This window comes from Pinus tabuliformis, chromosome 6 (genome assembly GCF_031772625.1).
Source record: "Pinus tabuliformis cultivar Carrire ecotype Pingquan chromosome 6, CPIR1, whole genome shotgun sequence".
NCBI classification, from domain to species: domain Eukaryota; kingdom Viridiplantae; phylum Streptophyta; class Pinopsida; order Pinales; family Pinaceae; genus Pinus; species Pinus tabuliformis.
The window spans coordinates 1,935,090,735-1,935,234,913 of record NC_142292.1 but is presented as its reverse complement, the minus strand read 5'-3'; the positions used below and the strand labels follow the sequence as shown (position 1 = coordinate 1,935,234,913).

At 36.4% G+C, this 144,179-nt stretch overlaps 2 protein-coding genes and 1 pseudogene across 2 annotated transcripts; all 3 read right to left on the bottom strand.

Annotated features, from left to right (window-relative positions):
- Positions 1-39,884: 39,884 nt before the first annotated feature.
- Positions 39,885-40,859, bottom strand: LOC149266932 (uncharacterized). Its single transcript, XM_089409644.1, has one exon. It carries the CDS (start codon positions 40,857-40,859, stop codon positions 39,885-39,887), a length of 975 nt encoding a protein of 324 aa, XP_089265770.1.
- Positions 40,860-48,405: 7,546 nt separating this feature from the next.
- LOC149266931 (uncharacterized protein C2F7.02c-like) lies at positions 48,406-49,077 on the bottom strand. Its single transcript, XM_089409639.1, has one exon. The coding sequence runs from the start codon at positions 49,075-49,077 to the stop codon at positions 48,406-48,408; it is 672 nt and encodes a 223-aa protein (XP_089265765.1).
- A 2,382-nt stretch (positions 49,078-51,459) lies between these two features.
- On the bottom strand, positions 51,460-92,855 carry LOC149266930 (cullin-1 pseudogene; annotated as a pseudogene).
- Between the last annotated feature and the right edge of the window lie 51,324 nt (positions 92,856-144,179).

Here is a 144,179-nt window from a genome sequence, read left to right as displayed (position 1 = left end):
ATTATTTGGCCAAATGATGAGAATGCCAATAATTCAAGGCTAAACATCAACGTCTGACTGAGTTTCTTCACCCACTACACATTTCAGAATGGAAATGGAAAGTAATTAATATGGATTTTGTAATAGGTTTTCATAAAACAACGAGACCTAATTACGCAATCATGGTGGTAGTAGATAAGCTGAGTAAAGTAGCCCATTTCATTATTGTCTAATCCACATATAAAATTGTCCAAATTACAGACATATTTGTGAGAGAAATTTGTAAACTACACAAAATGCTGAAAGTTATGATCTCTGATGGAGATGTGAAATTCACATTAGAAATTTTCAAAACTCTATTTATGGGTTTAGGAACTCAAATTCAATTTAGTACCATTTACCATCCACAAATAGGTGGAAAAATAGAAAGAGTGGACTATTTGTTGGAATATATGCTAAGAATGTGTGTAGTGAAACAATTGAGTTAATGGGAGTAGTACCTCCACCTAGTGGAATTCACTTACATTAACAATTTTCATGAATTGGTGAAAATGAGCCCTTTTGAAGACTTATACATGAGAAGATGTACAACACCCATTAATTGGAACAAACCAGAAGAAAAACTAATGATGGGACCTGATATGTTAGCGGGAATGGAGGTCACCATTAAAAGTGTTCTATAAAATTTGAAAGCTACTCAAGATAGGAAGAACACATATGCAGATAAAAAAAGAACTTTCAAGGAATTCCAAGTGGGGGAACACATGTATGTTTGAGAAAAATCCAAGAAAAGTACTTTGTAATTGAAGGGATGTGGAAAATTATACCCTCAATATTGTGGGCCCTTTCAAGTACTAGAAATAATTAGACCGGTTGCACAACATCTAGCATTACCCAGCTCCATGTGAATCCATAATGTGTTTCATGTATCTTTATTAAAAGAATATGTATTGGAGTCTAGACATATAATTAACTTGTAAGAAGTCCAGGTATTAGTTTTAAGAGATAATTTTATCCTTGATAGCTAATTAGGTTTATTAAATTCTTGTTAGTAATAACATCTTGTAATGTACAACAGGTGGAACCAAATGGAGAGTTCCTAGTAGAGCCTCTACATATTCTTGGTCATAGAGAAACAATGCTACAAAGTCGATCTATCACCCAGGTTAAAGTGCAGTGGAGGAACTTTATCTCAAAACAGGCCACATGGGAAGATGAATGATTAATGCAAGAATAATACCGTGACCTATTCCAAGGGAATGAGTAAGCACCAGGGATGGTGTTTCACTCAAGGGGGGGGAAGATGTAACACCCCTGGCTATGAAAATAATTAGTATTTACTTTTCTTATTGTGCAAGAATTTTTAGTTCAAGATAGATTAATAAAGAACTTAAATGCAAAAGTATATTTATTATTATTATTATTTTAATTTCTTTAAAAGAAATTTTTTCCTAGTCAGAGAAATGACAATAAAAACATTTTGAAAGAAAATATTTAGTTCTAGGTAGTTAGACAATTACATCCTTCTCTGAAGAGATTGAAAAGAAAATATCTCAATTGGGAAAATAAAAAAGTTCCTAGAGAAGAAGAAAGAACAAAAAATAAATAAATGTGACAAGACACTATTAAGACAACAGTGGCACTGCTAAGGGTCTACCTGAGCTGGTCCTAGCTAGTGGAATTCTCAGAATGGTCACTGTCTTAAACTACTCTAGAAACTAAGAGGCTTGAGGTGAGAGCTGGAAATAATAGCCAGTCTCACAAGTTGGGTGGAAAATGATTTTTCCCTTAGTTTTCATTTCTCTGTAGAGCTAACTTAGAGAGATAACTATTAATTTGTTGAAAAGAGTTTGGTATTATTCTTAAAGGTTCTATTCATAGAAGAAATTGGGAATTATGAAAAGAATTCGGTAACATTTATGAATGTATGAAAGAAGTTGGAATTTGAAAAGAAAGAATATGATACTGATTCTAAATTAATTGTTTATTGGAAATTCTGAAAAAAGGAGTAATACTTCTAAAGAATATCCCAGAAAAGATTGTTTTTGAAGAGGTTGGAACTCTGAAATGTGGTAAAGAATTATTTTGGGTAGTCAACCTCTTGATATTAACAGATAATATGAGATGGAGTTCCCTTGTGGAATGAGAGATTACTATAACAAAATTGTAGTTTAATTTCCATGAATTTTTCTAAACAAAGTTCCTATCATGTTCTATGATGATAAGGATATTATAGGACAATTTTCTTGTGCCTTGAATAAATAAAATGGTTGAATGGGTAACTAAATATTATAGGTGACTACAAAATAGAATTAAGAAAAGAACCTAGGTGCATAACGAATACAAGCTTACTCACAGGCATCTCTCAAAGAATTAAGGGATGGACAAAGGGACTGTCTGGCTGTAAAGAACCCAGAAGGGAGAACTTGAACCAATTTATTAAAACTAGAATGTAAATAACTACAAATATTGGGAACAAGTTAGTTTCTATAGAAAGCCGACATCTCATAGAGAAAACAGTCTCATCCCCAGAAAATAACCCTATCCCTAGAGTAGGAGAGACAAACTCTGTGAATGGGATTTCATCCTCTTGTGGCATTGTTCACCACAGTTAAAGAAATAAGTCATATTTTTCCACCAGACAATAAAAAACTATGAATGTTCAGTGTAATGGCCGATAAATAAATTATTGACATACCACGAACCAAAATGTAACCTGATTGAGGGAAAATTTACAAATAATCCTACTCACAAACAAAAGAACACAGTTCAACCCTCACATGTTTATGCGCCTTTTTCAAGAATAATTAAATAATTACATATTGTTGTCAAATGAGAAGTAAAGAATCATATAGATAGAAACGGGAATTTACCCACATAATTTCAGAACCTTAACCATCTAAAACTCTTTCACGGACAAGGTTAGAAACCCAAGAACTTGCAGAAAATAAAATTTCCCATGATTGTTAGTTGTCGTGGCTGAAGAAAGCCTGACCTGGAAAAAAAAAGCTGAAATTATGGAAAAATTTATCACCTTCATATCAAATAATAAACCCTAAAGAACCCAAAACCCTAACAAGAACAAAAAAATTGATACCTTAGAGATGCCTTAGAAAAGTGGTGGGCCATAAATGAATTCCTGGTAAATATTTAGGGTTAATAGTACAACAGATTATAATAAGAATACAAAGTAAATGAAGAGGAAAACCATATAAATTGCATTACATAGAGATGAAATACCTCACCGCATGCTAGTGAAGGAACACATTAAGAAAATATGGCTCCATGTTGCTCGACCAACATCAGAAAAATAACTAAATCCCTTATGAAGTCTTTGTAATGGTGTATGAGTAGTTTAGAGAGACAAACATAGCAAATGCACTCACCCTAGTGAAAATTTGTCAGAATAACAGCCAAACCCCTATGTTCCGAGAGTTGCAGAGTTGCATTGACGGATAGGCATAATGAGGATAAAAATGAGAGTCTTGGGTGTGAATGGTTTCCATTAACTGGTCAAACACATCTCCATCTTTGGATGGAAACCCTGAGCACAGATGGTCACGATAGCGACAACTGTATTCCATTGAATTTATGACATGATGATTGATCTCTAAAGGGTTCCTTGAGTTGAGGAACATATTAATGTATTTTAGTTTACCATGGGAGAAATTTTTAATAAAAATTTAAATCATAGAGCATATCCAAGGTGCGTGTCAATAGTGTTGAGAAAGGAAATATAATACATTTTTCTAACCGAGTATTAGTTCCAAGCCTTAGAGAGTAATGAAATAATGATTAAATGGTATCGTATGTGTCAATAATTATATAAATTCTTTAGATATCAACAGTAAGTAATAATTTATATATCCATGTGTAAAGTTTTCTTATAACTAGTTTCGTGAAGTAGGTATCTAAGTTTCTCAATACTATTATCATTTTGTTTGTTTTCATAGAAATAATATGTATCTTAGATGTAAAATAATATATATATGTATAAAACAATGATAATAGCTATATATATATATATATATATATATATATATATATATATATATATATATATAATATATATATATATATATATATATATATACTTTGAATATTTCAAAAAATATAGTGAACGATATATTTGTTATTAGTTTATAGTTTTTTTTTAAGGTAAACACTAATAAGAAATTTAGACAAATAATTTTCATCAAGAAGTGTCTTAACTGAACACTCTTTTAGTATATGTGATCAACCAATATAAATAAATGAAATGATAATTGAAAAACTATAGAACAGTAAACATACATCCTTTTATAAATAAAATATTAAAAATTATTTTTGATAAAAGGAGAAATTAAGTATATCTTGGTCTAGTGTAGAGTTTGCTAAAGTCTATTTCTTTACTATGTACTTTTGTAACTTACAATCTGATGGTCATGATATGTTCTAGACATGAAGTGATCCAACAATTCATTCTCTCCTCGGTATTATTGACACTTGATTCGTAGCTTAACACCCGATTGTTCCATGATTTCTATTTAAAGAGCATGGAGGCTCATTTGTAAGGTTGTCCATGAGAGAAGCTCATGTCAACTTTCTTTCTTTTATTAATAAATTGCCTGAAGTGGTTGTGTTGGCTCAGACCATAAATTTCTTCTCTCTCTGATAGTTTTACCCATGTTAAGAATATTGGTGTATTGATCTGTGATCTATTTGTGAGTATTGTACTCTGCTTCTATTGGAGAAGGAGAAATGGTACTTTGTTTCTTGCAAGCCAATGTAATAGGTACAAAACGAAGAGTGAAGACATAGCTTGCAATAGACTTCCGATCATCAGGGTCACCGACCCAATCAGAATCAGTGAAAATAACCAATAGAGGATATGCTTTCGCACTGTAATGAATCCCAAACTGAGATGTACCTTAAACATAATGAAGTATTCTTTCAGTTTATTTCCAATGAATTTCATGTTCATTTTGCATAAACCGAAAAATAAGGTCAACAACAAAGGAAAGGTCAGGGTGGGTGTGGGTCAGATACAAAAGGTTTCCTACAAGCTAATGGTATAAGGTAGCATCAAATTCGCAGGAAGTACAAGCGACTGAATGTTTGGCTCCAGACTGAAAGGGAGAAGGGGTTGGCTTACATTCTTCCTTATGAAAGTGGCATAGAGGATCATAGGCATACTTAGATTGGGAAATGGAAATACCTTCCTTGGATCGCAAGACTTAAAGACTAAGAAAGTAATGAAAGTGTTCTAAGTTTGTCATTTCAAACTACTTTTTAAGGCTGGACTTCACATGGTTTATAAGTTTGGGATCACTACTAGTAAGGGTAAGATCATTAACGTAAATAACAAGAATGATAAGAGACTTACCCACTTTCTTGGTGTAGACAGTATTGTTAGAATGACACCTAGAAAAGTCAGTATCTAAAAGAAATTTATCCATTCTGGAATACCAAGCCTAAGGGGCTTTCTTGAGAACATAAAGGGATTTCTTAAACTAACATACAACGCTAGAGTCTGTTTGTATAAAGCCAGGACGTTGTTCCATATAGATTTCATCATGCAAGAAGGTAGATTTAACATCCATCTGATGGACTTCCCATTTGAAAGAGGCAACAAGGGAAAGAACAAGGCAAGTAGAGTTCATCTTGGCAATATGGGAGAAGGTTTCAGTATAGTAAATTCATTCAACTTGTGAAAATCCCTTAGCAACAAGATGAGCATTATGTTTATCAACTTTTCAATCTGATCCAAACTTGGTTCTGTAAACCCATTTACATCTAACAAGTTTTCCTCCCTTTGGAAGAGGAATAAGATCTGATGTATCATTTGCCAATAGTCAGCTATATTCTTCATTCGTAGTTACATCCCAATTTGGATACCCTAAAGCTTTTGCAAAGATGTCAAGGTCATAATTTTCTGAAGCTTGAGCCAGTAAAGAAGAGGCTCTATCGAACTCAGAATGTGTATGCCATTGATTTGTAGGATCACCTGTTGCATCCTGAGTAGCACAGACCCATTTTAGAAGTTGAGGAGCTGAAGGAGGATTCTGAGAAGGTGGGGCAGGATTTTCATCCTTGTCGTCATCCCCGGAAGAAGAAATACTTTTAGAAGTAGAAGGAATAGAGAGAGGTGGCACATCCATCGAACTAGGCTCTTAGGCTGGCATATGTTCAACAAACTTTACATCTCTTACAAGGATAACATTTTTGGATTTAAGTGAAATAAGTCTATATGCTTTGACATCTTCAGAATATCCAAAAAAAAAAAAATCACTCTTAGTTTCTAAATCTTTATGTTTCTCATCGGGAATATAGGCCCATGCTTCACTTCAAAAAACACGAAAGTGACTTACATCTGGTTTAACTGAGCTCCATGCTTCTTCTAGAGTGATATTCTTTAAACCTTAGTAGGAGTGTGATTTACTTTGTAATTTGCACAGTTAATTGCTTCTGCCCAAAAATTAAGACTAAGTCCTTTTGATTGAAGCATAAAATTAGACATTTCCTTTAACGTGCGGTTATTCCTTTCAATTACACCATTTTGTTGTGGAGTATATGCAACAATATGATGTATTTGAATTCCATGCTCAGTTCAAAAGTTGATGAATTTGTTGTTAACATATTCTCTGCCATTATCAGATCTTAGCTTAAGAATTTGATGTCCAGATTGTTTCTCAATAAAGGCCTTAAAGGCTAAGAACATGTTAAATACTTTACTCATGAGTTTTAAGAAGTATATCCAAGTGCATATGGAGAAATCATCAATGAAAGTTAAGAAATACATGTAGCCAAGAATGAAACAACTAGAAGTGGACCACATAAATCATTATGCACAAGCTATAAAGGGGATGAGGCATGCCAAGAGGCATGTTTTTCAAAACTATCCCGGTGATGTTTTCTGAGTATACATTCAGAAAAAACACCATCTCTACAAGATACCATAGGAATACCTATCACCAGATTTTCTTTACATAGATTTTGAAGGGAGAAATAGTTTAAGTGACAAACCACTCATGCCAAAGTTTGCTCACTTCATCATTATGAGCAACAAATACTGAGGGAAGAGTTGATGACCCAAATTTTTTAAAATTATACAACCGTCTAGAATCATCAGCAATGCCAGTAGCTAAAATTTGTCTAGGATCTCTTAGGCCCTTAATTACAACATCATGAGGTGAAAATTCAATGATTTTGCCTTCACCTAAATGAGCTATCTGATATACAGATAAAAGGTTGTAGGATAAGGTTGGAACACATAATACATCATTAAATTGACCATTGTCTAGATGAATAGTTCAAGTCCCTACAACACTAAGTGATTTGTCATCACCAACATATATATTTTTGGTGTTACAATCATTTAAAGAAGAAAACATGGCTTTGTTTTTGGCCGTCTGATAATAAGCTCCAGAAAAAATGAGTCATTCATGAGAATGAGAAGGAGAAGATACATTTATTGCATAACCAAAGCGAGATTCTTGACAACCACATGCAGAAATTGATATTCCTAAAGATGAAGTTGAAGTTGAAGAGTGTTCCAATTAGATATTCTGCTTCTTCATTGCTTCTTCCAAGGCTTCCATCTTCTTAAAGCATTTGGATTCTAAGTGGCCATCTAGATTACAAAACTTTCAATGTCTATTAGTATTCTTCCCTTTGATTTTATTTTCCTTATCATTTTGTTGAATTGATTTTTCATTTGAGACTAAAAGTGCTTAGGAAACTTGGTTGGTTTACGACCATACTTTTTAGGATCTTGCTTCTTAGGATTCTTTGAGCTTGATTACTATTGGGTGACTAAGGCTTTCTAAGAAGAGTTGCCAATATTAAGATGACCAAGATGTAAGAGTTTTTCTTGTTCTCTTATTAAAGAATCACAAAAGGCATCAAAAGAGGGGGACTTGTAGGCATTTCCTAGAGAAATAAAGGATTCTCTAGTAGAACAGAAGATGGAAACAAACACAGAATAGGTTGGTCCTAACCTAGTAAGAATGGAATAGATAAGGCTACCATATTTTTTCTTAACCTTAACACTTTCCAAGAGAAGTCTAAGGGTCTTCAACTTGGACAAAAAATCTTCAATGGAACAAAAAATATTGGCGTCCAACACAAGCAACTCATTTTCGATTTGATGGGCTCTAATTTCATTTTTAATTCCAAAAACTTTATTGAGCTATTTCATTGCTTTCTTAGGTATATCAAGTTCTACAATATGGAATCTAAGGTATGGAGAAATATACATCCTATCAACCGATGTGCTTGATATTTATTATTTTCCCATTTGACTGTCTTATCTTCATCTTTAGGTTTAGACTCTTGGTGTGAGGCTATTCTATAAAGACCTTTACTTCTACGTAAATTCTCCATGTAGGACACCCATTGGAAGTAGTTGGTGGTCAAGAATAACTTGGCGTGGACTTTCTATTTTAATAGAAACTTAAGCTGTAGATGTTCATATGAAGTGTTCTAATGGAAAGATCTCAAAAAATTAGGCCAGTTAAAAAAAATGGCTCTGAAAATGGCTTCCTGATGAAGAAGTTATGGCTTTTTGAAGAAAAGTTGTTGGAGATGTCGATGAAGTATGTGAATGTGCAGAAGTGAATGATAATGTTATATTTAAAAAAAATCCCCCCTCTTTCAAAACATGATCTAATTAGCTCACTTAAAAAAAAAACATGTGACCCACATTTATAAATACGTTAAATTCACTTTTACAATGGTACTTTATCAGCTACCCACTAAATTGTAACTTAAATAAACAATAAATAGACTTTAGAATTATAAGTGACTCACTTTTTACAATGGTTGATAACACTTTTACATAAAGTAACTTTAAAACATAAGTTACATGTGCTTTTTGAGAAATTAACTCAACAGAAAGAAAGACTTGAACCCAAGACCTCTATTTTCATAAAGTAACTTTAGAGCAAGTGAGCTAGTTTAAAAGATTAGTAATTTGGAAAAGACGAAGGTGTTTTTTTTTCTTCTAGTCACTGAAGCTTTAGAGTGTGTGCTTACTTGGAAAAGCCATTTAAACACACAACCCACCATGGGCATGCAAAATAAACCAAACCTTATGGATTGAAGTTAGCTTTCGCTGGAAACCAAATATTTTACTGAATGTTTCTGATTTTTTGAGTTCACATTAAGGCGTGGCAGAAAAGAAAATACGCGTGAGATAAATCCTTCCTTTCTATTTCTAATTTTCTTAGATCACATAAAGTTGTGAGGCAAATAGCATACGGAGAAATGAAAGGTATATATCTAGTAATAAAAAATATAGAGCTTGATAAATCAAAATAAACAAATACATGACTAACTAAAACTGCAAATAAAGATTGTATACCTCCAGATCTTAAAAGTGATGTAGCTAGGGCTACCAAAAACCTTTTCACATGAAGAAAAGGGGTTCCTCACTAGAAAAAATGATCCTAACACACAAAGCAGCCATCTTAGTCTGAAAACAGTTAGAAACAGTAGATCTAGGAAATGACAGGCGGATGCAATTGTACCAACTTCGGATTTGGATCACCAATGGATGCTACCCTCAAATAGTTCTGATACCATGTAGGAATTCATAGGGTAATTTCCTCAAATAGTACACCAAAGGACACTGCTTACAAACAGATTATAAATCAATACACTAGTATTCTTGACGTGGTTAAAACACTCAAAGAGGGAAATAGTTCACAGCTTGAGCCAAAGTGGCCACTTCAGACAATTTATTAACAAAAGAAAGAAAATTTACATAAGCTTCTCTCATGAACTGTCACCTTACAAATGACCCTCCATGCTCTTTAAATAGAGATCATGGACCAATCGGGTGTTAAACCATGGATCAATTGTGAGTAATACTGAGGAGAGAATGAACCATCATATCACTTCATGTCTAAAACATATCGTGACTATTGGATTGTAAGTTACAAAAGTACATAATAAACTCTACACAAGACCAAGTTATACTTAAGTATTTCCTATATATTGAGATATCGTAAGTAATTATTTAAAGATTATTTTAAAAAGAAAATAAAACCCTATCACAAAAAAAAGCAATTAAAACTCATATTAAAAAAAAAAAACTATCAAACAAAAAAGAAATTAAAGCCTTAAAACTTAAATAACTATGTACTAAATTTTATATTACTCATACATAAAAATAAATATAAATATAGTATTTACATTATTGTTTTCACTAACCATTTTTAAATACACAGTAAAGACCATAACAACAGTTATCAGAAATACTAAACAAATTTTCATAAATTTAAACTCTATATATATCAACCATTTTAGAATTTTATATTTAAGATAAAATGTAAAAAAAAATTAATATTTATTAAGATTTATATAATTTTTAAACGTTGCGATGAATGGTGACTAAGAACCGGATGCGGGTGTTATTAATCGGCATTGATGAGACGCATGCAGAGACGAAAGTTGTCCTAGCACCTGGACGGTGGATGCAGCTTACACATTCTCGCAGCATCTAATATGAATGTTGAAAGGTACAACATTATGGCTCTGTTAATGGCATTCAATGCGCATTCGGCTCGAGAAATTCTGCAAGGTGATTTAATCATGGCCTGCTCTCTTGTTTCTGCAAGTGACATTCTAGGCTCCTTCTTCCTTTGCTCATTATTTTTTCTGCACCCCTGCTCTGTTCGGGTTGTCTGGAAGCTCCTCTGGTTCTTCAGTTTGGCTTGTTCAGCCTGCGCCTAGTCCTCTCCCCTCCAGCTCTGGTCATCTTCCCTTCCTAAGCTCCCTGTTCATCCAACCATGGTTCGACCTGTCGGAGTCTCACGTCGTGGTGGTAATGCTGGCAATCGAGGCCCTGTATCTCATTTTGCTCCTCAGAACATCACTCCTTTAGCCTCTGCCACCCTGTCCTCCCCGCCTTCTGATCATTCTCGGCCTTCTCTGAACAGTTCCTTTCAGACCACCCGTTTTAAGTTCAGGAGCAGGCTCAATAAGCCTTTGATTTCTGCCAATATTACTGTAATTCTTACGGAGGAGGATGATGCACCCAGCAATTCGGACAACATTTCCATGTCTCAATCTCAGTCTCAGAATGCAAGCGGATTTCAGGGTGAGATTGCTGGGGTAGTTCTCAACGCTGATAATATGCAGAACGAAGGTGAAATCCCGGAAGCCCCTCAACCCCAGCCAGCGTCTTCACGGGATCAAGTACTTGCTTGTGAACCAGTGCATTTTACAGGAAGCATTTTCAATCTAGTAATTCCTCCAGATGGCGGTGTTCTGGAAGCTGAAGATAATAAAATGGTCACTTGGATTGGCTCTCCTAGCCAGGTAAATAAGGACGCGACCGACTCTCATACTCATGATTAAAGAATTCTGGTTCAAAGGCTCTGTCAGCATTCTCGTCTATGATCTGTTGTTCTCAGGTTATTCATCTATGATTTTTGTTGCATCTGCTCATTCCTTGTTGAGATTGCAACAAGATGATGGAGCTTAGTGAAAAGAGTCGCCTTCACTAAGTGGGCCCGCAGGCTATTTTTGGCGCAAGTCTATTTTTAGACTATGTCTATTTTTAGACATATGGATCATGTCTATGTTTATGGATGATTGATCAAGTTGGGAAAATAGATGGACTTCTATTTTTGATGAAAGTGTGAGTGATCACAGTGTGAGTGATCAAGTCTATTTTTAGACTGGCTGTCAAAAATAGAAAAGTCAAATATTATTATCTCACAATAATATTTGGACTATAAACTTAATCTTATTCTCTTGGAGCACTTCAGTTTGAGCTACGGAAGTGGCACATGCAGCTGTCAGAAGGAAATTCATTTTTCTTATGAGTCAGTTGAGTTGTTGCATGCATGACTTCAGTTAGAACTCAAGTGAGTTGAGTTTAGTGGACTGGAGGTAAAGTTGATGGAGTTGTGTTCAGTTTAACTTAGTTACACTGGTTGTAGTTAGTCTAATTGCAGATAGACTAATGATGAGTTGTTAAACTAATTATTAACTCATAATACAACTAAAGAATACATCAGTTAACTCAGTTGCATGTCAGTGCATGTTCAGTTCAACAGGGACAGGTGGTAGAGAATCAGATTGCTATCAGTTGTGACTATAGTTGTGCACCAGATCTTGCACAATCAAAGGATTGAGTATGCCAATGATTTTTCTCACGTATTTGGCCCGCATTTTAGCCTTTTCTCACGTCCACAAAGAGTGAGTGACTATTTTGCAGGTGAAAATCGAGTTTGGGAAGCAATTCTCATCAGTTCTTGAGCAGGTATTGAGCAGTGGAGGCAGGCAAGCAGTGGAAGAGATTTGGAGATCAGATCTGAGCTGTATTGTGTGTAACAGAGGTGGAGATACTTGTGAGAAGTATTATGCTGTGTAATGTTACATGACTCAATCATTAATATACAGATAGTGTGGGGTTTTTAGCGAGATGCTTTCCCCGTGATACATACTGTGATAATGTGTGAATGCTCTTGATGTTTTATTGTTATTGATGCTGCTATATTCTTGATCAACGTAGAGGAGCTTATGTATTGTGTATGTTTTCCGCATTAGTACATGATCAGGATAATCTCCATTGAATATGTGTTAAATTATTCAAAATTTCTACATGGTATCGGAGCGAGCTAGATAATTGTAGAAAAAATTTCTACATGGTATCGGAGCAGCTTGATTTGTAGAAGAGATTTTTACAGGATATCAAGCGAGGATTGATCATCAGATCTACTATTCAGGAAGTGTTTACATTCTATTTCTTCAGGCAGAGTCTGTTATCAGGCCAGGTAGCCTCTGGATTCATCCTTCCTTTGGAAGGTGAAATATCTGGTAAAAGCCCATACAGTCAATCTCTGTACGAGAAATATTGTGTTCTCACGAATTCTAGATCGGAGGCAGTTGAGTTGGTTGCTGGTGGAAATTCGAATTTGCAGCAATGTTGTTGAAAATGTCTTTCAACGAATTGCAAATGTTATTCCAAAGCAAGAGCGACCTGGCGCTCAAGGATAAACTCAGTAACAATAAAGGTGAGAATGGATCTTCATCAAAGGTATCTGATGAAGAGAATTGTGCTTTGGCTGCCAAAGCAAAGAAGGGGAAGAACGAGAAAGCTTCTCATTCCGGTGCGAAAGGCAAGAAGCAGGATATGTCCAAAGTGAAGTGTTTTCACTGTCACCAACATGGACACTATGCCACAAATTGTCCGCAGAAGAAGAAGAACAAGCAAGCTGCTGGATCTGCAGGGGGAGAGGCTTTAGCTTCTCAGTTTGAGCTTGATTTTTCATTGATCGCATGCTTGGTTTCAAGTGTGATGGGATCAGTGTGGTTTTTGGACAGTGGTGCGTCTTTTCACATGACGGGAGATAGAGATTTGCTCTCTGATCTGGAGGACAAAGATCTTGGAGTGCACATCGAGATGGGCGATGATGGTAGATACAGTGCGACCGGTATCGGTACCATTTCCTTTGAGAGGGAGTCTGGTAAACCCTTTGTATTGAAGGAAGTCATGCATGTTCCAGGATTGAAGAAGAATCTCATCTCAGTGGCGATGTTAGAAGACAAGGGGTATGATGTTGTTTTCAGCGAGGGAAAGGCCTTCCTGCGCAGCAAGACAACTGATGAGACCCGGAAGATAGGGGTTCGAGTGAGGAACCTTTATCAGTTGCATGTAGATGGATGCGCAGCAATGGCAGGCAAGGCAGAAGGATTGGTGAGCCGGGATGATGGCGAGTTGTGGCACAGGAGATTGGGTCACCTTCACCATGGAGCCTTGAAGATACTGCAGCAGATCACTACAGGGCTTCCTAAAGGCACACTTGCGCAGTCAGATCAATGCAAGGGGTGTACTTTGGGGAAGTTTGTGAAAGCCACCTTTCACGAGAAGGATAGTCGCACCACGACGATCCTTGAGAGAATTCACACAGACGTGTGTGGACCTTTCTCAGTTGCTTCGACAACAAAACACAGGTATTATGTGATTTTTGTTGATGATTTCTCTCGTAAGTGTTGGATCTTCTTCATGCAGAAGAAGAGCGAGACATATTCAAAGTTCTGTGAATTCAAAGCACTGGTCGAGAAGGAGTCAGGGAAGAAGGTGAAGGCTCTTAGGAGCGATAATGGTGGTGAATACATCTCGGACGAGTTCAAGGATTTCTGCAAGGCAGAAGGGATTCGTAGAGAGCTCATAGCTCCCCATAACCCACAGCAGAACGGGGTAGCTGAGCGGAAGAACAGAACGATTGTGGGTGTTGCACGGGCAATGTTGCATGATCAGGGCCTACCCCTTCACTTGTGGGCGGAAGCATGCAATACAGCAGTTTATGTGCAGAACCGTTGTCCTCATAGGATACTTGGCATGAGTACACCCGAGGAGGCTTATTCTGGTAAGAAGCCTGATCTTTCTCATTTGAGGATTTTTGGTGCTAACGTTTACATGCATGTGACGAAGGATGCCAGAAAGAAGTTGGAGCCGACTGCAGAGGTTGGGATATTTGTGGGGTACACTGATACGCCCCACAACTATCGTGTGTATTTGCCAGACAGTGGTAAAACTGTTGTGCGACGGGATATAAAATTTCAGGAGGAGAAAGCCATGAAGTGTTCGCTTGAGAGGGAGCTACACTTGCATGCAGATGAGGAGCTATTAGTTCCTAAGGATGAGCTTCAGGACGTGGATCAGCCACAGGACGAGGTTCATGGAGTGGAAGAGACCACTCATGCAGCGCCAACCATCAGAGGGCGAAAGCGCTTGACAGAAGCTGAGCGACTGGCTCAAGATGCAGAGAAAGTTGTAGGACCACCTACAGCCCAACGCAGGCAGAGACAGTCACCTGATCGGTACACTGGATACATGGCTCTTATGAGCAAGTGTGTTGTGACTGAGCCATCCTCTTTCGAGGAAGCTGTGGAGGATCCCGCATGGGTAGACGCCATGGTGGAAGAGTATGATTCTATTGTCAGAAACAGTGCATGGGAGATTGTTCCTAGACCGGAAGGGAAATCAGTGGTGGGTTCGAGATGGATCTACAAAGTTAAGCAGGCAGCTGACGGGAGTGTGGAGAAGTACAAGGCAAGATTTGTTGCCCGAGGCTTTTCTCAGATTGAGGGGATCGATTATGAGGAGACCTTTGCACCTGTCGCAAGGTATTCTTCCATACTGACGATTCTTGCTCTCTCAGCGCAGATGGGATGGCACATTCATCAGATGGATGTGAAGACTGCGTTCCTCAATGGAGTCATTGAGGAGGAGGTGTACATTGAGCAACCCGAAGGCTTTGAAGTCTTCAGCAGCGAGTCGCATGTGTGCAGGCTCAAGAGAGCGCTGTATGGGTTGAAGCAAGCACCACGTGCTTGGTACACACGGATAGACAGCTATTTCACAGGACTTGGATTCTCCAAGAGCGAGGCGGATCCGAACCTATACCAGATTGTGGTGGAGGGTAAGTTGCTTATCATTGTACTGTATGTTGATGATTTGATTCTAACGGGTGATGAGCTGTTGATACTGTCATGCAAGCAGGATCTTGCTACAGAGTTTGAGATGAAGGACTTGGGCCTCCTTCACTATTTCCTAGGATTGGAAATATGGCAGCGTAGTGGTGGACTGTTTGTTTCTCAGGGCAAGTATGCTCGGGAGATACTGGAGAAGTTCAACATGCATGGCTGCAAGCCTGTTGATACTCCTCTTCCTGGAGGTTGGAGGAAGGAGGATGCCACTTCGGGAGAAGAAGTGGATGCCACTGTTTATCGACAGTTGGTGGGGTCGCTGATGTATTTGGTCAATACACGACCTGATATATGCTATGCAGTTAACCAGCTTTCACAAGCTATGGTTAAGCCTACCAAGCTCTTCTGGAAGGCGGGCAAGCATGTATTGCGCTACTTGAGAGGCACATCGGGATATGGTTTGTGGTACAGACAGGAGGATGAGGTGAAGCTATGTGGCTTCACGGATGCAGATTGGGCAGGGAGCCCAACAGACAGAAAGAGCACATCAGGAGGGGTCTTCAGTATCGGATCGACAGCAGTTTCTTGGTACAGCAGGAAGCAGAGATCCGTGGCACTCAGTTCAGCGGAGGCCGAGTATATGGCAGCAAGTTTGGCTGCATGTGAGGCTATATGGATGAGGAAGATCCTGGTTGGTTTGTTCGGTTCTCATTTGGATCCTACTGTGATTTACTGTGATAACCAGAGTTGCATTAAACTCTCGGCTAATCCTGTATTTCATGATAGATCTAAACATATTGACCTCAGGTACCATCATATCAGAGATTGTGTGCAGCGGAGGATCATGTTACTTTCGTACATTCCAACGGAGGATCAGGATGCTGATATTCTGACGAAGGCTCTCACCAGGAGCAAATTCGAGTACCACCGAGGCAGGATAGGGGTTGCTGATAATCCATATCTTGTCGAGAGGGAGTGTTGAGATTGCAACAAGATGATGGAGCTTAGTGAAAAGAATCGCCTTCACTAAGTGGGCCCGCAGGCTATTTTTGGCGCAAGTCTATTTTTAGACTATGTCTATTTTTAGACATATGGATCATGTCTATGTTTATGGATGATTGATCAAGTTGGGAAAATAGATGGACTTCTATTTTTGATGAAAGTGTGAGTGATCACAGTGTGAGTGATCAAGTCTATTTTTAGACTGGCTGTCAAAAATAGAAAAGTCAAATATTATTATCTCACAATAATATTTGGACTATAAACTTAATCTTATTCTCTTGGAGCACTTCAGTTTGAGCTACGAAAGTGGCACATGCAGCTGTCAGAAGGAAATTCGTTTTTCTTATGAGTCAGTTGAGTTGTTGCATGCATGACTTCAGTTAGAACTCAAGTGAGTTGAGTTTAGTGGACTGGAGGTACAGTTGATGGAGTTGTGTTCAGTTTAACTTAGTTAAACTGGTTGTAGTTAGTCTAATTGCAGATAGACTAATGATGAGTTGTTAAACTAATTATTAACTCATAATACAACTAAATAATACATCAGTTAACTCAGTTGCATGTCAGTGCATGTTCAGTTCAACAGGGACAGGTGGTATAGAATCAGATTGCTATCAGTTGTGACTATAGTTGTGCACCAGATCTTGCACAATCAAAGGATTGAGTATGCCAATGAGTTTTCTCACGTATTTGGCCCGCATTTTAGCCTTTGCTCACGTCCACAAAGAGTGAGTGACTATTTTGCAGGTGCAAATCGAGTTTGGGAAGCAATTCTCATTAGTTCTTGAGCAGGTATTGAGTAGTGGAGGCAGGCAAGCAGTGGAAGAGATTTGGAGATCAGATCTGAGCTGTATTGTGTGTAACAGAGGTGGAGATACTTGTGAGAAGTATTATGCTGTGTAATGTTACATGACTCAATCATTAATATATAGATAATGTGGGGTTTTTAGCGAGATGCTTTCCCCGTGATACATACTGTGTTAATGTGTGAATGCTCTTGATGTTTTATTGTTATTGATGCTGCTATATTCTTGATCAACGTAGAGGAGCTTATGTATTGTGTATGTTTTCCGCATTAGTACATGATCAGGATAATCTCCATTGAATATGTGTTAAATTATTCAAAATTTCTACATTCCTCTGGCACTGCTTTTGGTATAAGCACGAATCGCTATAGTCTTCAGTTCAGAAACAATTATGGCCTAGCTAGCCTGGTTTTTTATTATTTTTGGAATGGTGGCTTCAAAAGATTGTCTCTCAGCAAACACAGAGCTGCCACTGGAGCTGTTATGTCAACTATAGGTCTGGTTAGATTTTTGTCTTTTAGCATTCTTCAATTCTTGCTTCAAAGTATTTCAATTATGTAAGGTGATTGAAGAAAGTTATATGTTTAAGTTTATTTGGTGGAGGGCTGGCTTCGGCCCCCTTAGAGGTCTAGACCTCTCTATAAATATTTTTATCTTTTTTTAATAGAAATAGTCTTTACTCAGAAAAAAAAATAAAAATAAAATAAAAGTAAATAAATAAAAATAAAAATAAAAAATAATGGTGACTAATGCGTGAAATTAAACTACCATCTTCATAATTCATTTTCTTTTGAACATATATATATTAAACTACCATCTTGATAATTTAATTTCTTTTGAACCTATAATATTAGGATTTTTTTTCTTAATCAAACTATTTTTACATAATAATAAATATAATGCTTAGTTTTTTTTTTTTTTCATAATCAGCGTGTTGAGTGGCAAAGATAAAGATAACCATATAAATTAAATATAATATAATAAGTATGACTAATATATAAGAAGATTTATTTAAAACAAAAATATGAAAATTAATAAATAATATATTTAATATTATTGTATAGTTTTTTTGGGTTAAAAATTTATATGGATTTTTCTTGTTTTTGTAAGTTAATGTTTTATTTATGTAGGAAAAAATGAGTACATTTGGTGGTTCAGAAAACATGTGGTCTTATCCTAACCAAATTTGTTGGCAAAAATTTATACCATATGACAAAAATAGAAAAGGGAAACTAGGGACATTGTCCATAAACAGTAGGGCCAGAGGCACCAAAATATAGATGAAACATAAAAAAGCACTAGAGGGCATACTAGTCATCCAACATGATGGAGGCAGGATTGTCTCGGGTTGTTCTTGGATGAGGTGGAGGATGTAAGTCACATTAAACGTGCCCTTGAAAGTGTGTCAACCAAGTGTGCAACTTTTCTACTTTCTTGGTTAGTTGATTTTGGCCTCAGCAAACCACCACAAGTTTCTCTCAGAATTGGCACTAAAATTAGTGCGTTCGATCCAACGTTGACATCGTCTCTGGATTCTCTTTATGATAGACTCTCTCATTTGTGTCCACTCGTTCTATCAAGCCATTGATAAGTACTTGATAGATCTCTAGGCAGAAATGTTAGATACCCTACCAGTCATTCGCTTTCAGCTCGACCAGACACAAGATTCCCCTTGCCTCCTTGGGTTCCTCAACCCCAAAGACTTGACCTTTGAACCCGTGTACCACCACCCCTATTACCACCTCGTTTACCTCCTCCATGGACTTTAGGCACCCTGATATTAGCCAGGCCTGCGCGTCCAACGTTCTTGCCACCCCGACCAGGAGCCCTAGTGGCAATTGTTGAGTTCACCACACTCACAGCACTAAGGGTGGTTGGGGAAGGGGAATGCCCACATCATGCACTGGGTTTCATAATTCAAAGAGATGGTGAAACACCATGTTCAAAATACATAGGATATACCCCCCGCCCGAGAAACCATACACCACCTTCAGAGAAAGAAAATTCCACCACCCACCGCACGAGAGAAACACAATACCACCGCCCACTACCTGAAAAAGACCACCACCACCAGAGAAACCAAATACCGGTACCCACCACACCAACACAAACAATTGAAAGAAAGATGAAGAAAAAGTAGTTGGCTTCTCAGTGCAACTTCCCCTAGGGTAGCGACTAGCCTCCAAATTTGCCTTGCGGAGACCACCCACCAATCCACCAAACATAGTCATGCCCATGCTAGAGGTCACGAAATTGGACATCGAAACTAGTTTTCTTCCACCACCCATGGTTTTTCCTATACATTTGGTTCCAACTTCCATTTCTAGCCCGAGGAAACAGGCTTAACATAAGCCAAGAGGAAACGGAATGGAAGAGGACTCATATCATCGTCTTCTCATCCTTATGCACACAGACAATAAAAAAGAGGCTTTGTAACAAGGTCTATTTTGTCACACTTCTCCAACAAATTCTGTAGATGAGTACATGTCAGGCCAGGAGTAACTCCAGTTTGGCAGAAAACTCAGAAAACTGATTCGTTTTATTACATTAGGTAGCTATTGTTATATACATGAATGTCACTGCTCAGTTCATCTGATGACTGTTCACATTCCAGGTTCACCCAACCGCAGAGGATTAGGTGTCAACATTCCCCCCTTAATCTGAAGGGGTGTTGGTGAGTCCAAGCATCATTCTGAATCTTTCAAGCTTTTCTCTTCCAAGCGCTTTGGTGAAGATGTCTGCAATTTGCTCATTTGTGGAACAATGACAGAGATGGATTGTTTTGGCCTCAACATGATGTTGGATCAGAGGATATTTAGTATTGATGTGCTTTGTACGATCATGGAACTTTGGATTCTTGGCCAACTTTATTGTAGAGGTGTTGTCAATCATGAGTGGAGTTGATTGTACTTGTTTTACCTGCAAATATTCAAGAATTTTCCTGAGCCACACAATTTCTTTCGTTGCATCAGCTGCTGCCACGTATTCTGCTTCTGTTGTGGAATCTGCTGGAACTGATTGTTTGCGTGATCTCCAAGAGACAGCTCCTGATCCAAGACTCATAGCATATCCTGAAGTGGATACCCCAGTTTCTTTGTCTCCATCGAAGTCTGAATCAGGGTATCCAATCAAGCTGAAGTCGTCCACCTGTGTATACTTGATTCCAAGGTATTGAGTTCCCTTCAAGTACCTTAGAACTCTTTTTGCAGTAGACCAATGTCCCTCACAATGCTTTTTCATAAACCTGGAGAGGATTCCAACAGCAAATGAAATGTCTGCTCTGGTAGTAGTGAGGTAGATGAGACTTCCTACATGTTGTCTATACTTTGTTGTGTCCTCAAATTCCTTTCCTTCAATAGATGTGAGCTTTAAGTTTTGTTCCATTGGAGTAGAAAGAGGATTGCACTCTGTCATGCCAAATCTGTTTAACAAATCTCCAATGTGTTTCTTTTGAGAAAGAAATATGGATTTTGGATGTTGGGTTACTTCAATGCCAAGATAATAATGAACATAGCCCAAATCAGTCATTTCAAAATTTTTCCCCAATTCCTTCTTTATGGATGCAATGTAGCTTTCATTGTTCCCTGTCATTAAAAGATCATCTACATATACCACAAGATATACAACTGTTTTGCCAACTTTCTTGACAAATAAAGTTGCATCATCAAGATCAAAATGATTGAAGTTGAGTTTCAGAAAACGCTCAATTAGTTTTTCATACCAGGCTCGCGGTGCTTGTTTGAGGCCATACAAGGACTTCACAAGTTTGCATACTTATTTTTCATGTCCTTTCATAGAAAATCCTTCAGGCTGGGACATAAAAACATTCTCTTTTAGGTCTCCATTCAAGAAGGTAGTTTTTACATCCATTTGATGGACTTTCCAACCGTTCTAAGCTGCTAGTGCAAAGAGTGTCCGGATGGTGGCCCATTTTGCTGTGGGGGAAAAAGTTTCCTCATAATCGACCCCTTCCTTCTGTGCAAAACCTTTTTCCACAAGCCTATCTTTGTGCTTGTCAAGTGAGCTGTCAGCTTTGTACTTGTTCTTGTAGACCCACTTGCAGCCAATTGGTTTGATTCCAAATGGAGGATCAACCAGCTTCCAAGTGCCATTCTTTACGAGGGCATCATACTCCTTTTGCATCGCTTCTTTCCATTCATCATGAGAAGTTGCTTCTTTGAAGGAAGTTGGTTCAAAATATGTAGACAAGTTCAATTCACAATCATAAGAAACATCCATATCAACAGGTGAATTAGAGTCATCTAGATCACCTCCATTTTGTCGGTTTGAATTTCTGGTTCCTATTTTTCCAATTTCATCAGGATGAACACTTTCAAGTGTCTTTGTCAGCCACATTGGGTGACCTTTCTGATATGGTCCGGGCTATTCTGTTGATTGAGTTGGGACTGAATCAAGATTGAGTCTCCCAATTCTATCAATTACATCACTTAAAGCATCATCCATTGTTGGAATTTCATGCAGGAGAGATTGTTCTTCAGAAGAAGATTCCACATGTTGATCTAGTATAGGAATCCCCCCTTCAAGATGTGGAATCTGATTATCAAATTCTTGAAATGATTTCGCTTTTGCGAATCTATTCAAGCGATCAAGTTGCCGCTCAACAACATTGTCAGATTTGGATGATTCAAGAAAAATGACATCTCTAGATACAACAAAATTTTTATTTGCTTCATCATAGAGGCGGTATGCTTTGGAGGTGTTTGAATACCCCAAGAAGATACACTTACGACTTCTAGCACCAAGTTTGTTTCTATGTACCTTTGGTATCAAAGCATAACAGGTGGAACCAAAGATCCTGAGATGTTTTACCGAAGGAACATGTCCATACCACAATTCATAAGGAGTCTTGTTTCTTATAGCATTAGATGGACATCTATTCTTTATATATGCAGCACATAGAACAGCATCAGCCCAAAACATTATCTTTACATTTTTGAAGAAAAGCATGGATCGTACCATATTCAAGATTGTTCTATTCATTCTTTTAGCTACACCATTCTATTGGGGATTATAAGGCACAGTTGTTTGATGTTTGATCCCATGTAGGCGAAGATAGTTTTCAAATTCATTTGATGTATATTCTTTTCCATTATCAGTGCGAATAGACCCAATATGAGATTGTGCATCATTTTCAATCCATTTATGAAAATTCTTGAATGTTTGAAAAGCATCAGATTTGTTCTTCAATAAATAAACCCAACACATTCTGGTGTAATCATCAATAAATGTCATGATATATTTATTTCCATTTGTAGAAGGAACAGGCATTGGACCACATAAATCTGAATGAATGAGTTCAATCTTCTTATGTGCTCTTGAATGTGAATCATGAAAAGACTGTTTGCTATGCTTTCCTAGAATGCAAGCATCACATTGCTTATGTTTCCTAGGAATTGTAGGCAAACCAGCAACACCATTTTTCTTCAATAAGCGGAGACTATCATAGTTTAAATGTCCAAATATAGCATGCCATAATAAACTTGATGGAAGTGTACCTTCTTCATGATGAGAAATATATGAGAAATGTTGTGCATGAGCAGAGGTTCCTTGCAGTTTGAGAAGCCTTTCTTCTTCTATTCCCCTCATGACAAGTGAGTGGTCAGATGCTTTTCTTACCTCAAGCTTGCCATCAAACATATGAATGGAGTGACCTTGCTGGCGGATGTGGACCAAGGACAACAAGTTTCTCTTGAGCTGTGGGAGATATAGAACATGATCCAGAAGAAATTCTGGAAGACCAGCAGTTTGAGCCTGATTGTGCCAAGCCCTGATGGCTTGATTTTTGACTGATCTGCAAAGTATACTGATCCATCAACATTTTCAATGAAATCTTCAAAAGAATCTTTTCTATGAGTCATGTGACAGGTTGCTCCTGAATCAAGCAACCAATCATTTTTCGAAGAAGCAAGTGAAGCATTAAACAAATCTTCATTTACTCTAATGTTACATTGTGCCTCAATATAGTGAGCGGATTCAGGTGCTTTACCTTTGTCGGTATCATCAATTTTACCTTTCTTTTGCTTTCTTTTCTGCTCAATTTTGTCCCATGGTAGCTTGCATGTAGAGGCATCATGTGATCCATTTCTTTTGCAGCGAATGCAATGCAGATCTGCCTTTTCTCCTTGAGAATGTCTACCCCCCCTGCCTTTGAAGTATCTCCTCTTCCTCTCCATCCACCTCTTCCTCTTGTAGAATCTTGAGCAGGATGTTTTTCTTTATGAGCAAGGCACACAGTCTCTTTAGAAGATTCATGAGCTTTCTTCTTTCCAAAGGCTTTCTCTCTTTCAGCAAACTTTTTCACAAGAGAGTCAAAGGTTATATCTTTAAGATTTCCATTTGCTTGTAAAGACTCAAGATAATTGGAGTAGGTAGGATAGAGTGCCTTGAGAAAAGCAATAAGAGGGATATCCAGCTCAACCTTAGTGGATTTAATATCATGCATTATAGACTTTACCTCAGATGCAAGAGCAAGAGGATCATTATTTTTCAGTTCAAGAGTGAAGAGTTTAATCATGAATTGAACAACTTCAAGTGCAGAATGTGAGTCATAGAGTTATTTCAGCTTTTGTAAAGCTTCAAAGGCAGTTGAATATGATGAAATATGGCGACTTACTTCTTCATTTATAGATGCTGCGATTAATGCATTGGCTTTGCTATTCTTGTTTTCCCAAATGACGAGCTCTTTGTCTGATGTAGGCTGCTCTGGGTCATTGTCTCCTTCTTCGACACACACTCCTTTCCACAACTCATTGAAGATGAGGGTGTGTTTTATCATTTGGGACCATTCAGGATATTTCTCCTTTTCAGTGAGAACTATTCCTACCATAGAGATGATTGAATGCATTCTGTAAAAAATACTTCTGCTGATAAAAAACTTCTGCTGATAAAAGAAACTTCTGCTGATAAAAAAACTTTCTGCTAATATACAGTGAAATTGTACTCAAAAGAGGATTCTCAAAAGATTTCAAATGTCTTCCTTACGTTACAACCTTATGCACTATATTTCCTTCAAATCCCTCTAATGTTTGATAGAAGCATCAACATTTCATTGAAATATTATGTACATATCACTTCAATGTTTTAAAATGTAATAAATTTATATATTACATATCACTTTAATGATATAACTTTAGAATGCAGCACGGTAACATTACCATTCAAATGATTTAAATGATTTTTAAAAAAACTGCACAATACTACTATTCACCTCCACAAAACTGTGACTATGCGGTTGTTGTGAATGAGGTCAGTTCATAGTCGTTCAAAAAATAAAACCGCAGAGACCGACAGTTACCCTTCAGCATTCAAATGTTACCATTCAGCATTCAACAAACCAGTCAACATAATTCCGGTCTTCATTCAACAAACCAATCAACATGATGTAGCATTCTAGTCTTCGTTCAACAAACTTCAGCCCATTACATGGTTTTCAATTTAGCACACAGTAACACAACGTTCGACGCTGTAGGTTAAAAGAGGCGTTTATGCAGGAATTGTTCCAACACAATCGACTTCATACATAAGACTGCTACAACGAATTTTCAAATAATTAATGCACTGGAATTTATACATAAGACTGCTTACAATGACTTTTCAAAGAATTAATGCACTGGATGAAGGAGAAGGTTCATCACACAGAGAGGTCGCAGTGCTGCCGATTCATGTCCGTAACCGAAAGGGTTTGCAGGCCGCTTCTGGTTCCCCAAGCAAAACGCCCTCTGCTCTTGTTATTCTTGAACAGGTATTCGGACTATGTGAACAAATCTTAAAAACATCTATGCTGACAAATGCAGAAGCTTCATCGATGGTGGCACCCTGGCATGAAATGCTTGTTTCGTATCTTGGAGGATGTAAACAAAATGAACGAAATTACAGAAGGGAATGGCCAACGTATTCAATATACACCACTCAGCATTCAACGCTAAGGAATCAAAGTAATGCAGAGATCATTGAACGCAGAATACCATGTTCTAGCGCCATGTCAAGCATCAGGCATCAGTGCTTCTGTTTGGACAGTATGGACAGATGTGCAGCGCTGGAAGAGGCAGGATATTTCAGGACAGAGGCAGTGCCAGACTATTTTAGGACAGAGGCAGTGGCAGCGCTCAGGACAGAGGCAGTGGCAAGGATGAAGGGAGTTACAACTATTTTTAGAACTGGCTCTGTTACCATGTGAGGCCAGGAGTAACTCTAGTTTGGCAGAAAACTCAGAAAACTAGTTCGATTTATTACATTAGGTAGCTATTGTCATATACATGAATGTGACTGCTCAGTTCATCTTCTGATGACTGTTCACATTCCAGGTTCACCCAACCACAGAGGATTAGGTGTCAACAGTACACACAGAACAATCCTACCAAAAACCCTCCTCCTACACTTTCATTTTCTCCCTTGAGGCCACTGCAAGGTCCATCAGTAGACCAGGGTGTGGATACTAATGTAGAGCTTCCTCATCTTCCCTTGCCTTAACCGTTCTCCTCCCCCAAACTCAAATGCGATTTTAATACTCACACGAGTTTCCAACCTATTGGTGTTACTCCTCCCATTACATGCCCTTTGCTGAAGGGACTGGAAGGGATGTCCCTCAGCCTCATTCCACTTACATTCACACATGAGGCTCCTCTTCCATGTGTTGCAAGGACATCACCCTGATCAGGAAGAGCTGATCTCCTCCAAACTTCTTCGCAAGTCAACCAAGAAATTATTTTCGGAGGAGGGGGGCCAGTCTTGGATAATTTCCTTTCCCTGAAGCTCACTACCTAAATTTGCTAGTTTGCCTATTGCTTTATTTCCTTCATGATCGACATGTTTGAATATCATGTAATAAAAGGAGGATAGTCTAGAGAGTATACATTCGCTTGTTAGATCCAAACGCTAACTCTTTATGACCTTTAAGAGAGGAGAACCATTAATAAGATGTTGGAACATGGATATAATGATATGAGAATCTCTAGTTACTTACAGTTCATGATGCCCACATTCGCTACTTCCTTAAAGCCTCTCTAAAAATCTAGGTATTCAGCCACCTTGTTGGTGGTGTGGCCATATGATGCAGAATACAATCTGAGGGCCTACTATTTGTCATTCTGAAGGATTTCCCTAAGGTCTGCTAGTCTAGGGTTCCCCTTTATGGCCCCATCAAAATTGAGTTTAACAAAACCCTGTGGTGGACAAGTGAATTGTTTTGAAGAGACATGTTGAGGTGTAGGTCGATGTGTGAGGCTTGAAGAAGGGGGTTTCGTTGAGATATCTAGCACTAAAAAAATAATATGTTCCCACCCTTTAACCTTATAGTCGTCCTTTGGCCATAGTGAAATTGATACAGTTTCCTTAAGATTGCGGAGAACAATGTGTTAGGCATTGATGGGGTGGAACTCTTCTGAGTGGAAGACTTCCCTGTTTCTACCTTTTTAGATGTTCTATAGGATGAATCCTTGTGAAACACGCCATGCTTCATTGAGAATGGATTCTTGAATAGGGTCCATCTCCACAGGTCTAGAGACCCTCGAAGATTGTTAACAGGGTCGTCACTGACTTTAAAGACCTTTGAGTGACATCTACAAACTTCCAATGTCTTTTGACAGAAATTTAGAAGGTGTTCAGTCGTTTCCTCCTCCTTTCAGAATAAAGGAACGTAGGATGGACCGCGAAGGCCCTTATTTCATATTTTATCCCACATGAGAATCTTATCTTGTCTAATCATCCATAAGAAGAAGGATACTTTTGGCCAAATGTGATAGTACAAAAACCTTTTCCATAGAGGGTCTAGCTCTAGATCTCCCGCAAAAAAAATCAATGAGTATGCCTCTTTAAGGTTGAACAGGCCTTGTTATCGATATCCCTTGCATAATTTATTAGGTTCTCCATTATTCATAAATGGCCGTTGTAGGAGAATCGTAAGGAGGGCCTCCATATTCAGAGGAGGGTCATGAGGAGGTCAATTTTCAGGGGATTTCCACTTTCTTGACATTGAGCCTGATAGAGGGTCATTTGACAAGTCTTGGACATAAGATGCACCATTTTTGGAGGTGAATGCTTGGAGACTTGAAAACTCTAGATATTTATCTAATCTCGGATATTGCATCCATCAGTCGGTCAAAAAATTAGTTTTTATTCCACTGTGAACTCCCTAGAAACCATGTATCCGAATAAAGTCTTCATGTGGCTTGGCTCTGTTCCAAATCGAGGATCCCAATGGGAGGTCCTGGTCATGGTGAAGAGGAATTTGCCAACCCTCAACATCGTATTTGGCTTCCCAGATGTTCTTCCATAGCTCCTGCCTGCCTTTGATCTAGTGCCACCACACCTTTGCGCCAAGGGTCATATATAATAGCTCAACATATTTTAGCCCAAGGCCACCATGAGTCTTTAGTTTACATAGCTTCTCCCAGGCCACTAGGTATCATTTATGACCGATCTAGGCCCCTGATCATAGAAATCAACGAAACGTTGATGTCACTTTTTTATAGATGCTACCAAGGGCCAAGAGTGCCATCAATTGGTATAAGGGGATTGCGTGAAGGACTAACTTAATAACAACAACCTTCCAACTGATTTAAGAGCTCAAAAGGTCCAACTCAAAATTTCCTTGTCTATTGAGAGAGAACTTCCTTCTAGATGGAGGTCTTGAGATAGTTAGCCACTAGGTGGACTCCAGGATAGGTGCTAGCAAGTTTCCCGATTTTGAAGCCCAACATTCTGGCAAGGTGAACTTGCACTATGGGGTGACTTTTCAAGAAGAAGATGTCTGATTTATCACCATTTATCTATGTTTCTAAGGCCACTTCGGAGGTGTCCAAAATTTTCCCCAGCTACTTAGCCTCTTTCAATGTTGGCTTCCCAAATAGCATGTTGTCATCCACAAACTATTGACAGGTTACGAGAGGGATTGTTTAAGAGATGCAGATGCCTAAAAGGAACCAAGAATCCATCGCTATCTTAATGAACTGACGCAACCCTTTTGTCACGATAATGAATAAGAAAGGGGATATGAGCAAAGTTAGCCCTCTTAATCCTTGAAAGGGGAGGGATCGGGCTCCATTCACAAGGATGGAGTAAAAAAAAGTTGATATCAGGGATTTGACCCACCCAATCCATGTTGGGGAGAAACCAAAGGTAGCCAAAATTAACAATAAAATATCCTATTTCGAACGATCATAGGCTTGAGAGAGATCTAGTTTGATAATCATACCCGGTATTCCAAAATAATCTAATGTGTACACCATCTCATCCGCAGGAAAAATTCCATCCATGATCTCCCAACCTTCCTCAATATTGGTCTATTCTAGGCCAATGATAACTTGGAGTAAGGTTTTAAGCCTTCACACAAGTTTTCTAGAGATGATCTTGTAAATTATATTGTATAGAGCTATTGGCCTGAACACACTAGATTCCAGAGAAACTCCCTTTTTTTGGGATGAGTGTCAAGAAAGTTTCATTCGACCCTAATGGAAGATCCCAAACCACCTCCTCTACTTTAGCGAGAGTGACTTCTCTCATGAGGACCTCATTTTGATCTTCGGTAATTAGGCACGGGATATGTTGTTGTATTTCTGAGGTAACCTCCCTCCTTTCCACTTCTGGTTCAGAGAATAAGGATTGAAAGTGGTCAATCTGGGCTTCAAATATTTCCTCATGATGCACTACCCACCGATCATCAAGGCTGTTTAGAGAGAATATGCAGCTGTGGCGGCAATGCTATAGCATAGTCTGGTGCAACAATTTCATATTTCTCCCCCCCTTCTTCAGCCATTGAACTCAATATTTTTGTTTCCCCAAAAATTATTCCTTCTTCCTCCTCTGCTCTAACTCCGTTAAGAGTTTCCCCTCCTAGGCTATATGAGCCTCAGTGCAACCATCTAAAATGATTTGTTGCTGAAGAGATCTCATTTCTTCCTTGAGGTGGTGCTTCTCATGATGAATGTTTCCAAAATTAGATTTTCTCCATTCTTTGAGTCTTCCCTTAAGTTTTTAAGCTTGAGTTGGAAGGTTTCCATCGTGTTTCGTCCTTTTACCCTAGAAGTCTTACACTATTCTTCTATTTTAGGCGATAGATCTGGGTTCTCGAGTTATAAGGATTCAAGGAAAAATGACCTATTTCGAGAGGCCATGCATAAATCAATCTATAGGCAGATCGGCTAGTGGTTCGATCGAATTCATAGGAGGATCTCCATTTGGAAAAACATATCCCACAGAAGAATATTGTGTGAGAGAAGAAAGCGATCCAACTTTAACTTTACTTGGAATCTACCACCTCGCTGATTGTTCCAAGTAAAGGTTTCATTTTTGAACCACAGGTCTTCCAACTTCAGCTCTTAGATGGTTTCCTAGAAGGCCAAAGATATGTGATCCAATCTTCTAAGGCATCATTTATTTTCACTAATATTTGTGATGATATTAAAGTCCTTAGCCATACTCTAGTTCATTTCCCCCACCAGCTCCATGAGGTTCCTCAAGTCCTGAAGGAATTTGGCTTTTTGGCTAGGCACAGTGGCTTTGTAGACCCTTGTTAAAAAAAACTTCTTCGTTGATCCAAGGCATTCCAATTGGCCTAAGAAAGGGTGAGGTTTAGCTAACCAATTACCTAATGAAATAGATCTGGCATCTCGAAGGATGCCCAGACCATCCACACTGCCTCTTTTGTCCAAAGTCATGTTCGCCGTCAGAGGCCATCTCTTGTTAGCAATATCATGTAGTCTTTTGTTAGTCATTTTTGTTTCCTGTAGAACAATTATATTAGGCTTCTATTTCCAAACTTTGTCCTTGAGCTACCTCAATTTTCCTTTTGAATTGAGGCCCCAAATGTTCCATGAGATCAACGTCATTAAGAAAGGGTGGGGGTAAATATATTTGGCAGTACTCTCTCAAGATGTTTTCTTACCCTCAGTTTACCAAGATTTCCCCTGGTTCTCGAATCACCTCCCACATTGGTCTTCTTCCCCGCTTCTTGGACCATGAGTTAAGATTGGAATGCTGCGAGGGGTGGTCTTCATCCCACAGTAGTAATTCTAGTTGGTTATGAGGTTCTGTCATAGCTTGGTGTTTCTCACAGTCTTTGAAATTTTGAGGGGAATCTAGCTGAACTTGCGGGATTTATGCCATGCCATCATTCTCTTAGCTATGAACGTAAGCTACCATGAGTCTTTCATCCGAATTTAGTTCTTCCAACTTCACATCTTGCTCCAATGCATGATGAACCTGAGAAATGACTTGAGGGATTTCCTTGTTATTTGATTGGGTTTCCCGAGGACTTTCGTTTGTTTAGTTACTTTCCCTTCACAACTTCTTGGCCCTATTCCACTTCCATTGTTGCTTAGGCTTAGGGTTTGTCACTGGAATCTCTGGTTGTTCCAGCTCCGATGGTGCGGTCATCTTCACAAGGATGGAAAAGCGATTACTATAAGGGTTTTGAGGTGGAGGCCATGGGCTCAGAGCTGTAGATCCATTTTGTGACTATGTTGAAGCCCCGAAAATCGGGTCTAAAACAAGGGGGATACCCACCTGGTCCGGACCTTGGTTGGCAGCTCCTTATCTGTTTGGTATAGCGGGTCCGACTGGAGATAATGGGACCAGTTTCCCAATCTAAGGGTGTGTGTGTGCAAAGTTGGATTATGCTGATATAAGAGTTCTGATCTAAGCTACTTTAATCTAATCCTATGCTATTGTAATCTAATGAAAACAACACATCTAATCTATGCTAACCCGGGGTGTATTTGTTCTATTATGCGATCTAAAGAGATTTCAAACAATAACTAGTAATAAAGATCATTCAGCTATCATAAGAATGGAAATCAATTAAGATGAACCACTTTGCATAAAAAGTTAGGCAAAACAGTTGTGAACAACATATCCATAATAAGTTATTCATATATCAAACATAAATAAATGACTCCACCGTACAAAAGTGCCAAATGGTAATTCACACATTCATGCAATAACATATAAACAACTAAAAATTGTATATCACTTCAAGAATATAAGCAGAAATGGCCAAGAGATAAAAGTACCATTTATGACTGGTCCTACTCATAAGCTTCAAGTAATAATGATTTATCTCTCCTTGTTCTGATATCTACTAAGAGTACAGAAGTGCAACATCAATAGCAGATATCAAATGCAAAAATTAATAAACCTTGATCCATTAATTCATCAAAACCTCCTCTGAGGGTGCAGAAGTGCATGTTCTGAGGACAAGTTTTTGACAAATTTCCGGACCCTTCTCCAAATGCATGAGAACGGTTTAAATACTGCTAACTAAACAACTTAATTACATAAATTTCGGATATGGTTCAAAATGACCGCCCTTTATCTAAGAAAACTTATTTCTAAAAATTGAATCTAATTTCTAACTATTTCTGCATTTGCTCCTTAGTGCTGTGAGTATGCAACATTTGCCTAGGGAGAGTCGGTTGGTCGTCTTCTGCTTTTGTTTGAGCTATGAAAATAGAAATGACAAGTGCTGGCACCTCTTTTTAGTAAATTGGAAGATATTTTTGAGAATTATCTTCTGGTTGAGCGAATTTACTGCGTGTATGCTTGGTAACAACCCAAATTCCTCTTAGTTGCCTCTGTTTTTGCTATTTAGGCTTCTGGACTCGTGGATGACTAAGAAAGTTAGGGACTTCGCTTTCTGAATAATTTTCTTAGTGATGCGCGATTAGCGCTAGGCGCTAATTGCGCATCAAAAAATTCCTCTGTTCTTTGATCCGGGCCTTTCTAGTCCGTTTTCCGCCTTTAGCGCTTTTTCCTTTACCGGGCATGAGCTTTAGAATTTTGTAAACATGTTGCTTTTGTGAGTTTCTTGACCTTGAGTGTCGAATCACCTATTGATAGCATTATCTGTTCAGTAACACTCTGAAATCTGCGTTTCTGTTGTATGTGGCATCTGTGTATCAGAGCATCTCTTCTTTGTTCTTCGAGCATTGGCGCTTTCCCCTTTTTTCTTGAGATGTTTCCTGCAGTTCACGCAAAGGAAAAAGTAATGATAATAAATTTTGACATGAAATCTTCAAGTTCTACGAATGTCTAAAATCATGACACCCACAGTGAACTGACTCTTTAAAAAACACAAAATTGTCCTTCATGAATACCTTGGCGTACATTCATTAATTTTCTTTAAACCGTGCGCTCAATTTTTGGTTTAGGGACAGCTTTTCTTGGGTACTGAGCCGAGGAAAACTTACGATGGGTGACTTCTGCAACTCGCAGATCGTAGATCGCAGCTATCGCAGATCGCAGGTCGCATTGATCGCAGATCGTAGATCGCATTGATCACAGATCGCAGTTATCGCGGCATCGCAGATCGCATTGATCACGACATCGCAGATTGTCAAATTTATTCATGTGCTGCTTATGCGACGTTGCGATATGCGATATCGCATATCGGCGATTTTCTTAAGATTAGTCATTTATGGGCGCTTCTCAATGTATGCGATGTGATGAATTTCGCGCTGCTTCTTCGCAGTTGTTTTAATGTGCTCATAAAGGAATGCTTGACTCTTCCCCGTATGATGTATCTTTGAGGAGTATAATACAAAAAAAAAATTATAAAATCTTTTTGGATTTTTTATTACTAAGGGTCCCCACTTCTTTAGTGTTATTGCTAATACTAAAGGAGGAGGGGGGTTGTTGATGGTCACAACAGACTGGTAGATCCATGCATGTGCTTCGACATCCTTGTCTGAGGGGTGGCTTTGTTTGGAGGGGGACGTTGGCGTTGGACCTCTTGGAAGCCGTCTGGGGTAGGGTTCGAGGTAGTGGCCTGGGATTTTTGTGGGAATTCACAAAATAAATGATCATATTCGTGATATAATCGACATTTCAACAACAAATTTTCATAGTCCAATGGCTAGGACCAGGTCTCATCATGATATTTAATTTCCATAGATTCCAAGAAAGGCTGAGAGATGTTAATGTACACACAGATGCGGGCATACGACAAGAATATTTTTCGGTGCATGATGATAGAGACCTGCACAAAGTTGCCTATAGAATTTCCTATGAATTCTAGAATGTCTAGCTCCCAGAAGTCCTTTGGGAGAGAGTATAGGTGGACCCAGATTAGGGCAATGAGGAATTGTTCCTTGTCTCAGTTATAGTAAGGTTCCCAATGTCTCATGAATAGGCCTGCGTTGTTCATGAAATAAGGGTCATTGTCTGGGATTCTTTTCCTTTCCTCTAGATCTTCAAATATTATAGTGAAGAATCCCTTAGCCCTTAGGTGAAGGTCGAAGGAAGCTTTGGGTTGCCATTTTAATTGGATCCCACAGAGAATGTCAAATTCCTGCAGCCAAATACCCATAAACTTGTATATGATTGCATGGTCCTGCATGAATTAGTAGGACTATTCCAAGCGATTATTGGGAATGACCACCTTGGGATTCTTATTCCCTTTTGGCAAGAAACGACCCTTCATTCATGTCTGCCATTGTGCCCCTAGCGCTGGCATATCTGCTTAAGTACCTTTATTCGCTCCAAAGGAAGGCATATGAGTTGGCAAAAGACTAGCAACTCCAGTAAGAATCGAGTTGAAGGAAGGGGTAAAACCCTCTCCCTCCAGAGGCCCCATCCCTAGAGCACTCAACTTGGCACGCGACAGTTGTGACAATGCCTATGAAAAAGGCGTGGCGAGGAGGATTGTTTAGTAAGGTTTAGGGTTTTTTTGGAAACCCTAGCTCGATGTTACTGCAAATCTCCTAACACTCACATGGCATTTGAATCTATGATTTTATTTTTATTTTACTTTTTTCCGAAAAATGATTTAACAAAAATACATATCATAGTCCATTAAAAAGCTCCTCGTCTGTCATTATTGTTTTATAGCTCTATTTAACACATTCTTATGGTCGCTTAGGCAACCACTCTGCTTAAATCGAGCACATAACAACAAAGAAACCCTGAATCTTTTATTTTTTACTTTCAATTACTTTATCCTTTGAAATGATGTAAAATTAAAGTAGAATTGAAGTATTTATTTATAATGATATTACTTTTTTTATTTTTACAGTTTTATTTTTTTTAAAGATTTTTTATTTTATTTCTCTTGAAGGTAATGTTATGTGACATCTCTCCCATACTCTCAGTTGTAGCCGACATTTAGATGCAACGATAATATAAATAATATGAAAAATATTGATAAAAATCATAAATAATAATAATATATATGAAAAATCATTTTCACGCTTTTGAAAAAAATATCTAATAATATATTTATTGTTAATTTATATCTTTTTAGGGATAAACACCTGTAGGAGATTTTAATTAATAGTCTTTTCATAAGGAGTGCCCTATAGAAAAGTCATTCACAGTTAATCCAAAACATGAAAATTAACCATTCCAGTGGAAGAATCTTTCTTTTATTATTTTATTACTTTTTTGTATTCGAAAGGAAGTGAGTAGCATGTGTGACATGAAGCTACTAGTAAAACTTTGAGGTCTATGACTTATCTTCCCACCCACAAACTTGAATCTCTTAGTTTTCTCAGAACTTACAATTCTTCAATCGCTAATTAACTATTTCCAAATTATTTTGAAAAACAAAACAAACTTTATTTAAATAAAAACAAATAAAACCCATAAAACCCAGATAACTCAATACTAAACTTTATATTATTAAAATATTTGTACTAACAAAAATAATATAATACATAAAAACATTTATAAGAGATACTACCCGAATTTTTATAAATTTTTATTTTTTTTTTAAATTATAATATATACATTTTTTTAATATAATTAAAAATTTAATATATTGGCAAAAATATTAAAATTTTATATTTAAGATTAAATGTATAAATTGTTTTGTTTTACTAGTTTCTAAGATTTTACCTCTAAAATGTTAAGGAGTGATAAATATGATATAATTATGCGTGAGACTAAGCTTTTATTTTTATAATTTAATTTAATTTCTATCGAATTTATAAAATTAGATTTTTATTTTTATAAAATAAAAAATATTGAGTCTTAAAAATAATATAAAAAGCAAAATATATATATATATATATATCTTAGGGAAATTGGGTAACGCCGGCAAGGAATATGAACATGTGGCCTTTTTGCAAAGAGTTCCTTGAACAAAACATATATTCACATCGAATCCAAAAATTCATGGGTTATGATTATTTTATATAGTTTAAAATAACTATTTCGCATGTTATTATGCATTGGGTAACGCTTACAAGGAATATGAACATTTTTTTTTGCACCAATTTTTTTTTACAAAACAGATACTCACATCTAATCCAAAAAACCATGGCGTATTATTATTTTATAGATTAAAAATAACTATTTCGCATGTTATTATGCATAGATAGTTAAGTGCCCCTTCCACTCAACTAAGACATGTAACAATGTTATTATGTATAATTAGTTAAGTGACCCTTCCACTTAGCTGATACAGGTAACAATGGAGAATCCCTAGATTTTGAAAATTGTTAAACTCTTTAAAAGTTTCATCCTGTGCCAAAAACCATCCCTATAAACCTCATAACTTTGACTATGTCACTAAATAATATTTACTCTAAGAGAAACATATTTGATAGTCATATATATCCAAAAAAAACTATGGGGTATTATTATTTTATAGATTAAAAATAACTATTTCACATGTTATTAGGTATAGTTAGTTAAGTGCCTTTTCCACTCAACTAAGACTTGTAACAATTTTATTATGTATAATTAGTTAAGTGACCCTTCCACTTAGCTTAGACAGGTAACAATGGAGAATCCTTAGATTTTGAAAATTGTTAAGCTCTTTAAAAGTTTCATCAGGTGCCAAAAACCATCCCTATAAACCTAATAACTTTGACTATGTCACTAAATAAACAAATTTGATATTCATATATCAATAAAAAATATACAGTATAACAAATTATGAACAATAACTTGTATTTCGTTTGGGGATTTATATTAGAAAGAATTTTATGTTTTTGATAAATATTAACTTAGTAATTTTAATACAGCGTGAGTGGGCCTATTGGTTAAGAGCACGTGTTACCTCCTAAGAGGTCACAGGTTCAAAACCATAGGGGGTAGAGTATGTATGCCTTCATAGACTTAGCAGTCAAATCACTGCCCACAGGTGGGTCCCATATCCCATAAACAAAGAGGTCTCATACACCAATTTGGTGTTTCGCTTTGTTGTGACCTTAAAAATGGAAATTATAATTATTATAATTTTTTTTTTCCCTTAAGGAAAAAGTCGTAATTTCTATTAATATAGGAAATTACATTTTGTAGATGCTGGTCGCATATTCATATGAGGTCAGTGACCTGACTGTATATACAAAAATAAACTGAGAGAGCTGGATCTCCACGCAGGGAGTCATATAGTTGACTGTTTACTGAAACCAAGTTTTTTACAAAAATATTGCTTTGCGCAATGAGTACTGCTATAGGCCGTGCATAAACTTAAAAATATACAATATAAGTCCATGTGTCAAAATTTGTCAAAAATGGCTATGACTATTTTTAGGCGGGTCAACGTCCCGTTCTATTGAGGTCCTCAAAAGGCCTGTGATAATATTGATGGAAGGTTCCATCAATCTGCTCCTGTATCAGCCATTGATCTAGATGGCTGTGCGTCGCTTCTTTGGAAAGTTGGTTCGCTTCTGTATTTTGTTCCCTATATATATGACGACAGACAAAGGATTCAAAAGATGTTGTCAGTCTTTTGGCTTCATCCAGTATATGTCTCAAAGAAAATGCATGACTATGAGATGCAGAATTTAGCCAATTGCAAACAATCTGTGAATCTCCAAATAGTTGTAGGTGTCTGCAGTGTTTTTGGTGAGCAAAATGAATGATGTGCTTTGTGGTGTATAATTCGGCGAAATTATTTGTGCCATTTCCAAGTTTGATATGTATTTTGAAGCAGTGTGATTCATTGATGTGTAATACAGCATCACCACCACAGCCCTCATCCTGTGCGGAACCATCGAAGAAGGCCCAGGGCTTTGTCTTATCAATAGAAATGGGATTAATAGTGCGGGGTGGGGGGTTGGATACAGCATCTGGTATTAGATTGTAGTCTGCAATGGTATGATTTAGGATTGTAGGCCAGTGGGGAGCTTTGTTGTTGAATATGATATGGTTTCGAGCTATCCAAATAGCTCTACACACGATGAGAGGCATGTTAATGGTCTTCCCTGAGTGTGCTCGAATCCAAGAGCTCCAAGCCTCCTGTATGTTCGCGCCATGCCACGCAGTGAGGAAAGTATAATATGATGATATTCTGTGCCAGAACTCTCTAGTGACTGTACAGTGGAGGAATAGGTGATCCGTGCTCTCCTCGTCGTTACAGCAGAGGTGACATCTGTAAGGCCCGTGGTAAGATCTTTTCATGAGATTTTTCCCTGTGGGAATCTTGTCAAATATGATGTTCCACATTAATAGATGGCAGCGGGGGGCAGCTTGTAGCTTCCATAAATTTTTCCAGTGAGGGAGGATATTCGGGGGCATATGTGGCTCCATTAATTTCAGGTACCATAATTTGGGGGTGTACATTCCATGTTTTAAAAAGGCCCAAATGAGCTCGTCTAGTCCCTCAGTCAATCTAATGTGTGCCTGGGTGAGAGCGTCGGTGTAATTACCCCATTCAGCCTGCCATTGCTCAGGAATACCCAGTGTCTCGGATGAAAGCCAAGCCTGTTGTAGGAAACTTGAGTTATCACCGTCTCCAACTTGATTGATATGTGAGATGCCTCTGTTGTGTAGATGTCTGATGAGGCCTTCCGAAAGTCTGTGTGTATTGCCACATCCGACCCATGGGTCCTTCCCAATTCTAACGCTCTGCCCACTCTTGATGCGCCAGGTAATGCCCTCCCTTAAAAGAGGAAGGGAGCGTAACACTGCCTTCCAAATGTTGGATATGTTATGCCCAGGCTCTTGATGCTGTCGGAACTAGTCCATAAGATGAGTAGGTCTGATGTATTTTGCTTGAGCGACACAGGACCAAAGGCTGTCAGAGGTCAGTAGCTGCCATCCGAGTTTAGCTGCAAGAGCATTTGCAAAGAGATCAAGCCTTTTGATTCCCCAGCCACCCCAGCGTTTTGGCCTGGCTATAGTGTCCCATTTCACCCATGCATAGATCTTCCCAGATTGTTGTCCTTTCCATAGAAATCTAGAGCATATACAATGGATTCTATTGAGTACTCCACGTGGTATCCAAGCAAGGGTCATCCAGTAGACTGGTGTAGCTTCTATGCCTGTTTTAATGAGAATCATCCGACCCGCTCGAGAGAGGTATTTGTGATACCATGTCTGAAGTCTTTTTTCCACCTTGGCTATCAGCCAAGTCCAGTCGGCAATTTTGTAGCCAAGGGGTTTTAGTCTATACCCCAAATACTTGATACCGTCAGCAAGGGTAGATGAGGTGAAGGGGAAGCGATGAGTGGCGTATGCTACTTCATGTCTAGAGCAGCCAACCGATGTGATAGTGGATTTACTATCGTTTACCATCATCCCCGTAGCTTGCTGAAATAGGAGAAAGTTATTGTGGAGGGCTGTGACATCTCCAATGCCTCCATTGAGGAATATGAGGATATCATCCACAAACAGTAGGTGCGTGAGGAAAAAAATTTCCGATATATTGATGCCAGTAATCTGGTGCCTATCCCTGGTTGCAATGATAAGCCTACTGAGCCCCTCCATGACAAGTAGGAAGAGGAGAGGGGAGAGAGGGCAACCCTGTCTGAGCCCTCTTTCCGATGTGAAGAATGGTGTGGCTTCCCCATTGAGGAGAACACTATATGGCACATCAGTAATGCAGCTCATGACCCATTTAGTGAAGAGGTATGGAAAGCCGAGGTGAGTCAGTAGCAATCTGATGTAGAGCCAATTGACTCTATCAAAAGCTTTGGATAGGTCCAACTTCAGTATCATGCCTTTCTATTTTTTAGTGTGGAGGGTATGAAGGAGTTCCTGAGCAGTAGCTATGGCTTCATGGATCTGTCGGTGGTTTAAGAAAGCGAATTGTTCTGATGAAATAGGGCGAGATAAGATAGGCTTCAGACAGTTGGCAATGATTTTGGCTACAATTTTGTATAGACAGTTGCAGAGAGATATGGGTCGGAAGTCGTTGAAAGATGCAGGGTGGTCGATTTTAGGGATGAGGGCGATGAAGGTAGATTTTAGGGCCGAAGAAACTCTACCTTCCTGCCTGCAAAGCTCGATGACTTTCAGGAGATCATTTGCCAGGATGTCAAAGAAGGCGATATAGAACTCAATGGACCATCCATCCGGGCCAGGGCTCTTATCTTTCTTAAACCATTTGATGGTCGCTTCAAGTTCCTCCATGGTCACTTCCTGAGTGAGGTCGTCTTGTTCCTCTTGAGAGATGAATCTGGGGAATTTCTCGGCCACCCTCATGATTTCGAGTATGTTGGCCTCCCTGGGTGCCTTATATATGCTTTTGAAATGATCAGTTGCTAGCTTTGCCAGGTGCCTCTGAGATGTGACTATATGGTTCTGATCATCTTTTAATTCCCAGATTGTGTTAATGGCCTTCCTGCCATTGGCAAAGTTGTGGTAGAATCTGGTGTTGTCATCCCCAGCTGTGAGCCATATGGCTCTGCTTCTCAGCCTCCAACTTTCTTCTCTTTCTTTCAGGATCTGTGTCCGTTTGGTAATGAGAGAAGTGTATAGCTCCTTGCTTTCCTAGGTAGGGAAGGTGCCTCCCCCATCTTCCTCATGAGTAGCAATGATCCTTTCAGCCTCGCTCGATTTGTGGTCATCACGGAGACGCTTCTGATGGGCCCAGAGTTTAGAAATTCTTTTGAGCTCGGATAACTTCCTAGTGAAGCCTTCAATAAGGTTTTCACCGTCTCTGATGGGGTTATTCTGCCAATACTCAGTGATCATCTGAGTGTAGGATGGGTCCTGTAACCATGAAGAGTTAAACTTGTAAGGGCTCTTAATTCTCTTGTGGGAGTCAGAGGTCTCTAGGTAGATTGGCCGATGATCCGAGATTCCCCCTGATCCAATCCACTGTCTGATGTGAGCAATGATGTTATGTAGGGGTTCTTTAATCAGGAATCTGTCAAGCCTCCTGGCTAAGCTCTGGTCACCGCATCGATTGTTAGACCAGGTGGGTTGAAGTTTTGCCATAGGAGTATCTATCCAGTGGTGATCATCCAACAGAGTAGATATAGTTTCCGAGAAAGGATCCACCCTGGCTGCATGTCCCCAGGATTCACAGAAGCCCATGGTGAAGTTAAGGTCTCCTCCCATAATGATGTTATCTTCACGTAATAGGGCTGATCCCAGAAGGGAGTTCCAGAAGGTCGCCCTATCAGAGCATGGGCCATATACATTGATGAGGCGAAGGTCAAGTTCCATGGAGCGAGCATATGCATCAATTCCAATATACCCTCGTCCACCCCAAGAATTCTTAAGCCTCAGGGCTTTATTATTGATGCCAATAGCCAATCCACCAGATCTCCCGGCAGCATCTAATGCGAAGAAGGTCCAATTGGGTAACCAGGTCTTGAATATGGGAATAAGAGTATCAGCAGGGCAAAGAGTCTCTTGTAGAAAGATAATATCCAGTTGAGCTAGGGAGAGCAGTCTCCTGAGGGCTAGTTTTTTGGGATTACTAGCAAACCCTCTGCAGTTATAGGATAGAATTTTCATGACAGTAGGGAGGCAGGGCCAGTATATGCTCTAAGGGCCCTAAAGATGGTCTGCTATCGTCCAATGGCGACTTCAGCATCTGCAGTGTGTCTAGCTTTCGATATGCGCGATGGCCTGCCCCTAGTGTGCTTGAGAGAGGCAGGCGCAGAATCCAGGGCAAGTCCAATAACATCCGGGCCTCTGTCTTTAGATCTGGGGCGGAGGGAGTATCTGGGGGGAACAGGGGAAGATGGGGCCGGGAGCTCTTCAGAAGTGGGGGGGAGAGTAGGCGAGCATGAGGAGGAGATCAGAGGGGGGGAGGGGATAGGGCAGATGAGAGAGGGAGGGAGAGGAGCGATGGATGAAATTGAAGATGTATGTGCATTGTGCAATTGATGCATATGTGCAGATGTAGAACCATGATGTTCATTCAGGGGCGATAGAATGTAAGATGAAGATGGGACAGACATACCCGGCATATCAGTCCTCATCGGTACAGAGTCTGCGGGAGCTGTGGCAGATGATGTGTGGGTCCGGAACCCAGACGAGGAACTCAGAGGATCTAGAGGAGATCCATCAACCTGCCCCTGAGTGTCCCCGGGTTCCCCTGTAAGTGGATGAGCAGGTGGTGGCGGGGGACGAGCTTGTGTATCTTCATGGTTTTGTACCATTCCTTTACGAAGTAGAGGGCAATCCCGATAGAGATGCCCAACTTTGTGGCACCTGCGGCATCTGTATGGGATTCCTTCGTAATCTATGATCTGCCTCCAGGATGTGTCCCTCCATTGTATCGTGATATATTCTAGAAGACCGCCCCTAGTGTCCAGGTTGATGAGGAGGTGTGCGTAAGCCATCATACCTATGTGAAGATACGACTTGTCGTAGTCCATGAAGTCGCCGATGGCATTTCCAATTCTCCTGAATATGTCTTCTGACCAGTACTGCAGGGGGAGAGCGGGAAACCTGATCCATACATGTCCTATCCCAATCTGCTCCGTTGTCGGGTTGAATAGAGGGGTCCATCGTTTAAGAAGTAGCGGAGTGTGTTCGAAGTGCCAAAACGAGGATAGGACCCAATTTGTGTGGTCGGCACGAGCGAATCTAAATGCGAACCATCCTCTCACAAAGGTTTGCACAAAGGGGATGTCAACCAGATGATGACCCCATACTTCCATAGCCCAGGTCTTGAGTCGAGCTGCCGAGTAATGCCTGCCTCTGATGCGTCCCACGAGGACTCTGTCTGCGAAATCCATAATTTCGCCCCACTGTATATCTTCTTCAAGCCTGAGAAAAGTATCCTCCGCCCTGGATTTAAAACAACGGTACTTCTGTTTGAGGCCAGATCTCGACGGAGGGTTTGATACCAAGTCGGGGCCGAAACCCTGGGGGGGAGGAACACTGGGAGCGGGGTGCAGGGGGCTGGTACCGGTGGTGAAATGAGGTCCAAAGAGAGGCGGGATCCCGGTGAAGCTACCCAATAGAGGTTCGGCTGATGAGGAGGCGGTTAAGGGGGGAGCAGAAGGCGGAATGACATTAGTTGACCGGGGTTCCGAGGTATGAATAGGGGCGGAACTAGGGTTAGGGTTTATACAGCCCGCCACAAAACCCAGGGTGGCCGGAGAGTGAGGAGGAGTAGACAAAGCCGGCCAGGTGGGGGGGAGTCCGGGAGAATCACGGGATAGTGACTCGTCGACAACCCATCGGAATAAGAAACCATATTTTCCGGAAGATCTGTATGGAACATACCTTGAGATGTAGAGTAGGGTGTACGCCAGATGGAGACGCCCTCCAGCGGGTCCTCAGAGTAGTCGACAGCGTCCTGATCCTCCATCTTGACAGCGACAAACCTCGGAACAGTGGACACCTCGGCACAGTTAACCGCAGAGAACTTAGGGTTAGGGCAGTGTGACCGAAGACGGTTATGGCGTTCCGGTAGCAGGTGCAGAGGAGGCGGAGGTTGAACAGGAGAGCAGGGGAGAGCCCGAGCCCGTGAGCGGCCTAGAGAGGGAACGACGACCGGGGAAGCGGTGAGAGTGACCGGGAGGATATTCGATGCGAACCGCAGAAAAAAACAGAAACCCTTGTGACTAACCGAAACCGCCGCGCTCCATTTCCCCAAAGCCCTCCACTCAAAAAAGAGTCTTATTCACAAATCAATCTAATTATTATTATGTATCATTATAATTATTATAATTATTATAGAAATCATGTAAATTAAATAATTGGTAAATTTTAATGATCATAAATTTATACTAAACATCAAAAACACATATTTCATTATAATACCAATATTATAAAAAAATTAATATAAACGTTAAACATATACAGATTTAAAAATCTAAAGAAAAATATTAAAATTTATCCATATCATTTTATATTGGAGATTTTTCATTTGAAAACAAACTTTGTTATAATATGATTCACTAATATCTTGATTTATCAATTCTATGAATTTATTAATTCTACGGATAAAAAAAAGCCATAACTTTCCTATGACACTTATTTGTATCATACTATTTTTAATTAATTAATTTAATTAAAAAATAAAAACAGAATAATTTGTATAGAAATAAATGTTGATACTTGATTTCTGTAATTTTTACAATATTGTGTAGAAATTAAATCTCCACGATCCATTTAATAAAATTCAAAATCTCGAAGGCCGAAATAAATATGCCTATCTTCCTAATGGAGCTGGAGGATTGAAACGGAGTCTCCTGTTAAAAAGGAGTGTTCTCACGTCTGTTGTTGCGTGTGCATGTCCCACACAAAAGGAAGTGATTTTGAAGAGGGATTCGTCCTCCAAATCCAGCCCGTCCCACGCATTGATTGGAATGGCGTTTAGTGGGTGCAGATAATACGACGCAGGGCGGTCGTCAACAAATATAACGGGATTCAGATCCCTTCCCACTACTCTCAGGTCTTTCACTCTCGTCACATCTCCAACTTTGCGGCAATGCCTTCTGGACAGGCGATGAGTGGGCGGAATTATATTCAGCTTTCTATTTTTATGTTCATCGCTGCCGTCAATGACGGGCAGAGAATCCAAGAGCCCATCCACCACAGCATCTGCATACTCTCGGGATGCTGCAGTGAACACTACGATTTCGTACAATCCTGTGGCGCCCAGGCTCTGCAACAGTTGGTCCACCCCTGGCCTCTTCAACACGTACAATGGTCTCGCACAACTGTTAATCCTCATCGTAAAATCATAGCCGGCCGGCATAGGCTTTGCACTCGTATGCACCAGCGTTTTTCTGTTTGGATTTCCAGCTGCCATGGGAGGTAAAATACCTTCTCCATTATGATTACAGACTGACTGCTGCCTGGGATTGTTAATTCCCATCTCGGTGAAGTAAGGAAGAAAGGCCCAATGATATTTAACAGATAAGTCAGAAATGATATAACAGATAAGTCAGATGACCAACCTTAGGGTTAACTCAGAAATGGATTTTGATTGAATAACAACGTTTACCTCTTTATAAAAGAAACTTCAAACCAGAAAAGTACGCCTACGCCTTTTCAGCCTATATCCGCTATTTTAGTGCAGTTGTATTCGTTTAACACGAGTCTTGAATTTGGCGACGGTAAACATGCAAACAAAGTTAGGGATCGAGATTTTAAGTGCGGTTATCAAGTGTGAGATATTTATAGTTAACTTATTGTTTATTATTATTTCTTTAATATAAGTTTGGTATTTTTTATATGATTAAAATATATTATTTATTTTTTTGAATTATTGAATTTTATTTATATATTGTATTATTGGTGGATATATTTAATGTATTCTTACACCACTGTAAGTAAGACCTTAGTTCTATTTGAGTTTTGTTCAGCATTTTAATTCTTTATGATTCTATACATATAAATTAATAATTTTACGAAGTTCAAGTTTTTATTAAGTTTTTCGAATTTTCTAATTCTATAAATATAGATTAGTAATTTTATAGAGTTTATTTTAGCACTTTAACTTCTTCTATTTTATGATCCTATAAATATAATTTTGTAATTTTGTGAAGTTGAAGTTTTTCGACTTTTATAATTATAATAGATTAGTAATCTTATAAAGTAAGAAACTTTCAATTTTGTAGAGATTTTTGTTACATAACTGCTTTTCAAATTTCCCAAAAATAAATAAAGCATTTCATCTATTGCAATCAATCAATCATAATATAATTAGTTACATTACAATCATATTTAATATAATTAATTACATTGATAATCTATTTATAAGAGCTCATAATAATTATATATATTTACTAATTGTATATGTTTTAAAAAATAACTATCTATTATAATATTAATTTTAATGTTATCAATTAAATATTTTACAATTAAATAAATTATATTATTCTTAGTATAATATATATTTATAATTATTGGTGTATAGAAAGGTGTTCTATAATTTATTATGGGAGATGTTTTGTCATTTAACATCATATTTAAAAATAATAAAATAATATTTACAATAACAAATTAAAAATTGTAATAACCAAAAAATTGATATTCCCTACAAAGAATTTTTTAAATTTCCATCTTAATTTTACATCAACTTTACACTAAGCCTAGTGGCTATATATCACTTGCCTATAAAGTGGTGTTTATAAGGAACATAAATTGAGAACGTGCGCCTCGTCAGTCCATATTAAGTGCGTATCGACCAAGCCAAAATGGTGACATTGTGATAATTGCTAGTGAACCAAACCTAGCTAAAGTTTACCAACCCACTGAGTGCCATGGTGTCTAAGAGGTTAGCGCATGCCACACTGGAGCAACATTCAAGATGTGCTAGAGCCACCAAGAACTTGGCCACTTCTGTCAGCCTGAGCATTATCAAAGATCACTAGAACTTCTTCCAGAATTTAACATCCATAGGGACTGGATGAGTGGAAGAAGGGGAGGGATTGTTAACTGTCGGAGGGGAGCTAAAGTGCGTAGAGGGAGGAGGGGTTTTTGGAGCTTTGTTGAGAGGTGGAGATGAAGAGCCAACCGCAGTGGAGTGAAATAGGGATAGAGTGGGGGAGGAGGGGGAAGGGATGTTCGGATGATAGTCGGACTCTAGCTAGGCACTTGAGGGAGGAGGAGGGATGGCATTGGTAGGAAGAGATTTCAACAATCCTGAAGATGGCCTTCGATTTTTTCTATTCAATCTCCTCAAGCTAGTGATCGGGGAGGTTGTGGAGGGCCCAGTGTGTCGGATTACCTCTGCGAGTCTCTTGCTTCTCCATAGAGATCACCTTTATTCATATGTGATCATGAATACCCCAGACAAGAAGGTGAAACAATGCACCTCATGAAATTAACTCCATGATTTCTGGCCGATTTTGTAAATCAAGAATCTATCTCATGCTTACTTTCAAAGCTTGCGTCTCTTCTTTTCTAGCATTCATTTTAGGGTTACTATGGATGATAATGGCGTCTCTTCTTTTCTAGCATTCATTTTAGGGTTACTATGGATGATAATGGCGAGGCCAGCTCAGTTGAATAAAACACAATGTTACGGAAATGGGAAAAACAAGACAAGAAAAATCCTGTGTGAGAGAAGGAAAAATGTAGTTGCTGGAGAAATCTCGATTAAGGCTGAAATGCCTTAAAAATTGTAATCGACTTTGTAAATAATAGAAATGAGATTGAAGCGAATTTAAGTATGTCTGTATTTTTTATTTTATTTGTCAGGGCCCTCCGGCAATTTTGTGATTTACATTCATTGATTTTCCACCTTAATTGTTTGTTTTCCTTTTAATGCCTCGAAGTCGAAAACAGTGAAAAACCCATGGCATACCGGTGTTATCAGTGTAACCATGAGGTTTCCCTGAAACCCCATGAAGAAGTGTCTGAGATGGCCGACATGGATTTGCGGTGGCCATGGCCACTGCTCAGAGAGCTCAGTATGATCGGATGGCCAACAATGCCAGGCCGAGGCACCAGAGATGAGCGAAGGTTGAAAGGACTGCGGACAGCTCCTATCATCGGTAGGTGTTAAGGACTTTGAGGGATTGAAGAAGAGAAAATGTGTGCAGCATATGGAATATGAAAATGTACCGGAACCGGAGCAAGAGCGAGAACCGGCTCCAGAGCCGAACCTGAACACGTTGATGTGTCGAGGCCTTCAAACTCAAAGGCACTCCTCGCCCTCGAAGCTATAGATGGCCCACTGTTGGTGACTAAGGAATTCGAATCGGAACGGGAAGTTTTTTTGCAACAGCCGAGGGGACGTTACTTGGTTTCAATCTCCGGAAGGCCGCACAAAGTAGAGTATTAGCATTTTCTCTGGCAACGAATACCAGCGAGCTCGATTGGAGGCATGGACAGGATTATGGAAAACCACCAGCGCTGCTGACTGTGCTAAAGCAAACAGTGTGAGTTTGTCATAGGAGGTCGTTTGGGAAATTTTGAAGTTGGTTCGGTTGGTCGATGATGATGAACAGGTTACCGGTCTTGTTGAAATCCGGAAGCAGTTGCCTGGCGAGAGATGACTTTTATTGTGGTTGGATCAGTAGGAAGTGTTGCTCAGTCACGTTGAGAAGACTGTGAGAAGTTTCAGAATGGCTTCGAGGGCCCATAATCCATAGGTCCCAAGATCGGACTTGAAAAAAAGAATAGGTCCCAAGATCGGACTTGAAAAAAAGAATACTGAAAACGGAGATCCCAGAATTCGTTTTCATCACAAAACAACTAAATAATTTATCATGATATTTTAGATCCCCTTTACAATGACAAATACCTTCTCGGCTTCCTAAAATCAACAATTTTCCCACAAATTTCCCACAAAGAGAGGGTCATTCAAGGTACTCACATTGAACTTGATATTGTAGCAATTAATCAAACCTTAAGCCTTAATTTTGTGTTCTTCAATATTATTCACGTGCTAAGTACATAACAAAATATTGGTCAATAGATCACGCTAATTGATTTTGAGAGAAGAAACAGGGCAAAGCGCTTAAAGAACTCAGATACAGTGGAAACCACATGGTAAAGGCACTTGCAACCAAAGTCAAAAAAACCATATATCCAAAATAGACAGTCAATACAAAATGCATTCATATGGAAAGTAAAAAAAATAATTTTGCATATTGGTAAATGAGTAAGCCCAACAGATGCATAATTGCCCAGATTTAAAAGAGCCTCAACACAGGCATATTGGTAAGTGAGTAAACCCACAGATGCAAAATTGCCCAAATTTAAAAGGGCCTCAACACGCGGGCAGTCGTAGCATATCTGAAGGGAGGTATAAGGCTTCACATGGAAGAAAGCACTTGAAGAACTTAAATGTCGAGGAAAACACATAGTAAAGGCACCTGCAGCCAAAGCCAAAAAAAACCCATAAATCAAAAATAAACAATCAATACAAAATATATTCATATGGGAAGAAAAAGAAAAACTCTGTTTTACATATTGGTAAGTGGGTAATGCCGCGGATGAAGCATTGATAAAGCTACATTAAAATGATCATAGATTTGATAAAGCTACATTAAAATTTTCAAAAAAACCATGGGCACCCAAAATTTTAAAAATTTACCGCTATTACCATAATTTTAGAGAATTTCCAAGGCCGAAATAAATATGCCTATCTTCCTAATGGAGCTGGAGGATTGAAACGGAGTCTCCTGTTAAAAAGGAGTGTTCTCACGTCTGTTGTTGCGTGTGCATGTTCCACACAGAAGGAAGTGATTTTGAAGAGGGACTCGTCCTCCAAATCCAGACCGTCCCACGCATTGATTGGAATGGCGTTTAGTGGGTGCAAATAATACGACGCAGGGCGGTCGTCAACAAATATCACGTGATCCAGATCCCTTCCCACTACTGTCAGGTCTTTCACTCTCGTCACATCTCCAACTTTGCGGCAATGCCTTCTGGACAGTCGATGAGTGGGCGGAATTATACTACCACTGCCGTCAATGACGGGCAGAGAATCCAAGAGCCCATCCACCACAGCATCTGCATACACTCGGCATGCTGCAGTGAACACTACGATTTCGTACAATCCTGTGGCGCCCAGGCTCTGCAACAGTTGGTCCACCCCTGGCCTTTTCAACACGTACAATGGTCTCGCACAACTGTTAACCCTTATCGTAAAATCATAGCCGGCCGGCATGGGCTTTGCACTCGTATGCACCAGCGTTTGGTCTAAATCCAAGACCAGCGTTTTTCTGTTTGGATTTCCAGCTGCCATGGGAGGTAAAATACCTTCTCCATTATGATTACAGACTGACTGCTGCCTGGGATTGTTAATTCCCATCTCGGTGAAGTAAGGAAGAAAGGCCCAATGATATTTAACAGATAAGTCAGAAATGATATAACAGATAAGTCAGATGACCAACCTTAGGGTTAACTCAGAAATGGATTTTGATTGAATAACAACGTTTACCTCTTTATAAAAGAAACTTCAAACCAGAAAAGTACGCCGACGCCTTTTCAGCCTATATCCGCTATTTTAGTGCAGTTGTATTCGTTTAACACGAGTCTTGAATTTGGCGACGGTAAACATGCAAACTAAGATAGGGATTGAGATTTTAAGTGCGGTTATCAAGTGTGAGATATTTATAGTTAACTTATTGTTTATTATTATTTCTTTAATATAAGTTTGGTATTTTTTATATTATTAAAATATATTATTTATTTTTTTGAATTATTGAATTTTATTTATATATTGTATTATTGGTGGATATATTTAATGTATTCTTACACCACTGTAAGTAAGACCTTAGTTCTATTTGAGTTTTGTTCAGCATTTTAATTCTTTATGATTCTATACATATAAATTAATAATTTTACGAAGTTCAAGTTTTTATTAAGTTTTTCGAATTTTCTAATTCTATAAATATAGATTAGTAATTTTATAGAGTTTATTTTAGCACTTTAACTTCTATTTTATGATCCTATAAATATAACTTTGTAACTTTATGAAGTTGAAGTTCTTTATAATTTTATAAGTATAGATTAGTAATCTTATAAAGTAAGAAACTTTCAATTTTGTAGAGATTTTTGTTACATAACTGTTTTTTAAATTTCCCAAAAACAAATAAAGCATTTCATCTACTGCAATCAATCATAATATAATTAGTTACATTACAATCATATTTAATATAATTAATTACATTGATAATCTATTTATAAGAGCTCATAATAACTATATATATTTACTAATTGTATATGTTTTAAAAAATAACTATCTATTATAATATTAATTTTAATGTTATCAATTAAATATTTTACAATTAAATAAATTATATTATTCTTAGTATAATATATATTTATAATTATTGGTGTATAGAAAGGTGTTCTATAATTTATTATGGGAGATGTTTTGTCATTTAACATCATATTTAAAAATAAAAAAATAATATTTACAATAACAAATTAGAAATTGTAATAACCAAAAAATTGATATTCTCTACAAAGAATTTTTTAAATTTCCATCTTAATTTTACATCAACTTTACACTAAGCCTAGTGGCTATAGATGACTTGCCTATAAAGTGGTGTTGATAAGGAACATAAATTGAGAGTGTGAGCCTCGTCAGGCCATATTAAGTGCGTATCGACCAAGCCAAAATGGTGACATTGTGATAATTGCTAGTGAACCAAACCTAGCTAAAGTTTACCAACCCACTGAGTGCCATGGTGCCTGAGAGGTTAGCGCATGCCACACTGGAGCAACATTGAAGATGTGCTAGAGCCACCAAGAACTTGGCCACTTCTGTCAGCCTGCGCATTATCAAAGATCACCAGAACTTCTTCCAGAATTTAACATCCATAGGGACTGGATGAGTGGAAGAAGTGAAGCGATTGTTAACTGTCGGAGGGGAGCTGAAGTGCGTAGAGGGAGAAGGGGTTGTTGGAGCTTTGTTGAGAGGTGGACAGGAAGAGCCAACCGGAGTGGAGTGCAATAGGGATAGATTGGGGGAGGAGGGGGAAGGGACGTTCGGGTGATAGTCAATTTTAAGGACTCTAGCTAGGCACTTGAGGGAGGAGGAGGGATGGCGTTGGTAGGAAGAGATTTCAACAATCCTGCAGATGGCCTTCGATTTTTCCTATTCAATCTCCTCAAGCTAGTGATCGCGGAGGTTGTGGAGGGCCCAGTGTGTCGGATTACCTCTGCGAGTCTCTTGCTTCTCCATAGCGATCACCTTTATTCGTATGTGATCATGAATACCACAGACAAGAAGATGAAACAATGCACCTCATGAAATTAAGTCCATGATTTCTGGCCGATTTTGTAAATCAAGAAGCTATCTCATGCTTACTTTCGAAGCTTGCGTCTCTTCTTTTCTAGCATTCATTTTAGGGTTACTATGGATGATAATGGCGAGGCCAGCTCAATTGAATAAAACACAATGTTACAGAAATGGGAAAAACAAGACAAGAATTTCAACGCAAGTAACAGGAAGAAAATAACATTTATAACCCAAAACAACTAAATAATTTATCATGATATTTTAGATCCCCCTTACAATGACAAATGCCTTCTGGGCTTCCTAAAATCAATGATTTTCCCACAAAGAGAGGGTCATTCAAGGTACTCACATTGAACTTGATATTGTAGCAATTAATCAAACCTTAAGCCGTAATTTTGTGTTCTTCAATATTATTCACATGCTAAGTACATAACAAAATATCGGTCAATAGATCACGCTAATTGATTTGGAGAGAACAAACAGGGCAAAGCGCTTAAAGAACTCAGATGTCGAGGAAACCACATGGTAAAGGCACCTGCAGCCAAAGCCAAAATAGACCATGTATCCAAAATAGACAGTCAATACAAAATGCATTCGTATGGAAAGTAAAAAAAATAGTTTTGCATATTGGTAAGTGAGTAAGCCCACATATGCAGAATTGCCTAGATTTAAAAGGGCCTCAACGCGCGGGCAGTCATCATCATAGCTCTAAATCAACAGTGGGAGGCATATCTGAAGGGAGGTATAAGGCTTCACATGGAAGAAAACTATGTTATTCTTTAGGGCAAAGCACTTGAAGAACTTAGATGTGGAGGAAAACACATAGTAAGGGCACCTGCAGCCAAAGCCAAAAAACCCATAAATCAAAAATAAACAATCAATACAAAATCTATTCATATGGGAAGAAAAATAAAAACTCTGTTTTACATATTGGTAAGTGGGTAAGCCCGCAGATGAAGCATTGCCCAGATTTAAAAGGCCCTCAACTAGAGGGAGTTCATCACTGCGGCTCTAAATACCTGTGGGAGGCACATCTGAAGGGAGGTATACGGTTTCACATGGAAGAAAAACCTGCTATTCTTTAGGGAAAAGCACTTGAAGAACTCAGATGTGGAGGAAACCACAGGGTAAAAAAAACCATGAATCCAAAATAGACAGTCAATACAAAATGTATTCATATGGAAAGAAAAAAACCTCAGTTTTGCATATTGGTAAGTGGGTAAGCCCACAGATGCAGCATTGCCCAGATTTAGAAGGGCCTCAACTCAGGGGCAACTTCCTGAAATCAACAATTTTCCCACAAAGAGAGGGCCATTCAAGGTACTCACATTGAACTTGATATTGCGGCAATTAATCAAACCCTAAGCCTTAAATCTTTTGAGTTCTTCAATATTATTCACACGCTAAGTACATAACAAAAGATCAGTCAACAAATCATGCTAATTCATTTTGAGAGAAGAAGCAGGGCAAAGCACTTGAATAACTTAGATGTGGAGGAAACTGAATGGTACCTATAGCCAAAGCCAAAAAAAACCATGAATCCAAAATAGACAGTGAATACAAAATGCATTCATATGGAAAGAAAAAAACAATTTTGCATATTGGTAAGTGGGTAAGCCCGCAGATGCAACATTTCCTAGATTTAAAAGGGCCTCAACTCTTGGGCAGTGGTCATTGCAGCTCTAAGTCACCGTCGAAGGCACATTTGAAGGGAAGTATAAGGTTTCACAAGGAAGCAAACCTTGCTATTCTTTAGGGCAAAGCACTTGAAGAACTTAGATGTGGAAGAAAACGCATGGTAAAGGCACCTGCAGCCAAAAAAAAAAAACCCATGAATCCAAAATAGATAGTCAATACAAGATGTATTTGTATCGAAAGAGAAAAAAATTAGTTTTTCATATTGGTAACTGGGTAAGCTCGCGGATGAAGCATTGCCTAGATTTAAAAGGGCCTAAACTCGGGGGAAGTCGTCATCACAGCTCTAAATCTGCGTGGGAGGCACATTTGAAGGGAGGTACAGGGTTTCACATGGAAGCAAACCCTGCTATTCTTTAGGGAAAAGCGTTTGAAGAACTCAGATGTGGAGGAAACCGCAGGGTAAAGGCACCTACAACGAAAGCCAAAAAAACCATGAATCCAAAATAGACCATCAGTACAAATTGTATTTCTATGGAAAGAAAAAAAATCAGTTTTTCATATTGGTAAGCGGGTAAGCCTGCAGATGCACATTGTCTAGATTTAAAAGGGCCTCAACTTGCAAGGAGTCTTCATCGGGACTCTAAATCCCCATGGGAGGCATATCTGAAGGGCGGCATAGGGTTTCACATAAAAGCAAACCCTGTTACCAGTCAGGCAGAAGTTTCTTGGAATAAATCTAAGAGGAACATTGGTCGGGCAGAATACATTGCCAAGAACATTACAGAATGCAAATAGTTGGGGTTACTGAGTTTCTTACATTCTTACCTAAAACATATGAATTCATTCTTCCTGTCAGTCAATGGCAGAGGTCGAGCCTAAGCACTTGAAAGTAGTAGTGCCCAGTAAGTAGTAGTACCGAGCAAGAGCAAGGGTAGTCGTCTTGTAGCTAAATTAATATAATTTTAACTAATTTAATAACGGTATAATAATCAGACGATTGAAATTACTTTAATTGTCTAACACTGAAATCAATAGTCCATGAATGTACACGTACCTTTAGAGGAGAGTTAATTTCAAAGGAAATGCCTTATGACATAAATATAGATTAATAATTTTATAAGTAAAAATAACAAAATTTTGTTTTCTTACTTATTAACTAGTTTTTAAAACAAAAGTTCCCTTTATTATAATCATATTTAATATAACTAGCATAAGTAACTACAATATAAAACATCGTAATAATTATATTATAGATTAATTAAAAATCTATATTATATATATTGTTGAGGATTTTCCTATTCATTATAAAAATGATCATAGATTTGATAAAGCTACATTAAAATTTTCAAAAAAACCATGGCACCAAAATTTTAAAAATTTACCGCTATTACCATAATTTTAGAGAATTTCCACCAAATGATGTCAAAACCATACTGCAATTTCCAATATCATCCCAGAAAAAAAGTGGCATCCTTAGACTATGTGTTATTTTAATCTAGTTGTCCCAGTTTAACACGCGAATTGATTTTGGAGAGTGTAAACATACACTAAAATAGGGGTTTTTATTTTAAGTGTAATTATATGAATTAATTAAAGAGGGTCTTACTAGATTTTATAGATTTATAATTAATTAATTTTTATTAATTTTATATAAGCTTTATATTTATTATATTGTTTCATATTATTAAAATAGAAAATTTATTTTTTTGGGATAGATTTGAAGTATCCTTGCACAATTTAAGTAAGATTCTAGTTTTAATTAAGTTTTGTTGAGTTTTTGAAGTTTTCTAATTTTAAAGTTGTAAAGTTGTGTAAATCTAAATTAGAAATTTTATAAAGTAAAAGGGGAGTTTTTATTGAACTTTAATTTTTTTTCTAATTCTATAAATATATATTAATAATTATAAAAAAATAAACTTTCAATTTTTCTTTTGAGTTTTTACTAATTAAGTAATGTCTAAAGCTAAAAAGATAAAAATTAAAAATTAAATTAAAAACAATTAATCTATTAGAATCATATTATATATATTTATAAAAAGTCATGCTATAACACACAACCAAAAAGAGGTGATACACCTCTTGTGCACACCTATGTGTACGTTTAGATATATTCAAGTGCCCCCAACTAGTATTAAATAGTGCAATGAGGAAATAATTTGGGACAAATTGATAAATTCTGAACATATTTTGTTTAGATGTTGATCCGGATTTAAACAGGAACGCAACATATTACAGAGATAACCATAAACACAGAGATGCAGCAAAATAATACTTCATTTCATTAATGTAAAATACTAAAAAATGCTTACAAACAGAAATGGAAATAAACTAGCTAGGGCAATGGTAGCTTATCTCTGAGAAGAGATGTGGCAGCTAAATGTCTATGAACTTCCTTACAATGAGGCTCAAGGGCCTTTTTATTATTGAACAATAAGAGAAAACCCTAAACAACCAAAAACCTAACCCGAGGAGGTGTAACACCAAGAGTTTATGGGCCCCGTTGGGTTGAGTTAGACAACCAACTTCCCAAGGATGCGACTTGGTCATATTATCTCCATTTGACATGCATGATAACCCATTGGAAAGATCTCTCTGAGGAATATGATGAAAAACATGATTCTAGCTAGAAAATCCCTGGGGTAGATTTCCAAAAAAACATCACTTAGGGCCTCAAAACGGCTCTAGAAGTTTAGGACCTAAAAAACTGCTAAAAATAGTAAACTGTGCTACAATTAAGGAAATTGAAAGACTAAAAGAAGCAATGGTTGGGGTTGAGGTGGAATTGGTGGGTGGCCACCAATATACACCTAGATCATTCCTCCCCCTTTAAGAAGCAGTGGTCCCCATTGCGTTGAGTTCCTCCATGAGATGAGGAAACTGTTGCTGAACTTGGTCCCTGGTGAGCCACTTGCCCTAGTGAAGGAGTTGGCCTACTTTGACAACTCGATACAGTTGGATATTCTGCTAGCGAGTGTGATTGATTCATGTGTCCATGATCCAATCAATTGTAGCCTGTTCCATGCAATCTAGATTTAACTCTGTGGGTGTGAGTTGTTCTGCAATGTCGGATGTGTTTAGTAATGGTGGAAAGTATGGTCAAAGGCAATCGACATTGAAAACTAGGTGTAGGCCAAGGAATGGGATAATGCTAAGCTCAAATTCATTGTCTCCCACAACCTTGGTAATGGTGTAAAGACCATATCAGAGTGTTCTGAGTTTCCGATAGGATTCGATAAGGCGTTCCTTTTGCAAATGCAACTAGACTTTGTCGCCAACCTGAAACTTGTGTGGCACCCAATGCTGATCATGTCGCTGCTTGTACTTGGCATTTCATTTCTGTAGAATGTCGTGGACCTGCTGGAAAATATGTTGGACGTGCTCAAAGAAGTTTTTTGCCTTATCTATTTTGGACTCGACATGAGTTGAATTTGCGTGAGTAGCTACAAATGGCATGGCCACAATAATGTGACATAGTGGCTGGAATCTTAAGCCCACCTGAAAAGGGTTTTGGCTAGTCGAGCTGTGGAGAGCTCGGTTGTAGTTGTGTTGAAGATAGGGGAGGCTCTCATCCCATGTGTGTGGATTCTTTGAGTTGTACATGTGCATAATGTGTATAACCATCATGTCGACAACCTCTATCTGGCCATCAGTTTGAGGATGGAAGGTTGTGGACTTAGTGAGTTAGGTGTCTTGTATCAACTAGATATTAGACCAAAATGTACTGAGGAACCTGTTGTCCTGATCTGAGATGCTAGACTATGGGATCCAAAAGTGTACCTACACTCGTTCAGAGAAGTGTTTAGCAGTGGCTTCTGCTGTGATATTCTTCTTGCAGGCTATCATAATGGCCATCTTCGAGAACCTGTCGATGACCACAAAAACACAATCGCTTCCTTGCTTAGTGGAAGGAAGGTCTAAAATGTAATCCATGGAGATGGATTCCCAAGGTCGGCTAGGGGTAGGCAGTGGGGTATAGAGGCCTTGCTTCTTGATGGTCAATTTAGCAATGGCACAGGCAGTGCATGACCTGATGTACTTGCCGACATCCTGTCGAATGTTCTACCAATAGAAATTCTTCTGTAGTACTACCACCATTTTCTTGACCCCGAAATGCCCAACAGCTCGACTGTAGTGTGATTCCCAAATCATCTTGGCAGACTCACTTGAAGGAACACAAAGGTGACCCAGGTGGCATAACAGGGCATCCTGGAGGTGAAAATATGGAACATGATGACCCTCCAAGAGTGTCTAGTATGTGTGGCTAAATTCTGGGTCGCTTTTGTAGAGAAGTGGCCAATCAGAAGTCTCGTGCCCATAAGAGTTGAGCATGGTGTTTAACGCCATGATTAGTGGTCAAATGAGGAAATCTGCAATATTATTGGTGCTACCCTTCTTATACTTGATATTCAAATGGAACTGTTGTAGGTATGTGGACCACTTCTGATGGCGATCATTCTATAATTTCCCTTGGGTCTGTATGAACTGTAGGGGTCGGTGGTATGTGTGGATGACTGTTTCCTTCCCAAAAATGTAATGCTTCCATTGTCAGCATGCCTGCACAATGGAATACATCTCTTTGTAATAAGTGGGATACTGGGATACTTTTGGACTGTTTCTGAAAGTGTCTCACTGTGATATGCCACTGGATGGACATGTTGAGTAAGGACTGCCCCAATAGCATAGTCAGAGGCATCTGTCTTGACCTCAAATGGTTGATGCAAGTCTAGTAATGTGAGCACTAGTGCCGAGCAGAGGTGATCTTTCAACTCTATGAATGCCTTTTGTTGAGATTCAGACCAAAATAATTTTTCTTTCACTTCTCCCTTGGTGACTTGACTCAAGGGCCAAGTGATATGAGAAAATCCCAACACGAACCTGCGGTAGAATTTGGCAAGACCTAAAAAGCTACGAAGCTCTGTTAGAGTGGTTGGAGATGGCTAATCCCAAATGACTTGGATCTTAGCTGGATCCACATGCACCTCGTGTTCATCAATAATGTACACTAGATACTGAACCTCGGTCATGCCAAAAGTGCATTTCTCCAAATTGGCACATAACGTATGGTGCCACAGTGTTTGGAGAACCTGTAGGATGTGGTGGAGGTGCTCTTCTCAACTTTGGCTGAAGATCAGGATGTCATCGAAGTATACAACTACAAATGAGTTGGTGAATGGCCGCAATATGTCATCCATTAGCCTCATGAAGGTTGCCGGAGCATTCGTCAATCCAAAAGGCATAATGAACCATTCGAAAAACCCCTCCATGGCTTTGAAGGCAGTCTTCTATACATCGGAGGGTTCGATTGGTACCTGGTGATATCCTGACTCCAAATTGATCTTGCTGAAATATTTTTCCCCCTTCAGTTGGTCTAGGAGGTCATCAATTCGTGGGATCCGGTAACTATTACAAACAGTGATCTTATTCAGTGCCTGATAGTCAATACGGAGTCCCCAAGTCCCATGCTTCCAAAGTACCAACACGATTGGGCTCCCATGGGGCAATGAACTTGGATGGATGTGACCTTTCTGCAACAGCTCCTGAATCTACCTCTTGATTTCATCATTCTCCAGAATGGAGTGCTGGTAGATTGGTCCATTGGGTAGCAGTGCACCTAGGGTTAGATTTATAGAGGGCTTAACCTGACAGTGCAGAGGAACCCCTGCGGGGGAGGTGAAGATGTCCTCGTACTCCCCCACGACCTTGTCCATCTATAGTTGTCGTGCGGAGGGGCCCTGTCTGGAGGTCATGGCCACCGTCTTCTTCTTTCCTTGATGGCATATCATCAGGAAAACAAATTTCTTGGTTTTGGAAATGAGCTTACTGCATTGTTTTGAAATAACCGAAGAGATTGTGGCAGGTAGTTCTGCCTCCGGTATCCTGTACAACTTATTTCGCAAAGTAATAATAACAACATGGGGCTTTGATTCATACACAACATGTCGCTTCCACAAGTATGTTTGTCCTAATAATACATCACAAACTTCAACGGGAGAAATGTCACACAATACCTCATCTATGAAGGGATTGATGTTGTATGGAAGGCAAAACTGCTGGCTCACGCGAAGATCACGTCCTTGGTGAAGCCACCTGATGGTGTACGGTTGTGGATATGTTGTGGTCGGTAAGCCTAGCTGCTTCATGACCCCTGCCGAAATGAGGTTCTTTTCTCTCCTACTGTCGATAATGAATTGTAAAGAGGAGCCCTTTACCCACATATGGGAGTGGAAGAGACGCTCCTCCTCCTCTTGATATTAAGGTTCCTCCTTCTAGATATTCGTGGTGGAAACAATGGCTTAGGGATCCACATCGATAATCTGCTTTTCTTTGTCACTAAGTTTTGACTCAGATTTGGAACATGCATCTGATTCTGAAGCCTTTAGCTTGGCCACCAATGTCTGCTTGGCCCGACACTCACTTGTGTTGTTAGTGGATCTCTTATGGAACTCACACCACTTTCTAGTGTCCTTTTTCGGCTTTGCAACAGTATTCTTTGCTTACATCTTTGGCAGGTTGTCTTGGGCCACCCCGCCTTGGCTTTGTCCTTTGTTTTGCGGTTTCAGGGAACCTTTCCCTTGCTTTGGATTCATAGATCCAAATTCTCATTTCTTCTATTTAAACTTTTGCTCGACCTTGACAGCATATTGGTATGTCGTGCAGAGTGAGGAGATGCTCAGGAATTATATTTCTTCCTAGATGTACTTGTGCAGACAGCCATGGTATTTGAGTACAAAATGTTGCTTTGAATCCTTGATACCTATCTTTGTGTGAAGGGTAGGAAAATATTGGTAAACTCCAGCACGTCTTGGTCCCTTCCGTGCTGCTACGTGGTCCACTTTATGTGTCGATCCTCATAGCTTCCGACAGGGTAGTACTACTCCTTGATGGCATCCCAGAATGAATTCCAATTGGGTGTAGCTAAAAATAGTGAGCATGTACTTTCATCCTTCTACTCATAGTAGGTTTCCAACTAGTCCTTCATGTGGGGGGCTGCTTTGAGAAGGGCGAAAATAATTTTTTCCCCACTAGAAAAATCATGAATAGAAAAATAACCCTCTAGCAGATTTAACCATTTATTGATAATATCTGCATCTATCTAACCCTCGAATATGGGGATTTCAAAATTAACTTGTACCTTAAATGGTGTGGCATTTCCATAGTAGCTATTGGAAGCCGATGCGTTGCCCCTGGGTAGCCACTAAAGGATCTAGGAAAATTTCTCCATCATTGAGTTCCTTTGTCACTCGAGGGATTCTTCGAGCAAGATTTTGATAGGATTTTCTGCCCCCTCGTCTTTATTTTTATCCAACATAGGAGGCCGTCAGGATTTGCAAGGCTAGTCTTGCAAAGGTTCGACCAGTTCAAGCCCTAAATCCTTATATCCCTACCTTATTGGGGACATGCAAAGAAAAATAGAGAAAAAAAAACCAGACCTATTGATACCAATGATCTGGATTTAAACAAGAAAGCAACAAATTACAGAGATAACCATAAACATAGAGATTCAGTGGAAATAACACTTCATTTCATTAATGTAAAATACTGAAATATGCTTACAAACAGAAATGGAAATAAACCAGCTAGGGTGATGGTAGTTTATCTCTGAGATGAGATGTGATAGCTACATGCCTCTGAACTACCTTACAATGAGGCTCAAGGGCCTTTTTATTATTGAACAATATGATAAAACCCTAAAGAACAACAACCCTAACTCGAGGAGATGTAACACCAAGAGTTTATGGACATCTGACTTCCCGGGGTTGTGACTTGGTCATATTATCTCCATTTGACGCACATGATAACCCGTTGGAAAGATCTCTCTGAGGAATATGATGAAAAAGACGATTTTAGATAGAAAATCGTTGGCGGTCATCATTTACGGCCTTAAAATGGCTCTGGAAGTTTAGGACCTGAAAAACTGCTAAAAATAGTAAATTGTGTTACAATTAAGGAAACTGGAAAACTAAAAGAAGCAATGGTGGGGTCCAAGTGGAATTGGCGAGCGGCCACCAATATCCACCTCGATCATATGCTGTAGGTGCCATGAGTATGATAACCTATTTAGACATTGTCCTATCAATTAAATAAACCACATGGAACAAACCTATCTATCCATTGATAAAGTGGGATTTGCAAAAATAACCAATCATCAAATGATAGCTAAGAAGAATGTTAGTGACAATAATTTAGTAGTAAGAATCAATAATAAAATATTGTAGAAGCTAATCGAAGAGGACATAGCTTAAGAGGAACAAGGATAAATATGATAGAAACTTAACAATTATACAAGAAGGAACTTTAGCAATTAGAGGTGGAAAATGGAACACTCACATCCCAGCTTAATCAGGAAGTTGAAGAAATGGAAGGTGGCAACCAAAGTCTTTCAAATGCAGAGGATATTGAGGACACAAAGATTCATGCTATAAATCTGTGGAAATTAGCTGAAGAATGGAAGTGTAAAGATCCAATAGCCATATCAAAAAATAAAGTTCAAATTATTACAAAGGAATATCTAAAGCATTAGGACTTAATTCTTCACGAAGATGAAATATAGGTAATAACCCTCCCCATACATCTTCTTATCTACCATGGAGTAAAGAGAAATGACCCAAGGGACTAGTTAAGTGTCCTAGTAAAGCAAAAAAAATAATGACAAAAAGGAAATAGTAACTTAATACAAGATCCATGAGCTTATTTAGTAAATATTAGTAGATTTGCACCAATGCATGTATTTTCCATCGATCTTCTCAATGTTTGCGATGAAAGTCATAAAATGGAATCATAAGGGTTTTAATGAATAATCTGAAAAAAATCTGCTAAAGAATAAAATATGTCAAGAAAATCCATTTATCTCGCTAATCCAGGAAAGTAGTTGTTCCTTTAAATCCCTTGGAAGGACTTTGAAATATATCTGGATAAAAATGAATATATATCCTATGATGCCCAAGGTTCTTCATGAGGAACCAACATAATTCAAAATCCTCTCTTTATTTATTTGAAATGTTCCTTGTCCCCTTAGAGACATTTGATAGCCTTCATACAATCATTAGGATCATCTCCAGCCGACTTTATAACAAATGTATATGGGCTTAACTCCCTAGTGGGAATTTGTTTTTTCATATAAAGCATTCATAAAATGTTTAACGTTCTGGGGGGAATCATTGGCTCTTAGGTGGGGACGTTAACTTAATAAAAAATGTTCGTGATAAAACTTGGGGCTTGTGTTAGCTTAAAGAAGAGAGCCCTCTGTTTGAAGAATTCATCACCAATGAAAATCTTATGGATCTAAGCACAAAAAATGGTATGTTCACATGAAATAACAAGAGAAGGTGCCCATCCCAAATTCCCTCGAGAGTGGAAAGGTTCCACATTATTGAATCTTTATTCCTCTCAAGTATCTTCTTTGGAGCATCTATTTTCATGGAAAATTTTAGGGGCGAATGTTCGCCCCTAGGTGAAATTAAGGGGTTTTAAATTTTTAGTGGGCTTTAAATTTTTAGTGGGTGAATATTTTGTATCATAGTACATTTTTACAAATCACCTCAAATAGCCAACCTTATTTTAAGGGAGAGGGTAAAAAAGGTAAATTTAGCCCTCGAAATTAGGAGTTACAACCTTCCATTCGCCCTAATTTTCAAGAATAGGCTTTATTTAAGTGAATCATATGGGCCAAATATCATATTTATAAAAGAGTTATGGTAAATTAATAAAAATATAAATAAATGAGAGTTATGGTAAATAAATAAAATATTTTTTATATTTACTCCATAAGTCACCTTACATACATGTAAGGGTGTAAACAAATAAATAAATAAATAAAACGGAGGTATGGTAAATAAATAAAACCTCTTTTTATATTTAGTCCATAACCCTCTTTCTATTTATGAAGGCTCAAAAAAGAGGTTTTATTTAAGTGAATCCTATGGGCCAAATACCATATTTGTAAAACAGGTATGGTAAATTAATAAAAATATAAATAAACGAGAGGTATGGTAAAAAAATAAAACATTTTTTTATATTTACTCCATAAGTCACCATATATTTACGAACACTCAGAAAATGCGTTATATTTAGGTGAAACCTATGGGCAAAATACTATGGGCCAAATACCATGGGCTAGATTATTATTAATACCATGAAAAAAACATTATTAACCATAATATTAGTATTAATAAAAATAAAAATGGCACATGGTATTGACCCATGGTATTCACGTGGAATGTAGCCTATTTAAATGGGGGAATTAAACCAGCATATATCCATATTTACTCTAGATCTACTAAGACCCGAGAGGTATCAAATATCATGATATGCAAACTAGCATAGAGTGAAAAATATTTGATCCCTCTCAAGGCTTGGTGGATCAAGAGTAAAAATGGATGTTGTAATTTAATGTATGTTAAACATTTTAACTTGGTTAAAATAAAAAATTAAATAAAAATCAATTAAATAAAAATCAATTATTAATTTTATTAATTTTTATAAATTACTAATAGTAATTTTTAAGCTCCAGGTTTATGATAACCCATGGTATTGATCCATGGTAATACCATGGTATTCATGTGAGCATAGACTATTTAAATGAGAAATTATATCATCTTAGCATTATAGACATATTTGGGCACTACAACCACAATCTTATATGTCAATAAACCAGGGCTCTTTAACCCATAAAAGAGCTGTTTCATATCCTAAAAGAACATGGTCATCTAATTACATCATTCCCTAAAAGTTCCACCTGAAACACCATCCAGAAAATGGCCTAAACTGAACCATATTTACTACTACACTCGCCAAGTGCGATGCATACTGAGTGATACACTTCTCAGGTGCGATGCATACTATTTGAGGCTTCTATACGATGCAATGAGTGAGGATGGACAAATTTCCTGGACAATTTGCTAGGTGGATGCTCATAGAATCTTCTAGAAACTTCCCCTCTAACACTTGCCTCTGTGAATTCACCCAAGGATGAGTAAGAGATCTAAAATTCAGTTATATCCCCTCTTGTGGAACCAAATGTAACAAGCGGAATGACACTAATCAAACCCCAGAGATGACTCACACCCTTGCACACATCTATAAATGGATCCCCCATCTAAGAGATCCAGAGGCTAGAATATTGTGAATTGTAAGTAAGTGCTGATAGTTTGAGGAAAAAACATTATATTGTTGGTGTGATCTTGCTATTTCATGAGGTGAAGAGGGCTTAATGCTGGGAGGATGATGCTGGATCAAACAACTGGGTTGTAATTCTCCCTTATATTTAATAAAGTTCTTCGATTTTTCTTCCATATATGCAATTGTGAATGTTATTATTTATGAATGTAATTGTATGTTCAATATATTTCTGATTCCGTAATGATTATGATATAATAGATCAAGATGCTTTGATGGTTCTTTGTTAAGTATGGAGAGGAGTTGTAAGTTCTGTCAAGGGGGAGAGAGATCAAGCAAGGAGTTAAGTGGAAGATCCAGGTTGGTTCCTTTGTCTTTCTCTTATCTATTATACATAGAAGAAATCACGAATTACTTTAAATTATTGTTTCTAGGATAGTTGCCAAACCTAGAGGGCTAGTCGATCGAAGAGACACTAGTTTTCCCAAAAACAAATTGGCGACTCCACTGGGGATCGAATAGATGTTTAATTGTTGTTATTTTTTGTTTCATAAGCTATAGACAGAGCTTGAAGCCAGCCAGGTAGCCTTCAAACTACTCTTGCTTTACAATTGCATAATAGATGAATGCTGCTTCAGTCAATCTCCAGTTTAGTTTACGAATTAAACATTTGACTTACAAGCATTCTAGATTCCCTTTTGGTAGCTCGGTAACCTCTCAAGATCATTCCTCTATAATTTTCTCTTTACTGTCCATCATAGCTCAACTTAACTCACTGAAATCAACTACAAATTTGAGCCAAAACCCAGTTCAGTTGCGCTCCCTGGCCCATCGCACTGTCTGTCACTGTGAACCAGTATGAATCGCACCTCCCAGGTCTGTAAATTATGATGCATCCCTATTTCAGTGAAGCCTAGGTGCAATGACTTACTGACCTATTTCCATTCTTGAAATTTGGGGGTTTTATCCTTGTTTTCAGTTCTGTTTAGTTGATTTGCTGCTTATGAACAGTGCCTCCTTACTGAAGCCTCTTTGCATCACATAAATCAGCCTCCATTGATTAGGATTAGTAAATTTTTTTATGTATTTATCCATTATTTACAATCCTTTGTTGAAAATTTGCTTAAATCAATCTGTCGTTTTGGTAAAAAAAGTGTCGTAATTGTTGTTTTGTGTCGAAAAGAGAAGCGTCATTGAGTCTTCCTTCCCTGGATAGTCGATTGAACGTTTTGTCAAGTATTTTATTTGATTTTTTGATATTTTAAGTGTCTAAATCATTTTCTATTTGAAATTGAAAAGTGTCGTTCAGTCTTCCTTTTTATTTCGGAAAAAAGAATTGTCGAAAGTGTCGCTTTGAAAGAAATATTTTAGATCTTTGCTGCATTTAGTTTTCTTTTTTTGGGCATTTTTCACATTAAAGAGAATGAAAAAAAATACATTCATTTACATTTTCATTTAGTTTGTGTGAAAAAAATGATTTAGGAAAATGCACTAGTGTGTGCTCTTTGCTCTTTGTTTGAAAGAATTGTAATCTTCTTTCCCTAGTAGCTAGGATTTTCATTGATCAAAATAAACAACGATTGTTTATAATTGTAGACTGCATTTTTAGGAATTTCAAATCAACATCACGTGGTGAACCATTGAAAGGAAAGATTTAAACAAGATCAACTCTAAAATAAATTTCAATGAACTTAACAACGCTTTGGAACTTAACGCAACACATCTAAAGGTCTAGGCTAGAGATGTGTTCCGACGTCATAAAATCTAGTAACTATCATTTTCATTGAAGGTTGGGTGATTCCTCCTGCTTGATATGAAAAGTGCTAGCATGGACTTGTGCTCCCTGTATCATCGAGTATATATTGGGAGACCACAATAGGCTTTTATCCTTTATCCATAGGAAGCCGAGTCTATCGCCCTATCGATCACAATGCACTAAACACAACATTCTGGAAGATTGAATGCCGTACATAAGTCCTTGGTAATTTCTCTTTAATTTATCACCAAGGTGTATTTTGTAGTTTTTTTATTGCTTTGGTAATCCCTTTGTCTAGATTTCTAGAGTAGTCACTTTCATTCCTTTTCGACTCTTTAAAAGGAAAGGTCCATCTGAGCACTTGTCACTTTGGGCTCATTAAAAATTGAAGGGGACTAGAGTAATCTTTAGCTTTTTCTCGACTCTTAAAAATTGAAAAAAGCAAAGTTGTGTTAGAGCGTCATTAAAATTTATTAAATTCGGAATAACATCCCTATTCCTTTGTTGATCTTAAGTTGAGATAATGGAGTCCACCAATCAAGGAATCCCTTTTGAGTGGAATCCTAGTCCTTTTACTTCTTGGGGAAATATTGGTGCTCCTCATATGACCACATTGTCCCTTCCGGGACTTACCATTGGCCTACCAGTATGGCTATTCTCAACCTCTGTGGTTCAAAATACCATGATTCCTCCGCAATCAAATCAACATCCAGTTGATACTAAAGTTGACCCTTCAACTTCTTCTTCGTTTGTTTCTCCCTCCCCTTCATCCTCTTCACTTGTTGAAAATAGTGATGCAAGTAACCAGGTGGTTGAGAAGAAGAAGAAAGGGAAGGAGAAGAAGAAGAAGAAGCTGATTTAGCAAGGGGCAACCATGAATCATCTGGTGAAAATCCACACATCAAATCTCCTAAACACAGATTCCCTTGCATAATTTGCTAAGGAGACCATTTTCATCGAGACTGTCCTTGCCTTCCTCGGATCTTGAGAGAATGGTGTCTGCATTCTCACCGTTAGGTGTCATCAACCTCTGGTGATCATGTTGATAGTCCACCATCAACTAGTAATAATGAAATTCGTGGGTAGAAAGGAAAGGTCAAAAGTCCATGTAGGTTATGTGAAGGAGACCATACCATTCACCATTGTCCTTTCTTGGATGAATCCAAAAGAGTCTTGGATAACCATATTGCTTCACTGCAGTGACTCCCATATGGATACAAGAAACTCTCCCGAAGTCCTTTACTAGTTGAAAAACTGACTGACTTAACTCAATTGTCAGTTGAAACACCCATCACTGAACGTGAATCTTTTGAGTCCATACCCGACGAAAATCAACAGGTCGAGGTGACAGTTGACCTAGTTTTACCTTTAGAAGATCATACCCTTCTAGAAGAGAGTAAGAATGATACCATTAAAATTCTTTTTGTTACTTCAGAGTCAGAAGAACTTGGGGGCAATCTTCCCGTTCCTTCACAATAGGAGGGAAATCCCCTAGTTCCTATTACTCAAGGGGTTAATTCAACCATTTATTTGGTACCCCCTCCAAGCAGTGTAGTCACTTCCTTTGATTGGAATTGACTAGCAAGACCCCACCTTCCATCTTACGTGCCTTTCCGGATCATAGTACAAGTTTACAAAATGATCATATCTGGCACTATCATAGATGAAGGGGCATCAGTGAGTATCCTTTTCTCAATTTCTTGGAAAGTTCTTGGTTCCCCATTGCTTATGCCTGTTACACAAAATTTGTCAAGCTTTAATAAAGGAACTAGCTGACCGTTAGGGATCCTTCCTATGTTACCGATAACTTTGGGAAGGAAAACCGTTCACCTGAACATGATGGTAGTCCCAAGACTGTTAGATTACAATCTACTCCTTGGACTTGACTATGCTTATAACATGGAGGATATCATTTCAACACTCTTCTGAGTGATGTGTTTCTCGCATGAAGGAAAAATTGTCACTGTTGACCATATTTCATTTTCTGATTCAAGCATAGCTCCAAGTCAATAATCATCCCTAAATGGTGCTTGTATATCAACGGTGTCTCTTCAACCTTCATTCCATCCACCTAATTACCGCGAGTAGTTTGGTGAATGTAACGAAAACTTAGGGGGCATGCACCCTTGTCTATTTGGCAGACGAACCCAGCTGAAAAGATAAGTTTCCCTGTAGGTTATGTGATTGGTCTAACACACCATTCACCTTTGTCTATTTGGCGGACAAAGCCAAGGAAGTGTTTGTCTATTCTGTGGATGAAACCATCCTGCATAACCATAGTAAGTTTCCATACAGCTACTCAAGACTCTCCTTTTCACCATGCTGGAGGCATGCAAAATTCTCATTTCTTTTTTCAAATTTCATTTTCTAGTTTTTTTAGCTTTTTTAGCTTTGTTGTTTCTAGCCTTTTAGTTTTGAGCTTATGTAGAAATAGAAAATTATCTAAGCATATGTTTGTTCTTTTCAAGCTTGTAAAAAAAATGAAACCCACACCAAGCATAGTTCCCCCCACAGTTCAAGCTCGTTGAAAAATGAACCTACCTTCAGTAAATACCCTTTGTGATTGTCATTCTATCAGCCTTTTAAGCCTTGGTTGTGTACCTCCCATCACGTCCATTATCTTGGCCGATCATACGCTTCCATTTGGTTGTTTACCATTTTTAGGAATAGCTACGATGAGTCATCTTGTTAGCCAACCTCTTCCCAGAAATCACCATTTTTGAGAAGTTCCAACTTACCCAGAACCAGTTACTACCCTAAACATCACTCGTTCCTAAAAAATGAGCCTTCTTCAAACCCTTTTCAGAATCGTTAAATATGTAAATATTGTCAAGTAATTGGCCTTTCCAGCTCGTTAAAGTGATTGGAAATGCCATCCCTCCTATATATTTTAATCTTTTTTGGACCTGAGGGATTATCTCATGAAAAAGTTCAAGTGCTTGTCTTTTTCAGCTCGTTAAAGTGATCGAAAAGTCATCCCTTTTGTATTATTTTAATCTTTTTCGGACTTAAGGGATTATCTTATGAAATAGAGCTACTGGAGTTTCCTTTTCGTCAATTTTCAAACTCTCTAAACATGAAAAGGACTGAGTTATCCTTGTCGTTAAACTTGTTAAAACAATAGCGACAAACTTGTCCAGACGAGACAAAGTTTCATTTTTGTCCCTTTCCAAACTGTCTAAACATGAAAAGGAACGAGTCATCTTTGTTGTTAAAATTGTTAAAAACAATAGTGACAAACATGTCCACCTAGACAAGAACGAGTTTCACTATCACTAGACTCGTTAAAACATAGCAACAGGTTTGCCCGAAGGGAAAATTATAGAACATGCATATGTTATCCTCCTCAAGCTTGACAAAAATAAAGAGGTACTGGTTAGCAATGACTAGGGAAAAAGGGAAGAAAACTAGAAAACTTTATGGCAGCAGGTCGCTCTTGAGCATGACACTTTCACTCCATCACCATGATTGAGTCGGGTTGGGTTATTGCGTTCACCGGTCACTTCACCATTGGTCTTTCACACCATCCATTTTTGGGGCTAACGCTACCAATCCATCTCAGTGTCATCGATATGTTCAAGACAAGTCGTTCAGTTGAGAATTGACCATCCAATTAATCCCTCATCCACTACAATACCTTCAACCTCCATTTTTCATGACCGCCATTCCTGAAACTTGTGTCGTCAGATCGTTTTCACCTCTAGAAAATCATTTGCTTCATTTCGTTTCGTAGATGTGGGATACATCAAGGCCCTCCTATGACGAGTCACTTCTTGTCGACATCAACTCATTATCCAAGAATTTTACTTAGAAACAACCCTTTCAGTACTTTGAAGCTTGCATGCCTCAATGGCAAGTTTCTCACTTCTGGCGACAGGTTGACATCAATGGCCTTTGACCGAAAGATTTTGCGTGGTGTTCGACATTGATTCATATAATCACACCACGTGAATTGTACTGTAGTACCTTGATGGTCATCATCATTATCGGTGATTCCTCTCGCATCTATTAAAAACTCACATTATTGGCTGGTAATCAGATGATGTCTTTCCATGTTCGACTTCAGAAAATCTTTTCACATGGATCGACTTGTACATCGGGCAAAGATTGAATGAGCTTGAAGATCCCGGATCTAGTTTCATCCATCTAGGCTGCGATATATTTAGTAATATAAAGACATCAAATGTACACAAAAGCTACACAGTGTTCATCCAAACTAGGGATGATGACTCTACATATGAAGAATCACCCATCTGCAACTGCAGACGATTATCTTTTCTATGTACATGAAGTGAATTCATAAAGCTGAGCATGGGAATGCCCATCTCAAATATATCATGAAAATTATATTATGATGATGTATTTTATTGTATCTTATACAGGTCACCTTCTAGTTTCGAAACCTTAGATCCTCATGATAAAGCATTTCACCTGACATCAAAGATTTACGACTTCATGCTTTAGGGGGAAAATGTTATAAACATATTTGGGCACTTCAACCCAAATATTATATGTTAATAAACTAGGGCTCTTTAACCCCTAAAAGAGTTATTTCATACCCTAAAAGGACATGGTCATCTAATTACATCATTCCCTAAAAGTTCCACTTGAAAAACCATCCAGAAATGGCCTAAACTGAACCATACTAACTGCTACATTGGCCACGTGCGATGCATACTGAGTGATACACTGCTCAAGTGTGATGCATACTATTTGGACCTTCTATAGGGTGTGATGAGTGAGGATGGACAAATGTCCGAGACAGTTTCCTAAGTGGATGCTCATAGAATCTTCTAGAAACTTCCCCTCTGACACTTGCCTCTCTGAATTCGCGCAAGGATGAGTAAGAGATGAAAACTTCAGTTATCTCCCCTCTTGTGGAACCAAATGTGACAAGTGGAATGACACTAATCAAACCCCAGTGATGACTCACACCCTTGCACACATCTATAAATGGATCCCACATATAAGAGATCCAGAGGCTGTAATATTGTGAATTGTAGGTAAGTGTTGGTAGTTTGAGGAAAGAGCATTGTATTTTTGGTGTGATCTTGCTATTTCATGAGGTGAAGAGGGCTTGACGCAGGGAGGATGATGTTGGATCAGATAACTGGGTTGTAATTGCCCCTTCTATTTAATAAAGTTCTTCGAGTTTTCTTCCATATAACTGTGCAATTGTGAATGTCATTCTATGTTCATTATATTTTTGATTCCATAATGATTATGATATAATAGATCAAGATGCTTTGACAGTTCTTTGTTACTGTGTTTCTACAGGTACTCTCCAAGCGGGATAAGTACAGAGAGGAGTTGCAAGTTCTATCAAGGGGAGAGAGATCAAGAAACAAGTTAAGTGAAAGATCCAAGTTAGTTCCTTTGTCTTTCTCTTATCTATTGTACATAGAAGAAATCACGAATTACTTTAAATTGTTGTTTCTAGGATAGCTTCTAAACCTAGAGGGCTAGTCGATCAAAAAGACACTAGTTTTCCCAGAAACACTTAGATCCATCTTAACTCTAGGTCTACCAAGTGCTTAAAGGGATAAATAGATTTAATCCCCCTAAGAGTGGTAGATGTGCAGTTAAGATGGATATAGGTTGGATTTTATGATATTGAAGATATTAAATAGACTTAGGAAATCATATTGTAAAATCATCTTAAGGTGAATGGTTAAAGCTACATTTAGACACTTCACAAAATTTAGTAAAAAATACCAATATCTCCATTAATATTGGCTTTTAACTTTTTCTGATTTAACAAAAAAAATTCAAAACAATGAAACCTTATCACTCTTTGCGCATCACCCTCGCAGAAGATTTGTCACCATTTTTCAAACATTCTCAATATGATATCTTGATGAAAAAGTTTAGGAACTGATGTTGGATTAGTTGTTTGAAAAATAAGTTGGTTTGTACAACCTTTCATCTTCTGTGCTATTCTTAGTTTGTCCTAATGATCTGTAGGTTTTGGAGCCGCTGCACCATATTTTCCTAAAAGGTGGACATTGTTCACCAAAAGGAAATTAATCTACATGTTACAACGCTGTTAAAAAATGCGAGACCTATGAGGGTAGTGAATTAAATTTTATTATTTAGTTGAATATTTCCAATTAAAATAATAATAAATCTACATTTATATATTCATATATTGATTGGAAGGATTGTCACAATGGTCACTTGTTTCAATTAGATCCCCTTCAAGCCTTTGGGATACCTAATACTTTCTTATATAATATAGTTGAGGCTTGGTACTTGTTGGTGTGTTGGGGTAAACAAACTTGATGTGTCTTTCTTATCTCGCAGTTGGAGTCTATGGAATAAGAAAGAAATTTGATAACTTGAAAAATGTGGTAGCTTGACAAAAGTTGTAGAGAAAAGATTAATCTCTGCTACCTTGACAGAACTCATTGTCAATATCAACACCTACAAGAACTTTGTTGTGCAATGTTATCAAAACTAATAGATGGATATGAAAGAGTGTATTGTAAGAACCTCGACAAACACGACCACTGAAACTTGGAACATTGTTTGTAGGAAGAGAAAATTATGTTTCTTTTTCCGAAAGTGTATGTTAGCATATTACAGTTTAATGAATATGTTTTCTTATTATCATATATGGTTTCATACTTTAACAAAACATTCGCCAAGACTTCACAATGTTTCATTATTCAGTAAAAGATTTGCCAAGATCTTACAAAATTTTATAATTCAGTGAAAGATTCTCCATCACCGTATAAGATAATATAATATGGTGAGAGATTCGCCAAAAAAATTATATATACATATTATATTATTGATAAAATCACCTCCCATTTTCCCTATGTATCATGGGGATTAGCCCATTTATTATACATATAAATTTAGGGTGGTTCTTAAAATTTTTCCTGTCTATTTTTCCTTTCCATGGTTTAAATTATTGGCCAATAGATCTCTCTCTTGACTAGATTTGTTTGGCTAAGAAAAGAACATTCATATTTGAATAATTTTGCTTAAGGAATCTGGAATTCATCACCAATATTGAGAAATGGTGGAAAGAATCAGACAACATTCCTAGAACTATCATGTTTTGTTTTTGCAATGACTATAACTCCTCAAACAAGAACTCAAAGAATGGAATATCAAAAATTTTGGCCATATATTTAAATAAGAAATAAGATTAGAGCTAGAAATGGATAGTATTCATCAAACTATAATAGCATAAGGCCATAGGAAAAGCCTCATTAAAAAAGGATCTTCTATTTAGTCTTAGTTAAAGGAAATAATTATTCAAGAGGAGATCTTATTGAAGAAAAAAACACACATTAAATGACTCAATGAAGGGAAATAAACTATATATTCCTTCATAAATCTATGGTTAATCACACGCTTAATAACACGATTCTTAACATAGAAAACTTCAACAATCAAAGAGTGGAGGGAAAAAATGAGATCATGTGAGAAATCGTGGAGCATTTTCAATCCATTATATCAAAGACAATTTCATACAAGAGACCTAATATACAAAAATTCACTATAAATATTTTAATACTTGTTACAGGTCATAAAATCAATTTTCTCCTTAAAAATACTACTTTTCAAGAGGTGGAACTGGTTTTTAAGGACATTCTGAAACTAAAATTCTTCGGACTTGAAGGCTTCACTTACAAATTTTATAACATTTGTTGGAAAATACTAGGGAATAAGATTTGGAAAGTAGTGGAATAATCTCATCATTCAACGGTCTATATTATTATTTCCTTTCATGTTTATTTTGTAGCCCTCATCCCCAAGAGTTCTTGCTCCAACTCAACCTTCCATTATTTCCCCATTTACATTTGCAATTTCATATATAAATTCATCTCAAATTCATCACTGACCCACTCAAGCCTCTCCTCCCAGCCCTCATCTCCCAGCAAAAAACAACTTATTTGTACGGTTTCAAGATATTGGATAGCATTATTCTAGCTCATGTACACATATGCTCACTCAAATCCTCCAAACATTCAAGTTTGCTAACTAAACTTGATATTCATAAATCCTTTAACAAGCTTAGTTAGAAATTTATTTTCCATGTCCTAACTACTTTCATGTGTAATGAAATATGGATTCATTGGGCTATGGACCTTATCACAAGAAATTTTTTCACTATTCTTATTAATGGTTCTCTTCCCCCCACCTTTTTCTCATATCGAGGTATCAGATAGGGTGACCCTATCTCTCATGGCATGATTTTTCTCATGCTTTATGGCTTGCGATGCAATATAAGTAATTTTATTTCCTGACAACATATTCAGAGTCATCCCTTGTGTTCTCCTAATCATTCCTCTTCACACTAGTATTTTGTATATGACACCCTTTTGTTAGGATTTCATAGCATGCAAGATGCCTCAAATCTCAAGAGAATTCTCGAGACCTTCTTTGAAGCCTTTGATACCTCCATCAACTTATCTACATCACATTATTTCTTCTTTAACACCTCTTGTTCCATCAAAGACTGTATTTATTTCCTACCTAGAATTCAAACGATCTCTTCTCCATCCAAATTTTTGGTTGCTCCCCTCACAGTTAATTCTCTTAAGCAAAAAAATTTTGAATATCTTCTTTGTAAATTTGAAGCTTAGATTTCCGGTAGAACATTCAAATCTCTCAAGATTAATGGTGATATCAATGTCCTTAAATTAGTATTGTAGTCCATCCCTACCTATCTACTCTTAGCAATGGTGGCCCTAAACTAAATCTATAACAAAATTACAAAAATTCAATGAACAATCCTATGGAGGGTGCTAAAAATGAAAGGAAATGCACTCTGGTGTGTTGGGATAAGACATGCCTACCTATGAAAAATGGTTTATTACGGCATAGGAACCTTTGACTCTCATCCAAGCTTTATGTGACAAAACATGGTGGAGATGGATAAAAATAGTGCAACAGTTATGGAGCAAGATGTGAACAAAAATGTACACTACGAACATTCTAGAATCTCAATCATTTTGGAAACATTGAATATAATAGGATCCAATATATGGAATGCATCCTAGAGAAACAAATATTTTTTTCAAGATCATAGTTTCTGTGAAACTAGAAATATAAAGAGCATTTTATTCTTGGAGCATTCTTGGAATCAAATTGCAAAAATTATTTAACAATGCACATCTCCAAACCATCCAATATGCCTTATCTCTAAAGGCCACACTCTTAATGCACGCAATTGGGACCTAAACCTTCCACCTTACCAAGGGTATGAAAGGAACCATTGTTCTAATTTTCCTATTCTTTTCCCCAAAATTAAAGTGAATGCTTCTCTCAATAACTTGAAATAACAAAATCCATAATTCAAGAAGAAGAGGGTATTCTCAGTTGGGGAAAGCCTTTTGGAAGTTTTACAATTCATGAGGGTTATGAAATAATCACTTGTAACTGAAAAGAGGAAAACCATTGAAAATGGAGAAAGATTTGGAAACAAAATCATTTACCCATGATTACCCTCTCCCTATGGCTTCTAACTTGTGAAAAAAATCAACACCAAGGGTTTTAAGGACCCTCTATATTTCAACTTTGTTTTTCTAATTTTTATCATATCACTCATCTTTCTAGAAAATGTGTTTTCTCCTAAAATATTTGGGATTGTTTTCTCTCTCTCTCTCTCTCTCTCTCTCTCTCTCTCTCTCTCTCTCTCTCTCTCTCTCTCTCTCTCTCTATTATATATAAAATAATAAAATATTCTTAGTTGTAACTATATATGTGTGTGTGTGTGTGACATAAAATAATAAAAATATATAGTAATTATTACATAATTATAATTATAGCATACACATATATTATAATAGTTATAATACAATACTTTATGGATATACTAATACTTATTATTATAGTGATAATAATTTGAAAGAGAAATGTAGTAGATGCAATATACTTGGGGATTCTACAACTTCTTTCACTTGATTTATTTCATGCCCCATTTGGTGAGTGGGGAAATGGCCCCTCAGGCTTTAGAAATGTTATAATAGGTAGGATGAACTCAACCTCCCCACATAAATATAAAAATATTGTCAATCCCCAAAAACCTTCATCTTAGGGAGTTAACAATGCCACAATTAGAAATCCTTATAGATCCATAATACTCACAACAACACTTGTGAAAAATAAAAAAGGTGATAGATCTTATCTTCCATAAACATCAAAAATTCCTTTTTCGAAAATAACAATGGAAAAAATTAGATTGAAAGTTGAACACATGAGAGGACATGCAATCATCTACAAATTTGTTGGCCTATGGCCTTCCAAGAGAATTTTTCTAAAATGGATAAGAAAGAACTTGATCCTAAAAGGGGATCTAGAACTCAAGCTACAATCCAAGGGTTTATTAACGTCAATGTTCAACAACATCGAGGATAATGATAAAATATTCTAAGGTGGCTGATAATTCATGAACTCGATTGGGTTATTTAGGAAATCCTAGGTGGAATGATTGAATTTTATCTAGAATCCTCTTTATTCCCTTCCATAGGAATTCTAGGGCCCTTAAATTATGAAGAGTATCAAAACTATTATTGGACATTTTTTCATGCTATTGGATACAACCATGCAATGGTGGTACACCTCTTATTATTTCCTCTATGGATATTTTTATATATCCAAGGCCCTCCCAACTGATTTGAACTAAGGAACGAGGACATAATTTGGGAGAAACAAAGAGATTATGAAAAAAATTGTTTAGATGTTGCAGGTGCCATGAGTATGGTCACTTGATTAGAGATTGTCATGACAATTAAACCCAACAAGTGAAAAATGCCAATCCATATGTGGATCAAGAGGTGTTTGTAAGTATCACCAATTATAAAAAGATATCCAAGAAGATTGTTGGGTATAACACTTCAGTAGTGGACATCAATAAGAAAATATATAAATTTATCCAACTACTAATGGAAGAGGACATAGGTGAGGGGGGAAGGATGAAGATAGTCGAAACTGAAGAAACATCCAAGTAGGAACTTTAACAATTGGAGAAGGCAAAAAATTCACTCATGAACCAAATCAATGAGGAAGATGTAGAAATGGAAGGTGAGATTTAGGTTCTTTTAGAAACAGAGGATATCAGGGACATGGAGCTATATAATATAGATCTACAAACAGTATCTAAAGAATGGAAGTGTAAAGATCCAACAACCATACCAAGATAGAAATTTCAAATTATTACAAGGGAATATCACAAGAATCGGTACCTAATTATTCACTAAGTCGAAAGAATAGGTAATAACCATCCCCATATACATTCTTCTTCCACCCATAAAGTGAAGATAAATTCCTAAGGCACCAATTAAGTGCCCAAGAGAGCGAAAAAAATAAGTCCAAAAAGGAAAACATTAATTACTACAAAATGAATGTGCATATCTATGAAATATGGGTAGAGTTGCACCAATGCATGTGTTTCCCAGCCATATTCCTAATTTTTGCAATTAAAGTCTTAAAACAAAATACTAGGGGTCTTAATAGAAAATCCAAAAAAAGGCTTCTTAAGAATAAAATATGTCAAGAAAATCTATATATCTTAATAATCTAGGAAACCAAGTGTTCCTCTAAATACCTTGTAAATAATTTGAAATATATATGGACAACTGTGACTATTAGCCCAAGATACCCAAGGGACTTCGAGAGGACTCACCGTAATTACTAATCCTCTCTCTATTTCTCTGAAAGATTCCATCTTGCTCCAAAAAAAATTGACAACCTCCCTACAATCAATGGGCTCATCTCATGCTGACTTTATAACAAATGTATATCATCCTAACTCTCTAGTGGGAAAAATTATTTCTATACAAAACCTTCTTAGAACATATAACACTTTGGGAGAAAATAATTGTATTTTAGGTGGGGTCTTTAACTTAATAAAAAATATTCACAGTAAAAAAGGGGTCTTGTGTCAGCTCAAAGAAGAGACCCCTCTATTTGAAGAATTTATCACCAAAATATAACTTGTGATCTACACAAAAACCGTGGTCTATTCACATGAACTAACAAGATAGGAGGTCCATCCCAAATTGCCTCAAGATTGAACAAGTTCCTAATTCGTGAATCTTTATTCCTCATAGGTATCTTCTTTGAAGAATATATTCTTCCTCTCCATGGCTTAAATCATTATCCATGAGATCTCTCTCATGATTGGATGGGTTCCCCTAAGAAAAGCCCATTCATATTTGTAGCATTTTGGCTAAGACATCTAGAATTCCTCACCAATATTGAGAAATGGTGGAAATATTGGAAAAATATTCCTAGAAAAATAATGTTTCAGTTTCAAAAAATACTAAAACTCCTAAAACAACAACTCAAAGAATGGAATATCATAAAATTTAGTAGGATTTTCAAATACAAAATAAGGCAGAGCTAAAAATGGCTAGTATTTAACATTCCATAAAACGAGAATATCGTATTGACCACCTCACTAAAAAATAATCTTCTTTTCATTCTCAGTTAAAGGAAAGACTCGTTGAAGTTGAGATCCTCTGTAAAAAAAGACACATATTTAATGGCTCAAGGAAGGGGAAAGAAACCTGTAATTCCTTCATAAATATATAATTAATCAAGGGCTAAATAAATGAACACTCAATATACAAAACTCTGACAATCAAAGAATGGAGGGAAAAAATGAATTATGCAAGCAATCATGGAGCATTTTCAATCCATTTTATCAAAGAAAAATTCAAACAAGAGACTTGATATACAAAAAATCACTAGAAATAATTTGGTACTTGTTACACTTGATAAAAATAATCTACTCCTTAAAGAGACTACTATGGAAGAGGTGGAAGTAGTTTTTATGGAATTCCTAAAGTAAAATTAGTAGGAATTTATGGGCTAGCTTTTGAATTTTATCATGTTTGTTGGAAAATATTGGGAAATGAAATTTGGAAATTAGTGGAAGAATATCATCATTCAACCTCTATTATTGTTTCCTTTGATTCCAATTTCATAGTCGTCATACCCAACAATTATCTCTCCAACACACGCTTTGATTATTGCCTGATTTCCCTTTGCAATTTCATCTATAAAATCATCTCAAAATTCATTGTCAACTCCCTCAAGTGTCTCCTCCCAACCCTTGTCTCCCAAGAGAAAACATGTTATGTGGAAGGTTACCAAATCATGGATAGAATTAATTTGGATTATGATCACATCCACTCACGCAAATCCTCCAAAGATTCAGGTATAATCACTAAACTTGATATGTCTAAATCCTTTGGAAAACTTAGTTGGAAATTTATTTTCCATCACCTAACTACTTTTTTCTCTGAAAAAATATGGATTCATTGAGTTAATTCTATTATCATGAAAATCTTTTTATCTATACTAGTTAACAGTTCTTTATGCTCCACCTTTGTCCCCTCCAGAGGTATTACATAGGGAGATCCTATCTCACATGACATGTTTTTTCTCATGCTTTAAGCCTTGGGATATAGTATTAAGAATGCTATTATCCAACTACATCTTTAGGGTTTTCCCTCAGGCTCTCCTAATCATTCCTCTTCACACTAGAAATGTGCAGATGATACTCTTTTATCGGGATCTCCTAATATGAGAGAATCCTCAACTCTTAATAGAATTTTCTAGACCTTTTTTTATGCCTTTGGTACCGCCATCAACTTAGCTACATCACAAATTTTCTTCATTAACACCCCTCATGCCATTCAAGTCCATATTTACTGTCAAATTATAATCCCAAGGATCTCTCTTCCATCCAAATATTTTGGTGCTCCCCTCATAGTTAGTTTTATTAAGCATAGAGTTTGGGAAGATATTCTTCTTAATTTTGAAACTAAGCTCTCCTTGTGAACCTTCAGATCTCTCACCCTTATTGGTTGTCTCACTCTCCTTAAATTTGTTTTGCAGTTTATCCCTACCTATATACTCCCAGCAATGGTGTCCCCAAAATAAATCATTAAAAACAATAAAAAAATATTCAAGGAATATTCCTATGGGGGGGTTCTAAAAGGGAAATTAAATGGCCTCTGGTGGCTTGGGATAAGATATGCCTACCTATGAAAAATTGTGGATTAGGGCTTAGGGTCCTCAAAACTCTTCACCAAGTTTTAATAGCCATAACATGCTCGATATTGATAAAAAAAAAACAAGCCTTAGGGAGCAAGATGTGGAAAAATAAGTACACTACCAACATTATATACTCTAAACACATTGGAATGATAGGGAACACAATAGGGTCAAATATATGGAATGTATCCTCCAACAAAAAATAGCTAGTTTAAGGTCATATAAATTTGGGAAGCTAGAAATTGAAAGAGTGCTTTACTCTAGGATGATTCTTGGAATCAATGACGAAAACTATCTAAAAATGAGCATATCCAATCCATCAAAGAGACTATTATCTTCAAAGATTGCACTCATATTTCCCACCATTTAGACCTTAACCTTCCACTCTCCAAAGGGTGTTAAAGGAAGTGGTTTTCTGATTGGACTATTATTTTTTCCCAAAATGAAAGTTATCTCTTCTCTCAAGGACTTGCAAAACAAAAAAAATCCTAATTCATGAAGGAGAAGATGTTCTTCACTAGGAAAATCTCCCCTTTATCTATTTTACTATTCATGAGGCCTATGGCATACTTGTAATTGAAAAGAGGAAAATTAGCGATAGTGAAAGAAGCTTTGGAACCTTAATCATTGGCCCAAGGTTACTTTCTTCCTATGCATTCTTAATTGCAAAAAATTTCAACGTCAAGGATTTTGATGACCTCTATATGTCAACTTTAGTTTGCTAATGTTGAGAATATCACTCATCTCTTCAATAATTTTTCTTTCTCAGCAAATATTTGTGACCATCTTGTTATGGTCTTTCGGTATATTGAAAAGATTCATGATATTGTCATCTCCACATTTGAGAATTTGAAACCCCCCTTCCTAAGTCTTGTTGTGAATATAATTTTGGAATTTAGGGATAGTTTTATCCTTTAGGAAATTTATAATGAATGCAATTGATGAATTTTGAAGCACACCCCATCTACTTGTGACTTTGTATGCCAAGTTACTCTAACCAAGCTCAAGGAAATATTGTCTACTATATCTTGGATGTTGCAAGATTGGAATTGTAGTCAATCAGAAAATTAGTTCTCATGGAGCTAGGCCTCTTCTATGAGTAGTAATGGAGAGATACCATTGTTGCAAACCCACCTCACTCTAGCACATCAGTTTAGTTCCCTCCTCCTTAAGGAATTATAAAACTAAATTTTGATGGAATTTCAAAGGGAAACCATGGGTAGGCAAGCTATGAAGGAGTTTTCAAAGATTTCTTATGGAAAATCCTTCGTATATATGTTAGTGCAATAGGTTACAATACCAATAATACAACTAACCTATGGGCTCTTGAATAGGGCCTTACCATTTCACTTCCTCAATATTATCATAATATTATTATTGAAGTTGATTCCAAAACAATCATTAATGTCTTTTAGAAAATTAAATGTGATACGAACCCTTCCAAAGTATCTCAAAGCTAGAGAATGGAAACTCACATTGCAAATGCGTCTAGGATTTTATATAGAATTCATGCCACCCTCATTGCCCATGTTCGCATAGAAGGAAACAAACTTGTAGATAAGTTGGCCAATTGCAATTTCAACAATGCAAAAACTCCTCTTTATATGGCCTAGAATGAGGATTCTTATTTTGTAAATAGTATTTGTTATAGTACCATCGGCCCATATCATGGCTTATCAATACAGTATGTCCAAAAAAACTATAAACTCCATCTCACATACTATTTTGTGTATGGAGGTGCTCTTGAGCATTATGCAAGAGACATTTTTATGTTATGTGATGGTATAGTATACTATGTAAACATTTTGACTCGATGAAATCACATTAGAAAATGAGAAGAACAACCATGATCACTTTGTTACATAGCCTTCAAAGATAAGTTTTTTTCATTTTCTCACCCATGTTGTAGGTTATTTATTTTATTTTATATTTTTGAAATTTTACTCTTGAGTGCGAAAAGGAATGTGGAAAAGTTTTTAGAATTCTTCTTTGATTACTAATGAGATGTTGTAATTTTATCTTTTGGATTTCCATTCTTTTTCCAAATTTTATGATAAATTCATGATTCCAAACAAAAATACATTCCTTTAATCCAAATAGAATTACATTTTCCGAAATTAAAACAATGCTTGAAGTAAATAAATATTTCATTCAATCTTAATCTAAGACAATACTCTTTTAGGAGTAATAGAATCACAATTAGTGCTAAAGTTAAAAGATATTACATTGACAATTTAATATTAAGAAAACATATTTTATGTGTAGTATATATACATTTGGTTAAAGTATAAAATTAAATCCATTCTCTCCATCCAAAAATCTAATACTGTTTTTTTCTAATTATAATCTATAAATACAATATTTAGTATGCCAAAATTATAGATGGCATATTTCTCCAAGAGTGCAAACATAAATACATTCCTTCAAAGTATAAACCTCTACTTGATTGGAAAATATAGAAATAGAACTCTCATTCTGTCAAAGTAAAGATAGGATTTAGTTGCTTTTACTTGAGGAAAAGGAAAAGTTGTTCTAGTCAGTATTGATATAAAAGTGCATATGAGTCTAGGAACAATAAATAGCTTGATTCTATCCATAAAACTACCAGCTAGAATTATAGTTTGTGGTGTCATTGCAAAAACAATTGTTTCATTATCAAAATTAGCATATCCTATTTGACATTAAATTCATATTCATGACATTAATGATCTATCCAGTCGATGTTCCTTATATCCTTCAATCTTTCCATATAAAACCTGTAAGTGTAGACTCCTTCCTCCAAATAGACAAACATGCTCTATTTTTTATGAAAATTTTAATTTTAATTTTTTTTATAAGAAAGTGAAATCTACTTGTCTCTATTTCTGATAGGAATATTAAAAATGTATCCCAACAACTAATTGAAGTGAATTTCATGATATATATATATATATATATATATATATATATATATATATATATATATATATATATATATATATATATATATATATAGATATAACCAAACTAGATCTATTTTAACTTGAGATATATCATTTGTCTGGAGGGATGAAATATCTTGAGGTGTTTCCTCTTGGGGCTTGATAAATATGGAGTTAAAATGGATCTATACTGGTTTACTGTAATGTAACTCCAAGCACACCAAAAGAAAAAAAAAATCTCAAACATAGTTCCATAATTAGTTCTCTAGACAAATCAAACATATTTTTATGATAAAATTATAGTCATTAACCATGTTGTTTTCTTAATATAAATGCACATGTTAGCTTTAAGAATTTACAGAATCCCTATTCATATTGTAAACACATGCATCTATAATTTTTTCTTAACCTTTTTATAACTATTCATGGTCTACGATATGGAATTATGACATATTAGAATATAATACCTTTAAGTCTACGATGAGGCCCTTTTCTGACCATACTCTTCAGTTTTACATGTTGAGTTATCTATATATTTTGGGGCACATATTTATTTATGTCCACAAATGATTTGTACGAGGTTAGCACTATAATATATATTATGGGGTTCTGCTTTCCCTTGTCCAATTAATCTTATCAAAATGGTTGACATTTGTGTGCACTAAATCGATTTATGGTGGAAGTTAAAACTTTGGGAATAGTATTCATAATTTTTTTCAAAATTATCGATATACCATCCTTAAACTCTCACTCAAATGGAGTATAAGATATTTGGACCCCAACACTCATGTGGACTTTGCCACAAGACAATTTCACTGAGGAACAACTCACCATTTTCGCATGACCTTCATGCTCCACAACTGTTATTTGTCAACATGATTCGATGGTCTTGGGTAGTTTACGGAAATAGGACTAGTGTTCTTCACCCTTTCTCTGTTCATTTTCTCTATTTCTTTTGCCACTATCAAGGTTTTTCCCACTAGAGGAACATATGAGGTTCCAATTCCATCCTCAAACTTGACTCTTATATACGTAGTTCCTTCGAAATATTAGACATATGTGTCCCCCTATAACTTCCTTTTGTTTAGATATTTTTCCTCCACATGGTCAAATGCAAAGAGTTCCAATGGTGTTATGTATGTCTTTCAATTCTATTTTGATATGGCTTTTAACTATTGGTTTTTCCCCATCCTAGGACTCTAATCCTCTTCATTGTTATTATTTGGAAGATATGTGAGGGTTAGCATTTACTTAACCCATATGAGAAACTTTTCATGTTTACTGTTAATTTTCTAAATGACTGCTTCTATGGTTCAATTGTGTTTGAGTGTTTATACTGGTGTTGGGGTTTAACCCTTACCACAGTTTCTAAGGATTATATGGTTATTTTCTCTCTCTCTCTCTCTCTCTCTCTCTCTCTCTCTCTCTCTCTCTATATATATATATATATATATATATATATATATATATATATATATATATATATATATATATATATATGTAGTAGTGGAATTTCCAACTGCAGGTGGCTGAAGTGCATCTCATGGAAACATTCTTCCTAAGCTATAATCAATTTGACTCACTCTTACTGCATAATACCATCATTTTACCCATTGAGTGTTTTTGGTTCATTTACTAGCAAGTTTGGTTTGTTTTGTTACAAGTATATTCTACCTCTACCATGGCTTTCATATATTAGTTTAATTTATTACTTTGATTTGACTCTCTCTCTCTCTCTCTCTCAAATTCATGACACAGGTTGGAAACCCGATGCATTCGATTGAGTTCCATATTTAAATTTTTTTATTAGCCCTTTTTTATTGGGTGTGTTGTATGATTTAAGATTTTAATACCATGACTAGCATGGTTTATGTATTTTAATAGTAGTAGATATATTTATGTATACACGTATGTTAATAGTTAATGATAAATAAATATACTGCTACATAAAGTCATAAAGATATGTATTTGAATAGTAGTAAGACATGGGGGAAACACTTATAGTCATTAACCTTTACTGTAAATTACAATGATTATAAAGGACATGGCTAAGCCCTACGTATTGGAATAATTAATCTTCCTTTTATAATGTGCCTAATTGATAGCCAAATTCTTTAAATCATCCTCTATTTTTTATTAAAATACATAATTATATCTATTGGTTCAAATATGAACTAGATATGAACATCTCTAAGATTAATTGTCACTAGCTTTTGCATACCCATGTAATTTTGTTTTAATAAATAAACAATACACATCATGACACTCTAGTTGCAATTATTTTTTAGAAAAGAAAAGGCTAAATTATGAATCCCCAACTTCCAATTTGACCTAGCAAAGGTCACGACATTAAAGTATATGAGTCTATAGGAAATTGTCCCCTAATATAGTCTACAGACAATTACTCATAACTTTAGACATAGTTTTATTTCTTTTCTATGTTTCCTTATTCAATTATTGAATAGTTTTTCGGCTTTAATAATATTTAGCTATTATATTGCACTCAACTATTATCATTTAATTTTGCATGTAGTTCCTAACATGATTTATTTTGTAATTTAACTCTTCCTATTACTTCAGCAAGTGTATATGATCAACCTAACTAGAAGTACATTTCAATTTTATTCTCAATAAAGTAATAACATTCAAAAAAACATTCCTTCATATCTTTGTATTAGATCACTAAAAAAACAAGTCAACATTTCAATAAAATAACCCTTTATATTAATCCACTTCCAAGTCCTATTCTACTTATTACCAAGTTATTCCACGCACATCGATATAATATATCAAATTCCACATATAGTCGCATAACATATCTCGTCATATAACAACTGAACTATTATACAAATGTATATAAAGATAATACCAATTCCCTACTTAAGATGGGAAACAAATACCTTTTCTTTCAGTTTAATAGAGATATAACACAATCACACTGTTGGGCCTTAGTTTTGGTCTTATTTTTGCTCAAAGAAACTTACTTATCCATCTATTTTCCATCCATTTTCCCTTCGTTTATCCCATTTTGATGTATATTTGATATCCATTCAGGTATTTAATTTTCATTTTTCAATTTCTAAAGTTTTTATGAAAATTTGGTTTTTAGTGCAAAATTGGCAGATTCAGAAATTCCCGTAATAGCTCTATGGTTGATATGGTTGGAAGACACTTGGGCACGAATGGAATGCATGGATGGACAGCTTGGGAACTAGGACTAAGCCAGAAATGCTTAGTTCGAATAGAACAAGCTTTATTAGGCCCATTTGGTGCTAGTCAACCATGACTAGTCATTCAGGAATCCCATAGAAATAGCGTAGTTTTGAGATTTCATAGGAATGGTCATCTTTTTGGGATGGGAGTAATGAATTCAACTTAGATAGGTGGATGAGAGTAGATGGGTTTGTTTGAGTGAATATAGATCAGTTTGTTCATGAAGCGTCTTATTTAAAGCCAAAACTTTGATGGCTTATGTATTGATTTTGTGATATACTCTTATGCTGTGACATCTTTGGATTAAGGAGTTAATTTGAAGACTTGTGTTATTATTATTTTGCTGTTCAATGCTATGGATGTGTCACTGAACTTAAGCTTCTGATATCACCTCCCAAAGTGTGCATGGCAAGGGTGGAGGGCCCCCATTCCAAGCTAAGTACACTTCCTTGTTAACTAGTTTCATTTCCTTTTAATCTGGTTGATTGTAGCACTAGTTTTTCAAAGCTTTATTTCAGTTTGCTTTATGGTTTATGCATAGTGATTGATTTCATTAGTTAATAGCTTATTCATCACTTTATTGAGTTGGAAAAACAAGTGTTCAAGTTGGGCATCCCTTCTGCTAAAATGATGAATCAAAACTAGTTTCTTTTGTTTGCATGCAAGTAGTTTTTCATTGAGATTTGGATATTGAGATGAATGAATTATGATGGAATATCTTATGTGTCTCTTAAGTTAAGAGCTTATTTCATTAATAATTTATCAATCTTAAGCTTTTGGTTTCAATCTTTGATTCATTAAGTGATAATTGAGGTGAAGGTGGACTTCTTGAGGTCAAGAACCCTTTCAATGTTTTTTTCTCTTTTTAAGGTGATTGAATTAGAGATATAGAATGTATTACTTTTAGCTTTTGAATAAATTATCTTTCAAGGTTTGATTACATCTGATCTCCACATATAGTGAACTTGCCTCAAAGCATAAACAACCCGGATTGATAAGAAATAATTGTGTTAATTTAGGTCCACAAATTAGCTCAACATTTTGGCACCGTTGCCGGGGAGGCAAATATCGGCATAGTCAATAGAAAGATAAATTTCAAAACCACAAAAACATTAGTTACATTCCATTTTAGTTATGTTTCTTTATGCCTAGATATAGAGATCCTCAAGGTAGATTTATCAAAAACCCCCCACAAGTAGAAATAGGATCATCACACACCCCAGTTACTGGTAATCCAATAATTGAGGAGTAGGTAGAAAAACAAAGAACTAGACAAAGATTAACTTTGATTGAAAGGAAAACTTTGTTAGCTTGGGAAGAAAAACAAAAAAAAATCTCAACTTCCGGAAAAAAAAAAAGAAATTATTAAAGGAAAACAACCTGTCTGTCCATCCATAAATCCTCCTATCTTCCAACAACTTGAAATTCCACTTGAAATTGAAACAAATCAATAAATGGCAGAAGAGGGACATGGATCCGTTATTCTCACCCCTGAACAAAAAAGGGTTGAATATGAAAGACAACAAAGAGAATGGAGAAGAAAAAGAGAAGAAGAGGCAAAACAAGAAAATGATAGGAAGCTAGAAAATGACTGGAAAAGACAAGAAGATGGAATCGATCAAGAAACTACTTTTGGTTTTCCAATAGTAGACACAAGTGCAATATTAGGAGAAGAAGTAAAAATGAAAAATATTCCACCTTCTGTATTGCCCAACTTTTATGGAATGTCTACAGAATATCCTGATGCATTTATGTTTGAATTTGATATTCTATGTAGAACATATGGATATACTGATGACGTGCATAAACTACGTCTTTTCCCTGCAACATTAAAAGTAGCATCTTTGAAATGGTTTATGGGTTTAGGAGAACAAACAATAGCCTCTTAGGATGATATGTGATCTGTCTTCCTTAAGAAATATCAAGCTTATTGTAGATCTAGAGATTCAAAGGAAGATGTTTTCAGAAAGACACAACAAGAAGATGAAAGTTTAGAAGAATATTTGGAAAGATTTGCATATAATCTACAGAAATCTAAACAACACTCTCTAAATCAAGAAACCGTTCACACGATCTTTCTCAAAGGTGTAAGGGATGAATACCTTGACATTTTGAATGTGATTGGTAAAGGAGACATTTCCAACCTACCATTCGATGAAATTGTTGAGCTATGTCAAAAATATTCTAGAGGAAGATCAAAAACCGGAAGAAGGGAAGTAAGTTCAAAAGCAGCAAAGTCAGCTGCAGGAGGGATAATAAGAGCTGAAATAGGAAGCTTATTGGAAAATTTCAAGACAGATCTCTTGAGTACATTAGGGACACAAGTAGATGTGCTAAAAGCAAACAAGAAGAAAGAAGAACAAGAACAAGCTCTAGCAATATTTTGTTCCAAATGTAAAAAGAAACATCCTTTGAGAGAATTTCCTTTGGATAGTATTCAGGTTTGTGGTCTTTGTACAGAAAATCATTCCACAGAGAATTGTGTAAAATTGAAAGAATTATAAGTGAACTCAATGGAAGAAGTGCCAGGGATAGAAGGTTTCTATTATGTAGCACCACGAATACCATGGCAACCTAGGATGCCTCAACCAAATCAGCAGCAATTTCCTCAACAAAATTATCCCTATCCACCTCACAATCCTTGGACCCCTCCAATGCCATGGCAAGCTTGGCCTCCACAACAATATTCACAACAACCTGCACAAGGTTGGAGAGGATATGGTTATGGAAACCAGCTACCTCAACAGTATCAACAACAATACCAGCAACAATACCAACAACCATTTGCATATCCACAATATCCACAATCCATACCCTTTCAACAACAACATTCTACATATCCGCAATCCATCCCATTTCCACAGCAGAATCCACCATCTTTGTTAACCCAGCCACAACAGTTACAGCTACCCACAAATCAACCCAGACCAACTCAACTACCAGCCCAACCAATGGCCAATCCAAATAATAAGGTGGACAAATCTGCATACACTGTAGAGGAAGCAACATGTTTTCCTACATATTCGATTCTTCCTCTTAATGATGTCCATCTAAGGTCTGGAAAAGTGCTTAAAAAGGATTCTCCTCCAATCATAGAAGAACCAACTGAACAAGGAGAATCACCTGAAACATCACAAACTAAGATACAAAATCAGAAAGGAACAAATATTACAACACAAACACCACCTTATCCTGAAAGGTTAGTGGAACAACAAAACAAAACAATCCTTCCTGAATTTGATATCTTAGACGAGTTAAAAAATGCTTATGTAAAAATTCCTTTGTTGAAGGCAATTAAAGAAATACCAATATATGCTAAAACAATAAAGGAATTGTGCATTCGGAAATCAGAGAAAAAGAAAAATGATCCTACTACAATCCAAGTCATTGGTAAATTAGCAAGCCTCATGTCTACACAAACTATAGTAGAAAAATATATTGATCCTAGTATCCCAGTGGTTACTATATCAACAAATAATTTCTCAGTACCAAATACATTAATAGACTTGGGAGCAGCTATAAACGTAATGACAATGGAGACAATGAAAACTTTGCATTTAAACAACATTAGATCAACTTCTACAATCTTGGAACTAGCAGATAGATCTAAAGTTGTTCCTGAAGGAATATTAGAAGATATCATAGTCTCTTTGGATTCATGGGAGTATCCTGTTGACTTCCTGATCTTGCAACCAAAGACAAACTTGGGAGGACATCCTCTAATCTTAGGCAGACCATGGTTAGCTACTGCTGATGCGTTCATAGGATGCAGATTTGGAAGCATGATTATTTCTCATGGAGATGAAAGGAAACACATCACTCTTTATTCACCTGCACAATGAACTTCTTTAGAATCAGTACTTGAAACTCAAGAAAAAGCGCAAACAAAATTAGTTTTAAGTATAAATCAATTCTTTGATTTTAGAGAAGAAGAAGGGAATGAAGACTTAATGGATCTTTTCATTTCAGAACCAAGTATTTCAGAGCAGCTTAGGAAAGCTCAATATGCAGCTGCGAGTAACCTTTTGAATCAATGCTTTCAGGAAACTTATACAATTCAAACTTTGCAGAAATATTTTATAGACATCTTTCCTGTAAACACAATCTCCAAGCCAACGATCAAAATGATTCAGGTTCATCCTGGAAAACATCTAAACATTGGAAATGAATTGCAATCAGCACAAGAGCAAGAGGTAATTGCATTATTACAGAAATATTCAAAAGCTTTTGCCTGGGATTATACTGATATGCAAGGAATCCATCCTAGCACATGTATCCACCACATCTATACAGATGATCAACTTAAAACTGTAAGACAACCTCAAAGACGAATGAATCCCATGATGAAGGAAATATTGAAAGAAGAACTGCAAAAATTGTTAAAAGTTGGATTCATCTATCCTATTTCAGATAGTCAATGGGTTTCTCCACTAGTTATTGTACCAAAGAAAAATGGAAAGTGGAGGGTATGTGTGGACTATCGGGAATTAAACAAAGCTACACTAAAATATCATTTTCCTCTACCATTGATTGATCAAGTGTTAGACTCATTATCTGGGAAGAAATTTTTCTCCTTCTTAGATGGGTTTAGCGGATACAACCAGATAAGAATAGCAACAGAAGACCAAGACAAGACAACATTTACATGCCCATAGGGAACCTATGCATATAATGTTTTGCCATTTGGTCTATACAATGCACCTGCAACTTTCCAACGAGCAGTACTTGCAATATTTGTTGATCTAATTCATGAATGTGTAGATGTCTATATGGATGACTTCACAGTTTACGGAAACACATACAATGATTGCTTAAACAACCTTGAGAAAGTTTTGAAATGATGCATTGAAACAAATTTGTCATTAAGCAATTAGAAATGCTATAGGATGTTGACAGAAGGAATAGTTCTGGGACACCACATTTTTTCTTCAGGAATAAAGGTGGATCCAGCAAAAATCCAAGTCCTAGTAAATTTAGTGCCTCCTACAACATAGAAAGAGGTAAGAAGTTTCTTAGGCTATGCAGGCTATTATAGACAATTCATTGAAAACTTTAGTAAAATAGCCCAACCTCTATTCAAACTATTAGCAAAAGATATCGAAATTAAATGGACAAATGATTGTCAAAATGCATTTCAAATTCTGAAAGATAAATTGTTAGTTGCCCCCATTCTTCGTGGACCCAATTGGTCTTTACCATTTCATATATCAACTGATGCATCCGATACTGCGATAGGTGCCTCTCTTGGACAGAAGGAGAACTTGTTCACTTATGCAATATACTTTATAAGCAAAAATCTAACACCTGCAGAAATGAACTACACAGTCACAGAAAAAGAAATGTTACCGTTATACATGCAGTAAATAAATTCCGGCACTATATAACAGGATATCAAGTTTTCATTCATACTGATCATTCAGCAATCAAATACTTGATGAATAAACCCATCATCAATGGACGAATAACAAGATGGTTACTATTATTGCAAGAATTTAATATCACAATACAAGATCGGCCAGACAAAGAAAATCAAGGGGATACCCACCCGGTCCGGACCTTGGTTGGCAGCTCCTTATCCGTTTGGTATAGCGGGTCCGACTAGGGATAATGGGACCAGTTTCCCAATCTAAGGGTGTGTGTGTGTAGAGTTGGATTATGTTGATCTAAGAGTTCTGATCTAAGCTACTTTAATCTAATCCTATGGTATGTAATCTAATGAAATCAACACATCTAATCTATGCTAACCCAGGGTGTATTTGTTCTATTATGCGATCTAAAGAGATTTCAAACAATAACTGGTAATAAAGATCATTCAGCTATCATAAGAATGGAAATCAATTAAGATGAACCACTTTGCATAAAGTTAGGAAAAACAGTTGTGAACAACATATCGCATAATAAGTTATTCATATATCAAACATAAATAAATCACTCCACCGTACAAAAGTGCCAAATGGTAATTTACACATTCATGCAATAATATATAAACAACTAAAAACTGTATATCACTTCAAGAATATAAGCAGAAATGGCCAAGAGATAAAAGTACCATTTATGACTGGTCCTACTCATAAGCTTCAAGTAATAATGATTTATCTCTCCTTGTTCTGATATCTACTAAGAGTACAGAAGTGCAACATCTGTAGCAGACATCAAATGCAAAAATTAATAAACCTTGATCCATTCATTCATCAAAACCTCATCTGAGGGTGCAGAAGTGCATGTTTTGAGGACAAGTTTTCAACAAATTTCTGGACCCTTCTCCAAATGCATGAGAACATTATATAGAACAGCCTGTACATTCTCGAAAGATCGTCTTTCTTGTCGTTTGTAAGCAAAACATGACACCCCGAATACTTATTTTCCAAAAGTTGAATATAGTAGCGGGAGAGGATTTCATTTTCTACTTTCTCTAATAACTTCTGCTCGCTGCTGGAATGCAAATAGTGAGCAACTCTTTCTTTCTCACGTCTCAAACATTCTTCGGCCTTTATCATATAGTCAGGACACGAATCCTCCTCTAATATCCATAATGAACCCTTCCTAGAGTAGTAAGCTCCAGTATCTTCCAACATGGGAGCTTCAAAGTCTTTTTGGTACAAATCCAAGCGATCCATTCCCATTTCCACAAAAAAATTCACAATGTTTCTCAACAAAGCGCGATCAATTTGTTCTCCCTCGCGCTCTCGATTAATCAACTCAATCACCACATTCTTCACATTAATCTTGATACCGTGATACACCACGTCACGGAAACACATCACTCCAACTTTTACTAGCGAAACCAGGGAGTTTTGCCTCACGAAGTAAAGATCCAAATAAAAGAACATATTTGAGATGAGTCTAACCAGCACCTTGTGATAATTTCCCCAACATTTCTCAACTTCTTTCAACAGGAACTGATCATGCACTTCCCCTAAAGCTGGCAATACTGTGACAGCAACGTATTCTTCCAATGAAATCCTGTACTTGTCATAGAGTTGTTGTGAGTACACATAAGGAGGCCTTTGGGTGCACATTTTGTACACAGTTGTATAAATGTTAATGTACTCCGTTACAGGGAAATCGCCTTTTAAATCTGTTTTGAGAATATTTATCAACTTTAGGATGCCATTCTGAATAATATCCCATCCTTCATTGAATTCTATAATACCTGTATCTGTTGACATCATCATCTTTTTCCAAGTGGTAACTGCCCGCCTTTCTTAGCCGTCACCTTCTGTCAAGCGACGTCTGCCAACGTTACAGAGAAGTCTTGCCGAACGCACAGAATGACAGGTAATGTAACCGGATTGTGTCGACTGCGCCTATTTGTGTTGGTCGCTTCCCATAAAACAAAAGAAATTGTGTCACATGGTGAGGAAGAAGAGAAGAACCATTTTGATATATTTATACGGAGATCGCCACTCCATATGGGACACCCAAATTTCTGGGCCGACAATTCGTGAAATAAATAAATTATGAACCATATAAACTTCCATCTCAAACTACCGTACACACCACCGGAGGGTAGGTCCACTAACTGGATATTATAAAAATAAAAATATTAGAAACAGATTTCATAACATGACTTTCATGTTACTTACATATTTATAAATGCGATATAACTTTCTACATGGAACAAAACCTGCCTTTGCACCCCAACACGGGGACACATCATGCTTGTCATGGGGTTGGAGGGCAATCCCTAGTTGGCATCTTGTCTTCGCCCCTAACTACCTAGGGTTCACACTTCATATGCCGGGTTTCACAATGGTGGAGGTGGTTTGGATGGGAGCCAGATAGGCCGGGTTTCACATTGGTGGAGGTGGTTTGGATGGGAGCGAGATAGGAAATTATATTGAACGTTAAAAATTTATATTTATATTTATTGAATTTTATCTCGAGAGGTTACTTTATTCGAAAATATCAAAACATTAAATTTAAGAATTTTAAAAAATAGTTTATAAAAACATTTATGAAAGATTATCTATTTATGAAAGATTTAACACATTAAATATTACTTTTGAGCATGTATACTTGAGTATATATGAGATGCAAACTTCATTATTACACCGAGAGGCTCATTTTACAACCAAGTATGATGTGTAATAATGTATGCCACTCATCAAAATTAAATTGAAATTTTGTTCATATTTAGCCAAAATAAAAATTATGAAATATCTAAAAATTAAAAATTAAATAACTATACAAAACATTTAAATATTGTTGGGTCATAAAAAAATTTAAATGTGAAGAAATCGGATCCCTCTCGGCTCCTGTTAGATCCGTATTTAAGATGGCTCTTTCCATATATACATTTCAACAATTTATACATACCGGCGAGCAAGTATCCACCTTAACAATTTGGCATAACAAATCATGCATACAAACCATAAAGCATTGACACATGGAAGGAAAATGTTAATGAAAAATTGATATCTATAATATCTATTCAAAGTAGTGGTTTTTTAAATTATAAAGGTGCATCTGGTTCGTATTGGTAGGGGGTTAAATAATGTGATTTTTAGAGGTATCTTTTGGTGGGTGTGAAGCCTCATTATCTTCCTGATTGTTCAAAGGTTTTTTGTTTCAGCTGCATTGGATCAATGTTCCTTACGAGGCTGCAATGTCGCCCGTTTAATCGCCCTCAGGGGAAGCTAAAAATAGATGAAAATTTGTCTTGTAAAATATTGTAATTTCATAGTAATTCTGGGTCGTTCATTATGCAGATGATCTCACGGTAGAAGTTATGTTAATCTAGGGTTTTTTCCCTATAAGGAAACCTTCGGTTTATATGAGGGAATTGTATTACGACTATGTATTATTATTATGAGAGAAAAAGATAGAGTAGACTATGTGAAAGCGAAGAGGAAATTACAACGCATTTGCCGCACGTTGTATCTTTCCATTTTGTTGGATAATATAAAAGGAAGGACTGAATGTTTCTCCATGGATGTAGCCAAAATTGGATGAACCACATACATCTGTGTCTCTCTTTTTTTATGCGTTTCTTTATTTGTGTCTCCGCAATTTTTTTTGTGTATTTCATTGCTCTGTTAATTAATTTCTAACATTTTTCAATATGTAGTCAAATCAAGGGTATTATTTAATATGCCATGAACGCATGTGATATGTCATAGGTTCATTGAGTGAAGCCTCCTTGAGGCTCTAGCTTCTAAGCTAGGCTAGCTTATGATCTCTACAAGTAGCTTATGGTCTGAGGTTGTTTGCACAAATACAAAAGTCCTTGGTCAATTATAGAATGGATTTGGGCCCCAAATCGAAGGAGATCAAATGCTTCAGTTATTTGGAAGGTGATTGTTCACTCTTTTGAGGTGATTGAAAAGGGATTGGTTCGGAAAGTGGGTAATGGGGAGCATGTTAGAATTGGATCAGATCCATGGGTTGCGAGTGGCCCAAACTATTGTCTCCCGCAAATATGGTAGATCATCTTTCAACAATTGGATTTGAAACATTGGCTCACGTTGCAGATGAGGAAAGTTCCTCAATATGGGGGCAGGGCTGGCATTCAGCGCATCACCTTAATCTACAAGGAAACTAGGACGATCTCTAATGACATTTCATAGCCTATCTAAATGAATATGATGTTTGCATCAAGGATAGGGAGGATTCACTAATGTGGACTCATGCAATCTCTCGAAACTACACCCCTAAATCAGCGTATGTCTTTCTAATCGAAGGTATGAAGCCCCCTTTTCTCTCCAGGTGGTGGAAAATTCTATGGAAGATCAAATTCCCTACAAAAGAACATCTCTTCCAATTATGTATCCTGGAAAATCGGGTTCCCACAGGAGACAATATGGCTCAATGAGATATCATTAGTCCAAAGCAGTGTCCATTATGTAAAAACAAAGGGGAGACTCTAAATCGGCTTTTTCTCTTCTATCCATTTTCTTTATCGAATTGGAATTCAGCTTGTGCATATCTGAGTATAATCTTTCATTGGCATGAAATGTCTTATACATTTGCCTAGTAATCTTGGTGGAATTCTGTTACTCCAAAAAAGCTTCGTGCTCTTCCTCTCCTACTATCGTGGGGAATTTGGCTCACAAGAGAAGTTGTTGTTTTCTAGATAAACATGTTATTCCAGACTTTGTGGCAGCCCAATATTTAGTGGTACATGCATTTATCTTAAAATTTTATCTCATTCTATGTTCGCGTCCCATTGTTGAAGAAGTTATTGATTTCTCTGTTCTATGGGCATACTTCGATGGAGCCTCTTCTTAAGAGGACTCCTATTGGGGTGGGGTAGTCCTTCATTTATCACATAGCCACTCTTTCAAGATGAAATTCAGTCTAGGATCAGGGAAAAACAATTATGCAAAAATAATGGATCTGAAACTTCTCATGTTATTTTGCTTAGAATCAGGTATCTGATGCATTCATATTTTTGTAGATTCAAAGACAATTGTTAATTGGTTCAAAAACATTTCTAGATGTCATATTTACATGGAAAGGAATAGAGAAGTCGATGCACCTTCTAAAGCGAGTACTACACAAGATCTGGGTTCATGGCATATAGTGGAGTGCAATCATGATCAAGAGAATGGATACTACCATCGGACTTTCATTGAAGGGCTTCAAGTAGAACAATAAACTATGCATTTATCCTTCCATGACAGCTTCAGTTACAGTTTTTTGCAGTACTTTTAGTCATTTTTGGGACTGCTCGTCCATTTAGTTCTATTTATGCTATGTTTATGTCATCGGTTGATAGTTTTTAGTGGATAGTTTTGTTGCTTTAGACATTTTTTTTTGTGACAACAACTTTTATTGTAAACTCTTGATACAATTAAAAGGATGTATGATTTTTGGATAGTTTGTGGCTACAACCTTTTTTTTTGGGTTTTGTTTAGTTTTCAGAATATGTTTATGGCACAATTATATGTGGATGGTCTTTTGAGTGCTATTCATGGAATATAAAGAATGTAATTTTCACCATGAATGAATGTAATTTTCCACTTGCCATGAAATTGAACATAATGCATAGATCCTATAGGTTTTTAAGGTGCATAAATGACCCACCTTACTATAACCTTATTCACTACTTAAGAGGGGTCTCAATCTAGCCACTATAGAGGTAGGAGCCCCTATGGGAGAAATTAAAAATTTTGTGATTAGAAAATTCAATACTAAATTTGATATCTATCCACATCAAAAGAAAATATGACAAAATGTTGCTATAATAACAAGATGGTTCAATTCTTTTGTTGCTTGAAAACACAAAGAAAACTATAGTAAGGAAAATTAAAAACATTTGTTCATTGTTCGTACATGAGAATTGTCCATATTGATATGATTGCTACAAATTTTAAATTTCCTAAACATAATTCCCCTTTTAGTTTAATGTTTGCAAGAAAAACAACATGCCTTCACTTTCTACAATTTTGAACAATTATTGTTCTCTATCTATCCATTCTAAATGAAATCAATATGTTGAAAGATGGAATTGATTTCTTACACACACAATTTGGTGTGGCATAATGAAGATATCCAAAATTCAAAAAAGTATCTACCCATGCTAGTTGGAGCCTCTCTTATACTTATCTCTTCATTGGATGAACCTCGTTTGAACTTGCTCTTTCTTTGGCTTCGGAAAATCAACATGCGTGAAATAGTTGCATCAACAATGATAGGGTATGGGGAAATAAGACAAATTTGCAATATTGTGTGAGCAACGTATTCTTCCAACGAAATCATGTACTTGTCATAGATTTGTTGTGCGTACAAATAAGGAGGCCTTTGGTTTCACATTTTGTAGACAGTTGTTTAAATTTTTATGTACTCTGTCACAAGAAACTCATCCTTTAAATATCTTTTGAAAATATTTGTCAATTTTAGGATGCCCTTATGAGTAATATCCCATGTTTCATTGAATTCCATAGTTTTATCGGTGGAGATCATCATCGTTTTTGAAGTGGTAAGTGCCCACCTTTCTTAGCCTTCAACTTCTGTCAAGTGAGATATGGCAACGTTACATAGAGGCCTTGACTTACACCCAAAATGTCACCTAACATAACCCAATTGCGTCGACTGTTGTTTGCGTAGGTTGTTTCACAAAAAACAAATGAAAGGGATGGTCTCACATTGTGAGGAAGAGAAGAATAATTTTGATATATTTATACAGAGATCGCCACTCCGTATAAGTCACCCAAATTTTTGGGTCGACATGATCATGAAATATTACTTATTTATGGAATATTTAACACATCAAATTATTTTTTTTGTATATATATGTATATTTGAGTATATATGAGATGCATACTTCATTATTGCATATATATACATCAACAACTTATACATACTAGTGTGCAAGTATCCACCTTAACAATCTGGCATAACAAATCATACATATCAAAAGTACAAACACTCAACAATATTGATAATTCTATACAAACCATAGAGCATAGACACATTAAAGAAAACTAATCACCTAGTGATAATCTTTATAATGAAAATAGGTTACTTTACTCATGTACATTTAAAATACTCATTAACACACCCTAATATTTTTATTTATTTTATTTATAATAAATAAAAATAAATTTTTTTATTTATTTATTATACAAAAAATTATAGCAACATATTTTAATAGAAAAATAATCACCCACATTTAGTTTTTCCAATTAAATTTTATATTTAAACACGTAGGTTTATGTACAACGTATTATACAAAGGACCTTTTTTCTACCCTTTGTCAAATAGTAATATATAAAACTTTTAAACAATTGAGCCAACCTTGCTTTCTATTACTTAGTTAGTTTGGTCCTCTATACGAAGGGATTATGGTTTTTGTCTTTGAGTCAATTTATTTGACTTTGATGTGTAAATCTATTTTAATGAAAATGTCTTTTATTCTTATGATTTAGAAAAAATCAAAATAAAATTAAATAATTTATTATTTGGAAAAAATTAAATAATTTATTGAATTTTTTCTAAATGATTTAAAATTTTGATTAAAATTATTTTTAACATAAGTTATTTTTATATTTATATCTCACATAAATAGAAAATTTAAGAACACAAAAAAATAATGATCGTCATAAAACAAAATTTTGAAACTTATTCTAATTGAAGTCAGTATTAATTGATACATGGCCACTTATACTAATTTGTTTATTTGGAGACTGAGAGAGAACACCCACTCTGATTCCCTAAACAATAATGCAGTCAAAGGCTTTAAGACTCTATTAACTCAACTCTACCACCTAGCCAACTCCTGACTAACTCATCACCTCCTCACCTATCATTACAAATGCACTTGAACCATGCAAAGGAAATCAACTATGGTTGTTTTAGATATCTACTAGCTAGAAAGTATTGATTCAAGATAGGTTCCCCAATCATGGGCAAGGAATGATGGGATTTTTAGGTTTAATGCTCACAAGGATAAACTACCCCCTTTAAGATGCTTACAGACTAACCAAATGGAAAAACTAATGGAGACTCCCAATTTTATATTTTAGGTAATCCCACCATGGCCCTTGCTCCTAAGTAATTATGACGATAGAGCATCCGTAAAAAAAAATTGATTGATTGAGAGGTCAAAATTTATTTACCTCACGAGTTGGTTCCTCAATGAGTGGATTTGTTAGGATAGAGATAGAGTTTGCTTTGCTTGCCATGTAACTCATTAAATTTAGCATATTATTGTAATTTGGTTCATTTTCCAAAAAATGGTCCATTTGATCCTATGTTCGTGGATTTAGGCCAATAGAATGATGTATTATTTATTAAATTTCCTAGAAAAAAAAAAAAAAAACAAGTGTGGAGTGCGAGAGTGATTTTCCAATAAACTAGACCTTCTGCAGCCTTGTTTAATTTCCAAACTAGTCCTTCTATAATCATTATTTATTGTTTGTGTATGTATATTCATATATATTATTGTTGTGAACTACAGTTGTCAAAGTAAGTGAGAGAGGGTTTATAGAGTGCAAGTGGGAGGTTGCAATAGTGACAAAGTGACTTGAAGCATTGACATAGTCGGGGTCAAATACACAGGTGGAAGGGGAAACACTTAGTTTTTTTAAAATCTGATAGGAGTCTGACACCTAATAGCACTGGGAGATGGGAATTTGAAATTATGTCAAAGGAAACCATCCCCTAACTACGTCAGGTTGAAGGGTTTATCCTGTAGGGGCAAGAGGAGCACATTTGTGAAATAAGTTGGGCTGACTAGGATGGGGCTTACATGTGAGCCGAACCAATTAAGAGGAGGTCAGAATTGCATGGAGTGTAGGTGATTTTGCGCTGACTCATCCTAAAGGTGGAGACATGAACACCTTTTGAAATGATTCGAGATCATCAATTGTCGGAGCTGAGCCCATCAACTAATGGAGAAATCCTGGATTCTATCTCCTGGGTGCATCTCTTTTGTGCACTTGTGAATAGGCTAGGATGATGTAATGCTAGGCTAATATGTCTAAGGAAGATGAGACTAGGACTAACAGTTAATAGAGACGAGGTCAAAATTTGACAGAGAAACCCTAGAGTTTGTCTCCCAAGGATTTCCCTTTGTGTGCACTTGGGGGTGGTTTGGGTGATGTAAGCCCAGGCTGACACATACAAGTGAAAAAACTTAAAGTTGGCTTGGTCACGAGTTTTGGTCATGTTATAAGTCTCGAGGGTCAGAAAAAAAAGTTGTAGAGTTAACACCTTTTATCAAAGACAAGCCCAGTTTCCTTTAGAAGCTTGTTACAAGCTTGACTGCAGTGGTTCTTTGTAGTTTTGGCCTTAATGTAGATAGATAGATAGATATATAAACATTTTTGGTTGTGGTGCTTCTGGTTGGCTCAACCATTAAAACGGGGCATATTTGAGCTTAACCTACTATAGAAAATTAACAAAAAGATAAAGGCCTACATTAGTTGGTATAAGAGCATATCCTACATCTACTCCAGGAACAAATAAGTTGATCATGGAAAACAGTGTTGGACAAGGTGCTAGAGGAGGTTAGAGAGGACATAGGCATGCATCTAATGTTGAAGTAATGAGAGTTATACAATGATTGGAAGAAAGAATGATAGCCATGGAATCGAGCAAGTAGAGGGAACTTGAATCAGGGGATGTAAGTGAGGAAGAAGAGGAATCCCCAAAGGAAAAAATAGTTGAATATCCTCAAGAAACCAGGATATTGAACACAGTTTTAGGATATGTTATGAAGGAAAATCCTAATCTATCTTCTTACTTAGGTAGCCTGAATCCAAAAGGTCTCATTGACTAGATTATAGAGATGGAAAATTTCTTTGAGTATGAAGAGATGGAACAAGAGAAGAAGGTTAAGTTTGTTGTCACTAAACTGAAGGGATGTGCCACTTTATGGTGGGATGGAGTACAGGTTGAAAGGAGAAGGAATAATAAGCAGGAAATTAAGAGATAGGATAGAATTGTAGCAAAGCTCAGAGGAAACATGATCCGGATTTAAACAGGAACGCAACAAATTACAGAGATAACCATATACACAAAGATGCAGTGGAAATAATACTTCATTTCACTAATGGAAAATACTGAAATATGCTTACAACCAGAAATGGAAATACACCAGCTAGGGCGATGGTAGCTTATCTCTGAGAAGAGATGTGATGGCTACATGCCTCTAAACTGTGTTACAATGAGGCTCGAAGGCCTATTTATTGTTGAGAAACAATGGAAAAAACCCTTAACATTCCAAAACCTAACCCTAGGAGATGAAACGCCAAACTGTGGGCCCCGTTTGGGGTAAATTGGTAAATCAACTTCCCGAGGTCATAACTTTGGCATATGATCTCCATTTGACACGTACAATAGCTCATTAGAAAGATCTATCCGAGCACTATCATTTTTGGAACAGGCAACATCGATCCATTCCATGGACCCATGCTGCCCTCGGATTCCCCAAAAAACGTCGTTTAGGGCCTCAAAATGGCTCCGGAAGTTCAGGACCCGAAAAACTGCTAAAAAGAGTAAGTTGTGCTACAATTAAGGAAACTGAAAATGCTGAGAAAGACAATGGTGGGGGTCCAGGTGGACTTGGCAGGTGGCCACCAATATCCACCTGGATCAAAACTCCAAGGTAAATGTTGCAAGATGGTGATTGATGTTGGCAACATGGACAACTTGGTGTCTACAAAAGTGGTGGAGAATTTGAAATTGAAGAAGATGAATCATTCAACACCTTATAAGGTGTCATGGCTTCAAAAGGGTCATCAATTGTTGGTGAATGAGAAGTGTGAAGTGGAGTTGCAGATAGGAAACTATAAGGTGAAAATATTATGTGATATCATGCCCATGCATGTGTTTCATATCTTATAGGGTAGACTGTGGCAATTTGAAAAAGGAGTTGTGCAGGATGGGAATAATAAGTTTCATAAGGATGGCATCAATCACACCTTGTTGCCTTTGTAAGAAGAGGGAACATTGAAAGAGAAGTGCTTCCAAGGGATTGTTGTTGAGTGTCTCCATGATTTCACTTTTGTTTTGAAGCATATTATTGGCAAAGCTAATAAAATTGATGATGCGTTGCGCATGAGGAATTTTCTTATGTGGGAAAGCCAGGTATAAATCATGGGGTTTGACTTCATGGAGGAGTTGTATGAGGAAGATACTGATTTTAAGGAGGATTGCAAGGCTTCTAAAAACTCAACAATCCAAGATAGAACTATGTGGCTTGATTACACGCTTCAAATTTAAGGATTATTGTTAAAATACAATCAACTTTGTGTTCTAAAATGTTCTATGAGGGATAATTTAATCAAAGAAAAGCATAGTGGAGGTCTTGCAACACACTTTGGACATGAAAATACTTATGAGGAGTTGAAGAATTTTTACTATTGGCTAAATATGAGGATTGATGTGCAAAAGTTTGTAAGTAGTTGTAGAATATGCCAACATGCAAAATGAAAGAGCCAGAATACAAGATTATATAGACCATTACCAATTCCAGATAGACCGTGGGATTTAGCAAGCACGGATTGTGTATTGGGTTTGCCAAAAAATTAGAAGGGTAATGGTGTAATCTTTGTTTTAATGGATATATTTTCAAAAATGGCCCATTTCATTCCTTGTTTTAAAATCAGTGATGATACCCATATTGCTAATTTATTCTTTACAGAAGTAGTGAGATTACATGGAGTTCCTAAGAGCGTTGTTTTAGATAGAGATACTAGATTCTTCGGACACTTATGGAGGAATTTATGGAATAAACTTGGAACTTATTTGAACTTTAGTTTAGCCTATCACCCTAGGTATATTGAAGTAGTTAATATAAATTTGGGGAATATCTTGAGAAGCTTGGTTGGAGATCATCCAAAGTAGTGTGATCAGGTACTTTCCAGGCTAAATTTTCCTATAATGATTGTCCAGATAGAAGAATTGATCAAAGTCCTTTTCATATTATGTATAGAATGCATCTAAGAGGAGCACAAGAACTCATAAACTTGGGAAGAGCAAAGAAAAGGAGTGCAGTAGGAGAAGACTTTGTTATATCCATGCAAGAGATCTATGAACAAGTGAAACAAAGTTTGCTGGAAATCAACCTTATTAACCTTGAAGGGAGATTGAAAGGAGAGATTGCAAGAAGATTTTTAATATTGGTACCATCATTGGCCAGCTCACGGAAACACATCACTCCATCTTTGACTTGTGAAATGAGGGAGTTTTTCACCACGAAGTAAAGATCCAAATAAGAGAACATATTTGAGGTGAGGCTAACCATCACCTTGTGATATCCCCAACATTTCTCATGTTTTTTGAACATGACCTCATCATGTACTTTACCCTTTAGCTGGTAATATTGTGACAACAACATATTCTTCCAATGAAATCTTGTACTTGTCATAGAGTTGTTGTTCATACAGATAACAAGGACTTTGGGTGCACATTTTGTAGACAGTTGTATAAATTTTCATATACTCCATTATAAGAAAATTGTCTTTCAAATATTCTTTTAGAATATCTATCTACTTTAGGATGCCACTCTGAATAATATTCCATCTTTCATTGAATTCTATAGTTGTATCCCTTGACATCATCATCTTTTTCAAAGTGGTTGTTGGGCAATTTATTGGGCTTAAATTGCTGCATTAAATTATCGACCAGGGAAACTTGTAAGCTTGTGATGGTGCCAGCAAAATATATGCAAGAGTAGGCAACTAACTCTATGTATAGCTAAATTATTTATGATTCAATATAATATGCAAGGGAAGAGGCTCCTAACTAAGGAGGTCCTGGTTGTCTTTCCCTACAGTACCATAGAGAAATCATTGATTACATAAAACTAGAAACTTGAAATGAAGACAAGAGAATGAACTTAATTGTTGCTCAGATTCAAGTAGAGAGAGAGACTAACTTAGTCTCTTGATTGTCCTCTCATGTACTAATCCAAACTAAACTAAGATTCATTCACAAGCATAAGAAATGAAATAACTTGAAACATAAACACAAAAGAATGAATTTCAATTACCATATAAATCAATGGAGAGAGAGCCTAACTTAGACTCTTGGTATCTCCTCATATGATACTTGAAACATAAAAGCAAAAGAATGAATTTCAATTATCATACAAATCAAATAGAGAGAGAGAGCCTAACTTAGACCCTTAGTTGTCCTATCATATGCTGATTAGATTCTAATTTAAAACTCATTCATCAATCACAAAAAAATCCTTAAACATCTAAACAAGTAAATGAAATAAGATCTAAGATGAAATAAAATGTTTCTCTCATCCTTTTAGAGTGAGCTCAATTCTCTTAAGAACAAGACAAATTATTCCATATACTACATTAAGGAAAATTAAATCTAAAACTACATAATGGAAATATATGAAAAATGAAGCTTTATTCTATGCCATCACAAGTTGGATACAATGCTCTAAGAGTCATCCCCTTGGAATGGAGGAGGTACTCCTATTTATACAATAGGATGAGATAACAAACTCATAATTATGATCCACTAATCTCTCTTTTAGTTCCATACATTTCTCAACCATCTAGACACATAACCCTATCCTCCATGATCTCCTCCATGAGGTCCATGATTTTCTCCATGATCTTTTCCATGAGGCTTATCTTATCAAATTCGAATTTGATCATTCAAGGCCATATAAAGATGCCCTGGAAGTGTCCTTTGTGCCTACACATGTCAACAAACTCATTCTAATTGTTAGGTATAAGTATAAGCATCTTATTTTCTAAAGTTTAGCCATAAATTCACTTAAAAATGTTAAGAATTAATAAACTTTGGAAAAGCATTGCTATAACCCAATAATGAGGTAAATGTAATGATATGGAGGTGGAATGGAGGTGACATGAAGGTAAAATATGAAGATATTGGTGAATAATGGAGTGAAAATAGGGACCATTGTGAGGCCCAACATCTGCCCCAAACTGAAGGTATTGCATGTCCTCATGCAATCTATTACATTACTTTTGGGTACTTGAGCTTTGGCTTAAACTCTGCATGATATCATTTACATAACTTTTGCAAAGCGTTATTTTGATGAATTACAACTTGGTTGGTTCTTGTGTTTCAACCATATTTTGTTTGTTGCATTCAATGTATGATCTTTGCATATTGATAATGTGATTTTTGTTGCAGAGTATTTTTGTAGGATTGCATCATGGTTGGTTCTTGTGTAACAACCATGATTGTATTGGCATCCAACTATCTTTTAAATACTTTTGTCAAAGCCATTTGTATGCTGATGTAATAGTGAATATATTTTGAAGGTAAGTGGGGTTTAGAATGTGATATATGACTGTGGATATGAATGTAACAAAGCATGTATGTAAATGTATCCTTCCCTTTAAGCGGATGGTTTGGGCAGTTATGTGAAATGAGGAAAAGAAGGGGAAAGGAAGTGAAGTTTTTCCAAAAATTATTATTCTAAATTTTCAAGGAATATAATGGTTAAAAGTTAGAAAATATCATACCTTAACTTACCCTTCCAAAAATGGATGAGAGTTGTGCACGTGTGGTGGCAAAGACTGTTGTTCATAGTCCTCTTTACTTGGTTGGGAAAATCATGGATGAATCATGCATGTTTAGCTGCCACAATTTTGCTCGGAAGCTGCTTCTTCAAATTGTGGATGAAAGATGGATCTGTATTATCGTATCGGTTGTTAGATCCTCTGCTACTAGATGATGAATCTGAGGAGTCTGCAGAACATGGCTGAAAGTTGTATATGTTGCTGGATCCTCTGCTGCTGGATGATGAATCCGATGAGTCTGCTAAATATGGCTGAAAATCTATAAGGCTTGGAAGGTATACAAAATATATAAGTGACATTTCCTCCCCGACAGCGGTGCCAAAATGTTGGGCAATTTATTGGGCTTAAATTGCTGCATTAAATTATCGACCAGGGAAACTCGTAAGCTTGTGATGGTGCCAACAAAATATATGCAAGAGTAGGCAACTAACTCTATGTCTAGCTAAATTATTTATGATTCAATATAATATGCAAGGGAAGAGGCTCCTAACTAAGGAGGTCCTGGTTGTCCTTCCCTACAGTATCATAGAGAAATCATTGATTACATAAAACTAGAAACTTGAAATGAAGACAAGAGAATGAACTTAATTGTTGTTCAGATTCAAGTAGAGAGAGAGACTAACTTAGTCTCTTGATTGTCCTCTCATGTACTAATCCAAAATAAACTAAGATTCATTCACAAGCATAAGAAATGAGGTAATGTGACCCGACTGTGTCGACTGCTATTTGTGTTGTTCATTACACATAAAACAAAAGAAAGGGATCGTGTCTCATTGTGAGGAAGAGAAAAACCATTTTGATATATTTATTGGGAAATCACCACTCCATATCTAGGTCGTTCATTAGGTGGATGATCTGACGATAAAAATTATGTTAATTTAGGATTTTTGCACTAGAAGGAAACCCTCGGTTTATATGAGGGAATTGTATTATGACTGAGTATTATGATTATGAGAGAGAAATATAGAGGAGACTAAGTGAGAGTATTATATTTCTCCATTTTGTTGGATAATATAAAAGGAAGGACTAGTTGTTTCTCCATGAATGTAGCCCAAATTAGGTGAACCACGTATATCTTTGTCTCTCTTGTTTTACTCATTTTTGTATTTATGTTTTTGCAATTTTTCTGTGTATTTCATTGCTCCGTTAATTAATTTCTAACATTTTTCAATATGTAGTCAAATCAAGGGTATTATTTAATATGCCATAAATTCATGTGATATGTCATAGGTTCATTGAGTGAAGCCTCCATGAGGCTATCGTTGCTAAGGTAGGTTGACATTTGATCTCTACAAGTAGCTAATGGTGTAAGGTTTTTTTCACAAATACATAAGTCCTTAGTTAATTGTATAATAGATTTGGGCCTCAGATCTAAGGACATCAAATGTAAGGTTTTTTTTTCACAAATTCATAAGTCCTTAGTTAATTGTAGAATAGATTTGGGCCCCAGATCTGAGGAGATCAAATGCTTTAGTTATTTGGAAGGAGGTTATTCACTCTTTTGACGTGATTGAAAAGGGATTGGTTCCGAAAGTGGGTAATGGGGAGCAGGTTAGAATTCGATCAGATACATGGGTTGGGAGTGGCCCAAAGTATCGTTTCCTACAAATATGGTAGATCATATTGTTATGCTCCTATATCAATAGGTGTCATATATCATGATGACTAGAAGATCTATGTAATATGTTCATACCTTTACTTGTTGCAAAGGTTTTCCATATTATCAAAAAATCAAAAAATTTAAAAAATGTAAAGAGGGTATACCCTAAAAGAAAATCAAAGGGTAAAAAGAATAAGATGGTCAAAAAAGTGAAAGAAAAGTAACCCCACCAAAAGAAAGACCAAGGAAAGTGTGCAAGTCTAAATGCCACTACTTTTTTACTTTTTCATAATAAACAATTGTGTGCAATTTGTCACCTATGCCACAATTCATGAATAGTCAAATAGTTTAAACTTAACTAGTTCATATTTTCAATTTCATGTTTTAGAAGTAGAGAATAAAATCTGACCAAGCTATTTAATCTTGGTAGATAAGTAGATAGGTAGAGTGAATAAAAGGAGCTCAACAGTTTAATCTGAGCCTTTGGATGTAATAAGGCTAGACTTAGATAGATATCTAGATGTAAAAGAAAAGTGTTATATACCTAGGGGGGATAATATGGGGTACCAAGGGAGGTACCCAAGGTAATAATTTAATAATGGGATGGGCCATAGTAATAAATAAGGTGGTTAACCCATGTCATGTAAGGGACCACAAGTAGTTAATAATAATGTAAGGGGCCCATGGTATTAGTTGATGGTATGAGGAAACCATGGTATTGTATGTATGAGGCCTATATAAAGGCTAGAGACTCCACATGGAGGATATGAAGTGAAGTATTATTGTATGAACAGGCATATGGCTTGTGGAGTGCTCTCCTTCCTTAAGGAATGAATGTATGGTGTTGCCCTACCTTAAGGGTTTGATTAATAAAGAAGCATTTCTTTCTATTTCTATCTTGTTATTCTTGTGTATATTTATATTTTGGTATCATATCTACAACAATTGGTATCAGAGCTACAACAATTGGTATCAGAGCACTTTCTTGGGCAAACCGTGGAGAATTTTTTTTCATTTTTGCAGGGATTTTTTGGGTGGCGAATTTGCAGATCAGATCTGTACGTTTTGGTGCAATATCTGCAGAATATAATTGCAGATCTGTATTCCTTGTGCAAAAATAGCCGATTTCAAAAAAAAAATCGGTTGAATCGGAGTCCGGATGAAGGAGATATCGCTGATTTAAAAATCAGTGGGGTTGCAGACAATTTTCAGGGCAGCGAGTTTTGTGGAGCAGATCTAGAAGCCCTGGTGCAAGATCTGCAAGATCTAATTGTAAATCTGGAATCTTTGTAAAAAAAACACCTAATTTCAAAAAAAAATTCAGTTGAATCGGAGTCCAGATGAGGGAGATATCGCTGATTTAAAATCAACTCTTTTTTCAGAAATTTTGGGTGACCACAGGAGAGTAGCAGCGCAGATCTGAAATTCCAGTGTCTGAATCAGGATTTCTATCACACAGGCAGATGCAGAATGGTTGTTCCATTTCCAAAAACTGGTTATAATAGAGATTCTGAGCAATATTAACGAAACTGTGACAATTACAAATTTTCTCCAAGTAAGTCAATTTATCTCATGGAGAAGCTATATTTTACAGGGAAAGATAATGGTCTTACTATTGAAGAATACATAAAACAAAAAAAGTTCGTATGGGACAAAAGTTGGAAATGGTGGGTAGTGCAGAACTTTAGAGATGAGGCCACCACATGGTGGGGATTACTTAACCAAAAGAAGTGTTACAACCTGCCCGATGAAGAATTTGAAAAATTACTTTTAGACAGATGGTCTCATGCTAGAAAACAAGATAAGGAGAAACATGTGGGGTTATTTCCTACTGGTATATCTTTATTGCAGGTTCATGGATTCATTCAAAAGGAGAAGATCATTGTTTCTATCCATCCTAGTTGTAAACATAATTTTATCAGTGTTAATTTGGAAAAAAAATTGCAAGTCCCAGCAAAATAAATTGAACATACACAGGTTGATAATGAGGATGTTCAAGTATACAAGGATTTGAAGATTTCTATGGATAAATATGTGTTGCATGGTGATTTTTATGCTTCAGAGATGGATAATATGGATGTTGTTTTGGGATATCCTTGGATGGAATCCGTGGGTACTATCAATATTAATGTGCAGAAGAAATTCCTGAAGCTATGGTATAAAAAGAAGAAAATTACATTACAGGATATTTCCATCCATAAACAGGTAGATCACATGGAGGCTGAAGCAGAAGATGTTCAAGGGACTGACATATCAGATGATGAGCCTTTGATGATCAACAATCAAACACAAACAGAGGTTGCAGAAGAAAAGGTTACAGGTGATGATACATCAGAGGAGGGCTCAGTGGTTGAAGTCATATTGAAAAAGAAGACACCACAACAGGCACCACAGCAGGGTGAAGTCAAGAAAAATCCATCGTGGGTTAAAACTTCAACATATCATCACCCACATCACCCCGCAACAAAAACCCATTTGAGAAGAAAACGCACTGAACCTCGGGTCTGAATTTCAGAGCCTTTCGCGCTATATTTGCGGAGATATGATCTGAGTAAGTTGGTCATTTTGCAGACTCCTGAATTACATTCCAAACAGGTGACCTAGGGAAAATCGTCACAACTTTCTCTCTGGGGATCGGATTGAAATTTCATAAGAAGGTACAAAAAGAGGACAAACTGTAGCCTCTTGTACACATTTTTCAGATCCAAAGGTCGAAACAGTGACTCGTGGCACGTCATACAAGTTCTCTCTACTGAACTAGTCTATAATCAAGTCAATGTGGGAGATTTCGCATAACTCTTCCTTGGAGAATCCAATTTAGGTTAGAATTGTGGCATTGGAAAGAGGACGCAGAAGGCTACTACAAGTTGCAATTTCAGAACTGGAGGATCTGAATTTACAGAGATACATCAGATTCAATATCAGGCTTCTACAAAGTGAAAAAAAAGGTGTGTAGTTATTTTTTAATTTTTGCGTAACCTTGGTTTGAAGGAATTCAAAGGGCATAGTAAAGCATTATTATCGGTAACTAATGCCCCAAGGAAAGAAAATGCAAACACCTAGTAAGGAACCTGAAAGCCCTAGCATGACTCATGAAGAAGAGGAAGAAATGCTACATGATATATCAAACTTACAAGAACAAGTGCAACAAATGTCACGCTCACAAAAGCTAACAGAAGCTAAGATAAATGGCGTGGAATCTAAGATAAATGGCGTGGAATCTAAGATAAAGGGCATGGAAGCTAAGATGGATGATTCGAAGACAGATTTGAAGAGAGACATGACAGATTTGAAGACAGATTTGACAAATTTTCTACAAGAAATACTTACTAATGGTGAAAAGGTTGTAAATGAAACTCATGATGTGAACAAAAGAAATGTTAATCATGATTCCATAGACTCTAATTTTGGATCTAAGACCCACCATATTCCAAAAATCGATATGAGGAAGTTTGATGGTAAGGATCTCGCCACATGGATATTACAGATGGAGCAATTCTTCGATCTCAATAATGTGCAAAACACACAAAAGGTACGTATGGCAACTTTATATTTGGAACTAAATCAGTTTGTATGGTATCAATGGCTTTGCTCTCGTAAACAATTTATCACTTAGGAAATTTTTACGAAAGAATAGATAGCACATTATGAGGATACAAAAAGAAACACTTTTTTTAGCCAATTAATGTCTCAAACAAAAGGGTTCAATAATGGAGCACATTGAGGAATTCCAAAAATTGAACATAAGGGTAAAAGATATTCCAGAGGAGCATAGGATTGATGTGTTCATAGGGTCTTTAAAGGATAATATCCAACATGATTTTCGCCTTTGGGAACCTGATTCATTAGAGAAGGCATTCAGGTTAGCAAGAAAAATGGAAAGCAAAATTATGGCAACCAGGAAGCATACCACTCACAACTATAAAGACGGAAGTGTTGTTGCCCCTAGTCTTCCACAACCTATAAGGTTGACACCATAACAATTGGAAGAAAAAAGAGCAAAAGGGCTTTGTTACAGTTGTGATAGATGAAGAACAAATAAATAAAACCATATCTTGTAATGCATTGGCGGGAATTACCACTCCTCAAACCATCAAGATAGAAGGACAAATCAAGAAGAAAAAGGTAATAGTGTTGATTGATTCAGGAAGCACCCACAATTTTATTCATTGTAAGGTAGTAAAAGAATTGAATTGCTTCCTATATCCAACACCAGAGTGTCAAGTGATGATTGCAAAAGGAGGAACAATAAATTTCTCTAGAAAGTGCCATAATACCAAGCTATCCATGGGAGAATATGTACTGACTTGCCCAATGCTTTCCATTCCAATGGGAGGTGGTGATGTTGTACTAGGAGTCGAATGGCTACAATCCTTGGGTACAATAGCTTTTAATTTTCAAGAACTTTTCATCAAATTTTCTATGGAAGGAAAGGAAGTTGAATTAAGGGGTATTGAAAGGAAACCAGGAAAGATAATCATCTCTAATGGTATGACAAAGCTTCTAAAAAAGGAGCAAAGAGGTGTCATTGCACAATTATGTTCGCTAGATGTTTCCACATCGGAATCATCTATTTCTCCAGATCTCCAAAAAGTCCTGGACAATCAGTCCAAGGTACTTGAGACTCCCATAGGTCTCCCACCTATGCGTGATCATGATCATGCTATTCATCTGATTCCAGGAAGTGTTCCTCCAAACAACAGGCTGTACAGATATCCCTATGTCCAAAAGAGTGAAATTGAACGTATGGTTGCAGAAATGCTAGAGGCTGGTATAATTCAACCGAGTCAAAGTTCTTTCTCTGCTCCAGTAGTATTGGTGCACAAGAAGGATGGATCATGGCGCATGTGTCCAGATTATAGGGAGCTCAACAAGCTCACTATTAAAGATAAGTTCCCCATTCCTATCATTGATAAATTACTGGATGAATTGCATGGATCAATTTACTTCACCAAGTTGGATCTCCATTTAGGATATCATCAATTCAGAATGAAGACTAAAGTCATTCCGAAAACAACATTTAGAACTCATGAGGGTCATTATGAATTTTTGGTCATGCCTTTTGGCCTTACCAATGCACCTTCAACATTTCAAGGTTTGATGAATTCAATTTTCAAACCATTCCTTAGAAAATTTGTGTTAGTATTTTTTGATGATATACTAATCTACAACAAGTCTTGGAAGGATCATGTTGAACATGTTGACAGGGTGCTACAACTATTGGAGGAGAAACAATTATATGCAAAAAGATCCAAATGTTTCTTTGGAGTCCAGGAGTTGGAATATCTGGGTCATATTGTACCTCATGAAGGAGTTAAGGTAGACCCAAGCAAAATTAAAGCCATTAAGGAATGGAAAATCCCCACATCCATAAAGCATCTACGAGGATTTCTCGGGTTGACAGGGTATTATCGCAAGTCTGTTAAGAATTATGGGAGAATAACAGCACCTCTAACAACATTATTGAAGAAAGATGCATTTTCATGGACTCCGGAAGAAACAAAGGCCTTTGAACATCTTAAAGAGGCAATGTGCCAAGCACCGATCTTAGTTACACCGGACTTCACAAAAACCTTTATTGTGGAATGTGATGCTTCAGGAAATGGAATTGGTGCTGTTCTAATTCAAGATGAAAGACCCATTGCTTTTGAAGGTCATCCAATCAAGGAAAGTTTTTAAGCAAAGCTATTTATGAGAAGGAAATGTTGGCAATACTCCATGCACTTAAGAAATGGTGACCCTACCTAATGGGAAGACACTTCAAGGTAAAAACGGATCATTATAGCCTTAAATACCTTTTAGAACAAAGATTATCCTCTGAAGAGCAACAAAAGTGGGTCACAAAGATGTTGGGTTATCACTTTGAAATCATCTACAAAAAAGGGAAGCCAAATGTGGTGGCAGATGCACTCTCAATAAAGGATGAGGATGTGGAAGCATTGTTGTACACCATTTCTATTATCCAACCAGTTTGGATAAACGAAGCAAGGGAGGAATGGAAGAATGACGAAGAAGTGTGGGCACTTATTCGAAAGTTACAACAAGATTCTAGTACATCTAATACATTTAGCTGGCAAAATGATTCGTTATGGTACAAAGATCGCTTATACCTCTGTAAGAATTCCCAGCTAAAACAAAAGATTCTTATGGAATTGCACACTTCTCCCTTAGGAGGGCACTCAGGATTTTTAAAAACTTACCACAGGGTTAAGAAGGAATTTTTTTGGGATGGCCTTAAATCAAATATTCAAAAGTTTGTGGCGGAATGTTTGGTTTGCCAACAAAATAAGGTTGAAACAATTAAGACACCAGGTCTATTACAACCTTTATCCATTCCAAGCCAACATTGAGAGGAGGTTTCAATGGATTTTATCACAAGTTTACCCAAGTCTGAGGGAAAGAGTGTCATCATGGTGGTAGTTGACAGACTTACCAAGTATGCACACTTTTGTGCATTATCACATCCATTTAAAGCCAGTACAGTTTCTACTTCATTTATGGAAACAATTCAAAAGCTACATGGAAACGCAAAGATTATTGTAAGTGACAAAGATCCCATTTTCACTGGAAATTTTTGGACAAAATTATTTTCTTGTCTTGGTACTCAATTAGCTCATAGCTCATCTTATCATCCTCAATCTGATGGGCAAACTAAGATAGTAAACAAATGTTTGGAAGGATATCTTCGTTGCTTTGTATCTGATAAACAGACACAATGGGTCAAATGGTTGCCTCTGGCTGAATGGTGGTATAACACTTCCTTCCATACAGCAACCAAAATTACCCAATTTATGGCACTTTATGGGTATCAACCACCATCCATCACATCATATTTAAGAGAAAATTCTAAGGTTCAAGCAGTGGAACATCACATCTAACATCAACAACAAGTCCTCCAACTCTTAAAGGATAACCTCGTGTTGGCACAGAATAGAATGAAACAACAGGCTGATCAACATCGCAGTGAAAGAAGTTTTGATTTAGGTGATTGGGTATTCCTACGGCTACAACCATATAAGAAAATGTCCCTCAAGCAAGCTAAGAAGGATAATAAATTATCACCAAAGTATTATGGTCCGTACAAGGTGTTGCAAAAGATTGGTACTATGGCATACAAATTGGAGATTCCTGCAGCTTCTCGATTGCACCCAGTTTTCCATGTTTCATGCTTAAAGAGGGTTATAAGCGACAAGCTCCCAGTTCAAACAATATTGCCAGAACTTGACTAGGAAGGAAAAATTATATTGGAACTGGAAGCAGTCATAGAAACAAGAACTCGACAGCTACGAAATCGATCAATTTCAGAGTATCTTATCAAGTGGAAGAACTTATCCGCTGAGGATTCCACATGGGAGGATGAGAATTTTATGCAGAAGTATCTAGAACTACTCAAGCGTTGAGGACAACACTTTTTTTGAATGAGAGGGGCATGTTGGGTCCCTATAATACTAGTGATTACCCCATTACTATTGTAGTTATACCCCTTATTAATATTGTTGTGCCCGTATTGCTCCCATATTGTTATTACTGTGCCCCATAGAATCCCTCTATTGTTATTTTTGTGACATTATATTATTATTGATAGGTCAGCTGGATTATATTGTGACTCCTTAGACTCCTATATATAGGAAGGAGGTTTTGTCATTTGAATCATCCAAGAATTGTTCATTTATGTAATGTAAAGGAGGTTGACCCCTCGAAGAGGCTGAATTCTAAGGCGTTGATCTATCTTTTCTATCTTTTCTTGAGCTGGTTTCATAACAATTTCCCCAAAGTGCTAAAGGTACCTATAAACAAGTTATGGGGGCTCAGAGAATTTCTATGACTTTTGGAGGGACCAGACACTTAGCCCAATAATTTAAAATACCTAAAGCACTTAAATACCCTTCATCATTATTCACCCCTTCATAAAATCACTCATTCCCTTTATAAAGCTTTTCCTAAGTAAAATCCTATTTTTCTTAGGAAAATTAAAAACATTCTATCTACATGAAACCCTCATATATCATTAGCCTAAGGTATAAGTGTTGTATGATGAAATTCATTTTCGGAAAATATTTCACTTAGTGTTATCCCATTCATTTGTTCATATTAACCACTAATGTTATTATTATGTAATTCCCGAATAAAACAACATTACCCACACTCGTATTATGATATTATACAAAACCCCAAATTTTTACATATCCCACCCTGATGGTTAGTTATAAACACAATACAGTTTAAATAGGAGTTAATTAGTTAATCAGTAACTAATTAATAACCATTAATTCCCTGCCACATTAGCAAAGGGATTAATTAACCCTCACAGTTAATTAATAGCCTCCTCGTCCAATCCCATCACCCCCCATATGATTAATTAATTCCTTAATGTATTAGGCTCGCCTTCATTAAATCCCCATTATCTCAGAGCCTTGACAGTCTTCCGATTAGGTCCTCAAGATCTGACAGCCATTATGCAAGATTTATTAAGGGATTGGTCCCCTGTATAACTTATCTCTTTTTTATTATTAAAAAAGTTTTGATCCCAGTCCAATAGTCAATATTAGCGGTTGGTCAAATTAGTCATTGGAGGCTCTGCTTGGTCTATTTAACATGCTAAGCTAGATCTGTTTCTTCAACTTGTCCTGATGATGAACCACACTGGTTGGTTCGAAACGCGTCGAAAAATGATGTCTCATGTGATCTTCGCCGAAAAATATTTTTTGTAATCCATTATGCATATCATGCGACCCTTTGTGACCACACGTTAGCACATGATCACAAAGTGGTTTTTGCACAGTGCCTCCGCCACGTATCGTGAAATCAATAGAATCACTGGCTCGAGCTCTAATACCACCCTTTCCCCATAAGTGGTGCGATAGAAACCACTTACCACCTCCTACTAAATGAAAGAATGTCTCATCGTTCAGTTGCTACCAATTGTCATTTTCATTCACCTGCCAATACCAACCATTTACCCGTTTAAACACAAAAACCCAATTTTGCTCGTTTTCACCTGATTATGCAGTAAAACCCTATGTAACCTAGCTGCACCACTTGAAGCCTCTGTTAACTGATTTGAGCATGGTTTACCTCCTGAAAATCATTCTGGACTCACTCCATAGACCTCTCAAGGTCAAATGAAACATTTCTAACCTCCCGTGCAAACCAATGCTTTCTTAACAGTTTGTTTTGCTTGACAGGTGATCAGAAGATGACATCCTTGGATAAACAATCTTAATACTAGTCATAAGACTTGTTTACTCCAAGAGTGTTATCAAATCTATTCAAACAGAGATGGAAGATAAAACATTCAGTTGAAAGACAAGCAGAAGAAACATGAAATTAAATGATTTACTATTGAAATGGACAGTAAAAACCTAAAATATATAGTGAAGGTAAAAGGACACAGTAAAGAACAGTCAAAGCGTATTAGGATTAAAGATTATTATATTGAAGACCAAATCAAGTAAATCAGCTAGCATGAAGATAAACAACAGGGAAGATAGTTAGAAAGCATAGCATATAAATTCATGTCAAAGTGAAGACAGATGAAAAACAGAGCAGTAAAAGTAAAAAGTAAACAGTAAATAGTAAAAGTAAACATGAAGACATTAAGAATCCAGCTACAATGAAATTTATCAAAAGTAATAGTGAAAAATAGTTGAAAGGAATTTAAGGTTAAAAGATGAAATCAGAGCAGAAATGGTACATTCTTCAAAAATTTCATGTTTAAGTCATAGTTTTGCAGAAATGTTTGTTGCCAATCCAAGAAATAGTTTTAGAAATTGGAGGACGTTTTTGTTCCTAAAAGGTCCATATACAAAAATCTCTCTCACTTTTTACATAGGTATTACCAAGAGGGAGATAAGTGCATGTCTTCACAACCTATTTTTCATTTTGTGTAAAGTCCTCTTTTTGACATCGTTTTGCAGAGAATATTGTGAACAACTGGAGATGCATTTTGGGAAATGGAGAGAGGTTTATCTCCAAACCATTCCTATATACAAAAACCTCTTTCACTTTTTACATATCTATTACGGATTGAGATAAACAAGCATATCGTTGGACCCTAAGTTTGTAGAATTTCTGGGGCAAAATGCACAAAGGAAGGATGTAGTTAGTGATTGGGATGCCTCTTCATCAACTAGGAGTTGCTATCAAATTTGACTTTCTCTTCTTTTTCACCAGTAATACATAGAAATAGTGCTAAATAGATTCATTAGTTTGGAAAGGCATTTATTTAAGTTCTATTATTGTAAAACAATTTGAGATATTTGTAAACCAATCTTGATATTTTTTCAAGATATTTCAGTTTAGAATTAGTATAAATACTTCTTCATTTGAAGTACTTTGGGTGGATTCTTAGACATTGCTTTAAAACTAATTATTTGGGAATAAAATGTTGTTGGAAAAAAATTTGTATGGCTAGCTGGATGAAGAATTGATGCAAAGGACTTTTCACAAGATTCATGAGTCAGACACTGAATCAATAAGTCTTCTATATCTCACGTTTTAAAGTTTTCTTGTTTATTATATCAACTATGTTTCATATCTGAATGATAAACAAAAAATAATAATTCAGAAAGTGCTTGAGTGCAATCTGTTTTCAATTGTTATTATTCTTAATGTTTTCCTCTGAATTAGCATAAGCATCAAATTCTTAATTTCTCCTATTTCCTAGTTTATTCACTTTGATTATTTAGTAAAGAATTCTTAACTGCTCTTTATTGGTAATCATTCAAGCTCCCCCTTTTAAAATATGGTGAAGGATTCTTAATTTCCCTTCATCCCTTTTAAGCCCATTACATATTTTTAAAGTCTCATTGCTCCATGTTTAGCTATCTTGCCTTGTGAAACCATCCCTTGTTAAGAAACCAAATCTAGTTAAGCCATCTTCTTTGACTCCACTAGCCCAGTGGCCTAAACTATTCAGTCCCACCCCTCTGCTATTGAATTTCACCACCAAACACAATCAAAACCCCTAAACTTTCATAACTAGCCTAATATCTTTCAAAACAAAGTGAAAACTTAAACAGAGAGCCCTCTCTCGGTATAGATTGGCTAGATTCTGTACCTAAAAGTTGGTTTGTGGTTACCTCAGACACCTTTCCTCTTCCCAACAACTTCAAGGAAAATTTGAGTGATAACATAGTGGTGACTCCGCTGGGGAATGAATAGTTTGTGTGTTACTATTGTTTACTTTATAAACTACAGATGGTGCTTGAAGTTAGCCAAGTAGCCTTTGAATTTCTCTTGCTTTGCAATTGCATATTAGATGAATGTTGCTTCAGTCTATCTCCGGTCTAGTTTATGGACTAAACATGTGGTTTCAAAACATTCAACGAGTTCCTCATGTCAAATAAATCTTTAAGAAAGTTTGAATCTCATGTTTGCGGCCTCTTAAAGAAATCATAGAATTTGTTTTGAAAATTCATAAAAGAGAAAAATAATCATATAATACTCAAAATTTGACTTCCTGGAGAACTAACTTTTTCTTCAGAATTGTTTTACAGGTTTAGATCTGATCTTGATGGTGGGCAGGGATGAGACACACAAAGGTTAAAATCATCCACCTGGTGACTCCAAAATCAATTTTACTACTAAGACTCCACTGGAAGAATGAACCTGAAAGAACAATACGAAAAGACTGGGCTTTTAACTTGGATTGTTATCCAAGACATTATGTTCTTTCTAAACTGATAGAGTTTTCCAATGTATATTGTATTTTAGAGAATATTTTAGATTAATTTTTTAATTATTCTCTTTTTAAAATGGTAAATATAAAAGATCCTTGCACATTTGAGAATCATTCTGCTAACCCTTTTGATGATCATTTTCCAATCAAGAAGCCTCAAACAGTCAAGACTCTATTGTTCAAATATCTAGAGCTTCAAATTTCAGAGAAATTCCACAACCAAATAATCCATATTCCAAAGCATTAATAGTGAGACAGGATGGTCGGGTTTGTGGAAAATCTTTCATTTGATGAATGTTTAAATGAATTCAGGGATGAGTTATCAAAATTTCAGCTTGATGAAGATTTTTTTTTTTTCCAAAGGAAAAAACGGTAACCTTTTATTAAAGAATTAATGAAAAAGTTACACTAGTAGTTTCAATGAAACATTTCGTAAGCTGCCACATGGGCTCGCATAGTTACACACCGTTAGAAGGCTAACGTGCACAAAGAAGAAGAAAAGAGAAGAGGAGAGAGAAAGAGAAAGGGTAAGAAACTGAATTCCAGCAGTGAGTAAAGACTCACGCTTCAGGTTTTTCGCCCCTTTTTCTTTTCGACCTTACGCCACTCTCCTTGAGTGGGCTCGGTCGAAGCAATGACTAACTGTGTATCTACATTCTGTGTGCCTGTTTCTTTGTCTGAGTCTGATGTATCTGAGTGGTGATGCCGTTTGTTGCCTCCCACTGTCATCTCTGCCTGATTTTGGTGTGTCTCTGCCTGTTGTGAAGCCTTTTTGTCTGATATGATTTCCTTCTGATTCCCTGTTTCCGCTTCCTCTATGATGGTATCATGCGCTTCTGTTTCTGATTCTTCAACTTCTGGTGTCGGAGAGGCTTTCCTTTCCGCGGCTCTCTTCTTTGCAATCTCATCTATGTTCTACCAGCCTTTGGGCTTCCTTTCTTGTGGCTTGCTCTTGTTGAGGCTTTTGCATGCATTGTACAAATGACCTGTTTGTTGACATCCCCTGCATCTGAAGCCTGTATTCTCATAGTCCAAAGGTTGTTTCCACTGTGAGTTGTTGAAGTTCAGAATGATGCTTTCAGGTAAGCCTTGGCTGAGATCTAGCTTGACACATATTCTAGCAAAAGTGAAGATTCCTTTTATGTGTCTCTCTGAATCAATCTTTAACGTTCTTCCAAGGGTATTCCCTATAACTATTAAGGCCTTGGAATGCCAGAAATGTATCGGAAGATTATGCATCCTTACCCATACTGGCATCCTTGATACCACCATAGTATTGGCATCGAACTCCGGGAACCATGGAGTAACAAACAGTCCCGCACTGCCCCAAAACCATGGCCCTTCATTGAGAATTTTTTCCTTTTCTTCTTCTACGAGGAAAGTTACTATGAAGAAACCCTTCGAGCATAGGTGAATTTGGCAGTTTTTTGTCCAGGCCGTGTGAATCCATTGGTACAAAGCATCGGTTCTAGGCCAGAAGCCGTTAAATCTACAGATAACAGCATTTTTCTGTAGATCCGAGAAAATGTACTTTACCTCTGGTAAATCCAGAGAGATAGAAGGGCTCTCTGGCACTTGATCCATGATATACTGCCCTGGAGGTGCATTTACAGCTGTTTATTCTTTCCCCTTTGGAGGCTCTTTCCCTTTGGCTGCATCGCGGTATGTGCTTGTCGGTTTTGAAGAAGATCCCTTAGATCCACCTCGCAGTCGGTGATTGAGTATGATAGTTGAGTCCTTCGCAACCCTGTAATGCTGGAGTGTGTGTTGATCCTGCATGCAAAACCCTGAAAATAAAAGTATTTGTAATGCAGTTGGAATTCCGAGTTTGTCCTGGATCTCTTTTTTTAACTCCAGAATATTCATCCGTTCCCAGATCTTCATACAAACATGTCTACCTTCTGTTGATCTGATGAAAATTTGCTTCAGATCCGTTGTGTCTGCCTTGATCAAATCCCGTTTTTCGGAGTTGATATCTAGACCTGGTGAAAGCCCATTTTGCTTCTGCCTGGATCTAGCCAGATCTGTTAGATCCACCCTAGTTCTACAAAGTTTGGCCCGATCTGGTGTGCCATTTCCCAAATCGGGACTCATATTGAGGCTATCGCTCATTTGCATGACATGGTCTTCGAGCCCTCTGTTGAAAAACTATGTCGAGGTGGTTAGAGCCCAGATCTGCGCTGCAGAGAGCATAGGAGCCTCAAAACATCACGAGACCAGGTCCCTATTCCCCCCCCTTACTTGATCTACGGCTTTTCCATTTAAAATCCGCCCTGGATCGGCAGATCGAAAACACGGCGTACCAAAAAGGGGCATGGGAGCTGGCATACGCCTCTCTTCTCCATAATCGCAGTCAGATTTGCCTTGCCTGTGCAGAGCGTTCTCGTATGATGGCGAATCAAGGCGAGACAGTGTAAGGACCGATTGTTTTGGAGTATAAAACTCAGGACAAAAGCTTTCTGGTGCCGCCGTGAGGTAAACTACCTGCACCCTGAAAGAGGAGAAGCGCACCGGTCGCATTTTTCTGTGGCTCGACTCATAAAAAACCTTTTCGACAGCAGATCCGATCCAGGACCCAAGGCAGGCATCGAGTTCATAGTATCCAGTGGCCAGGCATCTTGCAGGTCCATAGCAGATCAGGTCTTTTGGGGCCGCGGCGGCGCAGAGAATGCCTTCTGAAACCCTAGGTCCATGGATCGCCTCCATCGCTCCGATTCCCTTTAGAACCTCCTTCATGAATATTTTTTAAGAGTTGTGTTTTTACAATTGTCAAAAGAAGAAAATACTCTAATGAAACTAAAATTTGTTTTCTTAATTTAGTTGTTGGAAAATATGAAAATGAAATTAAACTTTTGCATTCTCAAATTCAGTCATATAATTTCCGAGATCCTAAAGAATTCTTACAAAATCTTCCTTCTCCAAACCATGAGGAAATTGCACTACCTCTTGATTTGCAGATTAAGGATGATTATTCTTTCAAGAGAGAGACTGAAGAAGTAGTTGTAGGGTTTAGTATTGAGGATATAGCCGATAAATTAGAAAATGAAGGCCCAGAAGAAAATATCACACTTTATGCTTTTGTTGATCCTATAGCAGATTATATGGAGGTTCTTCTCAACTCAAATTCTTTAACATGTTTTCTCTATAAGGACCAAATACATCAGCAATGGCCTTTATATATCACAATTTTTATTATGTGGGTAAATGATCAAATTATGCTTCTAATTTCACTGACAATTAGTCAAGCAGTTCATTTGTTTCTGCAGTTGCTTGATTGACTTCATTGGCATTTTTGTATTATTTAATTCAACTTGTTTTTCAATAATATAGAGTAGGTAGGATTTTAGTTTGATTTAATTCAATTTTCAGTAGATTATGAAATAAAACCTTAAAGATTTGAATCCAATCAAAAGGCCCTAAGATCTTGATGATTTACTAATTTGGTTTGAAGGTTGCAGCACCTTTTAGTTTCAGGTCAGATCTCAAGTTGTGCAGGAAAAGGTTAAAAAGATTTTTGATAAAAAGACCAAGACTAAAGATTCCTACCTAAGTTACAAGGTGCTCAAGTGGGATTCAAGAAGGAAGAATAAAGGTTTGGTGTTGATTGGATGGTCAGATTGTGAAGTTGAAGCCCGAAGAGAAGGCCCTAAGCTCCAGAAACATTACTGTCATACATACAATAAAGAAACAAGCACAAGAAGATTCATAGTCTAGTCAAAATCATTTAGAGGCCATCTAATCTACTATTCTTGACTTTCCATTAGGAAAAGCCATCCCCAAGTGGAGCCAGTGTTATGCTTCTATATCAATAGGTGTCATATATCATGATTGACTAGATGATCTATGTAATATGTTCATACCTTTACTTGTTGTAAAGGTTTTCCATATTATCAAAAAATCATAAAATTTAAAAAATGTAAAGAGAATATACCCTAAAAGAAAAATCAAAGGGTAAAAATAATAAGATGGTCAAAAAAGTGAAAGAAAAGGAACCCCACCAAAAGAAAGACCAAGGAAAGTGTGCAAGTCTAAATGCCACTACATTTTTATTTTTTCATAATAAACAATTGTGTGCAGTTTGTCACCTATGCCACAATTCATGAATAGTCAAAATAGTTTAAACTTAACTAGTTTAGATTTTCAATTTCATGTTTGAGAAGTAGAGAATAAAATCTGACCAAAATGTTTAATCTTGGCAGATAAGTAGACAGGTAGAGTGAATAAAATGAGCTCAACGGTTTACTCTGAGCCCTTGGATTTAATAAGGCTAGTCCTAGATAGATATCTACATGTAAAAGAAAAGAAAGTGTGAAAAGGGTTTGCTAGTGTAAGTGCACCCTAATAAAGAAGTAAAACTGCTAGGATAAATTAGGTAGGGTAAGTAGATGATGGTTGCATAATAAATGTGTGGTGAATGGTTAAGTTTAATGCTTAGATATTTTTCTTTCATCACTTGGACAAAGCACAACTCACATTGGAGACAACACTTCGAGGATACAAAGTCAAACTAATTAACTTCCTTACTCCATTTTTCCCAAAAAATTCACTAAGTTCCCCAAAGTGATAAAGGTACCTATAAACAAGTTACGACGGCTCAGAGCATTTCTCTGACTTTTGGAGGGACCGGACCCTTGGTCCAATAATTTAAAATACCTAAAGCACTTAAATCCCCTTCATCAATATTCACACCTTCATAAAGTCACTAATTCCCTTTATAAAGCTTTTCCTAAGTAAAATCCTATTTTTCTTAGGAAAATTAAAAGCATTCTATCTACATGAAACCCTCATATGTCATTAGCCTAAGGTATAAGTTTTGTATGATGAAATGCATTTTTGGAAAACATTAAACTTAGTGCTTTCCCATTCATTTGATCATATGAACCACTAATGTTGTTATTATGTAATTCCCGAATAAAACAACATTACCCATGCCCGTATTATGATATTATACAAAACCCCAAATTTTTACATATCCCACCCTGATGGTTAGTTATAACCATAATACAGTTTAAATAGGAATTAATTAGTTAATCAGTAACTAATTAATAACCCTTAATTCGCCGCCGCATTAAGAAAGGGATTAATTAACCCTCGCGGTTAATTAACAGCCTCCCCGTCGAATCCCGTCACCCCACATATGATTAATTAATTCTTAAATGTATCAGACCCGCCTTCATTAAATCCCCATCATCTCATAGACCTGACAGTATTCCGATCAGGTCCTCAAGATCTGACAGCCGTTATGCATATCGTGCGACCCTTTATGACCACACGTTAGCGCGCGATCACAAAGCGATTTTTGTACAGTGCCTCTGCCACGCGTCGAGAAACCAATGGAGTCACTAGCTCGAGGTATAATACCGCCCTTTCCCCATAAGTGGTGTGATAGAAACCACTTAGAGCTTCCTACTAAATGACAAAATGTCTCATCATTCAATTGCCAGCAATTGTCATTTTCATTCACCCACCAATACCAACCATTTACCTGTTTAAACATAAAAACCCCAATTTTGCTCGTTTTCATCTGATTGTGCAGTAAAACCCTACGTAACCCAGCTACGCCACCTGAAGCCTCTGTTAACCAATTTCAGCATGATTTACCTCCCTAAAAGCATTCTGGACTCACTCCACAGACCACTCAAGCTCAAATGAAACCTTTCTGACCTCCCCTGCAAACCAATTCTTTCTTAACATTTCATTTTGTTTTACAGGTGATCAGAAGACCACATCCTTGGATAAACAGTTGTAATACTAGCCATAATACCTATTTACTCCAAGAGTGTTATCAAATCTATTCAAACAGAGATGGAAGATAAAACATACAGTTGAAAGACAATCAGAGGAAGCATGAAATTAAATGATTTGCTATTGAAATAGACAGTAAAAACCTAAAATATACAGTGAAGGTAAAGGACACAATAAAGAACAGTCAACGTGTATCAGGGTTAAAGATTATCAGATTGAAGACCAAATCAAGTAAATCAGCTAGCATGAAGATAAAAAGTAGGGAGGACAGTTACAAAGCATAGCATACAAATTCATGTCAAAGTGAAGACAGATGAAAAACAGAGCAACAAAAGAAAAATGTAAACAATAAACAATAAAAGTAAACATGAAGAAATTAAGGATTAAACAAATATGAAAACACTTTCACCAGCTACAATGAAGTTTATCCAAAGTAAAAGTGAAAAACAGTTGAAAGGAATTTAAGGTTAAAAGATGAAATCAGAGCAGAAATGGTACATTCTTAAGAAATTTCCTGTTTAAGTCATAGTTTTGCAGAACGTTTTTTGGCCAATCCAAGAAGTATTTTGAGAAAATGGAGGAGGTTTTTGTTCTTAAAAGGCTCATATACGAAAAACTCTCTCACTTGTTACACACGTATTACCAAGAGGGAGACAAGTGCATGTATTCACAACCTACTTTAAAGTTTGTGCAAAGTCCTGTTTCTGACATCATTGTTCATAGAATATTGTGAACAGCTGGAGATGAAGTTTCAGAAACGGAGAGAGGTTTATCTCGAAAGAATTCCTAGCTACAAAATTGTCTTTCACTTTTTACATATCTATTACGGATAGAGATATACAAGCGTATCATTGGACCCTAAGTTTGCAGAATTTATGGGGCAGAATGCACAAAGGAAGGATGTAGTTAGTGACTGGGATGCCTCATCATCAACTAAGAGTTACTATCAAATTTGAATTTCTCTTCTTTGTCACCATTAATCCATAGAAATAGTGCTAAATAGATTCATTAGCTTGGAATGTCCTTTATTTAAGTTTTATTATTGTAAAACAGTTTGAGATATTTGTAAACCAATCTTGATATTTTGTTCAAGATATTTTAGTTTAGAATTAGTATAAATACTTCTTCATTTGAAGTATTTTGGGTGGATTCTTAGACATTGTTGTAAAACTAATTATTTTGGAATAAAGTGTTGTTGGACAAAATTTTGTATGGCTAGTTGGATGAAGAATTGATGCAAAAGACTTTTCATAGGATTCATGTGTTAGACACCGAATCAATAAGTCTTCTATATCTCATGTTTTAAAGTTTTCTTGTTTATTATATCAATTGTGTTTCATATCTTAATGATAAATGAAAAAGAATAATTCAAAAAGTGCTTGAGTGCAATCTGTTTTCAATCGTTATTATTCTTAATGTTTTCCTCTGAACTAGCATAAGTTGTGAATTCTTAATTGCTCTTGTTTCCTAGTTTATTCACTTTGATTATTTAGTAAAGAACTATTAACTACTCTTTATGGGTAATCATTCAAGCTCCCCCTTCTAAAATATAGTGAAGGATTCTTAATTGCCCTTCATCCCTTTTAAGCCCATTACATCTTTTTAAAGTCTCTATTTCTCCATGTTTAGCTATCTTGCCCTGTGAAACCATCCCTTATTAAGAAACCAAATCCAGTTAAGCCATATTCTTTGACTCCATTAACCCAATAGCCTAAACTACTCAATCCTACCCCTCTGCTATTGAATTTCACCACCAAACACAATCAAAACCCCTAAACTTTCATAACTAGCCTAATATATTTCAAAACAAAGCTAAAAATTAAAGAGACAACCCTCTCTAGGTACAAATTGGCTAGATTTTGTACCTAAAAGCTGGTTTTTGGTTACCTCACACACCTTTCCTCTTCCCAAAAACTTCAAGGAAAATCTGAGTGATAACACATCTTTCAGAAAATGGATTTAAAACATTGGCTCATGTTGAAGATGAGAAAAGTTCCTCAATATGGGGGCAAGGATGACACTTAGTGCATCACCTTAATCTACAAGGAAACTGGACATATCTCTGACGACATTTCATAGCCTATCTAAATGAATTCGATGTGGCATCAATGATAGGGAGGATTCACTGATGTGGACTCATTCAATCTCTAGAAACTACATAGATGTTTGCATCAATGACAACACCATTCAACAATATCCCCTTTGTCATTGATGGAAACACACACACTCCCCCTCAGATTTTTGCTCCCCCTAACTCCATGCTTTGATCTTCCTTTCTTGATTTCTCTCCCCTTTGACATCAATGGAAAGGAGTTACTACCCCTAACGAGATAGACTATTTTTCTCCCCTTGACATATTATGCCTTTCACAACTTGCCATTACCGAAAAGATTTATCACAAGTCCATATATAATCTTATTGCTCCATAAAGTTGACAAATCTGCCCACTGTGTTGATTACTAATTTGGTGACTTATTCCAATTTACTATTTTCCAACCTACTACTTAGACTCGCCCTCTTAAGAATCCACAGGATAGGGAGTCTTCAAGTGAATTTTTCATAATGATATATGTATCTATGTTGTTTCAGGATCATCATCATGAACTTTGATATTTTCTTCTCCATTTGTAGATTCATCATGGTTTTGTGTCTTTTCAATTCTTAAAAGCATGGCCTATGGTATTTCTCCATTCACCTATTCTTCTTGCTCTTTTTTTCTTATCCAAACATTCTTGTTCCTAAAATTGGTTTTTTCTCTTATGGAAGACTTCATTATGCTTCTGCAATCACAAGCGATATGTCCATAGTTGTGGCCTTTGAATCATTCTACATTTTTCTTCTAAACTTCCTTTCTTAGAGATACTATCTCTACTTCCAATTTTTATTTTTCCTCTATACTTTTTTCTAGTTGGTTTTTTAATGTTTCTTCAATATTTATGACCTCTTCTAATTGGAATTTTAGGTTGGTGATGATATTCTTTGATTCTTTAGCCTTATTGTTGAGACTTTTATTATGTTCCTCTAGTTCATTCAACTCATCCTCCAATATATTAACATTATTCCTTTGTTCTTTTAGATCCCTAAAGCGTTGATAAGTTCTGTTTCAAGGTCTACTTCACCTTCTTCTTTAGCTTCTTTAGGATATTTCTTTCGATTTTCCTTTGCAATCAATAAAATCCTTCTTGTGTCACTTTCACTTTTTCTTCTTCATTAGAAGATGTGTTGTCTTCCTTTGAGTAGAGGGTTTTCTTGAAGACCTTACTTTTACCTTATTTCTTGTATATTTTCTGATTTTTCTGCTTATGAAGACTTATGCAGCATAGGAGCTCAATATGGCTAGTTTACTTCTATTTGTTAGATGGAATGACCCTCACATAGTGAGTTAAGTAACTATTGTCACAAATAAACAACAATCTTATCAGATTATGGAAACCTGGTTCCAACAATCCTCCAAGGCACCTAGGGTGAGATTTCATCCACTCTGTGGGTGATGGTGAAAGGGTCGGTGGTGCGTGGGTTTGTTGAGCGACACCTCACACCAAAATAAGTTCTATCTGAACCCCACCCCAACAAACAACAATACTAACACTAGAACAGGGAAATATTTGTGTGCATGTTGAAGACATGCATGCACACTCAAACATTTTTATAAGTGTACGACCATTCTACAACCAATATTACACTCTCATGAAGGAATCATCCACAAGGGGGCTAGTTAAATATTTAGAGGGAAGCTTACTACCTTATATCCTAACAATTATGATACATTTAACTACATTTTAAGGGGAGTATTAAAATAAAATGCCTAAGATTTAGCTTTGTTGATTCCCATATTTGATGTGTTCATGAATTCCTCCAATAATTTGTGCAGAGCTTTTGATTATTTAACAATGGAGATGTACACATATGGTATCATCAACAAATTGTTAATGTGAGATGGGTAGATCTTCCTAATTTTTTTTAATCTATTCCTTCCACTACAAGGATAAAAAGCAAGGGAGACAAAGGATCCCATTAATGTATTCCTCTTGATGGGGAGAAAGTGCTTGTAGTGGATCCATTTAGTAGCACTTAATATAATGATGAAGATATTAATTTTTTTATCCATTTAATCCAATCTCTGGAAAAGATAAACACTAAGAGAACTTGGAAGAGGAAGGATTGACTTATTTTATTAAAAGCTTTGGGCAGGTCTAGTATAATGAGCATTCTTGTCCTTTTGCAATTTTTAAGTAATGTATGACTTCATATGAAACTAGGACCCCATCTAGAATATTCCATCCTTAAACATATCATTTTTTCTTCGATGAGACTAATTGAGGGAGAATAGTATTTAATCGATTCTATTTTACCTGTATGATTATGTTTTATATCACATTACATAGGGAAATGGTACTAAGTCCACTTGGGTCAACCGCTCTCTGCTTCTTATGGAATTTATGAGGAACGATAATATTGACACATTTCTCCTATACTTTTATATAGTTTCCAAAATATCCTCTCCAACTATTGGCCAAGAGGCCTGGAAGAAATCATTTGCAAAACTGCCTAGTCCTAGCCCCTTGATTTTAGGCATTGTCTTAATAGTTGTTTCCACCTCCTCTATGGATATGTTTCACATCAATGCACCATTATTCTCTTCAGATACCAATCTAGGATGTGACGAGTCATTATATTTATAGCTTCTTCTCTATTTGGTTTTGTATCTGTCAAAAGAGTTCCATAATAACACACCACATCAGATTCCATTTCCTTCTTGTCCTTAAGTTTGTTTCATACCAGGTCTTTGAATGTTGTTATTCTATTGTAGTTCCTATGTTGTATAATAGAGTTATGGAAGAAGGATCTATTCATTTTCCCCTCCTTTAACCATCTGATACACTATTTATACCTCAACAAAACCTCTTCCTATTTCCTTCACTATTCTAGTTAGGATAATAAGCTAGCTTCCTCCTTGATCAATTCCTCCAATTGTCCTTCCCTGATTACTTCCTATTGAACTTGGCTAATTATTTCCTCTAACTCTTTTTTAACTTGGAATATGTTTCCAAATTTTTCCTTGTTCCATTTTTTGACCTGGGCTTTAACATGTTTCATATTTTTCTAGAATCTATACATTGGATATCCTTCAATGTTATCAACTTCAATCCACCATTCTTTAATTTTTTGTTTGAAATTTGAATGTAAAATATAGAAGCACTAAGCCTGAATGGTGTGTTTTTGGGGCTTTCTTTGATGTATAGATTTAGGTTAATCATCCAATGATCAAAACCTCCACATAGGATAATTAATGGTTACACATAAATATCCTTTTCCATCAAGATTTATGAGATTAAAAATTTATCTAGGATAGACACCATCTATTGGTATCCTCCCCTTATATCATTCTAGGTGAAGACTCCATAGATGATGTCCCAATCTAGAAGATGTAAGTTTTCCATCACCTCCTCTAATAGTTTTTCCTCTCCTTCTAGATGTTGAATTCCTCCCTTTTTTTATAGTGATTTGATCAAATTAAAATCTCCTCCCAAGATACAAGGTATATTCCTTATGAGTGGTTGAAGGTTATAAATAGATTTCTGAAAACTTGTTTTATCTCTCCAGAATTAGGTCCATAAATATTGGATAAAAGTAGACTTGATTCGAGCATATAGGTTGGAATTGCATGATTAACATTCTAAAAGAAGAAAACATGTACAATACTAATATTTATTTAGGGTTCCATAGAATTTCCAATCCCCCTACGTTTCCTTATGCATCTATTATTGTAGATTAACATATTCTAATGTTTGGTGGTTATTGATTATATCTTCTTGGTGGTACTTTTTGTTTCTTGAATCATCATGAAGGTTGGTTGATCCTTCCTACATCTATTTATGAGAAGTATTTTCTTACCTTTATAATTTAGGCCCCTGTTATTCTAGGATATGATCTTCATTAGAGTTATGGTTATTGAAGGGATAAGCCTCTGTTATCATATTTATTAGCCTTAATTTTACTAGAATTTCTCCCAATTCTTCTAAAAAAAATTAATTTCTTTTGAAATCCCTTTTCTTGTCTTCATTATGCATCTTTGGGGTACTTTTGAAAGAGTGTGTATCGACACCTAGATTAGAGCTAGAATGAATGGGGATATTTTCCTTTCTAGGCTGCTAACATTCTTGGAAATTCAGGTGGATCTAGATCCATGTACTCTACTTCTACAATTTCCTACTCCACCTTTGTTTCTGTCATGATTACTTATTGCATGAAGATCTTTGATGAAATCCTCATTTTTCTTGGGTTTTCAACCATATTGTTTGAGGCAATTATTGATGCCTATTTCCTCTGCTTAAGGTGATATGAGCTTTCTATGTGAGAAGTTTACTTTGGCTCTTATCTAGACAAAGTTTTTGGATTTGCTAATGATTTAAAGTTGTTGCTAGTTTTGGGGATTTTATAGAAAGTGGAGGTGGAGGAGCTCTCTAATTTCACTTGTAGGATAGGGGATCTTCAAAAACTTGGGATCCTTATTCTCCTGCTAAGTTGCTAGGGAAATTTTTGCAATTAGGGGAAATCCTTGAATAAATGTAAATATTCATGGCATATCCTGCATCTACATGGGATGTGCTCATAGTCTAAGGTCATTTTCCATACCACGTCGTGGTAATAGATGTTAATAAATTTTGGAAACAGTTAAAATATGTTCATATACACACAAATTCTTGCATAGAATATGTGTGATGCTAACTTTATGGCTTCTAAGGTTTCTAGAAAATATCCCAATGAATTTCCAATTCCTTCCAATTTCTCTTCTTCCCATAACTCCATTAGTAAGGAATGCATTCAAATTCAGACTAGGGTTGCCTTGAAATCTTCTTTTCTTAGACTAAAGAAATATGTTTAGAATCTTAGAGATAGACTAGTTGAGTTATAAAGGTATGGGATGTTTTCAAATATTCATATTTTATTTTCCAAATTAGAAAAGATGATAGTGCAAAAAACAAATTTGGCTCCTAATTCAAGCTTCATTTATCCTTTTGGCTTCCACTTCTGTTAAATCCAATATGTTAATGCTTTCTCTGAGGGCCACATCCCTAGATGTTTAACAATCAAGGCATGATCCTTTATATATTGAATTTATTCTCCTATCTTGCTCAATTAAACCTCAAACTTCACACAAAAAACTACTTTTGACAAGCATCTACATAGAGTTCATCGTTGGGGCTGCGATTTCACTTGACCTAATGGTGAGTTACTTAATTCTCCATTTGAGATGAATTATGAGAATGGTTTTTTTAAAATTTAGGAATTGCATTCTAGTGGTTCAATTTATTGTCACCGGTGACTAAAATATTGTAGGAGGGAGAATCCCTCCCCACTATGGCCCATGTCATGCGTAGAGTCATACAAATTCCCTAGAAAGTGATGTTAGAGGCTAAGTTTTTAATGGCTACATAGCTTGAGTGTTTTCTACTCAAATAAAATGCTATTAGTTCCATTGTAAACCTTAATTGATTAGTTTTGTGCTAGAATTAAAATAGTTAGCTTGTGTTTGATTCAAGAACATTATAGTCCTTTCATGTTTATTTACAATGATGTCTTATAATTTGCATGAAATTCTTATTTGATGAGTTTTCATGTGTATTCCCCTTATCCATAATGATATAAGTCAATACTTGCATTGGATTTGTTAGAATTGACTTTGGTTCTTTTCTCTTATTCTCCTGGGGTTTTTGTTCACTAGCAAGGATTTCATAACAATGTTCTACCACACCTTTTCTATCTCATCTTTCTACATGTGTAACAATTAACTTAAATGTTGTTTTTATTTTCTAAAGAATAATTACATATATGGTAATAACATTTTTGAAAGGCCTAAAATCAATAGTGACTTTATTCAATATATATGCTTAAAGAGATATCCTCCATCCCCATAATCATTTTGATTGAGTTGGGAATGTTATATTCATCATTTTCATATTTTCTCATTCTGCATTTTCTTATTAATAATCATTTAAGACTCAAAGACAGCCAATAGAGTTTCAACGATATCAAGCTCTTATTTTTTTATTCCCCACTACCCAAGGAAATGTTTTTAATGACTCCGTAATTTCTTAGGCTACTATTCGAATGCATATTTTTTGTATATCTGATTTGTGCAAGAAAAACCTCATACATTGGTTCCCGATGTCACCTATAAACCACATACACTATATAGCAAGTCTCAATGCATTTTTCTTGTTATTTACCTTTCCAAGTCTATTAATATACATATATTAGAAATATTCCTAACTTTCTAAACCCAAACTCATCACTTGCCCCAATGCATTGAATGGAACAAGAAGCATTCCCCTCAAACCATCACATGTTGAAACTATAATCATTGTGTACACCCCATTATCATTGGAAATATATGAAGTCAAATCCCTATACACTATCTATAATGCAATGTAAAGAAATATCTTGCTATCCCTACCACTAACACTTATATCTAATATGTTAGTTATGTAATGCCTACCTTCCAATAAATTATAATGATAGACTATCTCCATTACACACATGCTAGCTATCTCATGTAATGATACCTCAAAATCTACACCTCATATATGCATATTCTCATCAAAATAAATAATTATATGTATATGTTTTCCTTTTTATCAGTGGTTGTGTCATCTCATCCATTGTATCTTGTATATGTCTCTTTCATTCCTAGTTAAAGAAAAGCATAGAAAATGGTAATAAAAGTGGACTTTAGGAATAATTCCTCACTTTACATAAGTAGGAATTACTTGCTTAACCAAAGGAAGGATAATGAGAGAGAGAAATGGGTTGTATAAATATATTATTTATTTCCAATGTGGTTTTTTTTATAGTGGATAGTACAGTGATAAGGAAGAAACTAGTGATTTACTTTAATCACCCACTAGAGTTGCCCACCATAGACTATTAACCCACTTATTAAAGAAATTCTTACTATGGAATCAATTTGGTAATTGCAAAATTCATCATATGATCAACTCTTTCTCAATTCATTGAAGTGTAATTACATAGATAATATAACATAACTAAACATATATGAAAATGACTAGAAGAAATGGAAAACGGTAGTGCAAAATCTTAGAATTATTAAAATGTCACTAATTTCTGCACCCACCCCATAGAGGGAGGAACAAATGCTAAAATAAATTCCCTAGTTTATGAAAATATCATATATTTTGAGGTAACTGTACACCAAGATATCCAACAACAAAAGGCATAATGGGTGGGACAAATGACCAAACAACATCATTGCTACTCCAAGTTACCTTTTTTTCAACATCATGGTCAGCTACATATTCATTACATATCAGTGATATACCTATTAAACATCATTTTTCATTATTATACACACTATGACCTATACGTTCATTGTCCACATCTTCAAGTGTCATGAGGTTTCCCTATGTCTCTATGTAGTCCATCTAAGCATTTGTGTCTACTAATGCTTCACTGCTTCTTAAACTTGCATACCATTTTAGTGGGTGAGCACAATTTTGATAGGAGGGTTCCACTCTTCCTACCCTTATTCCCCCACATGGATGGATGGGGAAAGCACATCATGTTTAACTTGAATGAGTAAAGCATATATATAGCATTTTTTCAAATCATATCAAAATATTGTTTTTGGTATGATACTATGTTATTTTGAACATAAAACATAGATACATATTGAACTAGTAAATATAATTAGCATGATAATTGTATTATATAACAACTATGCTCCAAATCTTTGTAATGTTGAAAATGTAGTTCTTCTAGTCACTCTTTATATAAGTAACTATGTTGCACGTTAGCTATTACATTCCATAGCTAATAGATCTGGAATTTCCTAGGTAAATAACCTAAAACTGCAATAAGGCTTGATTTGTATTATGTGTGGAATAGAGGCAACTTGGGGAACAAACCTATGATATATAAAAAAGGATATATGTAAAAAAAGGATATATGGAAAAATCCATTTTCCATAGCACCCCAAGAAGTTTTGGGGTCATAGTGGTTGTCCTATGAGGTGATGGCTTCAAATTCAAAGTGGGATAGGGTATGTACACCTCCATAAATTATTATTATTGCATATCGACATAAATTTATTTTATATTCTCTTCCTTCACATAGAGTATATTAGTTATTATTAGTCATGCAACACTATCTAATAATTATGGCATGGTATGATAACATTGATTAAACACCTCCTTTTTGCATGCCTTTATCAAAATTTTGGTGCCTTTTGCGACAATATTTCAATTGAATTTCAAAATATGAAATCTCATTATGAAAAATTTCTTCATATTAGTGATGGATCATATTTGCTTCTAATTTAAAATCCTATTAACCATGTATGTACATATATTATGGAGATTTATCTTAATCAAGGTTTCTTTTGTTTTAAATTCTACAAGAGTTAAGAATAACGTATCTATGCATTTCTTAGTAAAGGCATCAACATCTACCATATATGTACATTTCTTAACGAAGGCATCAATTATATATGTACATTTCTTAGGAAAGGTATCAATCATATATGTACATTTCCTAGATAATGCATCAACAAAGATAAAAGAACATTAAACTTACAATCCAAACAACATTAACCTCATTATGTTCATTCTCATGTGCCCAATTTTTGCATGTTTATGTGTCACACTCTTTCATTTTCTTATCTAGAAACATTCACATTATTCTAATAATACTTTAAGTGTAAACTCAAGAACAATGAAATGTATCATTTACAAACATAATGCACAGACTAAGGGAAAAAATAAGTAATAAATGTCCTCACTAAGAATAAAATATTTGGTGGTCTTGATAAGTATTTTCCTTTGGCTTTTTGTTTATATTAACATGATTAATTACAAAGGTCTTATCTTATGTACAAAGAAATGGATGGAATCTCACTAGATTTCCATATTCTTAGAGCCCTATAAAAAAATAAGCCTCATTTTTACAACTTTTCATCATAAAAGGGTGAAGCCAAAATATATGTTCAAATTTAATCAAACCAATCTACTTATTCTTAGTGAATTATATCTTATAATTTTTGTTTAAGAAAAAATAATTTCATTAGTCTAACAATACTTTAAGTGTAAAATATTTTAGAATGTTCTACACATCTCTTTCCCTCTACCTTAATGCAAACCCAGGAAAAATTAAACATATCATTTACAACCTTAATGCTTGGAGCAACATTTATGCATTGACGAGATTCTTATATAATATATGGAGAAGGTAACATAATTAATGTTATCATGAGATCTATGCAATAGAAATTATCCTTTAAACCCACCATGACATGCATGTTTTGCATGGATTGAGAGATAAAATGAACGATAAAAGTCTTCACTAAGAATATCATATTTGGTGGTCGTGATAAGTAATTTCCTTTGGCTTTTGTTTATATTCACCTAATGAATTACAGAGGTCTTATCTTATGTACAAAGAAATCAATGGAATCACACTTGATTTTCATATTCCTAGATCACTATGAAACATGAAGGCTCATTTTATTGTTGTTATAGTGTTTTGATGAAACTACCACCCTTCAATAAATTTCTCAAGGTTTATAATAATTTTTTTACTCACATTTATAACAAATATGACTCTTATGATTAAGTATAATTGTGACAGGTTTGAGATATTAATTTAAGATATAATGTTTTATCATCATTTGGATACACTATATTTATGACCTCATGTCTAAAAATTTAATTTGTTTTCAAAACTTCGAAATTCAATTGAAAAAAATAAATATAACTTGCCATTAATGATTTTTATTTTTATTGAGTCATTTTTATTATTCTAAAAATTAAAAATACAATATTTAATTTTAAAATTTATATTCATCTTTATCTTTATCAACTAAATTTGAAGTGCCTTATTAGGCTCTTTGTCGTTGTTCTTCTCAGCAAATTCTATCTTAAAATTGTTGTTTAAGCCAAAATTGATGGGCTTGTAATGTAGAGTACCACTCTTCATTTATTCTATGACACCCTCATTTTGTTTATCAAACCCGTGACGTCAAACATAGGGACAATATTATTAGCCACAAAATCCGCGGAAAATGGTGATATTTATCATTGGGCTCTTATTATTATTCCTTGTGGTAGGCTCGATTGGGACTATTGTAATCAATATGGTGATTGGTAACATTAGTATAGCTTGTAGTTAGTCCTCCCCATCATGTATAAGCAAAGTTGTCAGTCCCAGATAGTTTCACCATCTTATTTGGCCTCTTCCCAAGGCTGAACATATATTATATGAGTTTTTTGGTCGTATATGTTCATAGTGTAGACTAATACTACGAGACTAATAGTAACATTAATCTACATGATAAAATGCTATGTTATTTTTGCAGTGCTTATACTTATTTAGGGTAATTATCACTTCCTTATAATTGCCACATGCACAACCATGCAAATTTCATGTGCCACACACACCCTGTTATATACGTAGGGGGGATAATATGGGGTACCAAGGGAGGTACCCAAGGTAATAATGTAATAATGGGATGGGCCATAGTAATAAATAAGGTGGTTAACCCATATCATGTAAGGGACCACAAGTAGTTAGTAATAATGTAATGGGCCCATGGTATTAGTCGATGGTATGAGGGAACCATGGTAATGATCCATTGTATTGTATGTATGAGGCCTATATAGAGGCTAGAGACTCCACGTGAAGGATAGTCAAGGATTATTTTATGAACAAGCATATGGCTTGTGGAGTGTTCTCCTTCCTTAAGGAGTGAATGTATAGTGTTGCCCTACCTTAAGGGTTTGATCAATAAAGAAGCATTTCTATCTATTTCTCTCATATTATTCTGGGTTTATTTGCATTTTCTTATAATTTCATATCATATCTATAATATTTTCGGGTTAGATCTATAACAATTGGTATCAGAGCACTTTATTGGGCACAAAAGTGGAGAATTTTTTTTAATTTTTTGCAAGATTTTGGGGGCGGCGAGTTTGCAGATCAGATATGTATGTTTTAGTGCAAGATTTGCAAAATATAATTGCACATCTATATTCTTTGTGAAAAAATAGCTGATTAAAAAAAAAAATTTGGTTGAATCGGAGTCTAGATGAAGGAGATATCACTGATTTAAAAATCAGTGGGGTTGTAGAAAATTTTCAGGACATCGAGTTCGTGGCACTGATATAGACTTCCTGGTACAAAATCTGAAAAATATAATTGCATATCTGGATTCTATGTGAAAAAATACCCGATTTCAAAAAAAAAATCGGTCGAATCGGAGTCCGGATGAAGGAGATATCGCTGATTTAAAATCAGTTATTTTTGCAGCAATTTTGGTGACGACGGGAGTGTGGTAGCGCAGATCTGAAATTCTAGTGTCTGGATCAAGATTTCTATCACATGGGTAGAAGCAGAATGATTGTTCCATTTCTAAAAACAAGTCATAATAGGGATTCTGAGCAATATTAACGAAACTGTGACAATTTCAAATTTTCTCCAAGTAAGTGAATTTGTTTTTCAAAACCCTCTTCATGGCGACTCTATGTTTTACAGGAAAAGATAATGGTCCTACTATTGAAGAATTCATACAAACAATAAAGTTAAAATATGGGGTACTTTGGAAGGCTATAGTACGGTTTAATTTGCAAGAGGAGGCTGACAGATGGTGGAACTCACTAGGCATCAAATAGTTGGACGACTTGTCGGATGAAGAATTTGAAAAACTCTTTATGGAAAAATGGTCTTGTGCTAGAAAAAAGAATGAGACACGTCAGTGGTTATGTTCTACTGGTATATCCTTATTGCAGGTTCATGGATTGATTCAGAAAGAGAAGATCATTGTTTCTATAAATCCTAGTTGCAATCATAATTTCATCAATGTTAATTTGGCAAAAAAATTGCAAGTTCCAACAAAACACATTGAAAATACACAGGTTGATAATGAGAATGTTCAAGTGTACAAGGATTTGAATATTTCTATGGATAAGTATGTGTTGCATAGTGATTTTTATGCTTCAGGTATGGATAACATAGATGTTGTTTTGGGATACCCTTGGATGGAATCAGTGGGTACTATCAATATTAATGTACAGAAGAAATTCTTGAAGCTCTGGTATAAAAAGAAGAAATTACATTACAGGATATTTCCATTAATAAACAGGTAGAGTCCAAGGAGGCTGAAGCAGAAGATGTTCCAGGGTCTGACATATTAGATGATGAGCCAGTGATGATAGACAATCAAACACAAATAGAGGCTGAAGTAGAGAAGGTTACATGTGCTGATACATCAGAGGAGGGCTCAGTGGTTGAAGTAATATTGGAAGATAAGACACCACAGCAGGCACCACAACATAACAGTCAGGCTACAGTAAGGGGTGAATTAAAGAAAAAGACACCGTGGGTTAAAACTTCAACATATCATCACCCGCATCACCCCACAAGACAACCATCAAGATGGCAACCAATTAGCCACACGGACAACAACCCTCGCAGGACAGATAGAGAGGAGCAAAGATCCACCTACTACACATCTACACAGAAGAGCTACCATAGTCAACCTCCATCTCAAGTGAGCGAGGCACCAGCGAGACCGGGGGTTCACCTTTCTCTTGGATGCCTAGATGCACGTGCATGGTACCAGTGGACTACTCTTTTGAGTAGATCTTATTATTTGTGTTCTTCCCATGTTTCTGGGACGAAACATACTTAGGGGGGTGGAATGTTATATACCTAGGGGGGGTAATATGGGGTACCAAGGGAGGTACCCAAGGTAATAATGTAATAATGGGATGGGCCATAGTAATAAATAAGGTGGTTAACCCATATCATGTAAGGGACCACAAGTAGTTAGTAATAATGTAATGGGCCCATGGTATTAGTCGATGGTATGAGGGAACCATGGTAATGATCCATGGTATTGTATGTATGAGGCAAGTATAGAGGCTAGAGACTTCACGTGAAGGATAGTCAAGGATTATTGTATGAACAAGCATATGGCTTGTGGATTGTTCTCCTTCCTTAAGGAGTGAATGTATGGTGTTGCCCTACCTTAAGGGTTTGATCAATAAAGAAGCATTTCTATCTATTTCTCTCATATTATTTCTGGGTTTATTTGCATTTTCTTATAATTTCATATCAGATCTATAATATTTCCGGGTTAGATCTATAACACACCCATAATTTCGTGTGCCACCTATAGTTCCAATTTCACCTACGTCACCATGAAAAACTCCCATATTTGTGTTTGGTGGCCTTCACTTTTCCTTTTGTTGCAAGGGGCACTGGCTTGTAAGAAGAATATGGTCAAGCTATTGTAGATGAAATTCGGGAAATTAATAGGTGGCCTTCACTAATCTAGGGACGGACGAAGACCTGGTCCACACAGGCTTGCAAAAAGAAGGTGGTCAAGCTACTTTAGATGGACTTCTGGAAGTTAATATAGCGACAGACCTGGTCGACACTCTGACCTTGTTTTATTCTGCGAGTTCCTAGTTCTCTTTTTCTTGGTGAGGTTGGTGGCTGGACAAAATTCCATTTACACAAAAGATTATGAAAATATTTTTAAAATGGTATGAATTAAACATTTATTATTTCTCTATTTCATATTTGTATCCTAGTCTTGAATCTTTGCATCTGAGGATACTATGAGCTTCAAATTATTTAATTAGAGTTAAAAGATTATGTTCATCAACTCAATACCAAAGAAAGAGTCTTGAATGGAGGAACCCCACCCAAGCACCAGAACGGGGGATAATCTAAGAGAGAGAGCACTAGATAGACTTGGCGAAGAAATAAAAAGAACAAGAAAGTTGGTCGAACGTGTTATACAAAAGTTGGTCGAACCTTCTATACGAGAACTACCAAGACAACAACTAGACATGTTTTTGGATAGAGAAGAGTTTCCTATCAGGTGAGGCAAGGCGCTAGACAAACAACGACTATCACAGTATGACGACTATGTGCATGCAACAAGGCTATGTGAGTGATACCATCACACTTCACCCATTTAAACAATGAGATTGAGCCATGTAAGTTACCTTAGGAGCTTATCAATTGAGACATGTTACACGAGAGAGATTAATTTCACAAAAGAAAAGGAAGCATGGGTAGAGAGCTTAATATAATTTTGATGTTGCTTACCATATTAGAGTGGCAAGAGAGGACGGATGGTGTAGTTCCAGTGTGAAGTGCACCCATTTACCCCTTACCCCACTAGTCCAAGTTCCTTTCTGTTGTTACTTAATAATGAAGACACAAAATGATTCTCTCAGAAAATACATGTTGCTGATCCAAATGCCTTTGCTAGCTAATCCAAATGCCTCTGATAACAAGGTTGTAGAAAAATAATCTTATTACTGTAGTTGAAACACCGCTTGTGTCCATTGGATCTCATCAAAAATCAAAAGAGAGGGGTCATAGCAGGTTTAGGATCCACTGTAAATCTATGCTCAAAATAAATCATTATGTTATGTTACCTAGTTGGAGATCGATGCTCAAAAGAAATAATTATGTTATGTTACCCAGTTGGATATCGGGTAGATCCAACAGTGGATCCTAATCCAAATACATATGCTTATCCAATTTTCCAAGTCTAATTTATAGCGGAGGAATAAGTATCAGTGAATTCTAAGCTTGTTCGAAAGCCATAACCCTACAATGCCATAATTATCAGTAGAGGCCAAGCCCATTCGAAATCCATAACCCTTTATAAGCAAGTAAGTAACCAGGATCTATTCATTATGCAAGTCATTCATTTTTCGACTAAGTAGTTGATTGGAGATCAAAATATATAGATCTAGCTAGAATTATTTATGAGCCTTTGAAATAATCGGTGTTATAGATTTCTATCATTTATAGATTTCTGGTAAGGATGTGAATCTGTAGTATACAGGTCTTACAGTCTGTGAGATCATCCCGAAACCTAGACCTCAAATTATCCTGAAAGCTATATCAATATCCTATTGTTAGATAATACCGATACCTACTGAGACCTGACCTATGATGATCCCATCATAGAAAATAGAGTAGCTATAGTATAAGCACTTATCTGATTTAGATAGTGTGCATAGAGCTCAGAGGACAAGGACTGATCATGTCAAAAAGAAGAGCGTGGAGCAAAGAAAGATACCACTAATAAAATAATAACATTCAAAGATTTAGCAAATGGTTGGTTGGATCCTACTTTTGGAAAACATTATTAATTCCAACCACCACCATTAAATGTTGCATCTAGCTTCTTCTGGATAATTCAGCGGAAGTCTCAAGAGCTAGATAGCTTCCTTAAGAAGCCACAGACTCCAGAAACTTCTTCTTTGTATATAAAAACCCTCTTTGGCAATCAAATCAGGCAAGTGTGTTCTGTTTTTTGTGTTCATTTCTGAGTTCTGTGGTCTCTGATTTGGTATCAGAGCGAGATTCAGAGTTGAGTGCTTGAGGTTTTATGTGAGTGATCATTCTGAGAAGATGGCTGTGTGAGCCTTTGAACAACCATTATATTGAGCACTGAGAGTTTCTATTATTTCCTGTATGTATGTAGAGTATCTATGCACAACAAGCTTGTCGTGGAGTGCGTATTGTCCAGAAGTTGTGAGTAAAATTGTGCTGGTATGGAGGAGTGGTTCGTGAGGCTCGTTGGAGGGAGCCGAACCGCTGAGAACATCTGTTCAAGTTGGGAAAGGCCGCCAATATGCCGGGTCTGTGCAAGGTCACTGATCTCAACGTTCCTATCTCTCCTAGTGTTGACTATTCCAAGGTTCATTAATGAAGTCTAATGGCGATCAAATGTGGGCTGGTGGTGTTTATCTTTTAGTGCTTTACAACTATAGGTGTTAACTTTAGTATACTATTAACGATCATGTTAGTGACAATGGACTATTTCTGTCTATTAAAGTCGCCCATGTGAAAGCTTGCTTTGTGTGTTTATATGATAAATTGAATAAATAAAAATGATGATACCAGCACTTTAAATAAAGAAAAAGGAAGAAGGCAGCCATATTATCCAATGATATTGGATAAAATTTTATGATTTATGCTTGAGAATTTATATTTGTGAAAATTAGTAATTTTTCTGGTGATTGGTACGGTGAAAATAAGTAACATGGCTAATGTATTGGCAGAATCTTATTTATCTGAATCTAACAAGTTAGACAGTGAAAATCATGCAAATTGGAAGTTTAAGTTGTAGACTTTGATGGAAGGCAACAATACATGGGCGATTTTGTCTGGAGATGAAGTTAAGCTAGTGTCCCCTCAAGCCATAGATGTCGCAATTCAAGATTGGGAGCAACTAGAAAACAAAGAAAAGGTTCTTTTGCGGATGATGGTTAAGGACAACATTATTCCACATATTAGAGAGTGCAAAACATCCAAGGAGACATGGGACATTCTCAAAAATTTGTATGAGGTGAAGACTACAAATCAAATATTGTATTTAAAGAGTAAGATTCTTTCAATTAAGATGGAAGAAAAGGAAAGTGTTAGTGATTTTATTTCTAGAATTAAAGATCTAAAGGATAAATTAGGTGACATTGATGAATCAATATCTAGTACAGACTTGGTTATTGTGACATTAAATGGAATGCTTGATGAATATCAAATGTTTATCACTGGTCTTTCAGTTAGACAGAAGGCTCCTACTTTTGATGAGTTGGCAGGTATACTTATGCAAGAAGAAGAGTGGAGAATAAGCCTTAAACAGAAATCTCCCAATTCAAATTTGGCATTGATGGCCAAAGGGAAGCTGTTATGAAACTAGCTCAAGAAAAGATAGAAAAGATAGATCAACGCCTTAGAATTCAGCCTTTTCGAGGGAGCAACCTCCTTTACAGTACATAAATGAACAATTCTTGGATGATTCAAATGACATAACCTCCTTTATATATGTAGGATTCTAAGGAGTCACAATATAATCTAGCCGACCTAACAATAATAATATAAAGCCACAAAAATAACAATAGAGGGATTCTATGGGGCACAGTAATAACAATATGGGGGCAATAGGGGCACAACAATAATAATAAGGGGTATCACTATAATAGTAATTGGGTAATCATTAGTATTATAGGGACCCAACATGCCCCCTCCTTCAAAAAAGTGTTGTCCTCAACGCTTGAGTAGTCCTGGATACTTCTGCATAAAGTTCTCATCCTCCCATGTGGAATCTTCAGCGGATAAGTTCTTCCACTTGATAAGATACTCTGAAATTGATCGATTTCGTAGCTGTCGAGTTCTTGTTTCTGTGACTGCTTCCGGTTCCAATATAATTTAACTTCCTTGTCAAGTTCTGGCAATATTGTTTGAACTGGAGGCTTGTCACCTATAACCTTCTTTAAACATGAAACATGGAAAACTGGGTGCAATCGAGAAGCTGCAAGAAGCTCCAATTTGTATGCCATAGTACCAATCTTTTGCAACACCCTGTACGGACCATAATACTTTGGTGATAATTTATTATCCTTCGTAGCTTGCTTGAGGGACATTTTCTTATATGGTTGTAGTAGTAGGAATACCCAATCAC

Excerpts from the sequence above, each read along its gene's own strand:
- LOC149266932 (XM_089409644.1), bottom strand. The coding sequence starts at position 40,859 with ATGAAAATTCTATCCTATAACTGCAGAGGGTTTGCTAGTAATCCCAAA.
- LOC149266931 (XM_089409639.1), bottom strand. The coding sequence starts at position 49,077 with ATGGGAATTAACAATCCCAGGCAGCAGTCAGTCTGTAATCATAATGGA.